This window comes from Medicago sativa, chromosome 6, assembly GCF_051527215.1.
Source record: "Medicago sativa cultivar Bolivia chromosome 6, Bolivia_mono, whole genome shotgun sequence".
In the NCBI taxonomy this organism is placed as follows: Eukaryota; Viridiplantae; Streptophyta; class Magnoliopsida; order Fabales; family Fabaceae; genus Medicago; species Medicago sativa.
Genome location: NC_140754.1, coordinates 13,116,763 through 13,249,976, shown reverse-complemented (window position 1 = coordinate 13,249,976; position 133,214 = coordinate 13,116,763). Strand labels below are relative to the sequence as shown.

At 34.6% G+C, this 133,214-nt stretch overlaps 7 protein-coding genes, 5 long non-coding RNA genes and 2 pseudogenes across 13 annotated transcripts; 4 read left to right on the top strand and 10 right to left on the bottom strand.

Moving 5' to 3' along the window:
- Positions 1-4,267: 4,267 nt before the first annotated feature.
- On the bottom strand, positions 4,268-6,272 carry LOC146912983 (F-box/LRR-repeat protein 16-like). The gene is made up of 2 exons (XM_085718333.1): positions 5,049-6,272; positions 4,268-4,502 (listed from the first exon to the last, which is right to left on the bottom strand). Exon 1 carries the CDS (start codon positions 6,235-6,237, stop codon positions 5,059-5,061), a length of 1,179 nt encoding a protein of 392 aa, XP_085574459.1. The 5' UTR covers positions 6,238-6,272; the 3' UTR covers positions 4,268-4,502; positions 5,049-5,058.
- A 29,378-nt stretch (positions 6,273-35,650) lies between these two features.
- On the bottom strand, positions 35,651-37,516 carry LOC146912982 (uncharacterized). The gene is made up of 2 exons (XR_015015671.1): positions 36,604-37,516; positions 35,651-35,856 (listed from the first exon to the last, which is right to left on the bottom strand). It is a non-coding gene; the product is annotated as an uncharacterized LOC146912982 (long non-coding RNA).
- An 11,430-nt stretch (positions 37,517-48,946) lies between these two features.
- LOC146912981 (uncharacterized) lies at positions 48,947-60,338 on the bottom strand (annotated as a pseudogene).
- A 3,360-nt stretch (positions 60,339-63,698) lies between these two features.
- On the bottom strand, positions 63,699-65,311 carry LOC146912980 (uncharacterized; annotated as a pseudogene).
- Positions 65,312-66,521: 1,210 nt separating this feature from the next.
- On the bottom strand, positions 66,522-68,152 carry LOC146912979 (uncharacterized). The gene is made up of 6 exons (XM_085716273.1): positions 67,865-68,152; positions 67,493-67,749; positions 67,321-67,417; positions 67,104-67,231; positions 66,925-67,009; positions 66,522-66,830 (listed from the first exon to the last, which is right to left on the bottom strand). Exons 1-6 carry the CDS (start codon positions 67,870-67,872, stop codon positions 66,629-66,631), a joined length of 777 nt encoding a protein of 258 aa, XP_085572399.1. The 5' UTR covers positions 67,873-68,152; the 3' UTR covers positions 66,522-66,628.
- A 6,326-nt stretch (positions 68,153-74,478) lies between these two features.
- LOC146912978 (uncharacterized) lies at positions 74,479-77,520 on the top strand. Of its 2 annotated transcripts, XR_015013232.1 has the most exons (4): positions 74,492-75,001; positions 75,167-75,269; positions 75,854-76,049; positions 77,321-77,520. It is a non-coding gene; the product is annotated as an uncharacterized LOC146912978 (long non-coding RNA). The 2 variants fall into 2 exon arrangements; XR_015013231.1 differs by having other exon boundaries at positions 74,479-75,001; positions 75,167-76,049.
- A 3,319-nt stretch (positions 77,521-80,839) lies between these two features.
- Positions 80,840-84,024, top strand: LOC146912977 (uncharacterized). The gene is made up of 4 exons (XR_015013230.1): positions 80,840-81,452; positions 81,620-81,722; positions 82,307-82,502; positions 83,825-84,024. It is a non-coding gene; the product is annotated as an uncharacterized LOC146912977 (long non-coding RNA).
- Positions 84,025-87,286: 3,262 nt separating this feature from the next.
- LOC146912976 (uncharacterized) lies at positions 87,287-87,829 on the bottom strand. The gene is made up of 2 exons (XM_085720830.1): positions 87,694-87,829; positions 87,287-87,564 (listed from the first exon to the last, which is right to left on the bottom strand). Exons 1-2 carry the CDS (start codon positions 87,827-87,829, stop codon positions 87,287-87,289), a joined length of 414 nt encoding a protein of 137 aa, XP_085576956.1.
- Positions 87,830-91,360: 3,531 nt separating this feature from the next.
- On the bottom strand, positions 91,361-91,904 carry LOC146912975 (uncharacterized). Its single transcript, XR_015013229.1, has 3 exons — positions 91,797-91,904; positions 91,581-91,677; positions 91,361-91,484 (listed from the first exon to the last, which is right to left on the bottom strand). It is a non-coding gene; the product is annotated as an uncharacterized LOC146912975 (long non-coding RNA).
- Positions 91,905-98,008: 6,104 nt separating this feature from the next.
- On the bottom strand, positions 98,009-99,763 carry LOC146912974 (protein TRANSPORT INHIBITOR RESPONSE 1-like). The gene is made up of 2 exons (XM_085720829.1): positions 99,712-99,763; positions 98,009-99,287 (listed from the first exon to the last, which is right to left on the bottom strand). Exons 1-2 carry the CDS (start codon positions 99,761-99,763, stop codon positions 98,059-98,061), a joined length of 1,281 nt encoding a protein of 426 aa, XP_085576955.1. The 3' UTR covers positions 98,009-98,058.
- Positions 99,764-102,654: 2,891 nt separating this feature from the next.
- Positions 102,655-104,946, bottom strand: LOC146912973 (uncharacterized). Its single transcript, XM_085720828.1, has 3 exons — positions 104,871-104,946; positions 102,943-103,466; positions 102,655-102,891 (listed from the first exon to the last, which is right to left on the bottom strand). Exons 1-3 carry the CDS (start codon positions 104,944-104,946, stop codon positions 102,655-102,657), a joined length of 837 nt encoding a protein of 278 aa, XP_085576954.1.
- Positions 104,947-104,993: 47 nt separating this feature from the next.
- On the top strand, positions 104,994-106,244 carry LOC146912972 (F-box/LRR-repeat protein 16-like). Its single transcript, XM_085720827.1, has one exon. The coding sequence runs from the start codon at positions 104,994-104,996 to the stop codon at positions 106,242-106,244; it is 1,251 nt and encodes a 416-aa protein (XP_085576953.1).
- Positions 106,245-114,444: 8,200 nt separating this feature from the next.
- Positions 114,445-115,806, top strand: LOC146912971 (F-box/LRR-repeat protein 16-like). Its single transcript, XM_085720826.1, has one exon. It carries the CDS (start codon positions 114,445-114,447, stop codon positions 115,804-115,806), a length of 1,362 nt encoding a protein of 453 aa, XP_085576952.1.
- Positions 115,807-127,504: 11,698 nt separating this feature from the next.
- Positions 127,505-131,344, bottom strand: LOC146912970 (uncharacterized). Its single transcript, XR_015013225.1, has 10 exons — positions 131,131-131,344; positions 130,628-131,032; positions 130,389-130,512; positions 129,829-130,026; positions 129,129-129,195; positions 128,927-128,994; positions 128,405-128,480; positions 128,232-128,297; positions 127,956-128,036; positions 127,505-127,778 (listed from the first exon to the last, which is right to left on the bottom strand). It is a non-coding gene; the product is annotated as an uncharacterized LOC146912970 (long non-coding RNA).
- Between the last annotated feature and the right edge of the window lie 1,870 nt (positions 131,345-133,214).

Below are 133,214 nucleotides of genomic sequence, written 5' to 3'. Positions count from 1 at the left end.
AGGTTTATAGACACCAAGTCACGAAGAACCAACGACAGCTCGGAAACTTGTTGATCATTCACAAACCAAGTGTGATGAAGATCCAAATGTTGTATACCTCGAAACTTGGATAACAACAGAGAGTGAATTCCATTAATGAACTCAGTGCTGCAGTTGCTGATCAAACTGTTACCGAGGTTGAGTTCTTTGAGTAATGGAAAACAGTTGGCAATGAATAACAGCTCATTCTTATTCTTGAGGTGCATGTTGGAACAATTAAGAGAGGTCAAAGTTTTAACCTTTTGAGAGAAAACTTGCAATCCATTAAGGGGAATGGTCTCTCGGAAGGAGATATTGAGTGATGTGATATTTAATGGGAAACAAGAGATTTTACGGAGCATACTGTTGAGATCACTACAACAACGGCAGTGTGATAAGTCGAGGGAGTTGAGATTGGTAAACCTTTGGAAGAGACTGTGCAGGAATGGGAGCTTTTTTTTCACAATAGTGAGTGAGAATAGGAGACAGTTAGTGATGGAGAGGAACTGTTTCGAGACGAGGGATAGAGAATTCAAGTTGCGATTGTTAATTTTTTGGTCATCTTCGTTGATAATGAATCTGAAAATAGGTTCCCAACATTCGTCAGGTAAATATAAATATGTTTCTTCTTTAACCAATTGTTCTGAAGAAGATTTGAGAGAAGAAGTCCTCTTCTTCCTTTTCATTGGAAGTGAATTGTATTAGTGCCGCTGGTTGTGGTAAATCTTTCAGCGATTGTTTTAGGGTTTATGTTTCAGCGTTTTAGATATCAGAACTATATATATGTGGATTTGAAAATATGGGCTTTTCCTTTGAGTTGAGTATGGACATGTAGTATTGCATTTTTGTAAAACAATTTTATTTACTTCATAACTTAGATTATGAACTAATTTTTTTCGGTGATCAAATTTTAGAACTATTTTTTTTTGAGAGGAGAACTATTGAAAATGTTTATATTTTTATTTGGTATAGAATATTTATCATATTTATGATTGACAATAAAAGAATGTAGAATCCTTCAAAAATATAAATAAAAGAATGTAGAAATCTATACTATACTCTATACTGTATATACAGAAAACAACCCCTTTCAGCTCTTTTGGGTTGATTTTTTCCTTCCAAAAATACTCTCGATTTTCAATACAAATAACACAAGTAACAAATAGATAAGAATAAATTTAAATATTAAAATAAATGTAACAAACACAATATGAATATATATAAGGCTTAATTAATGATTTGGTCCCTTAAGTTATTTGTTGGTTACATTTTGGTCCCATAAGTTATTAACGTTACAATTTGGTCCCTTAACTTACTTTTTGGTTTCGTTTTGGTCCCTTAACTTATTTTTTGGTTTCGTTTTGATCCCTGAACTCTAATAACATAAAGGATCAGAGTGGTTGACGGAGGAATAGTTAAGGTACCAAAACGAAACCAAAAAATAAATTAAGGGACCAAATTGTAACGTTAATAACTTATGGGACCAAAATGTAACCAACAAATAACTTAAGGGACCAAATTGTAACGTTAATAACTTATGGGACCAAAATGTAACCAACAAATAACTTAAGGGACCAAATCATTAATTAAGCCTATATATAAATATATATGTTTTTTTAAAATATCTATCTGTTTTTTTTCTTTATCACCAGCGCAAAGACGGGCACTCACGTGCCCGTATACTTACATTTTCATTATCCCAGTTATAACTTAAACAATTTTTTTCCATAATAGAGATTTTTTTTGAGGTATTATATAATAAAGATTGTTTTTGGTGTCATGAAAAAAAATTAACTTATGTTTTTTTGTTATATTTTTGGTGTCATTGAAATAGATGATCTTGGTTAGTTTTGTTTATTATAACTTGAAAGCAACAAACATTTATAGATTTAGTTTAATGAAAATAAAAAATTTATAACCAAAACACCGTTCATAGTTTTCAAACGTTAGTATAATAAATGACAACGTAGGAATAATAATTTGAAGGATTAAACAATATAATTCATTCTTTACTAATATAGAGAAAATTTAAAAATGTGTTACGGATGGATAAAAAAGGCTTAAACGCACTTTCCACCTCCTAACTTTCAAAATTTAGCGGCATAGCCAAAGACTCCCCTCATGTTTTTCACCTTTTACAAAATCCCAATTTTGACTTAGTCTCATGTATCCATCTTCAAAGATCTGGATCAGTGTTTTGTGGGTTCTCTAGCTTATTCATAGGATTTGAGACGAATGCAGACAACCCTCTGGACAGGTTGATAATCTTGTGTTGCACTGGTGCCCAGTTGAAGGTGAATAGTGAGAGTGATAAAGAAAAACCAAGATAGGTGGTTAGAAAATTTCCGAGAGGTTGTTCCTCAGAGTTCGACTGCGACGGCAGCTATAGGGGATATGTGGGTCAAGACCTTTCGTATTCCTTTGCACATTTGTGATATACATAAAATGTTGCACCAAAATTAACATAATCTCCCATGTATGAAGACCATTAAAAAGTACATACTATGGTTATTCATTACTTTGAGTGGATAAAATGTTAATAGTTAAACTTTCATTAAACTTTCCTTATATTAATAGTTAAGCTAATGAAATACAATGAATTTAATCCTTAAAAAAAAATTAAAATTAGCGAAATTGAAAACTTGGGAGAAGCATATGCTTTATGAAAAGTGTATAGTCTTAGAATGTGAAGTAGAACACATCTCATATTTCTCCAAATTTATATTTGACAGATCTTTAATTGATAGGATTCTAGGAGTTATTACATCACACTTTTATCACTTACGAATTTGCATGAGCTGCTAATTCACATTGCCCCTCCATCATGAACACATCTCGATGCTCGCATATATCTCTTCACAATTGACATCAAATAATGGCTCCTTGTGATATTCTTTTTTGCACGGTTCCATCAAGCTGACATTCTTCAATTCATATGAATATGTATTATAGGGCGATCGATTCTAGAATGCAATAGCCATCGACTAAGGGTTGCAACGGTAATGTTTTTTGTTCACTTCTCATAACGTCTTCGCGCAGCTGTACTTCTTGGCTCTTCTCGTTTTTTTCTTCTTCTTTTGTATGGATTATTAGTTCTTCCTCTTCAAGAGAAGTGTATGGATGAGCTCCCATATGCGTGAGTTACTCCAATGTCCAAATCATGTGGTTGAGGGAGTTTATGTTAGGTTTTCCATATGGCTGCTAAATATCCATTTAAGTATGCCATAATTTTAAATCAGTTGTGGCATGCCATGGAATGCAGTTATAATAAAGAATGTGCCAATCTCAGGGCTGCTACAATATATGTGTGTGTACTCATCATTTTGATTTTTATTTGTTTCTACAATATGTTGCATAAATTGAACCATACCATGTCGGTATACAACAGTAACCCATCATGTAACATGTAGCTTGAAATTGCAGAAATTATACATTTAACAAATATGACACGGTATGTACAATAGAAAGTCATCATGTAACATGTGCTTGCACAACACGGCGTTCTAAGTCACTAATACTATCCATTGAGTTTCTAAATGAGCAATTTGGTGTTTCCTTCTAAAGAACTATTGAAGAGGGTGAGGAGAAAGACTCTAACTCCAGCTTGTGATTGCGAAGATTTTGTTACTCAAATTTGAGCAATTGTCAGCGATTGAAAGCTTTTACCCCATCGGGGAATAATTCTGCTATTGAACATAATAACCACAAGAGTAGTTACTTGCTTATGTTAGCAAAAAAAAAATTACGTGGCTCATGATTTAAGTTCTTCCTAGATAGATACTTGAGGTTCCAAAATTTAATATTTGTTCTTCGACCTTCAATGCAACTTTTATACTCAATAGCTAATTGAATCCTGCTGTGTAGAATTTAGAATTATGTAATTAATATACTAGTCCTCTTTCACTGTTTGCAGTCATGTCTTATATGGTAGCCAATTGCACTGTTTAAAATTTCTATAGTCAATAGCTAATTGAATCCACCAATGCTGTCTATTATTTCCATAATCTATCTTGATGCAGAAACAAGCTTGGAATTGTTTCTTCTTCTAAACTGATTTTCCTTTTCAACTTAGCTTGGAATTGTTTGACTAAACAAGCTCTTATTTCCATCACCATCACTAACACCTAAAAACTTCTAAATGCTTCTTTTAAAGTAAAAGAAACGAATAATTCTCTCATTGATAAGCTGTCATAAGTTATAATCTATTTCAACTTTGGCCTAACCTAAGGTTGATACAGTTCATCAAATTCATTACCAAATAAAGCATAGGTAACCTCACCAATCAGAATAAAATTTGCCAATCAAAAGATCAACCAGAAAACTCGACTTTAATCCAACAAGACAGACATTTTGCTCCAACAATTATTACAAAACAATGAACGAGAAATTGAACTTTGAAATCTTCCCGTTCTAGCTATTTCTTTAATTCTAAACTTGCTTAAATTTCTTTGAAAAGCAACCATCTTCCTTTGATCTCCGGTAACCTGTAGCATGCACAAAATGAATCAACAGTGATAATTTCCCCTTTTTCAAATGGCACTTAATTGGGTGTGAAGCCCACACCTTTCAAACAATCAAATCTGCAAAAATAAATACCCATCCACTAGATTCCAGAACTTCCATGATGGAAACATAATGAATTTTGATCCTATTTATATCACTCATACTCAATTTAATCAGCAATGACAACCGGTGACGGTGGATGAAACTCTAAGCAGATCAGTATTGATGACACCAACCAACACACATCACGATTTACCAAACTGCTTCTTACAATCTGTCACATTTCCCAAAATAATAATTAAAAGTTAAGGCAGTGCAGCTGCGTAATCATTGTTCTAATTAGCCAATATAATAATTAATGAACTCATATCATCTTTGTTTTACATTTATTTAAATTGAATATAGAATTATAGTCCCACCCCAAGATACTTTGGTTATGAATTCTCAATATAAACAACAACAAAAACAACAGACTGATAAGTAAATGCACCTTTGTAAGTTGACAATTTTTAAAAATAATTTCTTACAATGTTCATGTCAATTCAGAACACTAGAATAGAAGGGATCCATGGCGAGTTCCAAAATTTCTGTTGTGTGTGGCACTTCAATCTTTGTTAGTTGTTTGCAGTTTTCTACCACATCTTTCACTCCTTTCACTGTGACATCGTAACAACCATTCAGTGATAGTTCCAAAAGCCCAGGACAACTCTTTGAGATCGCATAGAGTGTTTCATCCTGAACATCTGTTACAGACAAGTCCAACACCTGTAGATTGGGAAGTACAAAGTTCATTTCAAATATGTCCACATTTGCTTTACATTCGTCTAAGTACAAATGTGTCATCATATAAAATCTCCTTATAGCTTGCCAAATATCATTAGATACCCAATCACAACGAAACAAATCAAGCAACTCCAAATTGGGGAAAGAAGAACCAAACATTATGATTTTTTCGACACTTGACCAGCTATTGTGACCCAAATAAAGAGACTTTAATTGAGGGTATACACCAATATCTCTTAAAGAATCATTGTTCTTTAATCTCTCTTTCCCAATAGCTGTATCTTCCATGTTGATCACACTAAGTGAAGGACAATTTCTAACCAGTATGAACAACGATAATTCTGTGAGGTTGGAACATTCTCTAAGGTTTATAGACACCAAATCAACAAGAAACAAAGACAACCGGGCAACATGTTTATCATTCAGATAATAATAATTGTTTTCAAGATCCAAATGTTGTAAACATCGAAACTTGGATATCAAAGAGTGGATTGCATCAGTTTGATTGGTAGAGATTTTGAGTGATGTGATATTTAATGGGAATCGAGGGACTTTGCAGAGAAGCATGTCCAGGTCACAGTTGTAATGCCAGATGTTGAGGGAATTGAGGTTTATGAACCTTTCAAATAGGCGATCAAGGAAAGGGCATGTTTGATCAGAGATAGTAAATGAGAATAGGATACCGTTGGTGACGGAGAGGAACTGTTTGGAGACAAGGGATAGAGAATTTAAACACTGACGACGGTTGTTGTCGTTGATGATGAATCTGAAGACAATTTCCCAGCAATCATCAGGTAAATATGAACATGTTTGTTCCTGAACCAACTGTTGTGGAGATTTGAAAGAAGAAGTTATCTTCTTCCTTTTCTTTGGATTTCGGAAGAGTTTCACCGGTGGTAAATTTTCCGGTGAAAATTTTCTTTTCCTTTTCATTGGCAGGGAATGGTATGAGCACCGGCGACGCCGGTGGGAAAGAAAATAGAAGAGAGAAATCATACGGCGCCTCTGGTTTTGTGTTTTAGGGTTACGGTAAAGGAACTAGGGGGTAGTTTGTATACTTATGCATTTGGCAATGGGCTTTGTTTGTGACAATCTTTCTTTCACTATATCGATTTATTTTTCCGTTTTTTTTTAATATATTTTTTGTGTCTTTTTCCAAACAACAATAACCACTCCATATTTTTTGTACCAAAAAAACTACTTCATAATAATTTTTATAAAAATTAAAAAATAAAAAAATCCCTTTTAGAGGAGAAAGAAATTAGTGTGAAAATATTGAAATAATTTTTTTAAATAAAGCGATTTTTATTACAAAAAACAAACACAAAATAGATTCTAATTTTTTATAAAATCTCTTAGGAATAATCTCTCAAATATTGAATGTTAAAGTCACTTTTATTTTAATCCGTAACAAACGAGCTCTATGACATCGTTTGTTATAACTTTTTTAAGAAAAAATATCATCTTTCTAAATAATATTAAAAAGTATTGTATCTATTTTAGAAGTTTGAGAAAATTCATTCGCAATTTTAATTTAAGTTGGAAAACAATGTTTCTTTTTAACCATTCAAAATTTTATTAACTATGTGAAAAGTTTGACCCTCTGTTTTATGTATTTCTAGGTGTCTAACATAGATCTCCTACCTTTTCCTTCCCCACACGTTTGGTGGAGGTTTTAGTTTCTAGTTTTTGGTTAGGAACTTTAAGATGGAGGAAGTGTTTGCTTGAAAAAAGGGGAAACGATGAATTCGAATATAAAGAATTTTTTGTTATAACGAATTTTTTTTTTTTTTTGAACAATCAAAATATAAAGAAATTAGGTTAGAGTGTTTAAATTTCTGACCCTTGATATCTAATTAAAAAAAATGAAGGGAGGAGATTAAAGAAAATTGTTTTCTCAAGTTTTTCTCACTAGAGATAATTTGCTTCCTTGTACCAAAAAAAAAAAATTAAAATTTGCTTCCGAGAGAAATACTCTTGTCCAATTTTTTTTAGGGATTCTCTCCAATCTTAAATATAAAATATAAAAAATTACATTTTTTTATCTTAAATTAAATAAAAATATAACTTACTTTGATTCTATTTAATGTTATTTATCCTAATATACATTTTAATTCATAATATACATTTTAATTCATGTAAGTTTTATTTTTTTTAATTTTCTATTCCCATGAATCAACTTCCAATATATGGTACTTCTCCAATATTTTTTTAGGGATTCTCTCCAATCTTAAATATAAAATATAAAAATTACATTTTTTTATCTTAAATTAAATAAAAATATAATATAACTTAATTTGGTTCTATTTAATGTTATTTATTCTAATATACATTTTAATTCATGTAAGTTTTATTTATTTTTTTTATTTTCTATTCCGATGAAACAATTTCCAATATATGGTACTTTTCATAATTTTATATATTTTTTTAAATCAAGAAAACTAATTGCATATAAGTAAATTTAATTGCATATAAGTAAATTTTTAAAGTTATATATTTTTTTATAATTGAAATCCGAGAGAGTATTGCGATTAAATAAAAAAATGTAATAATTTTATTCATAATGGTAGATTAAAACATAGGTAATCATACATGTTTAATATATTGAATGAGTGAAAAACCAAAGTTAATTTGAACTCTTATTAATTAGATATATTTTTAAGAATATAGTAATTATTCATAGAGTATTATATTTTAAGCATAGTTGTACTTTGTTCCACTATTTTATCATTCTCACAAAAATAGTTATATCTTTATAAAATTTAACCTTTTTGGTTCCAATAAACGGTGATTTATTGTTTCAATTTTAAATATGAAGATAAAGTTCCACATAATGTCAAAATTCTTGATAAAATCAAACTAAAAAATTAAATAATATCTGAAAAACTTATTTATGTGTAAACTCCGTTAAATATTTTTAAATAAAATGTATCACGTTACACTAGTATCATACAATTTGATTCATAACTTTTTTTTTTTCGATTGAGTTACTGAAATTACAATTATTTCCATGTTTTGAACTCTTAGTGGCTAACATTAGACACCTTGATCATTTTTGTTGTTTGTAATAATAACTTATGGGACTAAAGTTTCTTACATTAATAATAAATTAAGATGTTGTTTGGAAATAAATATGATATTGTCCTAATTCCTGTTTGTTTATGTGTCCTTCCTGTTCATTACTCAATGTAATAAGATGTTCAATTGTTTTCATTGTTAATTTTGGTAAATGGATTCTGTTTGGTCTCTTTTTTGTTTTTTGAACGAATGGTTCTTACATTGTTGGATTTAGTTTTAGAAAAATAATAGTATTAATGTGTACATTTCAAAATGTACAATTTACGATACTTCATTTAGTATTTGGTTTCTACCTCAAACTTTCGAGTTATAGACTGAATCATTGTTGGCAATTGCTGATCGTGAAAAATAGCGCTTAGTTCAAATTCCGCTGAACAATTAATAGTAATATAACTCCACTATATAACTGTTATTTTAGAATATTTTGAACTAAATAACGTATTGCGGCACAATTGTAATTTGTTTGAATTCCGCCATGCAAAAGCACTATAGCCAGACTGAATATGTCGATGAAAAACCAATTTTGGAGCATGAGAAAGTTCAATGTGTGTATATCTATTTGTTTCCATTGTTTACTATGGAGTTTCCTTTGTGATTCAGATTATGGTTTTCAAACAACCTAGCTTATATGCATTAGAAAAGTAAAGGTAGAAAATAAGCAATGTACCGATATTTAATCGAACAGGCCAAACACCCCATAACTTAAATAGTGACTACTAGAACACTTCTTTTGTTGGGTTTTTGAAGCTAGAAAATTAATGCGAAGAATTTCTATTTTAAACCCAGAAGCAAGAACCCTCTGCTTGCGTACTACAAAATTCTCCTATTCCCATCAGCACAAGTACTGTTATATTTAGCTATTTCTGCTGATGTGGCAGAGTTAGTTAGAGCCACTGCTGATGTGGCAAGGTTAGGTATGAGGATTAGTTGACCATTTAATAAACTGGAGTGTCTGAGGATTATGATTACCATAGATAAGTCCTTGTGTGTTTGATGAGTGTCCAAGGTTTGTCAAAGCAAATTAAGAACCACTGTTTAGGACTGAACACTTCTCTAATTTATCCGACATGTATCATACGGGTATCATATCACATGTTATTAAAATAGTGCTTCATATAGAGATACTAATGTTATATAGAAATTCAAGGAAATGACTTGTATTCATGCACAGTTGTGGATTGAAGGACATGACTTGTATAAAAGAAGATAGCTTATGATTTTGTCACAACCACGTATAATTTTGAAAAGATTTGTAACGAGAAAGTAGTTTACTCTGGTAGAGTTGGATTTTTGTGGCTTAAATTCACTATGGAAACAATGTTTACATAATCAAAACAAATAATGAGCAATTGATTGTGCTCTGGAGGATCGATGCTTTGAGAAGCTTCAAATGAATTGACGTGGTGTACAAAATATTGAGCAATTGACTAGTTCTAATGCTTGCAAGTTTCATAGGAAATAGTCAAATTTATGTATCTCAAAAACATATCAGTTTTAGTCTTTAATATCCCAAAGTGATTCACATTGGTTTAGTGTTCTTCCAAACAGATGAGTAATTTAAACTTTAGATAACATCCTAATGTTAATGTATAAGTGAATATAAATAAGGAAAAAGGAGTTATAGTGTATCAGTATAGTTAATTAAATAAGATAATTCATCAGTAGGTGGAAGAAGACTTCAATTCTGGGGCAATGTCAAATGGCGAAACCTTGCATTGCTCAGCTTGAACAGGTTTTCTTCTGGAATAAGTAATAAGAAAACAGGAAACTCTTCCATATATGCAAAGTTTGACCCCACCGGAGTGGTTACAATTACCGCAGACGCTTAGTAGAAGATCAGATGATGGATACATTTGGAAGAAGATATGGTCAAAAACATGAAAATGGAGTGAAAATCCAAGAAACTTTAGATGGACAAGTTACTGAGAAATAGAAGTACTTTTCTATTTACTTCTAACAAGATGTGAATTGTCTGTATTACTTGCTTATAATAAGAAAAGATTTATGTGGTTCATTCTAGATAGAGACTTGAGGTTCCAAAATTCAGTATGTGGTTCATTCTACTCAATACCTGATTGAATCCTATATGATGTTGTCTACAGTTATGTGTGGAATAACTAATGGTAGCCAAGTCGTCCAATTCTTTCAATCAGACTTAAAAGATGCATAGATGAATCTATCATTTGCAGTGTGACCAACTAAGTAATACAACTATCAGCTTATAGAGGGAACCATGCATGTATTGAAAATTTATTTGTGGATGTTATACCCTAATTTTGGACCTAAAAATACTAGCTCAATTCTTCCTTTCTTGCACTTCAAGTCATTTGAATTTGTCTCTGATCAATTGCATCTTTCTCTGCATTTTATTTCAATGTTATTTGCAAAATTCATGAAAAAGGGTATTTTAGTCATTTCCTGTATCCAAGCTCATTTTAGTCCTTAAAAATTGTGTAAGTATTTTCAATTGGTTTGAGTAGGTCTTTGTTTCAATTCCATGTCAAAATCCATTTCAAAAATTGCATTTGGAGTCATTTTAAGTCAGTTTAGCCCCTAGGGGCATTTCAGTCATTTCATGTGTTAAAACCCTGTGTAATTTCTAAAATTTGTCTCTGAGTCTTTTAATTTTGCTTGCATAAACTCTTGCCTTGATTCTCTGTTAAAAAACCACTTTAAAAAATTGCATCTGAGTCGTTTTGAGTCGTTTTAGTCCCTAGGGGCATTTTGGTCATTTCACATGAAATTTTGGCAGAGAGAGGTTACTTTAAAGTACCTCATTTAGGTAATTGGTTCGTTTTAGTCCGTTTTGTCATTTTTAATCGTTTCACTTTACGTTTAGTCAAATTTACCAATTTTTAGTCCAATTTTATTTTAATTTTCTTTCTTTCTTAAAAGTCCTCAAAACTTCCAAAATTTGCATTCAAGTCCTTTTTCTAGTTTCAAATTTTATTTTTAAGTCTTTTTTTGTTTATTTCGAATTTTAATTTTTAAGTTTTTTTTAACAATTGCAGAATAGTTTTTTTTAAATTTACAGGTTGGTCCCAAACTTTTAAAAATTGCAGAAAGGTCCTTGAGCCAAGTTCAGTCCAAAACAAGTCCAAAAACACGTGGCAGTCCCACATTGGTCCAGAACATCACACCTGGCCTATAAATAGAGGCCAACTCATCAAGTGCACAGGGACGGTACCATTCATTCAGTGACACATCATCATCAAAAGGGCCTAACAAACTCTCTCTCCTCAAAACCCTAGCCACCGTAACAAACTATCAACCACCACAAAAACCACCGTAACAGAATCAGAAACCACTCTAATCACCTCAATTCATCACAAATTCATGCAAATTTCATCACAAAAAAAACTCAATTCAACGATTACTGCATAAGATTGATTCATATTCATGGAAGATTCTCAGAAAAGCTTTCATCACCGAATCTTCACCTTCGCAATTCAAGCAAAGCATCGTCAAAGACGAGTTTACGATCACGAAGGATTTGGTGAAGGAAGAGAAGAAGAGGATCGAAGCAAAGAAACGAAGAAGATCAAACACCAGAAAGAGTTCGAAAAGACGAAAAGTGAGAAGACGAGGGAGCTTCGATTTATTTTCGAAGCTTGAATCAAAAATAAGCATCAGAGACGAAGAAGAGGCTTAAAACATCGTTCTCACCTTTCTCTTGGTTCGAATCTCCAGTTTTCAACAGGTATATTCAAAAACCTTCTCGTTTTTCACTTATAATCTTCATCGAAGGCTCGAATACGAAAATAAACGGTGAATCGAAGCTAAAACTTTGAAAAGATTCGAAAAGATTTGAAACGAAACCCTAGGAACACCAAGCCTCAAAGATCCACCGTTTATTTTCGAAAACAGAATTTATAATCATCATCAGCGAAGAAAATAGGTTAGATTAGGGTTTGGTTTCAAGAAAATTAGAAAAAAACTTGAAAACCCTAGAAACCGTAAGTTCAAAGTCCGATCTACTTCGTTTTCATCACAGTTTCACAAAAATAACCTTGGATCTGTAAACTGGAGAGGAAGACGAACATTTCTGGGTAATTAGTTTAGAAGATAGCATCAGTTCATCGGAGAAGATGAAGATTCCGACGAATCTTCATCTTCCTCCGCCGTCCTCCCCAGTTTCCGGCAAGGTTAACGTTGCAGAGGGTTTAGAGAGAGAAGGAGAGAGTTAGAGAGAGAAGTTAGGGTTGAAAATGATTTGAACCGGCCTTCTTTTGTTTATAAAGGGAAGTGAACCAGACCGGTTCAGTTGAGCCAGTCTGGTTCGTCCCTGAACCATGTATCTTGACCGTCTGATCTAGGGTTTGGGATCCTGGGTCAATCCAACGTCCCTGGTGTGTTTGGATGATCCAGGATCCATGCAGGTTTGGGTTGGGCCTAGGCCTCCTTTCTTTTTTCGTTTTTTTGTTGTTTTTTGCTATATACACTTGCTTGCTTGCTGTTTGAACCCCTGCATGCTTATTTTTGCACTTTAAAATTCTTAAAAATTTTCTATGTGTTCTTGATCATTTTCTTGACATTTTTGTGATGTTGTTATGTGTAAATCTTGATTAAAAAATATGTGGTATTTTTCTAGTTAATTGTTTACTATGTTTGTTAAAATTTGTGAAGTTTTACATGTTCTTGTGTCTAAAAATTCTTTAAAAATTCTAAAAATTTTCATACACATGTCTTGATAATTTTGTGGTATTTTTGTGATGATTTTGCATATTAAAAAAAATTGATAAAAGATAATGTGATAATTTTCTTGTTATTTTGTGATATTTGGTATTAAAAAAATTTGTGACAATTGCTTGATTTTAGTTCCAATTTTTTGATGAAAGTTTGTGACCTATACCACATGATTTTGTGAAGTTTTAGCTACTGTTTGTATGTGTTTTTTTGTTGCATGTGTGTGAATTAGGTTTAATTGCTTGGTTTGCAAGTTATGTTTGTGAATAAATGATGCCAATGTGCCTAGATACATCATAATTCTTGACTTGAATGTGTTCTCATAATTCTCACTTTATTGATTACAATAAAGCCTTTGAAACCTTGTCATGATGTGAGGATTATAGGTCATATACTTGTCTTGATATTATGGTAAATGTTAGGTGATTTTAGTTACTTTTAGGTTAAAAATTTCATTAACTTTTGCCAAGTTTTTTAGCATTTCTTTTGCTTATAATTTTCAATTCCTATTATTCCTTATGCCACTAACTATTTCATTTCATGTTTCATTCATTCATAAGCATTCCATACTTCATCTCCTCCTTCATCTTATTTCTTGCACTTTAAGTTTTACCAAAAATTAGAATGTAAAACTTAGGAATTTTGTAATATTTTTCCTATGCTTTTAAATTCTTGCAAGACCATAGCATGTATCTAGGCCAATGATGTAAAGGACAATGGACTCTAATGATGTACACCGACACAAGCACCGACACATGCACACACCCCACTTTAGATGTATGGCTAGGATATGCATGTTTAGTGATGACACTCTGTCATCCTAGTTTTTCTTAGGCATTTTTATGTCATTTTGGGTCATATTCATTGCAATGCATGGAGTTACAAGCTACAAAAGGAAAGAAATTGAAGATTTTGAAAACTGGAAATCGGCCACCGATTTTTGCTGCAGTTTTAGGCCATCAGCTACGGAAAAAATCGGCCACCGATAAGGGAAAATCGGCCACCGATTTTGGCACTTCTGGCACGCGTTTTGGAAAATCGGCCACCGATTTCTGGCGCACGGTGGCCGATTTTTAGCTTCTTATAAATAGAAAAGAGGTGTTTCTGAATGAGAGCACGATTTTTGGAGATCAAAAGGCCTAGAAACACATAGGAGAGCGATTTGGAGCAACTTGGAACATCATTGAAGGAGTTTTAACAAGGTTTATTCATGAATTCATCTTGTAATTCTTCTTTTATTGTTTATTGCTCAATTATGTGTAACTAAACCCTCCTTTGTTGGGGATGAATAGACCTAGATGAACATGTTTGTTATGACCTAGTTTATATTATTGATTGAAATTCATATGATTGTTTCTCTTATTTCCGTTCTTAATGCTTTTATTGTGTCGGCCGCCTTTAAATTGATTCACGGTTTATTTTGTGATACGGAAGTGGAATTGATAAACGCTTTGAAATAAGAGATCCTTGCCTTTGTAATCTAGGAATAGATACAAACCCTTGGAATCATTAAGAGAATTCTTGTTCGTTAATGCTTAACCCTAATCTTCAAATTCACTAAGGAATTAGGTCTTTAGTTTAGGTTTAAAGTTTTTGTCACTAAGGAATTAGGGCAAGAATAAATTAGATAATTCGGTAACAATCGTATGAGTCGATTCAATAGTTGAGACTAAGTTATTAGCTTTTCATGGTCATCTAGTGAAATTCATCCCTAGCATCTTTCTCCAATTAATCTTAATCACTTTATTTTCCGTTATTTTCATTATTGCACTAAAAACAACTTCGTGACCTTTTGTTCAATTAAGTTCTAAATACAATTCAACCGTATAACGCGATCCTTGAGTTCGACACTCGGTCTTACCGTTTTAATTTTTACTACTTGAACGATTTCGTACACTTGCGAAATACGCCATCATTTAGATGTATGTTTAGGATTGAATGTTTAGATGAATGCTTAGGCTTTACACTTAGAAAAATCTCTTTTTCCAAAATATGAATAATGTCACTCAAACCTTTTTTCATAATAAACCTTGGGGTCCAAGACCCCATTGATTTTCTCTTTTATTTTCTTAATCAAAATTTCAATGAATTTTAATCATACTTAGACCCTTTTTCCAAAATAACAAATCAAACCCCACTTTTTCTTAAATCTCATGCCTTTAAGGCCTCTCAATCTCCATTCTTCAAATTCCAATTTTCAAACTTAAAATCAACCAACAAAAACAAAAACATTTTTTGGAAGAGAACTACGGTGGATTTGATCCCTTAAACGGGTACGTAGGCAAGGAATCAAAATTCCTTCAATTCAAATAAAATAAAAATTCAAACACATTCTTCTCCCTCCAATTCTTCACTTAGAAAACTCTTTAGGCTTAATATCACTTTCAAATAGCATTTAAAAATAAAGCGCGCGCGTAGAAAATAAAGACGGTTCCTATAGGATACTATAGTCGTTATGGGTGCCTAACACCTTCCCGTAGCGAAAACAACTCCCGGACCTCGATTCTCAAGGGTTTTGCTTACTTTTTCCCTTCCCAAGAAAAAATAAGATATCACGGGTTAAAAGGTTCAAACTTAATCAATGTTTGACACCCGAAAACCAAGATAAAACAGCTGGCGACTTCACTGGGGAGATTCGAGAGTTACGCCTAGTCTTTATTTCCGCGCTTACGCTCTTTTTTACTTATTTCTTTTACTTGCTTTCTTATGTGAATAAATGTTTAATTTCTTGCAAACGTGTGGGGTGAGAATATCAAAAGTTCTGCACCCGGGCTGAGTGAACTTAGGATTTAGGAGGGATATAATCGACAATTCATTCTGGGGGTTGCCTCGTGTTTTGGATTATGCGATCAATCCCACATAGCTGAGGCATTTTGGGGGTGATGTTGTCGGCGCGTGTTGTCGCGTTTAGGCACTTTACTTCTAATTGTTCTACGACGCTATGAACCGTAGATAACCGAACCCATCCATGGCCATTTTCTAGGATGCAGTGCGGAGGCTAAACCGAGTGTTGTCTCGAGTTTTAGTCGTCACGCGATACTACACTCAAGTTAGACCTACTTACGGATAATCATGGAGCGAGTGTTGTCTCGTAACACCGTGATATACGTCGGAGAGGTTGCGACTTGGGAACCTTTCTAGAACCCGGTTACTATTATCCTAAAGCCCTAGTTTCACCGGACACCGTGTCCACCCATGACTCCTCGACTTTGAACTTCAACCCACCATGTTTTCTCCGAACTTGAACATAATCTTGCATTCATGCATACATGCATACATGCATAAACTTTTTCCATGCATTTATCGAAGGGCTTAGACAAATTGAATTTGTAAACATTGTAGGAATGGGGAAGACTAAGTCCTACAAGTTCAAGGAAGTGGATTTGGCTAGTTCAAGAGATTTGGCACTCAAGGTCGAGGATCCGACTGGTTTCCGACATCGTTACGGGGCTTTACTTACTATTCTCCAGACTAATGTGGATGAGAAGCTTGTGCACACTCTAGTGCAATTCTATGATTGGGAGTATCGGTGCTTTACTTTTCCCGACTTTCAGTTGGTGCCTACTCTAGAGGCTTATTCTTGCTTGACAGGTTTATCTATTACTGAGGGGGTGCCCTTCGCGGGACTTGAGAATCCTCCTACTCCATTGGTTATTGCTAAAGATCTCTATCTCAAGACCACCGATGTCTCTAAGAATCTTGTCACTAAGGCTCGCATCCGAGGGTTCACTTCGAAGTATCTACTTGAGAAAGCCGACCTCAACACCACTTGTCAGGACACTGTTGAAGCTATTCTCGCACTTCTCATCTATGGGCTTATTCTCTTTCCGAATCTTGATGACTTCGTGGATATGAATGCTATTATGATCTTCCACTCCAAGAATCCGGTTCCTACCTTGCTAGCTGACACATACCATGCTATTCACGATCGATCCGGCAAGGGTCGTGGATACATTCTTTGTTGTGTGCCTCTCCTCTATAGGTGGTTTATTTCGCACCTTCCGAAGTCTTTCCACGACAATCCGGAGAATTGGTCTATTTCACAGAGGATTATGGCTCTCACTCCTAATGAAGTGGTTTGGCTCACTCTCGCTTCTAGAGTCAAGGAAATTATCTTTGGTGGTGGGAAATTTCTTAATGTACCTCTTCTTGGTACCCGGGGTGGAATCAACTATAACCCAGAGCTCGCCTTGCGACAATTTGGTTTCCCGATGAAAGAAAAACCCATCAATCTTGCTACATCTCCCTACTTCTTCCACTATTCCAATGCTCCCACGGGAATAAGAGAGGATTTCATGGAAGCTTGGTCCAAGCTTCGGAAGAAAGAGGTGAAGCATATGGGTGTAAGGTCCGGTGTTGCTCATGAGGCCTATACACAGTGGGTAATAAACCAAGCTGAAGAGATTGGTATGCCTTACCCCTCTATGAGATATGTGTCTGCATCTATTCCTACCATGCCTTTGCCTCTACTTCCACCTACTCAGGAGATGTATCAGGAGCATCTAGCTATGGAGAGTCGGGAGAAGCATCAGTGGAGGACTAGATACTATGAGGCTGAGAACTTGATTATGACTTTCGATGGAAAGGGTGAACAGCAGACTCATGAGGTGATGACGCTGAAGAAAGAGTTGGCTAAAGCTAGGAAGGAGATTGAAGAAAAAGATAGGTTGCTTATGAGGGATTCCAAGAGGGCTAGGGGTGCCCGTAACTTCTATGCCTGATACTGCAGCTATGAGTCTGAGTCTGAGGATGATGCTTCCACTTCTTATGCTTGAGGATCTCCATTTCCTGTTGTTATTTCCATTCGTTTATGTTACTTTACATTTCAAAGTTTATCCCTTGGCTTAGTATTTCAAAGGGAATCGTCTTGTAAAACTATATGTTGGTTGTTTGTTTCCCGTTTATGTCAATTGTTGTTTAGTAATGTTTACAAGAGCTCCAATTTGTCTAAAACCCTTCGATAACACAAAAAGAGTCTTTTTGCATATGCATTAACACATCTCATGCATCATATACATTCATTGGTCACAAAAGACTTCTCTCGTGCTCATTGCCTCCTGGTTTTGTCCGCCGCAGTCTGAAAAGTGGCTCGTGCTCGCAAAGTTTACCAACCAGACAGAGTTCAACAAACAAGATTGCACAAGAGAAGAAATATGGCTAACTTTGAAAAAGAAAATGCTCAGCTCCATGCCGAATTGGCTGCTATAAAAGAAGACTTGGCTAAGGCCCATGACGCTATGTCCACTATGATGGCTGCACAAGAACAACCAGCCACGTCTGTTCCAGTTTCTACTGAAGGGATTCCCTCTATCCCACTGTCTACTGTGACTTCTGATGCTCGTTTTGTTATGCCCAACGGGCGTCCTTATGGGCTTTCAGCTTTCTACTCTCCTAATACTGCTGCTGGTGTCTCTGGTTTTGCTGGTCAAGGACAGATTCCTGTATCCACCTCTATGCCTTAAGTGACTACTGTTGTTACCGATCCTATTGTCCATACTGTGCAATAGGTGATTGATGTCGATACTCCGCATGGACAAAACCCTGCAATGGAAGCTATGAGACAACAGTTAAGGGAGTTGGCTGGAGAACTCTGTGAGGTCAAGGCTAGCCGTGGGAATGGTGTTTCTGCTAAAACTCGTGATCTATGCCTGGTGTCCCGATTTGAGATTCCTAAGAAATTCAAAGTGCCAGATTTTGACAAATACAATGGATCCTCTTGTCCACATAGCCATGTCATTCGGTACGTCCGGAAGATGGCCAATTATGCAGATAATGATGCACTAATGATACACTGCTTCCAAGATAGCCTAGCAGAAGATGCGGCAGACTGGTATACGGGTTTGAGCAAAGACAATATTCATACTTTTGAAGAACTTGCAGCTGCTTTTGAAAGTCATTATGAGTTCAATACCCGCTTGAAGCCAAACAGGGACTCTCTTAAGTCCTTGTCTCAGAAGTCAGATGAAACCTTCCGTGAATATGCTCAGAGGTGGAGAGGGGCAGCTGCCCATGTTTCTCCTTGACTCGATGAGGAAGAATTAACACAGACATTCCTGAAGACTCTGAAGAAGGAATATAAGGAAAGAATGATAGTCTCTGCTCTAAACAACTTCTCTGACATGGTTACCATGGGAACTCGTCTAGAAGAGGCTGTCAGGGAGGGTATCATTGTTCTTGAAAAGGGTGAATCTTCAGCCAGTGCACCAAAGAAGTATGGTAATGGCCACCATAAGAGGAAAGAATCCGAAGTAGGGATGGTGTCTGGTAATCAGTCTACACCTGCTAATGCTACTCAATTACCTTTGCCTTATCAATACATGCAGTACTCTCAACATCCTTTCTTCCAGCCATTTTATCAGCAATATCCTCTGCCACCGGGTCAACCACCAGTGCCCGTTAATACCATTGCTCAGCAAGTACAACACCAGCCTCCTTCTCAACAACAGCAGCAGCAACAACAGGGTCCTCGGTCCAAGACTTATTTTCCACCAATACCTATGCGGTATGCTGAGCTGCTCCCAACTTTACTTGCTAAGGGACACTGCGTCACTAGACCAGACAAGCCTCCGCCTACACCATTGCCTCCCAGGTTCCGACAGGATCTCACATGTGAGTTCCATCAGGGTGCTCAAGGCCACGATGTTGAAGGTTGTTATGCTCTGAAGTATATTATAAAAGACCTGATAGAAAAAGGTCGGTTGACTTTTGAAAATAGCGTTCCTCATGTTCTTGACAATCCGCTTCCAAATCATGCTGCTGTTAACATGATTGAAGCTTTTGAAAGAATTCCTGTTCCTAGAGAGGCTCCTATGTTGGATGTCCGAAATGTTGTTTCTCCCTTGGTGCCACTACATGTCAAACTTTGTCAGGCTTCTTTGTTCAATCACGATCATGCTTCTTGTTCAGAATGTCTTCAAAATCCTATGGGTTGTTGTGTGGTGCAATATGATATACAGAGCCTGATGGATGACAAGCACTTGATTGCCAGTGATGTTTGTGTGATCGTGCCAGTGTTTCATGATTCTCCTGCTGAAAGTGCATCTCAGACAAGGAATGTTGAGCCTTTGGTGATCAGGTTACCCGGTCTGGTATCCTATGCCTCTACAAAGGCAATCCCTTACAAGTACAATGCAACCATGATTGAGAAGGGGGTGGAAGTGCCTTTGGTATCTCCAGCTACAGTTGATAATGTTGCAGGCGAAATTACAGCTCTGAGAAGCGGGAAAGTCCGTCCACCCTTGTTTCAAAAGAAGGTGGTTACACCTGTTGCCACAATAACTCCACCAATTGCTCCGCCTATTGACAAGAACCCTGGCCCAACATGCCAATCTATTGACGAGTCTAATCTGGACGAAATCCTGAGGCTTATCAAAAAGAGCGACTACAAAATTGTTGACCAGCTGCTGCAAACTCCGTCAAAAATATCCATTTTGTCTCTGCTCTTGAGCTCAGAAGCTCACAGGAAAGTGTTGATGAAAGTACTGGAACAAACTTATGTTGATCATGAAGTCTCTGTGGATCAGTTCGATGGAATAGTGGGTAACATTACTGCTTGCAACAACTTTGGGTTTGGTGACGATGAGCTCCCCGAAGCAGGGAAACACCACAACTTAGCTCTGCATATCTTGGTACACTGCAAATCTGACATGATATCCAATGTGTTGGTGGACACTGGATCATCCTTAAATGTAATGCCCGAATCTACACTGAGACAGTTGAGTCATCATGGGATTTCTCTAAGAGGAAGCAGCTATTTGGTTAAGGCTTTCGACGGATCTCGCAAGGATGTTCTTGGGGAGGTAGATCTACCAATCACCATTGGTCCTGAGACATTTCAGATCACTTTCCAGGTCATGGATATCAATGCTTCTTACAGCTGTCTCCTCGGAAGACCGTGGATTCACGATGCTGGGGCGGTAACTTCTACTTTGCATCAAAAGCTCAAGTTCGTGAGGAATGGTAAGCTTGTCACTATGCATGGTGAAGAAGCATATCTGGTTAGCCAAGTGTCATCTTTCTCTTGTGTTGAAGCAGGGTCCGCTGAAGGGACGTCATTTCAAGGCTTGACTGTTGAAGGTGCAAAGCCCCGAAGGGCTAGTGCTAGCATGGCTTCATTGAAAGACGCCCAGAAAGCTGTTCAAGAAGGGCAAGCTGCCGGCTGGGGCAAAGTGATTCAGATTTTGGAAAACAAGCGCAAAGAGGGCCTTGGATTCTCCCCGACCTCAGGCGTTTCAACAGGAACTTTCTACAGTGCTGGGTTTATCAATGCTATTGCTGAAGATGCTGCTGAGAGTAGTTATGTGCCTACATTTGTTGTACCAGGAGGCACTGTGAGAAATTGGGAGGCCATTGATGTTCCTTTAGTCATGCATGCTTCCATGTAATGTGTTTTGTTGCTCATGTTTTCTTTGTTTTCAAAATAACAATCCTTTCGCTCTGCCCAAGGCGAAAGTGATATCATTGTAAGGGCATGTTTGTTTCGGCATTGCCGTTATCAATAAAAAGTTGTCGTCTTTTCCGCGACTCTTTGTTCTTTTTTATCTTTTAGTGCCTTTCTCTTGGAAATAATGGTAATGCCAGAAAAAACCAAAACATTTGTTATTTTCTTATTAATTTCAAAAATCTGCATGAAAAACATTTTTCTAAAATCATCCCAATCATATTATGCAGATTGAACCATAATAAACCCGTTGAACACAGTGACCCTATGGTTCCTCCAAATTTTGAGTTCCCTGTATATGAACCTGAAGATGAGGAAGATAATGAAGAGATACCGTATGGGATTACTCGACTGCTTGAGCAAGAAAGAAGAGCCATTCAGCCTCACCAGGAAGAGATTGAGCTCATCAACCTGGGTACTGAAGAGAACAAGCGAGAGATCAAGATCGGTGCTGCACTTGAGCCAGAGGTGAAAAAGAAGATCACTCAGCTTCTCCATGATTATCCAGATGTCTTTGCATGGTCCTATGAAGATATGCCGGGTCTAGATCCCAAGATTGTGGAACACCGAATACCGACAAGACCTGACTGTCCTCCTGTCAAACAGAAATTGAGAAGGTCTCGTCCAGACATGGCTCTTAAGATCAAGGCTGAGGTGCAGAAGCAAATTGATGCGGGTTTCCTCATGACAGCTGAATATCCTGAGTGGATTGCCAACATTGTACCAGTACCGAAGAAAGATGGGAAAGTTCGAATGTGTGTTGATTATAGAGATTTGAATAAAGCCAGTCCAAAAGATAATTTCCCATTGCCTCATATTGATGTTCTTGTTGACAGTACTGCTCAATCCAAAGTGTTCTCTTTCATGGATGGTTTCTCTGGCTATAACCAGATATGAATGTCTCCTGAAGATAGAGAAAAGACGTCCTTCATTACTCCATGGGGAACATTCTGTTATAAAGTGATGCCGTTTGGCTTGATAAATGTTGGTGCTACCTATCAAAGAGGTATGACCACTCTGTTTCATGATATGATTCACAAAGAAATTGAAGTATATGTTGATGATATGATTGTGAAATCAAGTGATGAAGAGCAGCATGTTGTGTATTTGAAAAAGATGTTTGAAAGATTAAGAAAGTACAAGCTGCGGTTGAATCCTAATAAGTGCACATTTGGTGTAAGATCTGGAAAGTTGCTAGGCTTCATCGTCAGCCAAAGAGGCATTGAAGTCGATCCTGATAAAGTCCGAGCCATCAGAGAAATGCCGGCCCCTCAAACTGAAAAGCAAGTCAGAGGTTTCCTCGGACACCTGAATTATATTTCAAGATTCATATCTCACATGACTACTACCTGTGGTCCAATTTTCAAATTTCTCAGAAAGAATCAGCCTGTTGTATGGAATGATGAATGCCAGGAAGCTTTTGATAGCATTAAAGAATACCTGTTGGAACCACCTATCCTTGTCCCGCCAGTGGAAGGAAGGCCTTTGATTATGTATTTGTCAGTGTTAGATGATTGAGTGGGTTGTTTCCTCGGTCAACAAGATGAGACTGGTAAGAAAGAACATGCTATCTACTATCTGAGCAAGAAGTTCACTGACTGCGAGACTCGGTATACAACGCATTAGAAAACTTGTTGTGCTTTAGCCTGGGCTGCCAAACGCCTGCGTCATTATATGGTGAATCATATAACTTGGTTGATATCCCGAATGGATCCAATCAAGTACATCTTTGAGAAGCCTGCTGTTACTGGAAAGATTGCGCGTTGGCAAATGTTGTTGTCTGAATATGATATTGTGTACAAAGCTCAGAAAGCAATCAAAGGAAGTATCCTTGCTAAGCATCTTGCTTGTCAACCTCTTGATGATTACCAGCTGATTTAGTCTGATTTCCCTGATGAAGAGATCATGTATCTGAAAGCAAAAGACTGTGAAGAGCCACTGATCAGTGAAGGGCCAGATCCCAACAGCAAATGGGGATTGGTGTTTGATGGCGCTGTTAATGCTTATGGTAAGGGAATTGGGGTCATCATTGTAACTCCGCAGGGGCACCACATTCCTTTCACTGCTCGAATAACTTTTGAATTACGAACAACATAGCTGAATATGAAGCATGCATCTTGGGCATTGAAGAAGCCATTTACCTGAGAATTAAACATCTTGACATCTATGGAGATTCTGCACTTGTTATTAATCAAATAAAGGGTGAATGGGAGACTCATCATGAGAAGCTGATCCCTTACCGTGACTATGCAAGACGTCTGTTGACATACTTTACCAAGGTTGAGCTGCACCACATCCCTCGAGATGAAAACCAAATGGCTGATGCTCTTGCTACTCTGTCTTCTATGTTTCGTGTGAACCATTGGAATGACGTGCCCGTAATCAAAGTGCAGCATCTTGATAGACCCGCTCATGTGTTTACTATTGAAAATATACCAGATCGGGCTGATGAAGATATGAATGACAATTCTTGCAGAATCATGGTATTACAACATCAAACAATTCTTGCAGAATCATGAATATCCACCTGGTGCTTCCAACAGAGATAAAAAGACTTTGAGGAGATGGGCTAGCAAATTCCTTCTGGACGGAGAAATCCTATACAAGAGGAACTATGGCATGGTCTTGTTGAGATGTGTTGATAAACAAGAAGCTGAGAAGCTGATGCATGATGTACATAATGGTACTTTTGGGACCCATGCTTCGGGTCACACCACGTCAAGGAAACTGTTAAGAGCCGACTATTACTGGATAACCATGGAACGTGACGGCCACAAACATGCTAAGAGATGCCACAAGTGTCAAATTTATGCTGACAAGATTCATGTGTCTCCACACGCCCTCAATGTTATATCTTCCCCATGGCCTTTCTCTATGTGGGGCATTGACATGATCGGAAGAATTGAACCAAAGGCTTCCAACGAACATCGTTTCATTCTAGTGGCAATTGACTACTTCACCAAGTGGGTTGAAGCTACTTCCTATGCAAGTGTGACCAAGCAAGTGGTTGTCAAGTTTATCAAGAGTAACATCATCTGTCGATATGGTGTTCCCAACAAGATCATCACTGACAATGGCTCCAATCTGAACAATAGCATGATGCAAGCTTTATGTGAAGAATTCAAGATTGAACATCACAACTCTTCTCCTTATAGACCTCAGATGAATGGTGCAGTTGAGGCCGCTAACAAGAATATCAAGAAGATTGTTCAGAAGATGGTCACTACTTACAAAGACTGGCATGAGATGCTACCTTTTGCCTTGCATGGTTACCGTACTACGGTACGCAGTTCAACCGGGGCAACTCCTTTCTCTCTGGTATATGGTATAGAAGCAGTTCTCCCTCTGGAAGTGGAGATTCCATCTCTTCGAGTGATCATGGAAGCAAAATTAACTGAGGCTGAATGGTGTCAAAGTCGGTACGATCAATTGAATCTGATTGAAGAGAAGCGTATGGATGCTATGGCTCATGGACAGTTGTATCAAGTGCGAATGAAGAATGCTTTTGACAAGAAAGTCCGACCTCGAGAATTCAAGGAAGGCGAACTTGTATTGAAAAGAAGGATAAGTCAGCAACCCGACCCAAGGGGCAAGTGGACACCTAACTATGAAGGTCCTTATGTTGTCAAGAAGGCTTTCTCTGGTGGTGCTTTGATTCTTACACACGTGGATGGTGTTGAGCTTCCAAATCCTGTTAATGCCGATATAGTCAAGAAATACTTTGTCTAAAAAGAAAAGAACAGCGTGGTAGGTCGAAAACCCGAAAGGGCGGCCTAGGCAAAAATGCGCTTCCCGGTGGATCGAAAACCCGAAAGGGCGATCCAGGCAAAAGTTAGGGACAAAAAAAATGAATATGAAAGAGCTCGCTGAGATTGTCCGCAACTCAGGCAAGAATGAGCGCCTCGATGAGCCGAAAACCCGAAAGGGCAGTTCATGCAAAAATGAGGTTGACAATAAAAGACAAGTAACTATATCTGGCAAACCACCATCACCCTTTGGGGCATCTGCAACTATCAATGATCATCTTCATCAGAAGCTTCTGTGCTTGTGAATTCAAAATTTCTATGAAATATAGCGGTCATCGTGTTCAATGTATCACCAACCAATAAAATTACCATTTTCCAAGCTTTGTAAATCCGTGAAGTCATGCCTTTGGCTGACTCTCACTCTTCTACATCAATTTGAGCCTGTACTATTGTTTGAAACTCTATTTTTCTTTCTATTTTCAATGCTATATACAAAATAGTTTCTTCCTATTTGATGATGTCAATGTCTGAAACAAACATTTTTGAAAATTGAAAAATCCTTTTTTGTCTATTTTGAAAGCAAACCTGAGCAATAGGGTACATTTCAATGAAACATGCATGAATAAATGAATGTCAATGTCTATTTCAATACATGTTATGAGCAGGTTACTCCCCAGGATGATTTGTGGTCAATGGCAAGAATGAAAAAAACAGAATGAAAAATTGAAAAAAAATGCAAATAAAAAGCTCGCTAAGTTGAAAAACCGAAAGGGCGGCTTAGGCAAAAATGAGCACCCCGCTGATTGACAACCTATGAAGGCAATTCAGGCAAAAATGGGGCAATGAAAAGAATTTTACTCCCCGATGAATCGAAAACCCGAAAGGGCGGTTCAGGCAAAAGTGGGATTGAAAAGTGAAAGAATAAAAGAATGAAAGAACCAAAAGCGTTGGCCACAGATACGAACATCCAATGTTTACCCAGCACTGACACGCCTAACAACGGCGACCTGTATCCAAGAATCTTCCAAGGGTCCCTCCTCTACAAGTTTATATTGCCCTCAACCATGGTTTTGATACGTCTTTCAACGACGGTCTCTCCAAAGAGGATTTCTATGTGAATATGTTGCAGCACGAGCCACTACGTGCCCAATCTTCCAATGTTTTGTCTATCTCTGTGAAACTTTCTTGTCGAATTACAAACCAATCATGCATTTCAAGCATCCATACATGAATAATCATGCATTTTATGTGCTCATACATTCAATAATGTTGTTATACCATACATACATATTGCATTTCCAATTTCAACTTTCAATCCAACCCAGTTTCCACTTTCAATTCAGTTCAATCTCCACCTTCAATTTAACTCAACATTCAATTTCCAACTCAACTCGATCTTCACTTTCAAAATTCAACTCACTTCCAAATTTCAATCCAATCACAATTTCAATTTCAACTGTCAAATTCAATTCAATTTCAACCTTCAATCCAATTTCAATGTCAATTTAACTCAATTCAATTCCAATCTCCAATTCAATGCAATTTCAACTTTTCAATTCAATTTCAAACTCTCAATTCAATGTCTATGTCTATGTCTCTGATCAATCTCAATTTTCAATCTCTCTTTCAATCTCAAACTTTCAATTCAATGTGTGTGTCAATGTTAATCCTCTCTCAATTTGCTTTTGGGCCAACAAAAATGGTCATGTTTATCTTCAAGTCAAATCAATATCAACTTACTCTCAATTTGTATCTTTCTAAATCCCATTTCCAATTCATATCTTGTTATTGGTCAAGTGTCTAGTTTGATCCAAAGAACAGCTTGTACCTGCTTATATACCTATAATTCCGGACAAACAACAAGTTCGATCCAAAGAACAGTTTGTACCCAGCTTATGTTTTGTTATCAGTCAAACGAGTTCGATCCAAAGAACAGTTTGCACCTACCTACATGATGTGGTGATGATCCAGCGGCGAGTTCGATCCAAAGAACAGTTTGTATCTACCCTTTTGTCTATATCTCCAGCCAAACAGCCAGTTCGATCCAAAGAACAGTTTGCACCTGTCTATCTGTTTGTATCTTCAATCAAGTGTCAAGTTTGATCCAAAGAACAGCTTGTATCTGCCTATATGCCTATGTTTCCGGTCAAGTGCCAAGTTCGATCCCAAGGACAGCTTGTACCTATCTGTTGTTTTGTATTCCTCGGTCAGGTGGCTAGTTCGATCCAAAGAACAACTTGTACCCTATTATCTATCCCCTGGTTTGTCTACCCTGTCAATGTCCACCTGAATCCCCAGTGACATGACATGCTCCATAGACTCCAGTTGTTTGTCTTGCATTCATAATCAAAATATTGAATGACATTCATGATTGTGAAAATCCGAGAGCATATTTTTATGTCTAAAAACAGTGCAAATGTTAATATTTAAGTATCTTCGTCCTGTCAACTCAAAGACTTCGTCTCTTGACTCTCCGGACAAAGAAACTTAAATAGGGGCAGCTGTTATACCCTAATTTTGGACCTAAAAATACTAGCTCAATTCTTCCTTTCTTGCACTTCAAGTCATTTGAATTTGTCTCTGATCAATTGCATCTTTCTCTGCATTCTATTTCAATGTTATTTGCAAAATTCATGAAAAAGAGTATTTTAGTCATTTCCTGTATCCAAGCTCATTTTAGTCCTTAAAAATTGTGTAAGTCTTTTCAATTGGTTTGAGTAGGTCTTTGTTTCAATTCCATGTCAAAATCCATTTCAAAAATTGCATTTGGAGTCATTTTAAGTCAGTTTAGCCCCTAGGGGCATTTCAGTCATTTCATGTGTTAAAACCCTGTGTAATTTCTAAAATTTGTCTCTGAGTCTTTTAATTTTGCTTGCATAAACTCTTGCCTTGATTCTCTGTTAAAAAACCACTTTAAAAAATTGCATCTGAGTCGTTTTGAGTCGTTTTAGTCCCTAGGGGCATTTTGGTCATTTCACATGAAATTTTGGCAGAGAGAGGTTACTTTAAAGTACCTCATTTAGGTAATTGGTTCGTTTTAGTCCGTTTTGTCATTTTTAATCGTTTCACTTTACGTTTAGTCAAATTTACCAATTTTTAGTCCAATTTTATTTTAATTTTCTTTCTTTCTTAAAAGTCCTCAAAACTTCCAAAAATTGCATTCAAGTCCTTTTTCTAGTTTCAAATTTTATTTTTAAGTCTTTTTTTGTTTATTTCGAATTTTAATTTTTAAGTTTTTTTTTACAAATGCAGAATAGTTTTTTTAAATTTACAGGTTGGTCCCAAACTTTTAAAAATTGCAGGAAGGTCCTTGAGCCAAGTTCAGTCCAAAACAAGTCCAAAAACACGTGGCAGTCCCACATTGGTCTAGAACATCACACCTGGCCTATAAATAGAGGCCAACTCATCAAGTGCACAGGGACGGTACCATTCATTCAGTGACACATCATCATCAAAAGGGCCTAACAAACTCTCTCTCCTCAAAACCCTAGCCACCGTAACAAACTATCAACCACCACAAAAACCACCGTAACAGAATCAGAAACCACTCTAACCACCTCAATTCATCACAAATTCATGCAAATTTCATAAAAAAAAAAACTCAATTCAACGATTACTGCATAAGATTGATTCATATTCATGGAAGATTCTCAGAAAAGCTTTCATCACTGAATCTTCACCTTCGCAATTCAAGCAAAGCATCGTCAAAGACAAGTTTACGATCACGAAGGATTTGGTGAAGGAAGAGAAGAAGAGGATCGAAGCAAAGAAACGAAGAAGATCAAACACCAGAAAGAGTTCGAAAAGACGAAAAGTGAGAAGACGAGGGAGCTTCGATTTATTTTCGAAGCTTGAATCAAAAATAAGCATCAGAGACGAAGAAGAGGCTTAAAACATCGTTCTCACCTTTCTCTTGGTTCGAATCTCCAGTTTTCAACAGGTATATTCAAAAACCTTCTCGTTTTTCACTTATAATCTTCATTGAAGGCTCGAATACGAAAATAAACGGTGAATCGAAGCTAAAACTTTGAAAAGATTCGAAAAGATTTGAAACGAAACCCTAGGAACACCAAGCCTCAAAGATCCACCGTTTATTTTCGAAAACAGAATTTATAATCATCATCAGCGAAGAAAATAGGTTAGATTAGGGTTTGGTTTCAAGAAAATTAGAAAAAAACTTGAAAATCCTAGAAACCGTAAGTTCAAAGTCCGATCTACTTCGTTTTCATCACAGTTTCACAAAAATAACCTTGGATCTGTAAACTGGAGAGGAAGATGAACATTTCTGGGTAATTAGTTTAGAAGATAGCATCAGTTCATCGGAGAAGATGAAGATTCCGACGAATCTTCATCTTCCTCCGCCGTCCTCCCCAGTTTCCGGCAAGGTTAACGTTGCAGAGGGTTTAGAGAGAGAAGGAGAGAGTTAGAGAGAGAAGTTAGGGTTGAAAATGATTTGAACCGGCCTTCTTTTGTTTATAAAAAGAAGTGAACCAGACCGGTTCAGTTGAGCCAGTCTGGTTCGTCCCTGAACCATGTATCCTGACCGTCTGATCTAGGGTTTGGGATCCTGGGTCAATCCAACGTCCCTGGTGTGTTTGGATGATCTAGGATCCATGCAGGTTTGGGTTGGGCCTAGGCCTCCTTTCTTTTTTCGTTTTTTTGTTGTTTTTTGCTATATACACTTGCTTGCTTGCTGTTTGAACCCCTGCATGCTTATTTCTATGTGTTCTAGATCATTTTCTTGACATTTTTGTGATGTTGTTATGTGTAAATCTTGATTAAAAAATATGTGGTATTTTTCTAGTTAATTGTTTACTATGTTTGTTAAAATTTGTGAAGTTTTACATGTTCTTGTGTCTAAAAATTCTTTAAAAATTCTAAAAATTTTCATACACATGTCTTGATAATTTTGTGGTATTTTTGTGATGATTTTGCATATTAAAAAAAATTGATAAAAGATAATGTGATAATTTTCTTGTTATTTTGTGATATTTGGTATTAAAAAAATTTGTGACAATTGCTTGATTTTAGCTCCAATTTTTTGATGAAAGTTTGTGACCTATACCACATGATTTTGTGAAGTTTTAGCTACTGTTTGTATGTGTTTTTTTGTTGCATGTGTGTGAATTAGGTTTAATTGCTTGGTTTGCAAGTTATGTTTGTGAATAAATGATGCCAATGTGCCTAGATACATCATAATTCTTGACTTGAATGTGTCCTCATAATTCTCACTTTATTGATTACAATAAAGCCTTTGAAACCTTGTCATGATGTGAGGATTATAGGTCATATACTTGTCTTGATATTATGGTAAATGTTAGGTGATTTTAGTTACTTTTAGGTTAAAAAGTTCATTAACTTTTGCCAAGTTTTTTAGCATTTCTTTTGCTTATAATTTTCAATTCCTATTATTCCTTATGCCACTAACTATTTCATTTCATGTTTCATTCATTCATAAGCATTCCATACTTCATCTCCTCCTTCATCTTATTTCTTGCACTTTAAGTTTTACCAAAAATTAGAATGTAAAACTTAGGAATTTTGTAATATTTTTCCTATGCTTTTAAATTCTTGCAAGACCATAGCATGTATCTAGGCCAATGATGTAAAGGACAATGGACTCTAATGATGTACACCGACACAAGCACCGACACATGCACACACCCCACTTTAGATGTATGGCTAGGATATGCATGTTTAGATGTATGTTTAGGATTGAATGTTTAGATGAATGCTTAGGCTTTACACTTAGAAAAATCTCTTTTTCCAAAATATGAATAATATCACTCAAACCTTTTTTCATAATAAACCTTGGGGTCCAAGACCCCATTGATTTTCTCTTTTATTTTCTTAATCAAAATTTCAATGAATTTTAATCATACTTAGACCCTTTTTCCAAAATAACAAATCAAACCCCACTTTTTCTTAAATCTCATGCCTTTAAGGCCTCTCAATCTCCATTCTTCAAATTCCAATTTTCAAACTTAAAATCAACCAACAAAAACAAAAACATTTTTTGGAAGAGAACTACGGTGGATTTGATCCCTTAAACGGGTACGTAGGCAAGGAATCAAAATTCCTTCAATTCAAATAAAATAAAAATTCAAACACATTTTTCTCCCTCCAATTCTTCACTTAGAAAACTCTTTAGGCTTAATATCACTTTCAAATAGCATTTAAAAATAAAGCGCGCGCGTAGAAAATAAAGACGGTTCCTATAGGATACTATAGTCGTTATGGGTGCCTAACACCTTCCCGTAGCGAAAACAACTCCCGGACCTCGATTCTCAAGGGTTTTGCTTACTTTTTCCCTTCCCAAGAAAAAATAAGATATCACCGGTTAAAAGGTTCAAACTTAATCAATGTTTGACACCCGAAAACCAAGATAAAACAGTGGATTTACCTTTCTAGTTTTGTCATCCCAATTTGGTAAATTATAACATTTTAATTGATTTTCCTTTTCAGAAGCAAGCTCTGATTTCGATCACCACCACTATTTGCACATTCAACCAACTATGTTGACTCTTTTTCAGAAACATTCTACTTCTTTGGTTTACCAATTCATATTACCAAACAATGAAATTTAAAGATTAAATTACTCAGACCTGAAATTTTGTCCAGGCAATTAATGTGATGAACTCCTATAAACTTCTAAATGCTTCTTATAAAGTAAAATTAACAAATAATTCTCTCATTGAGAATCTGTCATAAGCTAGAATCTATTTTAACTTTGACCTTACCTAAGGTTGATACATTTCATCAAATTCATTAACAAATAAAACATAGGTAACCTCAGCAATCAGAATAAACAATAACAATGAAGTTAATAAAATTTGCCAATCAATAGATCAATTGGAAAACTTCACTTTAATCCAATAAGACAGAGTTTTTGCTCCAATAATTATTAAAAAACAATGAATGAGAAATTGAACAAAATAAAGAATTTTATAGGCACTCATTTGAGCATTGGAATCTTCTAGTTCTAGCTATTTCTTTAATTTCAAACTTGCTTAAATTTCCCTCGATCACCGGTAACCTGTGGCATACACAAAATGAATGAACAATGATAAACATTTCTGAAAAAACTCATTCAAAATTTTTGGAGAGATTTCTTGAATATTCTAAACATTTATGCAAAAACTGGTTCAAAATTTTGAATGATACACATAGGTTGGCAGAAAAGCTGTGACCAAAAAGGTGAGGTAAAACTTTTTGGAGACCAAAAGTGGGAGAAAATTTCTAGAGGGACTAAACAGAAAAGTCTGAATATTTATAGAGGATGAGGACTAAAAACATATTTAGTGTCGTGAGCATATTTAAATTGAAAATTTTTCAAGAGAAGAGGTACCAAAAACATATTTATCCATTTTGTAAATTCAGTCCGGTGAGCATAACTCGAATGGCAGGGGATGTTATATTATAGCCAATAGGATATTTGACCCTCCAAAAATCGTAAATTTTAAAATATTAAAAAAAAAAAAAAGAATAGTCTTTTAACAAACCAAGAAGAAGATAAAAACAAAAGAACTAACTATGCAATCTAATGTCTAAACACCCCAGGGATATTCAATTGAAGATGATTAATATCTCCACAATGCTGAATCAAGCTCCTACCACAAGTTATACAACCAGGATCAAATCAAAGACTATGTTTTTAAAAGTTTTTGTACTATATGGTGTTACTTTTCAAGTGTAATTGGATTGATGTGAATAGAGGCTGCAAAATCAATCAATTTTTGGCATGACACTGGGAATGAATGGAGGCTGTTTTGCTCATATTATGTTGCATTTTTGATCATGTTTGGATTTGCTTTTTGTAGAAAGCGCAATGAGTGATCGTAGAAAGTTGAATGTTATATGAAATTTTGGACGATCCAAAGAAAAGAGGGCAATCACATTGAGTCTCTTTCAGTAGTACAAGTGAAAGTTCAAGTAAGGAAAGAGAACTCGAGGTTATATATATATATATGCGAGATGTTGGGGACATGCTAGACGGAGACTTTGTACTTGCTGATGTAGATCCTTTGGGCAATACAATCGGTTGTGAAGAAATGAATCTATTGAATGCAATAGGGAACTTGGTAACCAGACATCAATGTGCTCGTATCAATTGTCTTAGTTGGAAAGACATGCATGAGTCATACATTATTGACATGCTTGAGCTAATTTAGGTCTAGTATAAATTTTTAATAGTTCGGCTTTATCTCATCTCGTCTAACTTATATTTTTTTGATTTTTTCCTAAACTGTCTAAGCAAACAGAAAAATTACTAAAGGATAACATGCACATAAAGTGGAGGAAAGTTAAGTATTATTTGAAGTCAAAGGAATATGAATATGATGAAGTGAACAGGAAATGGCTTCATACATTCCTGATAAAAAGGTTTATCGTATTCAATTTCGCGAGATAGTACATCATTGGATACTACACCTATGAATCATAGATTTGAGATAAGTGAATTTGAATCGACCAACTTCAGCATTAGGCGTCATCATAACATTGATAAGTAAAGTATTCATCCTAATGTATACAAACTTCTACACCATAGCTTACTCCTAAAGTCATCATAACATTGAAAAGTAAATCTATTTTTACACATGACAACATGCGAGTTACAAAAATTAATAGCTTGCATACTATGAAAGACTCTGCAGTCCGCATTTTATGAAAATAGTTGAACTGAAAAATGCATTTGTGAAGGAATTCTACTGTTCCCATTATCACAAGTGTTATAGTTAGCCATCTCTGCTGGTGTGGCACAGTTAGTTAGAGCCACTGCTGATGTGGCAAGGTTAGGTATATCTCTGCTGGTATGTCGAAGCAAATAAAAAACAACTGTTTAGGGCTGGACACTTCTCTTAGTTATCCGGCATGTTTCGTACGGGTATCATATGAGTGTGTGTCAGACACTGGTGTGTGTCTGAATGGACACGCCTAATCCCAATAGTATCCGTGCTTCATAGATACTAATGTTATATAGAAATTCAGAAATGACTTGTATTCATGCACAGTTGTGGATTGAAGGACGTGACTTGTATAAAAGAAGATAGCTTATGATTTTGTCACAACCACGTGTATAATTTTCATAATATTTGTAAGGAGCAAGTAGTTTATTCTGGTAAAGTTAGATTATCGTGGCTTAAATTCACCATGGAAACATATGTTAGCATAATCAAAACAAAATGATGGTGACTGTGCATTTGGAGTTTCGATGCTTTGAGAAGCTTCTAATGAATTGACATGGTGTACAAAATATTGAGATGCTTAGGCTTAATATCTTAGAACAAAGTACATTGAACTTCTATTAAGTAAACAAAGTACATTGAGCTTCAAATAAATTGTTTTGGCAACTGACTCTAATGCCTGTATGTTTCATAGGAAATAGTCAAAGTGAGTGACATTGGTATAGTGTTCTACCAAACAGGTGAGTAATTTAAACTTTAGATAACATCACAATGTTAATGTATTACGTTTTTTGAAGTATAGGTGAAGAGAAATATCAGATATGGAGAAACCTCACATTGCTCAGTTTGACCAATTTTTCTCCTGGAATAAGTAATAAGAAAATCAGATGAAGAGTTTCACCCCACCGGAGTGTTTACAATTACAGCAGACGCTTAGCAGAAAATCAGATGATGGATACATTTGGAACAAGATATGGACAAGTTACTGAGAAATAGAAGTACTTTTGCTTATCTTAACAAAAGACTTATGTGGTTCATCCTTCAATGCAATATCATATTGAATCCTCTGATGCTGTCTACAAATATGTGAGGAATAACTAAAGCTACATCCAAGTTGTTATAATTCCTAACATGTAACTTTTCAATGTGTTTAGGATCTTTGGTGTAACAAAAACTAGTCTTAGGATCATCGATTTTCCACTTTTGTTCCGCAGTTCCTCTCTCACTTTTTGCAGTCATGTCTAATGGTAGCCAAGTCATGCAATTCCTTCAATAAAATTTGAAAGACGTGTAAACGCATCTATCTTGTGCAGTATGACCAACTAATTAATACAACAACTATCAGCATATAAGTTATAACATTTTAGTTGCTGAATGAAGCTCTGATTTCGATCACCACTATTTGTGCATTCAACCAACGATGTTTACCTATTCATATTACCAAACAATAAAATTTAAAGATTAAATTACTCACACCTGAAATTTTGTCCAGGTAATTAATGTGATATAATCCTATAAACTTCTAAATCCTTATTTTAAAGTATAATTAAAAAATAATTCTCTCATTGAGAAGCTTTCATAAGCTAGAATCTATTTAACGTTGACCTAACCTAAGGTTGATACATTTCATCAAATTCACTTTAATAAAATTTATTTTAATCAGAATAAACAATAAAATTGATGTTAATAAAATTTGCCAATCAACAGTTCAATTGGAAAACTTCACTTCAATCCAATAAGACAGACTTTTTGCTTCAACAACCATTACAAAACAATGAATGAGAAATTGAACAAAATAAATAAGTTTCTTCAGGCACTCATTTGAGCATTGTAATCTTCTAGTTCAAGCTATTTCTTTTATTTCAAACTTGTTTAAATTTCTTTGAAAAGCAACCATCTTCCCTCGATCTCCGGTAACCTGTAGCATACACAAAATGAATCAACAAGTGTAAGATATTTAAAAAAATTAATAGTTTTTTAACAAACCACTATTTTAGTATCTGGAGTACTGTTTTATTTTTTATCAAGAGGAAGATAAAAACAAATGAACTAACTAGTTAATTCACCTATACACCGAGGATCAAATACAAAACAAATAAAAACACCAACCCCCAAATATAAACCTGCTACACTAAACCTTTAATATATCTTGGATACACTTCTCTTGGAAATCACAAAATACAGCACTCAAATACCACTTCAATACTTTCATCTCCTTGATCAGCAAACTATTGGTACCCTCTCCACACATCATCAAAATTCATTTGCAACAAACAAGGCTATCAAAAATATGCATCGACATCATTTTTCACACAACTAACTGATATAAATTCAGCAGCATCCATTCAACACTTGCATAGGATCATGATGCAATCAAGCACAAGATAACACTCATACTCAATCAGAACCGGTGCACTATTGATGACACAAACCAACATATTTATATCATCCAAAAAGGTAATCATGTTCCACACCATGCTCATAGTTTCAAATTTATTTGAATTTAATATAGACTAAACAAAACAACAAAACAAGATACTTTGGTTACGAGTTCTTAATATAAACAAATCAACAGACTGGTTAGTATAGGCAACTCTGTAAGTTGACAATTTAAAAAAAATAATTATTTCATAGAGAAGTAAATACTAAAACAAGGACAACTTACAGTGTTCATATCAATTTCAGAACACTAGAAAAGGAGGCATCCATGGCGAGTTCCCTAATTTCATCACTTATATCAGAACCTCCCAATACAATCTCACTCAGTTGTTTGCAGTTTTCCACGACATCTTTCACTCCTTTCTCCGTGACCAAATCACAATCTATCAGTAATAGTTCCAACAGCCCAGGACAACTCTTTGAGATCGCATAGAGTGTTTCATCAAGAACATCTGTATTTGACAAATCCAACACCTGTAGCTTGGGAAGTACAAAGTTCATTTCAAATATGTCCCAAACTGCATAACATCCGTCTAAGTACAACTGTGTAATCATATCAAATCTCCTTATAACTTGCCAGATATCTTTAGATATCCAATCACAACGATGCAAATCAAGAAACTCCAAATTGGGGAAAGAAGAACCGAACATTATGATTTTTTCGACACTTGACCAGCTATTGTCACCCAAATAGAGAGACTTTAATTGAGGGTATACACCAATATCTCTCAAAGAATCATTATTCTCTAACATCTCTTGCCCAATAGCCGTATCTTCCATTTCGATCTCACTAAGTGAAGGACAATTTCTAACTAGTAAAAACAAGGATAATTCTGTGACGTCGTAACAATAACTAAGGTTTATAGACACCAAATGAACAAGAAACAAAGACAACCGGGCAACATGTTTATCATTCAGAAAATAATTGCATTCAAGATCCAAATCTTGTAAACGTTGAAACTTGGATAACAAAGAGTGAGTTGCATTAGTGTGATTGTTGCTCAAACTTTTACCGAGGTCGAGTTGTTTGAGCAAGGTCGGATTCTTGGAGATTGTGAGCGATGTGATATTTAATGGGAAGCGAAGCTTGTTGAGGTCACAGTTGTAGTGCGAGAGGTCGAGGGAGTCGAGGTGTGTAAACCTTTCAAAGAGGTGATCAAGGAAAGGGCGTGTCTCATCCAAGATAGTAAGTGAGAATAGGAGTCTGTTGGTAACGGAGAGGAACTGTTTGGAGACAAGGGATAGATATTTTAAACAGTGACTACTGTTGTTGTCGTTGATGATGAGGAATCTGAAGACAATTTCCCAGCAATCATCAGGTAAATATGAACATGTTTGTTCCTGAACCAACTGTTGTGGAGATTTGAAAGAAGAAGTTATCTTCTTCCTTTTCTTTGGATTTCGGAAGAGTTTCACCCGTGGTAAATTTTCCGGTGAAGATTTTCTTTTCCTTTTCATTGGCAGGGAATGGTATGAGCACCGGCGAGGCCGGTTGAAAAGGAAATAGAAGAGAGAAACCATATGGCGCCCACGGTTTATTGTGTTTTAGGGTTTCGGTAAAAGAACTAGGAGTAGTTTGTATTGTGTTCGTTCTTTTATATATTAGACAATATTAATGGGCTTTGTTTGTGTCCATTTTTTTTTATCTTTCTTGTGTCTTTTTCCACACAACAATAACCACTCCATATTTTCTCTAAAAAAAAAACCACTCAATATTTTATTTTGTTTTACTGTACATAAAAAAGAAACTACTCCATAATTTTTGTAAAAAAGAAAATAAAAAGATCTCTTTTAGAGGAGAAAGAAAATTAGTGCATAAAGATTGAATTAATTTGTAACAAACTAAATTATTTTTTCAAATAAAATTATCTTCTATTCTCTAAATATGAAACTTAATGACCACCAAAAATACAATCTTACCCCTTCTTAATTTTTTGACACGTCATCAAAATTATATCCTTTTGTGTCTTTTTCATCAACTTCCCCCTATTTTTTCTCTCCTAAAAACAAATTCAAACAAACTTACTAAATAAAACACACAAACTTAATTTTTTTAAAAGAACAAACAAACTTAATCTTAATTCAATCAAAACAAATTTTCTTATAATTCAACTTCTAAATATCAAAAGAGTTAAAAAAATTTACAATCTTCTATTTTCTAAATATGACATTAATGTCTATCAAAAATACAATTTTACCCCCTCTTAATTTTTTGACACATCATCAAAATTATATTCTTTTGTGTCTTTTACTTCAACTTCCCCATATTTTTTCTCTTAAAAATAAATTAAAACAAATTCACTCGATAAAACACACTAACTTAATCTTTTTTTAAAAAAACAAAACAAACAAACTTAATCTTAATCCCAAAACAAATTTTCCTATAATTCAACTTGTAAATATCTTCTTTTAGGGAACTTTTAAATATCTAAAGAGTTAAAAAAATTACAAAATATTTATTACAAGACATATACCTAATTTTCAAAAAATTACACATTTTCAAGATTGCTTCTTTTCTAAAAATAATTTGCCTTTGTTTTTTATTTATCTTTTTCTTTAGTCAAAAGAAAAATTATATTAAATAAAAAGAAATATATAAAGAGACTGAGGGCATTAGACCTGACTCAAGTATAACAAAAAACGGGGATACCACATAATAAATCAGACCAAGACTCGGTTTGGATTGAGGTTATTTTAGGCTTATGAAAAATAATTTATGTAAATAAATAAGCTTTTATTTTAATTTATAAGCTCTCACTAACGAAAAGTATATCTTTATAAACTGTTTTTACATAAACAACTTTAAAAACTTATAAATAATACATAAAAATTCACTAATCAATTCTATTGTTTTTAATAAGCTCTAAAATAAGCTAATCCAAATGGGCCCCAAGTGGATCGATCCAAATATATTGTAACAAAAATTCACTAATCAACAAGCGAACAAGTTCACGGGCATGAAACCAGGTTCCAAAAAACTAATATGAAAAGTGAACCTCTGCGAAAAACAATTAATGGATCGACCGTCACCACGGTATCAAAATCCAAGTGTCAAAACTCCCTAAACAAATCAACAAGCATAAAAACTCTTTCAAGCTTGAAGAACCAGAGTGTAGACAAACAAGACACTTTGAAACTTGCATATCTCAACATATTTGAAAACAATAGAGAATCAAAGAAGTCAGGCCACCATGTCATATTATAAAATATTATTTTTTATTGTTGTAGATTATTAATTATTATATCTTTTAGAAATATGACTATAAAAAATATTGAAAACATGATAAATGAGTCACTAAATAATATTGTTGTACAATTCATACACGGGACTCATAACGATATCTTTATCAATAATAAAAATTTTACTATTTTAAATATTTCTACATATTTTTAGTTTACTACTTCATAATATTTAATAACAATTATTTCAATGATTTTATCATGGACAAATTACATTAGCCTCCCTTAAGGTCTTCTTAAATAACACAAACACCCGCTCTTTTTTTTAACTAAACAATAATCTTCTTCTTTTTATTATCAAATTGACAAGCACTTCTCTTATACTATAACACGGTTCAAATTTCGTTATTTTCATTTATTTTGAGCAATTAACTTCTTCATACAAGTATGAACTCATTTAATTTTCGACCATTTTTTCTTTCCATTTTTCACTTGGTGATTTTTCTCAACTTATTGTTCCTCAGTCAAGGTGGTTTAATTTTTAAACTATAATGTAATAAAACACATATATGGAAGATTATTTTCTTTTCATTGATCAACCACAATGTTCATCCATCAAAATTCTTCTCATTTCTACATTCTCCTTTGATCTCTTCTGTAATTGCCGATGTTTGATTCTATTTGGTGGTAAAAATAAATGTTGTTATTATTTCTACATTGCGAGAAAAAAAATCTCATTTAACTTAATTTAGAAAAGAGAAAACAAATACAAATAAATTAAGAAAAAAAATCTCATTTAACTTAATTGTGAAAAGAGAAAACAACCAAAATGATTGAAATTAAATTGTATATTTACAAAGTTATTGAAATGGATAAAAGGATGGGAGATTGATGTGTTTGAAATATTAGATGGGGTGTTTGTGTTATTTAAGAAAATCTCAAGGAAAGTCAAAGTAATTTACCATTTTATCATTAACGTCGGCTTTTAGTTTTTTTTTTTCCTTCTCAATTCATATAGTATGCATAGCCCCGCACTTCCAATTAACCCGTGCAGAGCACGGGCCAGTGCTTAGCACGGGTTTGTTGCTAGTTTTTATTACAATAAACAAACACAATATAGAAATAATCTCTCAAATATTGAATCACAAAGTCACTTTTATTTTAGTCAGTTTGTTATAACTTTTTTAAAAAAAAAAAAAAATCATCTATTTAATAATATTAAAAAGTATTGTATCTATTTTAGAAGTTTGAGAAAATTCATTCGTAATGTTAATTTAAGTTGGAAGACAATGTTTCTTGTTTAACCATTCAAAGTTTTATTAATATAATCTCTGTTTTGTGTATTTCTAGGTGTCAATCACTTAGATACTAATCTCTTTTAAAATCAAACACTATGTTCATAAAAGTTTTGTACATATTGTTCTTGTTCTATGGTGTTACTCTTATTGGGTTGATGTGTGATTCGCAATTTTAGTTTAAGTCGGAAGAAGGACGCCGTTTTTTACAACATATTACAGCATATAAGCAGGTCAACTATGACCATCTCAACTAAATCTATGCTCATAACCATAAGCTGCCAAGAAACTTATCTGCCAGACAACATATCTCATGACAGTCAAACATATTTGGGATTGCTTTTGATTACACCCTTTTTGGAACGAGTTTGGATGTGCTCACTACTTGTGATGCCATCAGTGCTTTTGCCATTGTGAGACTTAACTCTTTTCTTACTTGCCTTCCTACCAGGTTTGACAAAGCTATCTTCCTGAGGATGCTGCACTAAGTACTTTCCTGCAATACTAGTCTCACAAGTATCCAATTTCTCAGAGTCAGTGTCGTGATCCATAGTACTGTCAGTAGCAGGATCTGTATCCTCCTAATCTCCCCAGAACTTGCGTAATATTGAACACTCTTCATGCCTGCTGCAGTAAAATTCTTGGAGCTACCAGTGATTATGACCTTCCCTTTATCAGGGCCAAGCACCTCATCTGTAGTTGTGATAGGAGTGACCAAGGGAAAATGATACAAACTGGTTTCAACATACGGAGCTGGCATGGGAATGACTGCCTCCCATGATCAGACTCCAACACCTGTGTGTTTGGAACAAAGACAACAAGCTGTGATGAGATGAGCTCTTTCTCCAAACAAACACTCTCCTTGGATGCTTGTTCAGCATTTTCAGTGATAGCTATAAGCTTATCCTTTGAAATGAGAGCATGAAGGACACCGTAGCTAACAAATGGGCCACATTACAAGGTCGTTCACCGTCTTATAATCATGATGGCTTTGTGAAATCTGTTCAGCCCTGTGAGATATCCTGGCTTTGTGAAATCTGTTCTGCCCTGTGAGATATCCTTCATGGTTTCTATTATAATGGCTTCTCTAATGTCTAAATCATAATTATTGCAAAATCTAATATTAATCACTTAAAAGTCACATTAGTTTAATTTTTTGAAGGGAGTCACATTAGTTTAATGTTTGTCAGTATGAAAATGCTTTCTGAAAAATCTTACGTAAAAAAAAGAAAAACTGCACTGATCTTGCAATGACAGTCTTCTAATTAATTAGAGAAGAAATCTGGTTATATACCTCACCATTTTTAGAAGCTCCCTCATCTAAAGGTCTGGAACTAACCTAAAGTTGATAAATTTCAACAAATTTATCAGCAAATAAAGCATAGGTAACTAGAGAAATTCATTAATGAAATTTGAAACTCAACACATCAGATGGAAACTTCACATTAATCCAACTAGACAGAATTTGGCACCTAAGGCACCAATAGTTATTACAAAACAATGAATGCGAAAATGAACAAAATATAGAAATTTTGTAGGTACTAAATTGAGCTTTGGAACCTTTCTGGTTCTAGCTATTTCTTTAATTCCATACTTTTAAACTGCAACCACCATCTTCCCTGGATCTCCAGTAACCTGTAGCATACACAAAATGAATCAATTGCTCATCATTTACCCAACAACAACCCCATAAATTTAAACTAGATCACTACACCAAGACAGAATCATATATAGTGCAGCCAAAACAGAATAACTGCAGAATCATAAATCCCAAACCGGTCACATAAATTAGATATACTAGTGCAGTCATATGCAGCAGGAATGCAGTTGACCAATTATTTCTTATGTGCAACAATATTTTAGAGAATCAAATGCAATTAAAATTTAGAAAGAAATATATATGAAGCAATGTTGTTGTTATGGTGTATATATCCAAATGAAGTAGAAAGAAGTATCCAAGTACTATAAAAGTAATACAACACTTAAGTGAAAGAAGCCAGATAAACAAGCTCAAAAAAGTACACAATATAATACTCTTTTTGTTGTCTTAAGCAACACTCTTTATGTTAAGTAACTAAAATAGAAAAACTTATCCTAAATAAAATTGCATTTGAAAAATTATTGGCATTTTACTTGTTTTACTTTTCATGTGTAATCACAAGTCCACAGATTTAACAACGACAGATTTTCTCAAATATCATACTCCTGATTCTCCTGTGTGGTTAAGATCAAAGCTTAAAAGTCATTAAGTCAATCAGTAGCAATCAAAAAATGTAGCGAATTAAATAAACTATCTTCCAACACTAAAGCACGAAATAGATATAGAAGTTACAAAACCAGTAAAGAGAAATGCTCTTCTAAGCCTATAACACTTTTGAGAGATTTGTGACAAGTAAGATAACATTACTACACTGATGCGATAAAACTTAAGAAAGAGAAATAAATCAAACGTAAGCTAATAATTTCAACAACACAACAAGCAAATTGAACCAGAATTGCTATTTCTAGTGAAGACACATGAGATTAATACAATACAAAATATGGTAGACGACCGTTCACTAAAAGGATTTGAACTTTGAATGACATAGTATCGCAACCATTCACTTAACCGAACAATGTTGAAGGTTAATTTAAAGGGCGTTGAGCTTGTGTGGGAGTTGTTTGAATGTATAGCAATGGTTAAAGTTACGTTTCAAAGCATAACGATGGTGAATTGAGAGTATAACATGTTAAAAATAAAACTAAAACTATGCACACACATATATCATATTTAAAAACACTACACTCAACTGCTTGCATTACATTGTACATTATATAAAAATAGAACACTATTACTTATTCTAAGAACTGAGAAACCATGGAATCCGCCATGGATGAAGCTTGAAGAAGCTTGAAGAAGAAGCAAAGAAAATATGAGTAAAGGATTCTATTATTTCACAACAATGAAAACGGTTACAATCATTGTTTATATAGAAGCATAGAGTGACACATCATCACTATTACTTCTAACTAACTACATGAAATGTAAATGTAAGCTAAATGTGAAATGAAATTACAAAGCTAAAGGAAACTTGCGCGCTAAGTAATCTCTGCATGCTTATGTTATGAGCTTTTATCTTGCATCTCTTTAGTCTCTTTCTCCAATACTCCCCCACAAGCTGGAGGTTGGTATATGTCAATCAACCCTAGCTTGCTAACACAGTCATAAAACTGGCGTGGATTTGAAGCCTTGGTGAAAACATCAGCTGTCTGGTTATGCGAAGAAACTGGTAACAACCTCATGACCCCTGCTTGCAGTTTTTCACGTACCAAATGACAATCTATGTCAAGGTGCTTTGTACGCTCGTGAAACACAGGATTTGCAGAAATGTGCAAAGCACTCTGATTATCACAATAAAGAACAGGTAAGCGTGAAGGTGATTGTTGTAAGTCATGCAAGAGGAAACACATCCATTGTAGTTCACGAGTTGCTGAAGCTAAAGCCCTGTATTCAGCTTCTGCAGAGGAACAAGAAATGGTGTTTTGCTTCTTTGATTTCCATGACACCAAAGATTTTCCAATAAAGAAGCAATACCCTGAAATGGACTTTCTAGTATCTATGCACCCTCCCCAATCAGCATCACTGAAGCCAAGCAGTTGTAAGTCAGATGATTGGGGAAAGAATAAACCACGTCCTGGTGACCTCTTGAGATATCTGAGCACTCTCAAAGCAGCCTGATGGTGAGTGAGTGTGGGAGAAGCCATGAATTGGCTAAGCTGCTGTGTAGCATAAGCAATATCAGGTCTGGTGGTTGTGAGATACAACAATCTACCCACCAACCTTCTGTAGGCAGCAACATCATGATAGGCTGAACCTCCATCAAGATGTAAACGTGAAGAGGGATCAAGAGGTGTACTAGCAGGTTTGCAGCTTGTAAGCTTGGCATCTGCTAAAAGTTCCAGGCAATATTTCCTCTGACACAGGGAAATACCTTTAGAAGAACGTGCCACTTCAATCCCAAGGAAGAATTTAAGCTGGCCAAGATTCTTAATCCTAAAGGTTTGATCTAAAGCCAATTTCAGTTCATCAAAAATTGTAAGAGAAGTACCAGCCAGGATGATATCATCTACATACACAAGAAGTGCAGTAAATGATGAAGCAGTGGATTTGATGAACAAAGTATGATCAGAGGTGGCTTGAGTGAATCCCTGTGCATAGAGAAATGTGGTGAGCTTCTCAAACCATTGTCTACTTGCTTGCTTAAGCCCATAAAGAGATTTGAGCAACTTGCAAACTTGTCCAGGTTTGGGAGAAATGACTCCTGGAGGTACCTTCATATAGACAGTTTCATGCAATTCACCATGAAGGAAGGCATTGTTCACATCCAATTGGTGAAGATGCCAACCATGTATAGATGCTAGGGCCAAAAGTACTCTAATGGTAGACATCTTTGCAACAGGAGAGAATGTCTCAAAGTAATCTAACCCTTCAGTTTGAGTGTAGCCTTGAGCCACAAGCCTAGCTTTAAATCTCTCAATGCTACCATCTGCATGCCTCTTGATTTTGTATACCCATTTATTACCAATTGCAACAGCACCTGAGGGCAAATCTACAAACTCCCATGTGTTATTGGCATTGAGAGCCTCCAGTTCAGTTTGCATGGCAGTTAACCACCTGGAGTCTTTACTGGCCTGCTGAAAGCTAGAGGGTTCTATGTCATGTGAAATAGAGAGAGCATAGGCTTGATGTTGAGGAGTTAGTTGAGAATAAGAAACATAATTTGTCATAGGATAAACTGAAGACTGACAAACATAATCTTGCAAGTGTGTAGGAGGCTTGCTAACTCTCTGTGATTTTCTAAGAGGTTCAGGCTCTATAGCTCCATCAATATGATCAGTCTCTTTCTCCTCTTCATCAGGAAGAGTATCTTCTTCTGAAATAACTTCAGAAGTAGTATCTGAAATACTCACTTCTGTGTTATCAGGTAACTTAGCAGACAAGTCATGTCTGCTTCCTATGTATATGTGTGTATTTGGAACAGGACTCAAGGAAAGAGAGTGAAATGGAAACTCCAAATCAAAAGACTTCACATTTCTGGACACAAAGACTTCAGAGTTGTGAACATCAACCAAAATATAACCCTTCATTCCTGATTTGTATCCTAGAAAGGCACACTTTCTTGCTCTAGGATCAAACTTATGTCTATTAACAGGTAATGTGGAAGCATAACTCAAGCAACCAAATACCTTAAGTTGACTTAAATCTGGTACTTGACCATATAAGACTTCATATGAAGATCTATTATTCAGAAGTTTAGTAGGTATTCTATTCAAAAGAAACACAGAGTGTAAAATTGCATATGACCAGAACTTCTTAGGTAGCTTTGACTGAAACATTAAAGCTCTACTAATATTCAATATGTGTTGATGTCTTCTTTCTACTCTCCCATTCTGTTGTGGTGTATACACACAACTCCTTTGATGAAGTATACCCCTTTTAGCATAAAAATCTTGCATAAGAAACTCTGGTCCATTATCACTTCTGACAGTTTTTACTTTCTTTTCAAACTGATTTTCTACCATATAGACAAAACTTCTGATCTTTTCTGAGGCCTCTGATTTGTTTCTCATCATTACAACCCAAACATGTCTACTATAATCATCTAAAATAGTTAAGAAATACTTAAAACCATGAATAGATTCAGTAGAAAAAGGACCCCAAATGTCTGCATGCACTAAATCAAACATAGCATGTGCATTATTCTTACTAATAGAAAAAGACAGTTTTCTTTGCCTGGCCATTTGACATATGTCACAGGCTACATGACCACTCACAGAAATATAGCTATACATTTTATTCATACATTGCATTCTATCATGAGATAGATGCCCAAGTCTAAGGTGCCATAGAATTCCAGGAGGCACTATGCTATCAGACTTCTTATCAGAAACAGAAACACTTGAAACTTTGGCTTGTTTTTGTATTTTCTTCTCAGCCTTCAAGTAATAGAGTCCATCAATCTCTTCAGCCAAACCAATCTTCCTCATATCCTTCTTTTCCTGTATAACACATTGATTAGCCTCAAAATTTACAATGCAATCTTGTTCTTTGCATAGTTTTGAGACAGATATCAGATTCACAGCAAAATCTGGTAAAAACAGCACATCATGTATGTGTAAGGTATCAGATAACCTTACATTTCCTCTATGACAAGCCTCTACAACAGTTTTGTTTGGTAAAGTTACACTAATTGGTGTAATTGTCCTATAATCTGTGAACCAATTCAAATTGTGACATGTATGATGTGTTGCACCAGTGTCAACTATCCAACTATTATCATCAATTTTGCAAATAGCATTATTGATAAAGAGTTTACCTCCAATGTTCACATTAGAGCTATTGGTCTTCATCATATTTGCTGAACCTTTAGTTTCAACATTGCTCCTTTCAAGAAGAGCAATTAAACTCTGATATTGATCCTTAGTCAGCATCATTCCACCCTCTTCATTTTTCCCAGCAGAAGTGCTTCCCTTAGATTCAATATCCTCACAATCCACAAAATTAGCATTAGCAAAAGAGTTTCCTCCTCCTCTGCCCCAATTAGGAGGGTAACCATGCTTCTTATAGCAGGTTTCAACAGTGTGATTGGTTCTATTACAAAAACTGCACACTCTAACACTTCCTCTTCCTCTACCTTGAGAATATCCATTTCCTCTACCTCTTCCAAATTGCTTCTGACCGTCCATGGCATTAATCAATCCAGAAGCTGTGTCATCCAAAGTAGCAACTGGTGATGACACCACATTGTACTGCATCTTCCTTTCTTGCTGCAGTACCATTGAAAAAACTTTGTTTATCTGAGGCAAAGGATCCATCAATAAAACTTGTGATGTGACTCCTTGATATTCTTCACTCAATCCCATCAGAAACTTGATGATTCTGTCTTCTGCTCTAAAGGCTTTGTTATTCCTCATAGCCAAACAAGTACAAGCAATTGGACAAGTACATTGAGGCATAGGCCTGTATTGATCCAATTCTTCCCATAATCCTCTCAATTCAGTAAAAAATTCAGTAACTTTCTTACTACCTTGCTTCAGATTTGCAATTTCTTCTTGCAATTGAGCCACTCTAATTCTATCTCCTCTCATGAATCTATCTTTCAAATCATTCCACATGTCAATTGCATTTTCTATGAAGACCACACTTTGTGCAATAGAAGGGGAAATAGAATTGATTATCCAAGTATGTACCAGATTGTTGCATCTTTCCCAACCTGCGTAGTTCAAATCATCCTCTTCTGGTACTGGTATAGATCCATCAACAAACTTGTATTTGTTCTTCATTGCAAGCGCTCTTCTCATTTTCATGGACCACGAGTGATAATTTTCACCGGTCAATTGAGGTGTAACCGTAACCGTTGTGGAGTTATCTGAAGAATGAACATAATATGGATCAAGACTTTGATCCTGATTGTTATTGTTGTTTCGCACCATAGTGAAAGATACGATCAAAGATTCGAAGAAAAACTGAGGAAAAGTTCAAGAAAGAACGAAGAGAAAACCAGAAACGCAAAACAAGGCGAAACGGTGAGAAGAGAGTAGAAAACAGAGTAAACGAAGAAGATGAACTTGTCAATCGTTCAATCTTCAATGTGCGGAAGCAGAGCAAGAAAATCTTGCTCTGATACCATCTAAGAACTGAGAAACCATGGAATCCGCCATGGATGAAGCTTGAAGAAGAAGCAAAGAAAATATGAGTAAAGGATTCTATTATTTCACAACAATGAAAACGGTTACAATCATTGTTTATATAGAAGCATAGAGTGACACATCATCACTATTACTTCTAACTAACTACATGAAATGTAAATGTAAGCTAAATGTGAAATGAAATTACAAAGCTAAAGGAAACTTGCGCGCTAAGTAATCTCTGCATGCTTATGTTATGAGCTTTTATCTTGCATCTCTTTAGTCTCTTTCTCCAATACTTATGGAATTATCATGCATGAGTAAATGCACATTTGAAGTAGACATTTTAAAAAAGTAATTTCTCAGAATTAAATCTTAAAACAAAAGAAACTTACAAAATTCAAACTTCAGCACAACACTTCAAAACTACGTGCAAAGAAGGCATCCGTGACGCGAGAAGAGTTCTCTAATTTTGCTACTTATATGAAAACTCCCCGAATACATTTTTTTCAACTGTGTGCAGTTTTCTACCACACCTTTGACTCCCTCCTCTGTGAAATCATCACAATTTTTCAGTAACAGTTGTAAAAGCCCGCAACAATTCTTTGAGATCGTATAGAATGTTTCATCATCAACTTTCGTATCTGACAAGTCCAATACCTCTAGCTTGGGAACTACAAAGTTTATTCCAAGGAGCTTCACTCCTGAACATCCGGATAAGTTCAAATGCCTAATCTTACAAGATCTTCTTAAAACTTGACAAATACCTTCAGATATTTGACGACACCAACTCAAATCAAGCAGCTCCAAATTGGGGAAAATTGAAGCAAACAATATGATGTTTTCAGGTAGCCAAACAGAGAGACTTCAGTTGAGGGCTTACACCAACAAAATCCCCCAAAAAATTAGAACTCACAACACTCTCTTTCCCAATACTTGTGAATTCCATTTTGATCTCACTAAGTGAAGGACAATTTCTTAGGAGTGAAAAGAAGGCTGATTCTGTGAGATCAAGGCAAAAACTAAGGTCAATGGACTTCAAACCAGCAAGAAACAAAGAAAACTCGGCAACAAGTTGATCATTCAGAAAATAAGTCTGACTAAGATCCAAATGTTGTATACATTGACACTTGGATAACAGAGAGTACATTCCATCCATAAAGTTGGTAGGCTTGTTGGTTACTCTAAGTTGAGGGTAACGGAACACGGACATTAAAGGGTGACTGATGTTGAGTTTTTCAAGCAAATTAGCTCTATGAGATCGTTTGTTATAACTTTTTTAAGAAAAAAAAATCATTTTTTTTTAAATAACTTCAAAGAGTATTGTATCTATTTTAGAAGTTTGTGAAATTTCATTTGCAATTTTAATTTAAGCTGGAAGACAATGTTTCTTTTTTTTATTAACTATGTCAAAAGTTTGACCCTCTGTTTTGTGTATATCTAGGTGTCAATCACTTAGATACTAATCTCTTTTAAAATCAAACACTATGTTAATAAGTTTTCTTGTCCTAAGGCGTTACTTTTCAAGTGTAATTGGATTGGTGTTACTACGTCAATAAAGACTGTTTTTACATGGATCGTACATGCATGCATGTGATCAGCAGTAGTGCTAGCAAGTATTTATGATGCTTTTAAGGTTGTTGAAAATTTAAAAACCATATTATGTTGCACTGTTGATCATGTTTTGCTTTGCTTTCTGTAGAAAGTGCAATGAGGAATCGTAGATAGTTGAATGTTAAACGAAATTTTGGATGATCTAAAGAAAAGAGAGAAATCACATTGAGTCTCTTTCAGAAGTACAAGTGAAAGTTCAAGTAAAGAATGAGAGCTCGAGGTTATACACATATGCGAGGTGTGCGGGACATGCCAGACGGAGACTTTGTACTTGTTGATGTAGATCCTTTGGGAAATCCAATCGGTTGGGAAGGTAAAAATCTATTGAATGCAATAGGGATCTTGGTAAGGAAACATCAATGTGCTCGTATCAATTGTCTTAGTTGGAAAGACATGCATGAGTCGTACATTACTAACATCTTGAGCTAATTCAGGTCTAGTATAAATTTTTAATAGTTCAGCTTCAACTCATCTCTTCTAACTTATATTTTTTTGATTTGTTCCTGAAATATCTAAGCAAACAGAAAAAATACTAAAGGATAACATGTGCATAAAGTGGAGGAAATTAAAGTATGATTTGAAGTCAAAGGGATGTGAATATGTTGAACCGAAGAGGAAATGGCTGCATACATTCCTGATAAATGGGTTTATCGTATTCAGTGTCGCGAGATAGTACATCTCTTTCTTGATTCTGTTACCGTTTCATTCTTTGGTTGAGTATAACTATCAGTACATGCAATTGTAGAACTATCAATACCGTCAATTGCATGATTTTGCATATATAACTATTAGTATTTTCAATGTTGAAATACTGCCAAATCTTATTAGCAATATTCTAGTAGTTATACAAACGACAACTATTTCCCCTGATTGATAAAGATCTCATGAACAACGTTATAATTTAAGCAATCGATCGATTTTGTTTGTCACCAATATTGGATAATACGCCTATGAATCTTATTTTTGAGACAAGTGAATTTGAACCGACCAACCTCGGCATTAAAGTCCACGCAAACAAATATTTAAAGAGGGTAGTGGTGGGAAAAATTTATGATGTAAATTAAAGGACCAACTTGTTGCAAAAAAATTAAAAAGACTAACTTATTAAAAATATCTAGCTTTAAGAATCGCAGGTAGTTTTCATCCTAAAGTCAACTGATCTCTTGAAAGATGGAAATTAAGGTTGATACATTTCATCAATTTCATCAGAAAATTAAAACAGATCAGATGGAAAACTTCACAACAATCCAACGTGACAGGCTTAAATGTCTTTGACGTGCAATCTTCCTTTGATCTCCAGTAACCTGTAGCATACACAAAATGAATCAACAGTATTTCAAATGTCACTCAATTGGCTGTGAAGCCCACACCCAATTAACAACCACAATTCCACAACGACTAAATCATATGATGTTTGAAAGAAAGTCGTGTGGTAGTGGTACAACAACAAAAAGTGTAGCAACGACTTGTTGTTTACTAATATAAGATAAAGAAGAGTAGTAACACGACATTATTATAATTTTTCTACCAAACAGCAGCCCCATAAATTGAAATTAAATCACTAAACCAAGACAGAATCACACAGTGCATAAAACCAAAACAAAATCACTGCACGAACACTCCCAAAATTGAAACTACATCAGCTAATTTGCATCAATTGAAGCTGCTACTGTCATATATTTATATAACAGCCGCGGTAATGCAGTAAACCCCACCCAAAAAACTGATCAATTACTAGATAGGCATCAAAACAAGCAAACTTGACAGTAGCTCACTAAAAAACATGCAGCATATAAGAATGCCTTTTTTTATTTACTAATGAGTTACCTATACAGGTATACCGGAATGAGAATATGAGACACCTATATGATTGCTTGCGGTAAATTCAGTTTGATGAAGTTTTGCTTTGGATCAAGTTTTTAAGAAGTCGTTCAGAATGAGTATGTGATGGGTTTCAAGTAATAATTGATACTTTTCTGATATGGTTTTGGAGATTGTCCTGCCAAAGAATAGAAACTGCCTGGAAGAAAACTGAGGCTAATAACAAGGATCGGCACTATATGCAAATTTTAAAAAATAAAAAATTCAGTTATCTTTTTACTTAAAATTACTCTTTCAAAAATTAAGAAAGATTTTACCCTTTTCCCCTATATTTTTGGACATCTAAAGCCTTCCCCTCCCCTCCAAACTCTCAAACAAAGCCTTAGGGAATTATCATGTACAATTAATGAGTAAATGCACATTTCTAAGTTGAAATTCTGAAAAAGTAATTTCTCAAATAAATGAATCTTAAAACAAAAACAACTTACAGTGTTCAAACTTTACCATAGCAATTTCAGAATACTAGCAAAGATGGCATCCATGACGCGAAAAGATTTCCCTAGTTTTGTCACTTAAATGAATTTTCCCCAAATAAATCTCTTGAAGTTGTGTGCAATTTTCCACCACATGTTTCACTCCTTTCTCTGTTACACTTTTACAATTATCAAGTTGTAATTGCAAAAGCCCACAACAATTCTTTGAGATCGCATAGAGTGTTTTATCATTAACCTTTGTATTTGACAAGTCCAACTCCTCCAGCTTGGGAACTACAAAGTTCATCCCACGTAGCTTCACTACTTTTTTACAATCGGCTAAGCACAAATGCCTAATCTTGCAACATCTTCTTAATACTTGACAAATCCCTCTAGATATACCATTACAAGAATATAAATCAAGCATAAATCAAGCAACTCTATTTATTTTTAGCATCATAGCAAAAGTTAAAGAGATGCTAGAGAGAGAAAGTGAGAGAGGAAAAGGGACATGTGGGTCAAATGGGGATTTCAAAACAGAGGGAGGGAAGAAACGGATCTCGTTTCGCTACTTGGATGACACTACCACTTCATTTTTCTTCTCAAACTTCTCTGATGAGGTTTCTAGAGTGGATCTATGGAAAGCTTTTGTCAAGTTTGGCAACGTTATGGAAGTTTTCATACCAAACAAACTTACCAAGTGGGGTAAGAGGTTTGGTTTTGTGAAGTTTATGGATGTGGAGGATGCTGAGGTGATGGAGAGTAGGATGACAGAGGTGTGGTGTGGTAAGTGTAAGTTGAAGGTGAATCTCTCTCGCTTCAACAGAGATAGTCAGGAGGTGAAGCTGGTGAGGAAGGAGGAGGGTGGTGTGGGGAAGAGAGCAGTAGGTGGTTCTGGTGTGAGTTCAGCCATGGTGGTGACTGAGAAATCGTTTGCTTCGGCACTGGTTCCAGATGCGCAAAAGCAACTGATGAGGAGGGTGGAGGAGGATCCGACGGTGGAGGTGTTGCCTTCGGAAGAAATGATGGAGTTGCTCCGCAAGTGCTGTGTGGAGTGTTGTATCATCCGAGAGAGGCACAGTCGGTGCAGACAAGCATGTTTATGGAGGGGTGGCCAAACTTAAAAGCCATTGACATGGGTGTCGGTTTGGTGCTGCTCCAAGGTAACAAAGAAGGAGACATAGAGAAGGCCAGATTGACTAAAACAGATTGGTGGAAAGCTAACTTCAAATCGGTGCAACCTTGGTCTCCTCAATTAGTTGCTAACAAGAGGAAGGTATGGCTAAAACTGTGGGGGGTGCCTTTACATATTTGGGATGATAGTTTTTTTAAGCAGATAGGTAATGTGTTCGGAGAGTTTATCGATATCGACGATGATACGGCGGGAAGAAGACGTTTTGATGTAGCCAGAATTCTTGTTTCTACTTCTTGTTTTGATTTTATTGATAAGAAGGTGAAGATTAATGTGATGGGGGCTGCCTATAACATTTCGGTGATGGAGGATTCAGTGACGGTGGTGAAATTAGAGGTGGAAGGAAGTGAGGTTAATGAGGGGAAGTTTGAAGATGTTCATGAGGATAACGATATTTTTTGTCCGGTGGCGGTGGACATTTCCGGTGACAGTTCCGGTGACTTGTCTGGTAGGGAGGATGATCTTTCAGAGGATGAGAAGGAAGAAGAAGGGTGTGGGGCCAGGGCAGGTGAGGTGGGAGGCGTGGATAGGAGGGACGATCAAGAGATGGTTGATGGAACTCTTTTGGGGGATCAGTTGGATGTGTGTGTGTTGGAGCATGTTTTGGTGAAAGATCCATTACATGTCTGCCATGTGGCGTCAGGGGAGGGGCCCAAGGCTGCTTCAAGGCAGGAGGACAGAGAGGATTTGTTTGAGAGGTCAACTGATGGGGAAAGGGATGACAACGTGAGAGACAAGGAGCTTGTAGATGTTGACAACAATAATCAGCTTCTTTTGAGGGAGAAAATTCAAATTGTGGTGGGCCAGGCGCGTGTTGTTGAGGATAATAAGGAGGAAGGGCGCGTGATGTTGAGCAGCATGTTACTAACACTATGGTGGGTCCGGTTTTGGAAGAAGTGAGGCAACCTAATGGGCTTTTGGATGCTGGGCCTAGACTATCTAATTTTTCTGAAAATGAAAGTGTTCCAGACATAATTTTGAAGAAAAGGGGGGCTGCAAAAGCAAAAAAACCCAAGAAAGGTAGCACAAGTTTGGGTGCACCAAGGTGTATGGCGTTGAAAGAGTTGGCGGTCAATGGCAAGAAAGGAAGAGAGAAGGAAGGGGGTGAGGGAGGAGTTAAAAAATCTAAAGGGGGTGAGAGTACTAAGGAGGGGTGTGCGACTATTGTAGGAGGAGAGTTAGAGGTGGTTTTACCGAGTTGTTCACAATTGCCTATGTCCGGAGTTCAATTCCTAATGAATGAAGAGGAGGGTGGGGTACCGGACACCCCCTTGGAGGAAATGGGAGAGGAACGTGGGAAAGAGGTAGATGCCGAGAGATTGTTAGGTGTGGAAAAGGAGTTGGGCATAACCTTTTCTATGGCGGATGGTAGGGTAGTTGATAGAATGGTTGTAGCCGAGGATGTCGATGTTGGTAAAAGACTACCGAAGGGGACGACGATGGGTATTTAATGATAGTGTTATCATTTAATACTAGAGGTTTGGGTGGAGTTTTGAAGAGAAAGAAAATCAAGGAGTTGGTGAAAAATTACAAAGTTGATTTTTTGGCTATTCAAGAAACAAAAATGGAGACGGTGTCCGAGTTGGTATGCCGTAATTTATGGGGGGATGATGATTTCCAATGGGTGTATCTCCCGTCGGAAGGAAATAGTGGTGGTATTCTATCTATTTGGCGTAAGTCGGCGGCAAATTTTATTTACTCTTTTGTGGGGGAAGGTCTAGTTGGTGTGTGTCTTGAATGGGGAGTGGAGCGGAAAAGATGTTTTGTGGTGAATGTCTATTCGAAGTGTGATCTTTCGGATAAAAGGCGGATATGGGAGAAGTTGGTGGTTCTTAGAAGATCTTTAGGACGGGGAGCGTGGTGTTTTATTGGTGATTTTAACTCGGTGTTGGAGCCGGAGGAGCGAAGGGGGGTGAATTCGTCGGTCTCTTCGGAAGGTAGGTTGGAAAGGAATCTTTTTAATAGAGTGGTGGAAGATTTGGAGGTGGAGGATGTGAATTTAGTGGGTAGAAAGTTTATTTGGTATCAACCGAATGGTAGGGCGATGAGTAGAATTGATAGGGCCTTGGTGTCGGAGGAGTGGGCGGATTGTTGGGGGAATTATTCTCTTTGGGCACTTCCTAGAGATGTTTCCGATCATTGCCCATTGGTGTTGAAGGTGGATGTCATCGATTGGGGCCCTAAGCCATTCCGTTTTAATAATTTTTGGCTTGAGAATAGTAGCTTTAAGAAGGTGGTGGAGGATGCGTGGAGGAAGTATGGAGGGAGTGGGTGGATGGGTTTTGTGTTGAAAGATAAATTGAAAGGGTTGAAAGGGGATATTAGAGAGTGGAGTAGAAAGGCGTATGGTAATGTTGACTTGAGATTGCTTAAATTGAAGGAGGATATAGAGACTTTGGATTTGAAGAGTGAGGAGGGGTTGCTATCTTTAGTAGAGGTGGAGGAGAGGAAGACGAAGTTTGTGGAGTTGTGGAAATTGTGGAAGAGCAAAGAGGCAACTTTGTATCAAAGATCAAAGTCCAAGTGGCTTAAGGAGGGGGATGGTAACACAAAATTCTTCCATAGGTGTGTGAAGAGTAGAGCTAACCGGAATGGTATCAAAACTCTTAAGGATGGGGAGGGATGGGTGAATGATGTGGAGGGAGTGAGAAGGGTGGTTGTGGATTATTTTAAAACTCAAGTATCAAGTGAGGAGTGGGAGAGGCCCAAATTGGATGGTGTGAATTTCAAAACTATTTCCGAAGAGGATAATCGCTCTCTAATAGAGACGTTCTCGTTAAGGGAAATTGAGTTGGTGGTTAAGGAAAGTGACGGTAATAAAAGTCCGGGGCCGGATGGTTTTAATTTTGCTTTCCTTAAGAATTTTTGGTATCTTGTGAAGAATGATGTGAGAATCTTTTTTGATCAATTTCATGGTAATGATGTGTTCCCAAAATGTCTTTTGGCATATTTTGTTACGCTTATCCCGAAAGTGAAAGTTCCGTTGTCTCTCAAGGAGTTTAGACCGATTTCCTTATTGGGAAGTTGGTATAAAATCCTCTCAAAGGTGTTGGCCGGTAGGTTGGCAAAAGTGATGAATTCCGTTATTTCCGCGTCCCAATCGGCTTTTCTTAAAGGGAGGCATTTGGTGGATGGGGTGTTGGTGGTGAATGAGGTGGTGGATTTGGCCAAGAGAAGGAAAAAGGAAGTGTTAATTCTTAAGGTGGACTTTGAAAAGGCGTATGATTCGGTGGATTGGAGTTTTTTGGAATACATGCTTAGGAGGGTCGGTTTTGTAGAGAAGTGGATATCTTGGATGAAAGCTTGTGTGTGTGGTGGGAGTATGTCTATTCTTGTGAATGGTAGTCCAACCGAAGAAATTAATATTCAAAGAGGCCTAAAGCAAGGGGATCCTTTGGCACCTCTCCTTTTTCTATTGGTGGCGGAGGGTTTTAGTGGTCTTATGGAAAATGCGGTACGGAGAAATTTGTTTAAAGGCTTTGAGGTGGCTAGGGGAGGGGTGGTGGTCTCTCACCTTCAATACGCGGATGACACCCTTTGTATTGGAGAGGCGACGGTGGAGAATTTATGGACTCTAAAGGCGATTTTAAGGGGGTTTGAAATGGTTTCCGGGCTAAAGGTGAATTTCCATAAAAGTTGTCTTTTGGGTGTTAATGTGTCTCTGCATTTTTTGGAAATGGCTAGTAATTTCCTTAATTGTAAGTTGGGGTCTTTCCCTTTTACATATTTGGGTCTTCCGGTGGGAGCTAATGCTCGCAAATTGTCAACGTGGGAACCTTTGTTGGAACAATTGAGAAGAAAATTAAATTCTTGGGGGAATAAGTATGTTAGTTTAGGAGGTCGCATTATCCTTTTAAACTCCGTACTTAATTCGGTCCCAATTTTTTACTTGTCTTTTTAGAAAATGCCGGTGAAGGTGGTGAAGAAGGTAGTTAGCTTGCAACGAAGTTTTCTTTGGGGAGGGGTGAGGAGTGGAGGGAGGAAGACTTGTTGGGTTAGGTGGAGTAAGATTTGTCAATCTAAAGATAAAGGAGGTTTAGGTGTCAAATATATTAGGAAGATGAATATAAGTCTCTTAGCTAAGTGGAGGTGGAGGTTGTTATGTGAAGAGGGGTCACTTTGGAAGTTGGTATTGGCGAGCAAATATGGACCAAGAGTGGGGAGGCGGGTGGAGTTGGAAGGGGAGGGATGGCCATCTTACTCATCTTGTTGGTGGCGTGACTTGATGGCGTTGGGTGTGGAGGGAGGAGATAGGTGGTTTGATAGGGAGTTAGTTAGGAAGGTGAACAGCGGTAGGGGAACTCTCTTTTGGAGGGAAAATTGGGTGAATAATGAGCCCCTTGGTGTGACATTTCCGAGACTTTATTCCCTTGCAATTAACCAAGATTGTTGTGTGGAAGATGTGTAGAGAGGGGGTGGGGCCGATGGTTGGGTGTTTATTTGGCGTAGAGAGTTGTTTGAGTGGGAAAGAGACTTGTTACATAATCTTAAGGTGGTTTTGGAGGGGGTGGTGGTGGGAGTGGAACCGGATAGGTGGGTGTGGAAGCCGGGTGAGGGAGGTGTTTTTTCCGTTAAATCTTGCTATGATTGTCTCCAAAAATTGGATTTAACGGAGGAAGAGGTGTCAAGGGAGGAGGGGGTGCTTTTCCGAGAGTTGTGGAAGTGTAGGGCACCGTCTAAGGCCTTGGCTTTCTCTTGGAAGTTGATTCTTGATCGCATTCCAACAAAGGTCAATCTTGCAAAGAGAAGGCTTTTATCTAGTCAAGATTCTAAGAGGTGTGTTTTTTGTGGTTTGGTTGACGAAACAAGTGTCCATTTGTTCCTCCATTGTAATGTTATTTCTCAAGTTTGGAGGGGGGTTATGAATAGGATGCAAATCAATTTTATAACTCCTCCTAATTTGTTGACTCATTTTCTTGGTTGGTCAAGTGCTTTGTACCCTAAGAAATCTAGAAAAGGGTTGTTAGTGATTTGGAATGCGGTGATTTGGATTGTTTGGAAGATGCGGAATGGTCGAATTTTTAATAATGTAATTTCAGGGATTGACGAAATGGTGGAACAAGTCAAGGTCATATCTTGGCATTGGTGTATGAATAGGGTGAAAATACCGACTTGTTTATTTTATGAGTGGTGTTGGAACCCAAGAGAGTGTCTTTCTAGATAAGATAGTTGGTGTGTAAAGGTGTTGGTTTGCTCTTTGTATTTGTTTTGTGGGGGTTCGGTGCTGCTGTTGTAGTGTTGTTTCTGTATAGGTTGGCAGGTTTTTCATTTTGGGGTGCTGGGGCAGCTGTAGCGCTCCCCTTGTAATTGATCTGTGAGTTCGTTCCATGTTTTGTGGATAGTTCTCTTATATAAATATTATTGTTGTTTCAAAAAAAAAAAATCAAGCAACTCTAAATTGGGGAAAATGGAAGCAAACATTATGATATTTGCATCACTTAACCAAGAATTTTCAGCCAAATAGAGAGACTTTAATAGAGGAAGTACACCAAAATACGCCAAAGAATCATTATTTACTACACTACCCCCAATGTTTTCCATTCTGATCTCACCAAGTAAAGGACAGTTCCTAGCAAGTGCAAACAAAGCTGATTCTGTGATCTTGCTACAATTACTAAGGTTTACGGACACCAAATCACCAAGAAAAGAAGACAATTTGACAACATGTTGATCATTCAGAAACCTATTATCTTCAAGATCCAAATGTTGGAAACCTTGATGACACTTGGATAACAAACAAAAGAGTCCACCATAATTATTGCCAAAACAAATGTTAAGGTCAAGTCTTGTCAAAGGAAGACATTTCCTTGCAAAAGTGTAGAGCAACTCATCGGAGATATTCAAAGCAGACAAACCAAGACAAGTCAAACTCTTCAAACTCACCAATGAGTCAATTAAATGCGAAGCAGTGAATTCATCGTGATGAAGTGATATTGATAACAATAAAGACGTCAATGTTGGTCTCTCACGGAGAGCAGAAGCAATGCCTGCATTGGTTAATTCATGACAACCAAACATATTTACTTCCTGCAGAAGCTTGCAGTTGTTGAACAAGTGGAAAAGCGATTGATTGTTGATGGGAAAGTAAGAAAGGTTAACCTTGCGAAGTTTGGAAAGTGCGAGTGAGAGAGCCTGCACCCCATGGACATAGCTATCAGACTCGTCTACCATAGTGTGCATGAACATTCCAACTTCGCTGAGATCAAGTTCTTCAAGTAAAGGGAAACATTCGGCTATAAGTAACAGATGAGTGGCATTGATATCATAAATGTTGGAACAAGTGAGAGAGGTCAAAATTGTATTATTCTGAGAGAAAGCTCGCAATCCGTTTTCCGGAACCGTGGGTTGATAGGAGATATTGAGTATAGTGATTTTCAATGATGGGAAAGAAGAGATTTGGCATAGAAGGTCGTCGATGTCATCACCACGGTATCGCGAGAGATTGAGGGAGTTGAGGTTGGTGAACCTTCTGAAGAGGCGATGGAGGAAAGGTTGTGTTTGATTCTGGCGGAGAGTAAGTTAAGAATCGGAGGCCGTCGGTGATGGAGAGGAATCGTTTGGATACGGCAGAGAGAGAATTCAACTTGCGACGGTTGTTGATTTCGTCGTTGTCGTTAATGATGAATCTAAAGACAGTTTCCCAACAATCATCAGGTAAATATAAATATATTGCTGCATCAATAGTAGTTTTGCTTTTTGTTTCAATGGAAGAAACCATTTTTTGTGAAGATTTAACAGAAGAAGTTCTCCTCCTTTTCATATGTGAAATTGTTGATTCAGCCATTAGAGAGAGTTAGGGTTTTGAGAACACGAAGAAGACTGCGTCACAGAGAAATCAGGGTTTTGTGAGCACGTAGTAAAAAAGACTGTAGAAACAAGATTTTATATTAACAAAATCAGGGTTTGTGGAAGGTCAAGTGTTTTTACGCTTTTTGCCCTTGAAAATTGAACCGATACGTTATGTTCCTTTTTATATTACGAGACTATAGAAGAGTTTCTTATCCTTTCAAAATAAAAACATAAGTTCTCTCAAAAAAAAAACATAAGTTTATCATCCGCATGGAATATGCTAGGTCGAGCTACACTTTATAGTAATAGATAGAAGTAAGAAATAATATTGTTTACCTTTACTTAAGTAAGTCAACCTTATAGGTTTAAAAGACTTTTTTTATGGCCTGTGATTTGACCTTTTTAACTAAGTAAACTTCCAAAAGAATTTAAATCTTCTCTATTTATTGAAAAATCAACTTGATCTGACTTGTACTAGACTAGGCCGTAGGCCCTTATAGTTCGGCTTAGCCTATTCCTATCCATATATGCTATAAATATTAGGAAACAAATTACCCATCTGATTACAAAACTAACCTTCTAAACATTTCTCCTTTTATCTAACTTTTGTTTTGTAAAAAATAACTTATTGTGTAATAAATAATTCATTTTTTTTTTTTGTCAAGTAGTCTAGTGGCTTGAGCTCACACATTTTAAATGTGGAGAAGTGGGTTGTTTGGGGTTCGAACCCCAGCCTCTACATATAGTATGCAATGACCCTGCCAATTGAGCTAAGCTCACATGACAAATAATTCATTGTTTCAAATGTTATTTTCAGCAAATGTGTCACTTATGAATTTGGTTGGAAGATACAGTTCATATATGATACAACTGTTTGTCACTAGTCAATTGTTTTAATATACTAATTATAATTTATTATAAAAATCAAACACGAGACAAACGTAGGTCACTATAGAATTTCTAAAAAAATTCTTTCACAAAAAATAGAATAACTAAATAATTAGTTTTTTTAGTATTTTTTTCCACAGAAAAGAGGATAATTATAATAAACTAATTTCAATTTTTTACACTTCAAATCTTCACGTTGTTTTTCGCTAAAAAAATGTCACCTCACCATAACGTTATGTTGGTTTTTTTACACTTCATTATTCATACGCATGACAATTGTTAATCACTAATCAATTATTTGATTTTTTTTTATATTTTCTAAATAGAACGAAATAATTATATTATAATAATTATATTTTTAAGTAAGTCAAGAGTATGTACTTGCATCAAAATGATGTGTACTTTATAAGAGGATTTTTTTCTTTTCTCGCACAGCGGTAACTAAGTCGGTTAGTTATACAAAACACAATTATCGATGTGTGAAAGAGTTTGTTTGTAACAGATAGTAAAAAGGATTAAAGATAAACAAATTGTGTTGAGACTAGACCACTTTAGCTAATCATTCAATGCATTCTCTTAATTGATTATATACTTTGTAAAATTCAATTATATTTTTACAAGTCCCGCGTTGTGTGTTTTCATGTCTCGCAAACGACGTGAAACACATCTAGGAAATTTAAACTAAGCAAAGAAAGACAACATTAGAGAGATGTTACAAGTTAGTTAAAAAAGAGCGGTTGTGACAACAATAGAGAGATGTTACACCCTATGGGTTCTTACTTTGGTAGAAGGGTGACAAATTACCCTAAGGTGAAAATTTGTTTTAAAAATATAACAACTCAACTGAGAAATTTTAGTACAGACGTGTCAAAAGTGTGAAAAACAAGGAAGTGATGATATTTTGATTGAGTGAAAGTTGTATGGTAAATTGATTGATCTGTATGTTTTTTACACATGTATGACATGATTTTTTAGACTAACTAGTATGACATGATTTTTTAGATAATGGAAGTTCCAAGTCTATTAGAAGAAGAACCACAAACATCCCAAGATGCCGCATTGTGAATATTTTTTAGTATGACATGTATCTGTTCGTTCATTTGATTAACGTTTTGTTAGATATGGATGCCGACAAAGTAGGATATTTCATTCATTTGAAAACACATTAGAAAAAATTCAAAAGTAAGATAGTGAAGTAGTGCAATACTCGCTCCTCTGGATGAAACAATAAGAATAATATGTTTTTCTTCATCCTTAATCCAGGATTATTTATAAAACTGCATTGATTTTGTTGTATATGAAATCCTTGCATTCTATCAGATTTAATCTATCAACAATCATGCATTTCTCAGCGATTTCGAGTAAAAATTGATAACGTAGAGGTTTAAAATTCTGATGTTTTCCATGGAAGCATCGATCAAAATGTTTCGATAGACGAAAAATAAACAATTATGTTGAGTTGAAATTCCAAAAATTACTAAAACGTAAAAAGAACCTAAAAGAAAAGAAAAACAACAAGGTCTCAAGGAACATAAGCCTACTGATCTTCTATAAACAAAGTTGAATTTCATGAGTACATGTGTAAATTATATATATATATATATATATATATATATATATGTGACTTGAATCCCTGCTCTGGACAATACCATCTGAACTTCCAGCATCAAGTTCTTCACTGTTTTCATGAATACATGTGTAAATTAGATATATATACACACACACACACACACGTAAGGTCAATGAAGGATGTCAAATGAAAACTTAACATGAGGTTCCGAGAGAAGACCACAACCAATGACCTCAGGATATTGTTTCAATTAAATAAATGGTTACAAGATAGATTGTATGGCAATAATTATGTAGTTTGTTTGTAGTTTCTGGTTTATGTAGGTTGTGATTGTATCGTTCATTTATAGTTTGAGTAGTTTATGGTTCTGCAGAGTTTTTACTTAGAAGCATATATACGTAGAAGAGATGTCGGTCTGCAGAAGCTGAGTAAGTTTCTACTTCTCGGAAATCCATTTGACAAGAAAGTTGCCAGCAATTGTTGCTAACTATCATTCGTCTTTGGTTAGGTTGAGGGTTGCTAATTTTGTATAACAACTACCTCGGCGGAAAAATTCCGTCGCCAAGGAGGACAACCAACTCAAGGAAATATTTTAAGCAGGTTTAGAAAACCTAAGATAGCTCAAACAAACTTCCCAACATCACAAAGCTTTGGAAAAATGAAGTCGAACATTTGTAACATTAGCAATGATAGCTAAACCTAAATCTTTTAACAATAAGATTAGCAATGACTGAGAGCATGTATTAAGTAACACATTTGTATGAGAAGTAGATCTTAAAACCAAAACAGTTAACTTACAAAGTTCAAACTTCGGCATAACACTTTCAGAAACTAGCAAACAAGACATCCATAATGCAAGAAGCTTTTCCTCATTTTTAAGGATGGAGCGATGATCTTTCTTAATGATGGCCTTAAAACAATCATTAAGGCAATATCATTAGCTTGTACTTTATAACAATCTCTCAAATTGATCTCCCTCAATTTTGTGCAGTTATTAACCACATGCTTCACTCCGTTCTCGGTGACATCATGACAATTTTTCAACAACAGTTGCGAAAGCCCACAACAACTCTTTGATATCATACTGAGTGATTGATCATCAACCTTTGTATATGACAAGTTCAACACCTCCAGATTTGGAGGTTTATTGTTCATTTCACCTGAAAACCTTGGTTTATAACATTTACTCAAATCGATCTCCCTCAATTTTGTGCAGTTATTAACCACATGCTTCACTCTGTTCTCGGTGACATCTTGACAATTTTTCAGTAACAGTTGCGAAAGCCCACAACAACTCTTTGATATCATACTGAGTGATTGATCATCAGCGTTTGTATATGACAAGTCCTACTTTACAGAAACTCAAGTTCAAATGCTTAATCTTACAACATCTTAAAACTTGATAAATACTTGCTTCAGAAATGCCCCTCCAACCGGCCAAATCAAGCACCTCTAAATTGGGGAAAATGGAAGCGAACAGTATGTTTTCCTCTCTCATCTGGTAACAACCAGCCAAACATAGAGACTTTAATTGAAGGCTTACAACAAAATCCCTGAAAGAGTTAGAATTCTCTTCTCTCTCTTTCCCAATATTTGTGCATTTCATATTGATGTCACTAAGTGATGGACAATTTCTAACTAGTGAAAACAAGGCTGATTCTGTGATGTTACAACATTTACTAAGGTTTATAGACACCAAATCACCAAGAACCAGCGACAGTTCTGAAACTCGTTGATCATTCACAAACGAAGTGTGATGAAGATCCAAATGTTGTATATGTTGAAACTTGGATAACAACAGAGAGTGAATTCCATTAACAAACTCAGTGCTTCTGTTTCTGATCAAAGTGTTACCGAGGTTGAGTTCTTTGAGAAAAGGAAAACAGTTAGCAATGAATAACAGTTCATTGTGATTATTGAGACACGTGTCGAAACAATCAAGAGAGGTCAAAGTTTTAACCTTTTGAGAGAAAACTTGCAAGCCATTAATGGGAATGTTTTGATGGTTGGAGATATTGAGCGATGTGATATTTAATGAAAAACAAGAAATTTTACACAAAATACTGTTGAGGTTACCACAATAATGGTATTGCGATAAGTCTAGGGAGTTGAGATTGGTGAACCTATTCAAGAGACAGTGGAGGAATGGGCCATTTCCTCTCACGATATTGAGTGAGAGTTGGAGACGGTTAGTGATGGAGAGGGACTGTTTCGAGACGAGCGAAAGAGAATTCAAGTTGTGATGGTTAATTTTTTTGGTCATCTTCGTTGATAATGAATCTGAAAATAGATTCCCAACATTCGTCAGGTAAATATAAATATGTTTCTTCTTCAAGCTGTGAAGATTTGAGAGAAGAAGTTCTGTTTTTCCTTTTCATTGGAAGTGAATTGCATGAGTGCCGCCGGCGCCTGTGGGAAAGAAAATAGAAGATATGGGAAACCATATAGTGCCGCTGTTTCTGGTGGTAAATCTTTCAGTGATGGTTTTAGGGTTTACGTATCAGGGTTTTAGATTTTTTTTTTTTTTGAGCAAGTGTCAGGGTTTTTAGATATCATGTGAACTATATATACTAAACCATTGACCCGTGCTACCGCACGGGTCCTACCACATAGAAGTTAATCGAATCAATGAAAATAATGTAACCATACATAGCCGATAGAAGTTTTATATCATACATAACAAAATGAAATGGTAGTTAACAAAATTGAATAAAATTGAATACTTGTTAACAAAATTGCACATAGCCATGCACTGCTCTATCTTAAGTCACATCATCAAGAAAAACGGAGAGCATAAAAAAAAAGTGTCATTACCGAAAAGAATGGAAACAGAAAATTTAACAAAAAATATACTGCATCAATTTTTTTCGTGATGCAATATTTGTTGTTAAATTTTTTGTGCATATTGATGCAAAGCTTTTCCATATAGCGTGACAAATGTGTATAATATATTTTTCGTGGTTATTTTTTTTTATTAGAGCATATTTGATATATAACATATATAGCATAGTCGATTAACTTCTCCGTGTATTAAGTTTTTCGTGACCAATTGATATAAGTACGTCATAAATGCTTTTAATAGGTAGTAATCGGTAGAGTAATTAGTGCATAATTCATAAAAGCAATTAAAAGAAATTCTTATAGGAAAATATTCAAGTTAAAAATTTTCAATTGCCATTAACTACGTTTTCAAGCCATTTAATTGCCATTAACAGTGCGTCATTCGTTGTTAATTGCATTAAAAGTGTATTATTCATTTTTAATTAGCATTAAGTAAGTTATTCGTTTTTTAATTAGCATTAACTACGTTCTCATGGAGTAATTCAAATTTGATTTCTCATGTGACGATATACCTATTTTGTCGGTTTCTAAGAAATAAATATGTTGATCTCTTAAGACCTTATATTGCAAATCAAATGGCATTTATCGTCCATGGTTTGAGACATGATCACTACATAATTAATCAAAGAGCCATGATGACTATTATTATTATTTCTACAAATCGGTGACTGTATTTTTTTCACTATTTTTATTCTAGTTTTAGTATTTGTTTAGATTGCAACAATAAGATTAATAGATGAACTTATTATGGTTTCTTTAAGCAAATATAATTAATCTTGTTTTCAATCGCAATATATAAAAGTCTACAATAGATAAAAATAGTGATCGAACAATTAAAAATAGTGATCAAATATGTTTCCTCAAAACAAAACAAAAAAGTTTCTTAATATTTGAAATACAAACTATTAAATTACAAAACTTTATTTTAATCCATCACAGCAGAAACCAAAAAATACATTATGCAATATATTGAAATAAGATATGTTTAGTACCGATCTCGCCTCAATAAGATCCTCAATAGTCATTCTGGAGGTGTCAAGCAACTCCTCAGATACAGGGCGTGCAATACATGAGGACATCTGACTAACACCTTGTGTTAGGCCAACATGACAATTTTTCATCCTGTTAACGGGCATCATTTACATTAAGAACCTATTCACAAATTTCTAACTAACATAATAATATTGTCGTGACTATTAATTTAACTAATATTTACCCTCTTTTATAATCTTCAACTTCAGGAAGATCACCATCCATGATAACCTTGGACCCGAAAAACGAATTCGCCACGCCCATTGCACCTGTTTATTGGGTAAATATTAGTTAAATTAGTATTAAATTCATAAGTACAGTGAGTACACTGAACACAACACTAAGTCATATTAAAATATTTACCCATATACTTCCTCAATCTGCCAAATTGGACAATCAACACAACAGACTTAGTGTTGTCATGGGTTGCAAAGTAGTTTTCAATATCAGTTGCAAATTCACCCCAAAGACAGCAACGGATCCTGGTGTTCCTGAAACACCAAATAACACAATCAACTCGATCATGAGAATAAAGTCATCAATTGAAATAAACCGATAAGTTATATATTGCACATCTTACTCTAAATCCTCGAGTGTAAGATCAATGACTTTGCTTTTTCTTCCATTCTTTTCGGTTTCGCGTACACCATCTTTCTCAACTACATGACCAATGACATCTACAACAAAAAAATATGCATTAACATTACAGCTAGTAACAAATTAGCAAAAAAAAAAAAGGTAGGATTTCATACTAGTAACCACGTCCTCTGACGGAGAGATCAAAATGTCTTTGAAAGACATGAATTCAAACACGTTCTGAGGTAAATTGCCTGCATTCACCTTAGTAAATCTCGCATTTGCCGCCATGTTAAGTTTGTGCTTGTGTGGCAAGAGTTTGTAAGGTACCTCATTAAATCCTACCATGACATTCTCTAACTTATATGTTCCTTCTTCTTCAACCATTCCTTGAATCGTTGGCACCAGGAACTTACAAACAGTGGCATGGATCCTTCCTCAATAAACAAAAAATAACATGTCATCAAAAATAAACCATATTATATGTTATCATAGTGGCAACTTGAAAAAAGGATCATTTATTTATACAATCGAAACATATAATATACCTTCTCATCAACCAATATCATGTTCATGAAGATAACATCGTCTGGATTTTCCTTATCACGGATCAGCCATATATGGGCCACACGGACAATCAACTTCAAATCCCTCCTTCCACTTGTCACAGCTGAGATAGGGGTGAAAGTGTTTGCCATATTAGCAAGTGCAAGAAAGAGTTATATTTGATATATATTTGCTTAAAGTAGAGAATGGTTGTAATAGCACAACTAAGTGGTATTTAAATAGGTAATTGGCAATTCTCTTCGTCAGTTTCAAATGTGAATAATCGTAGTGTTCTAAAGGTAATAATTACTGTTCAAAAGTTTTTAATTGCCATTAACGACGTTTTAAAGCCATTAACTACGTTTCTAATTGCCATTAACACTACGTCATAATTACTATTCAAAATCGAATCAACCTTCCCTCAAAAAAAAAAAATCGAATCAACCTTTAAACAGCAATAATTTTTTGAAATAAGTATGTCATAATTGTATTTAATAGGTAGTAATTGGTAGAGTGGTTAGTGCATAATGCATAAAATCAACTAAAAGCGTGGAGTGCCGTGGATTAAAAGGACGTTAACGACGTTTTTAATGGCCATTAACGGCGTTTTCAAGCCATTAATTACGTTCTTAATTGTCATTAACAGTACGCAATAATTACTATTCAAAATCGGATCAACCATGATATGTGTTATTTTTTGAAATAAGTATGTCATAATTAATTTTAATAGGTAGTAATTGGTAGAGTGATTAGTGCATATTTTAGTGGTAAAATTCGAGGGAAATTTCACCTTGAAACGCATATCCTCCTACCACTCTGTATCAGATAGCACAATATGGTGTAAATAATCCATGTGTGAAACATTGAAATGTTAGTAGCCTAATGCGACAGGAATTAGTGTATGCGTGAAACAGCAAGGCGTGTATGCGTGAAACAACAATGCCTAAAAAATGTATGCGCGAAACATCTTCAATTGCCATAAACTTAGGGGTGTTTATGTGTATGTGTGAAACATTTTTAATGGCCATTAATGACGTTTTCAAGCCATTAACTACGTTCTTAATTGCCATTATAAGTGAGCATTAATAGGTATTCAATTGGCAGTAATTGGTAGAGTGATTAGTACGTGTTTCGACTTGATTAGGCTTTAATAGGTATTCAATTGCATTAACGAAGTGAGAGAACTTTTTTCAAGGTCGAATAAACGGATGTGATCAAATGCTTGAACGGATGAGATTACTCGAGCAATTATTACATGTTTAGGAGGGAAAAAAGCTAGGGAATTAGGGCAAAATAGGGAGGATTAGGGCAAACATGCTAGCCAAACAAGTCTAGCTTTTATAATAATAAAGGATGGATTCGAAAATATGGGCTTTTCCTTTGAGTTGACTATGGACATGTGAATGTTGCACTTTTGTAAAACAATTTTATTTACTTCATAACACTAACACAGTAACTTTTGTTGGAGCACAAGGTAAATGGAGCATACCTGAACTCCTTTTATTTAGTAATGCGATAATTTTATTTATTTCATACCGCAGTAACTTAAATTTTGAACTAATTTTTTTTGGTGATCAAATTTTAGAACTATTTAAAATGTTTATATTTTTCTTTGGTATATAATTTTTATCATATTTATGGTTGACCATAAAAAAATGTAGAATCCTTCAAAAATATAAATAAAAGAATGTTTCTTCAAAAAAAAAAAAAGAATGTAGAAATATTTTATAAAAATGACAACGTAGGAAGAATAATTAGAACGATTAAATAATATAATTCATTGTTTAATAAAATAGAGAAAATTCTAAAATGTGTTACAGATGAATGAAAAGAAGGTTTAAACACACTTTCCACCTCCTAACTTTCAAAATTTAGAGACCTTGGCCCCTTAATAAAAAAAAATAGCCAAAGACTGCCCTTGTGTTTAGCCCCCTTTTACAAAATCTCAATTTTGACTTAGGGTATGTTTGGACACCAATGTTTTGGGGGACGGGAGGAACATGACGGCGCCGATTCCAATCGGTTTGCTTTTCTTGTTTTTCCTTCATTGCTAGTTGTTTAATTCTCTCTCAAATATTACAAATTGCATTGAATTGGTCCACCGATTACAACTCTTTTTCCATTTGAATGATTGAATTGAGTCCACCGATTGGCTTTCTCTTTAGTCAATTTAATTCAATTTGATTGTTCAAGTGTTTGGAATAGATATTCAAGAAGTTTCATTTGACCGCTGCCTTCTGCTCCATCTCTTGTTTGGATCGATTTTGCCCTATTTTTGTGGTGCTTCTGCTCGCCTGCCATGTTTGACTGGCAGGCGGAGCTCGCCGCTTCTGCCCTTCCAGTTGTGACCGTGACGTCAGGTAGTATCATTCCGACCTTGGCACAAAATGTTTCTGCTGCTCCGATTGCTCCTCCTGTGCAGTCTGCAAAACCATCCTTTGCACAAGCTCTTTGTGGCACTCCGTCATTTTCTGAACCTCTCCCGTTGCCTTCAATCCGTGGAGAAACACTATCTGTCTCAATCTCTTCTACTGCTTACTCCCGGGGTGTCGATTACTGCAAGATTAACCTACGGGGACGTTTGGTCTTAAACAAAGGAGACAAACCTTATGCAACGAAAGATGTCACCGGTAAATTGCAGAAGATATGGAAAGTTAAAGGCCCATGGCATATGCTTTCACTCGGACGAGGATTTTATGAATTCTTTTTTGCTTCGCACGATGATATGCGCACTGTTTGGGCAGCTGGTACAGTGAGTTTGAAACCGGGGCTGCTTAGACTATTTGAATGGACTAAGGATTTCAATCTGCATACCCAAAGGCAGACGCACACACAAGTATGGATTAGGCTTTGGGAACTCCCGCAAGAGTATTGGATGGAGAGAACACTGTATGAAATTGCGGGCGCGGTAGGTACACCGTTACTGATTGATAATGTCACGAGGAACAGGCTGTATGGGCACTATGCACGGATACTTGTTGATTTGGATCTTTCAAAGACTATTTTTTACGAGGTGATGGTTGAACGCGAGGGTTTTGCTTTCCCTCTTGCTATTGAATATGAGGGACTCCCTGACTTTTGTTCTCATTGTTATAGTATTGGTCACAACATCAATTCATGTCGTCGGTTACACCCCCAAAGTATGGAGAGGCATGAGCAGCCAATTAACCATGGAAAGAAGAATGTTGATAACGGAAAGCAGCCGGTACATTCGCAAAGATCAAAACAAACCTGGAAATCGAAGGATAACCCGGAGGGAATTGGCTCTTCAAAGGCGTTTGCATCTGTGGAGAACAATCAGCAAGATAATTCAATACCCTCTCCTACCTTGCAGCCAGAGACTAATGTTGTACCAACGCAGCAACCTGAATCACACACAGAGCCTACTATGACGGCAATGCAAATGGAAGGCAGAACTGACATGGCAGATGTCACGGCTACTGATGCTCCAAAGCAGCTACCTGAATCACACACAGAACTTACTATGACGGCAATGCAAAATGAAGGCAGAACTGACATGGCAGATGCCATGAAGGATGGTAATCATAATGAAGAAGTGCAAGCTGATGACACTAACCATGGTGAAAAAGATCTAAATGATGTGACCGTCACATTTGAGGTACAACCAGAAGCTATTACAAGGAAGGCAGACCGGCTGCCCAGCAACTCGCTACATGTATTGGAAGCGATCTCCTCTGATGTTCAAACTCACGTGGCTAACCTAGATATTGAGCACGAGGTAGCTGCTGCAATTTCTGAACATGTTTCAGTTGAGGTGCCTTTTGATGTTACTAGCCCTGCTGCCAGCTTGCCCGATGTAGAGGTGCATGTCAATATTGATGGGCATGGTTCAGCCACTGATCTAATTGAAGGGTCTGTTGATGCTTGTAAAGAAGATGCTGCGGATTTCCAACACGCAACAAACAATATCACAGATGAGGCAGAGGTAAATTTATCGTTTCCGGTCCCACCCGTGCAACAACATGTTAGCAAGAACATTCAAGATGGTCTTGATTTATGGGCCAGAATCCGTGAATATGTTCAACGAATGGCTGATGAAGGCTTCACTCAAGTTCTTACCAAGGCACATAAACAAACTCGTAAAAAGCAAGTCCTTGGTACGTCCTATCAAACCCGCGCAAAGGGTGCTCTTCCATCTTCCAAATAATTCTGTTATATTGGAATGTCCGTATCAACTGTGCGGACAAATTGATGACTCTGAGTCATGGGATTCAAAGTTCTATTTGGTTAGATACTCTTCCGGCTGATCGTCAGTTGCATATGGATTTCTTCGTAGAGTTGGTTTGTTTAACTACAGATTTTCTTAGTCTGTAGTAGTTTTTTTTTTCAGCTTTTTTTGTTTGTTTTTCTTCTGAGGGTTTTGGCCTAGTCCCCCCTGTTCTTGTATATTTTTTTTCCTTTTTTTTAATAAAATTTTAGAGTTTGGCGGCATAGGACGGAGGTTTCCCAGATGCCAACTGAGTTGGTATGTCGGTGTTTCCTCCCGATGTCTGCCATTACTCCTTGCTTAGCAAAAAAAAAAAAATTAAACTTAATTAATTAGTAATAATGATCCAATCAACAACAACACGATGTAGACGATGGAATAATGCATTAGTAATATGGTTGTTTTCAATTAGTAATAAAAGTTGTTACTAAGAAAAATAGTTAATTATATGGTATAAAAGTTGTTACAAGATAATATAACATATAACCTAACCTATATTATATATAAAGAAAATTGGGGGTTTCAGAGAGATATTGAGTTGGCTTTTTATATTCCAACTATACCCTTAAACAAATTTTTATATAATAATATGATATTTGTTGATTTTATTAAAAAAGATAAAAAAAATTGTTATATTATTGTTGTCATTGAAAAATATAAATATGGTTTGTATAGTTTATTACATTTAAAAGTCACAAATAACTATACTTATAATTTGTTATCTATATAAAATATTTATATAAAATATTGTTGGTAATTTAGACGCAAAATTTCTATAAAATATTGTTAATAATCTATAAGCGTTAGCGCAATAAGAAGTTTTTTTTTTTTTTTTTTTTTACAAGTGCGCAATAAGAAGTTGTTTCAAGGATAATATAACCTTTTTTTTTTTTTTTGAAGGAAAGGATAATATAACCTAATAGTAATAAATGTTGTTATAAGTATAATATTGAGATTTTAAATTAATCTAAGGATCATTTTGGCAGTGCAATATAATTTACTCCCCTCCTCTCCCCTCTCCTACCTTTCGGAAAATTGAACTAAACACTTCAAATAAAAAATATTCCCTCACCTTCCCTCCCCTCCAAAACTCTCGAACAAAACAGACTCTTAGTCTCATGTATCCATCTTCATAGATATGGATCAATGTTTTGTGGGTTCTCTGGCTTATTTTAGTGATTTGAAACGGCTGTAGACAACCCTCTGGAATGGTTGATACACTAATATCAAATTCGTCCCCATGGGTGATAATCTTGTGTTGCTCTGGTGCCCGATTGGAGGTGAACTAGTGAGAGTGATGAAGAAAAACCAAAACTGATGGTTAGGAAATTTCTGAGAGGTTGTTCCTCGGTGTTCAACGGCGATGGAACTTTAAGGGATGTGTGGGTCAAGACCTTTCGTATTCCTTTGCACATTTGGGATATACATGAAATGCACCTAAATTAACATAATCTCGGATGTACGTAGACCATTACAAAGTACTTACTATGGTTTTTCACGGATGGCAATACGGGCCAGCCCGCCCCGTTTAGGCAAGCCCGCTATTAGCCCGTCAAAAACGGGGTGGGGCGAGGCGGGCCAACTTGAGGGGGTGGGCTCAAACTCAAAAACGGGGTGGTTTTTTGTCGATTGTTATTAACAAATACGTTGCTATTATAAAAACAATAAATTCAATATAAAGACTCTAACATTAAACAAATCTTAAAATAAATCAAGCATACATCCAACATAAAACAAATTACAAAATAAATCCAGCAACATGAAATAAGTCTCAATATAATGCAGTGGTGAATTAGTTTTTTTCTAGAGGTAGTGGACTAGTGGTGAATCAGTTATCACTTATCACTATCAGAGAGAGTTAGACAATTTGAGGTTGAATTGGCATCATTTGGCCCAATTGTTTATGGGATGTGTAAATTAAAAATTTGGTCACTAAAATAAAAAAGAAAGTTTAATAAGCCCGCGGGCTAGCCCGCCCCACCCCGCTATGACCCGCTTTTTCAGCGGGCTTAACAGGGGCGGGCTAACTAGAGAGATGGGCTCAAAATTTCACCCCTGCCCGCCTAAAATGGCGGGTTAAACGGGCTGGCCCGACGGGCCGAGCCCGTTTTGCCACCCTTACTTTGAGTGGATAAAAAGTTAATAGTTAAACTTTCATTAAATTAATAGTTAAGCTAATGGTGTGCTCACGAGTTTGTCAGGCAGTCCCATATGATCCTAGCCTCCACATTTATTCTCATGTACGGTCATACATCTGGCAAATGTTAGCTAATGAAATGCAATGAAGTTCATCCTTAAAAAAATTAAAATTAGTGAATTTGAAAACTTGGGAGAAGTAAATTAGTGAATGTGAAGTAGAACTGTAATATCCCGCGTAATTTTAAATAAATTGTCGTATCAGTTACATGTCAGAACGGTAATAATTTCTGAAGGGTTAATTATTTATTGAAAAATGCGACGTCAATCGGTAAATATCTCACACATTATTCCAATGAACTTGAAGAATTATATGGTTACAAATTAATGGGGCATTTTAGTAATTTTGCCATCCTAGATATTTGAAAATGGACCAAGACATATTTTCTATCATTTTCTTCATTCTTCTACATCATTCTACTCACCAAAGCACAAAACTTTCCTCCTTCTCACTCCAAAAATATCGGTCCACACTACCACCATGTCAACCTCTCAATTCTTCACTAAAATTACTATGAAATAATCAAGAACATGATTCAAGGAGTGTCATGTGGAGTGTTTAGCAAGAATTAAGTTTCAAAATTCATCCTCCCTCCTTAAACACTCAAAACCGCCCCTCCTCTTTCTTCCTCCATAACCTTCATTTTCATTCAAGCTTCATGGAAATTAGCTTATGAGTTTGCATAAGAGCACCAAAGAATGAATTGATCACAAGGTAAGTGGCATAATCACCTTTTCATGGGAATTTATTTAATCCAAACTTTGATATGTGTTTTATGTGTAATTGGAAGAGGATTATGTGTGGTAATGGAATTTAGAAATATGGTATGAAGAAATGATAAAAAAAAAAAAACTAAGAGTTGAATTGGTGACTTTGTAGAGACAATTGAAGCTTTATGTGGTGTTTTGAGCATAAGAGGCAAGTTTGAGCATGTTGGAGCAAGACACAAAAGCTAGGGTTTTGGCTTGGCAAGAAGTTTGAGGTAAGGGCTGTTAGTAGAATTGGTATTGTTGTTGTTGTTTGGCATGAAAAGCTAGAAGCTAGAAGCTAAAAGCTAAAAGCCACAAGTTGTCCCAAAAACTTCCATAATTGATTTTTGAAGTTAGTATGTTGGGATTGCTGTGGAAATGGGATATGAGTTGTGTATACATGTATGTTTTGATTCTGGAAAATTTGAACAGAAAATGAATGGTTTAGAAGGAATAAGCTGTCAGTTAAGCTGTTTTGATCAAAATGCCTTAAATGACTAAGTTGTGAGTTCAAACTACTGTATAAGTGGTTCATAGGGCTAATAATACATGTTGGAACTTCTGTGTTAAAGGTTGGGTCGAAATTTATGTGATAGAAGTTATAAGTTGCTAGTTAAGCCGTTGAAGAATAGCTTAAGTTGAAAGTTAAGTTGTTTCAAGTATTATTTTCTGAAGAACAGCTTATGAGAGATATGTTTAATTGACATATGAGTAATGGAAAAATGATAAGCTGGTTTAGTGATGTTAAAAGTGCTTAAATGATAATTAAGCTGTTTTAGAAGTGCTTAAATAGCCAAACGGCAAACTTCTGGTGCAGGGACTGAAATGAAATTTTTTGTGTAAACTGGTTGATGAAGTAAGGCTATGTCACGAGTGGTTTGAATTGTTTCAGAAGGGGCAAGACCTATAAGCTAAGGCATAAGCTATTTTGGGAAAGTGATTATAGAGTTTTGGAGATAGCAGAGCTGCAGATTTTGGGATAAGCTGCTTGCAATTTGCAGGAATGATTCACGGTGAGTTCCTTTAGTTAGAAAACTTCCCTTTGGGTAGTTAAATTATGCCTTTAGAATAATAGAATATGATTTAGTACATTAGTACATAATTTAGTGACAATATGATTAAGATTTATACCCTTGCTAGAGTACTCTAAAATAACTTTTATGTTGATAAATATGATTATGGTAATGTAGAAGTTAGAGGAAAAATATTATGATAAGTTTTACGTGAGAATGAATAAATATGCAATTTCGGCTAACGTTACGTAAAGTGAGAATTGTTTGATTTTACTACTTTATTTCGACTCTTAGCTAATATAAATTATACTTTTAAGGTAATATAATGGTTTGACTTAGCTAAGACTCCAATTCTCATTATTGCCGAATATGTAGCCGAAATTATATTATGTATATCCTCTAATCATACACTACCATAGTGTATATTTATTTGTGTAAAGTAATGTTTAGAGTAAAATAGCTATTGAACAAATTATTCATGGGTAAATTTCCAATCATTGGAAAGTAGAGAATTCTAAGTATGGAAGTTCGGCTTAATTAGTCGAATTTAATTCATCAGGATATGGGGAAAATTTTATAACCTTTTAGAAATGGCATATGACAACGATATGCCTAGAACCTGAATAGGTTAGTATCAGAAATAATTTCAGAATAAAGACGGAATCACTACGTCTTTATTATCAGTTTCAGGATGTTTTCATTAAAAGAAAATTAGTTAAGATAAGTTATTCCTCTCAGATCAAGTTATAATATTAAAACATGTTTAAATTGTGGCTTTCGCTATCCCACCAGTTGGATACGAAAGGTTCCCGCCAGTTGGAACGGGCACTATCCGCGAGGATGACCCCACAATAATCAGAGGAGTCCGGTATCCCCGTCAGTTGGGTTCCCGCCAGTTGGAAATATTTATATATATACCGGTCAGAGTGGAATAAATTTCGGGGTTACTCCACCTGGGTTTATTCCGTAAAATCAACTCAGATAATATTGTTTGTTCAACGCTAACATTTCTAACATAATATGACAGACATTATGATTATAATTATGATTATGAGTTGAGTATTAGTATCAGGATTATATTAGTCTTTTAGATAGCGATCCTAGTTATCCCCCGATCGCTCAGTTATGCATGATAAAACTGCATAAACCCAAAATGGTTGAGTTTAGAGACAAATGGCGATCCTAGGTTCCCTGAGATTGCCTACAGCCTAGGATAGGTGGAACTCACTGAGACATCCCGTCTCACCCCAATCCCTTTTATTTTATTTCAGAGACACAGGTGGATCGCAAGCAGGGCAGTTCGTGATGAAGTAGAAGAAGAAGCTGGACAATTATATTTACTTGTCATTGCATGTATGTTGTACACGTCAGTGGTACTATTTTAAATGTATAGACAAGTAGTTTTATGATATGTTCAGAAGAAATTTTATTATTGTAATTTTAATGTATCCAATGCCAAGTTTAACGAGCATACTAGATATCCTAGGTAATTTCTAGTATGGGTGTTACAATTTGGTATCAGAGCAGGTCGATTCAGATCGTGCCTTGGGTCATTAGAATTCAATAAAATGCAGTGGGACCATTGTGTTCCGGATATTTATTCTAAATGTCGTATCTAGCTGAGCCTGATCAACTCAAACTAGTATATGATAGTTAGAACAAATGTCTGAGAGCTGAATAGGACCTAGGAGGAATGAAGCGCATGAAGAAGAAAAGTCAGGTTTTATAACGAATCTTGATAAAGAAGTATTTAATGCCAAAAGGTGGCTGGTGATTTGTGAAGATGGAAATTCCTCAGGAATGGATAGAAAATGTTATGAGTGAGACGGAGTACTTTGATATTATTAAACTGCACTTCGTATTTGGATACAAGAGAAGGAAGAGACTCAGGGATGATTGTAACCTTAACAAGAGTCTCAATATGAGAAGTATGATGTAAGGTATGAAAAAAAATTGTCAGATGATTAATGGAATCCAAAAGCTCTCGGTGGATGTAGAGTATGTAAGAAGTGAAGGACTTGAATGCCGAAACGAGCTGGATTTTGATGCTTGAATTGTTAAGTGAACTAATTAAGGAATAAGTAAATTATTTTGGAGAAGATAAGGATAATTCCTCAACGCAAGCATTTAATGGACAACGCAAGCCAGATAAATCATGTCTGGTTAGTCGTATCACCCGAATTTAAAGTGCCAAATTTATGAATCCGGAAGTGAAGATGCTATGCATCATATGTGTCAAGAAGGATGAATAAAAAGTAGTGGAAAAATCTTTTACGGATAAAAGTACGATTCAGATGTATTCTTATTGATGAGAAATTGCAAGAGAAGTTAGACTAACGGGAGTAGTACACTAAGGAAATTGAATCAGACCCCATACGTTTATCATGAGTTATTAAGTTGATTTAGACTAATAAATACAAGTATAACAGTAAGTGGAAAGAGATCCCAGTAATGGTCAGAGACAAGATGTAAATTTTCGATCGGAACGGAAAATAAAGATTTAATAATAATAAGTTGCGGAAGTTCGGTGAACTAATGGACGAATGATGTCAAGTTCTTTCAACGGAATGTCGAGGACAAGAATGTATTAACGCATGAATACAATAGGTTGATGTGTTAAAGATTAAATCAAGATTTTTGAATTTGAAAATTATTTTAAGGTTCTGCTACATGAAAAATTGTCGCTAGTGTAAAAGAGTTAAGAATGAAGTAAAGTATTGAGCAATTAAACATTTTTATCTGATGATTTTTCTGATGCAAATGTCTTGAAAACCAAAAGAATGATTTTGTTAACTAGATCGAATTTTGGGAGTCGAAGTTATTACAGAGGAGATCGTAAGTGTAATGTAACTGTCAATACAGACAAGAACAAACTAAATGGAAATAAGCCTCGAAGATTCAAGTATGTTTTAGTTCATAAATAATGTGAATGTGAGAATCATTCAAGGAACACTTTGAGAAAACAAGTATGTAGTGCATGTTTAAAGAAAAAAAAAATTGCAGTATTTGAAAATGACTCGTCAGTGATTATAAGTCGGTGCTCGAAATAGCAAGAAGTGTAAAGTTAGCCCCATGTTCATAACATGTAGTAATGAGATGGAGAAATTTACAGTATGGTTGGAGTAGTACGCCTAAGCAAAGTGAACTAATAAATCAGAGTAGCGCAGCGAGATATTAATCAGCAAGAAGTAACATAATGTGCAAAAGTTTAAGACTTTGAATGAGATATTCATGGGAAATCTTAAGAGACGAATTAAACAATTTTCCAAACCGCATGATTCAAAGATATAAAAAGTTCAAGTAGTAAGAGTAGGATGAAGGTGTTCCTACCTTATTAAATATAAGAAATTGGAATCACCTATAGTATGTAACCCGGTTAATCGACGCCATGATTTCGAAGAATGACTTAGAAGTATCAGATTAGTTAAAAGGAGTCATGTATGAGGCAAAGATATAAATGTTGTATCTTGAAGATTTTATTTTTATTTTGGTTTGAAATACTATCATGGAATATCAGGTATATTAACATGTATCTGAGGGAACATATACTATTTAGAATATGAATGCAAATGCTTGAATGCAATTTTAGTCGTGAAGTTCAGGAATCTAAACTCCATATTTTTTTGAGATAAAGAAAAGATTGATATCACATAAGTTAGAAAAATTATGTGAGCTACGGTATGGGACTATGCATGTTCAGGTTATGAGTATGGAATTAAGAAAAGATGATAAGACATTCCCTAGAGTAACAGCTATAACAATATTGTTCAAGAATGAAATGTATATTTTGAACATATAAGTTCAAGAGAAGATCTATGATGATACTTTTTACTCATCCTAATATGATCAAGGTGTATCGTGATTGATTTAAATTCTGGTATAGAAGAAGCAAAGTTGAATGACTACAAATATATGTTATGTATTAAGCTATCAGTTGTACTACCTCGTGTATTGTGTACTCGCCAGTCAGTGCACCATTCTCATATAAGATTTATATATTTAATGTACTCGCCAGTTAGTACACTATGTATTTAAATCTGATTTATAGATTGTACTCGTCAGTTAGTACTTCCAACAGATGTTAGAGGTAGCACAATGTTGAGTTTATTCAGATAAAACATAACAGACATCAGAAGTAACATTTACCTATTTATGTATTAATTAACGGAGAAAGTTGGAACAATTCTTACTTTTGATGAAATAAACTTGACGTCAGATATTGCTCAGAGTAAGGACGATCTTATACAGAGTATGATTTGATTATCATTATAAGACCTCGTTATTTGGGGCATAGTTCAGAAATAAAATTTTATAGGGATCAGACATAGCATGAAAGATCACTCAAAGGTCATATCCGTCCAAGACAAGATAAAAGTTGACAAAGTCGATAGAAGTGTTACTCTAGTAGACGTATGAGATTTTTCAAGAATTCAGTGAAGGTAAACAAGTAGGAGTAACCTAAGACAATTTATAAAGAATATGTGGAACAAGGAATTTACTCGAAAGATATCAGATGCATCAGTTAGCTTTACTATCCACTATGTTCGGAATGTGCATAATGTATTTCACAAATCACAGATAAGAAGGTTATTATCGAATCTTTTCGACATATGAGATTGGAAAATATGTCCTAAAATCGGTTTAACATATTAATTCAAGTCAGTTGTATCTATGGCTAGGTAGTGGAAAGACTTTATGTAACAAGGGAAACCGATAATTTAGTCGGATAAAGAAAATCAGTTAGTAACAGACGTATGTGAAAGTCTCAGATCGAAAGTATAGAGGAATTATTTGTATTTATTATCAGGTAAACTCTAAATTTCGAGGACGAAATTTCTTTAAGGGGGGTAGAATGTAATATCCCGCGTAATTTTAAATAAATTGTCGTATCAGTTACATGTCAGAACGGTAATAATTTCTGAAGGGTTAATTATTTATTGAAAAATGCGACGTCAATCGGTAAATATCTCACACATTATTCCAATGAACTTGAAGAATTATATGGTTACAAATTAATGGGGCATTTTAGTAATTTTGCCATCCTAGATATTTGAAAATGGACCAAGACATATTTTCTATCATTTTCTTCATTCTTCTACATCATTCTACTCACCAAAGCACAAAACTTTCCTCCTTCTCACTCCAAAAATATCGGTCCACACTACCACCATGTCAACCTCTCAATTCTTCACTAAAATTACTATGAAATAATCAAGAACATGATTCAAGGAGTGTCATGTGGAGTGTTTAGCAAGAATTAAGTTTCAAAATTCATCCTCCCTCCTTAAACACTCAAAACCGCCCCTCCTCTTTCTTCCTCCATAACCTTCATTTTCATTCAAGCTTCATGGAAATTAGCTTATGAGTTTGCATAAGAGCACCAAAGAATGAATTGATCACAAGGTAAGTGGCATAATCACCTTTTCATGGGAATTTATTTAATCCAAACTTTGATATGTGTTTTATGTGTAATTGGAAGAGGATTATGTGTGGTAATGGAATTTAGAAATATGGTATGAAGAAATGATAAAAAAAAAAAAAAACTAAGAGTTGAATTGGTGACTTTGTAGAGACAATTGAAGCTTTATGTGGTGTTTTGAGCATAAGAGGCAAGTTTGAGCATGTTGGAGCAAGACACAAAAGCTAGGGTTTTGGCTTGGCAAGAAGTTTGAGGTAAGGGCTGTTAGTAGAATTGGTATTGTTGTTGTTGTTTGGCATGAAAAGCTAGAAGCTAGAAGCTAAAAGCTAAAAGCCACAAGTTGTCCCAAAAACTTCCATAATTGATTTTTGAAGTTAGTATGTTGGGATTGCTGTGGAAATGGGATATGAGTTGTGTATACATGTATGTTTTGATTCTGGAAAATTTGAACAGAAAATGAATGGTTTAGAAGGAATAAGCTGTCAGTTAAGCTGTTTTGATCAAAATGCCTTAAATGACTAAGTTGTGAGTTCAAACTACTGTATAAGTGGTTCATAGGGCTAATAATACATGTTGGAACTTCTGTGTTAAAGGTTGGGTCGAAATTTATGTGATAGAAGTTATAAGTTGCTAGTTAAGCCGTTGAAGAATAGCTTAAGTTGAAAGTTAAGTTGTTTCAAGTATTATTTTCTGAAGAACAGCTTATGAGAGATATGTTTAATTGACATATGAGTAATGGAAAAATGATAAGCTGGTTTAGTGATGTTAAAAGTGCTTAAATGATAATTAAGCTGTTTTAGAAGTGCTTAAATAGCCAAACAGCAAACTTCTGGTGCAGGGACTGAAATGAAAATTTTTGTGTAAACTGGTTGATGAAGTAAGGCTATGTCACGAGTGGTTTGAATTGTTTCAGAAGGGGCAAGACCTATAAGCTAAGGCATAAGCTATTTTGGGAAAGTGATTATAGAGTTTTGGAGATAGCAGAGCTGCAGATTTTGGGATAAGCTGCTTGCAATTTGCAGGAATGATTCACGGTGAGTTCCTTTAGTTAGAAAACTTCCCTTTGGGTAGTTAAATTATGCCTTTAGAATAATAGAATATGATTTAGTACATTAGTACATAATTTAGTGACAATATGATTAAGATTTATACCCTTGCTAGAGTACTCTAAAATAACTTTTATGTTGATAAATATGATTATGGTAATGTAGAAGTTAGAGGAAAAATATTATGATAAGTTTTACGTGAGAATGAATAAATATGCAATTTCGGCTAACGTTACGTAAAGTGAGAATTGTTTGATTTTACTACTTTATTTCGACTCTTAGCTAATATAAATTATACTTTTAAGGTAATATAATGGTTTGACTTAGCTAAGACTCCAATTCTCATTATTGCCGAATATGTAGCCGAAATTATATTATGTATATCCTCTAATCATACACTACCATAGTGTATATTTATTTGTGTAAAGTAATGTTTAGAGTAAAATAGCTATTGAACAAATTATTCATGGGTAAATTTTCAATCATTGGAAAGTAGAGAATTCTAAGTATGGAAGTTCGGCTTAATTAGTCGAATTTAATTTATCAGGATATGGGGAAAATTTTATAACCTTTTAGAAATGGCATATGACAACGATATGCCTAGAACCTGAATAGGTTAGTATCAGAAATAATTTCATAATAAAGACGGAATCACTACGTCTTTATTATCAGTTTCAGGATGTTTTCATTAAAAGAAAATTAGTTAAGATAAGTTATTCCTCTCTATCTCCCCGTCAGTAGTGGAGTTGAGGATTGACTCAGTTATCAGAGAATCAGATCAAGTTATAATATTAAAACATGTTTAAATTGTGGCTTTCGCTATCCCGCCAGTTGGATACGAAAGGTTCCCGCCAGTTGGAACGGGCACTATCCGCGAGGATGACCCCACAATAATGAGAGGAGTCCGGTATCCCCGTCAGTTGGGTTCCCGCCAGTTGGAAATATTTATATATATACCGGTCAGAGTGGAATAAATTCCGGGGTTACTCCACCTGGGTTTATTCCGTAAAATCAACTCAGATAATATTGTTTGTTCAACGCTAACATTTCTAACATAATATGACAGACATTATGATTATAATTATGATTATGAGTTGAGTATTAGTATCAGGATTATATCAGTCTTTTAGATAGCGATCCTAGTTATCCCCCGATCGCTCAGTTATGCATGATAAAACTGCATAAACCCAAAATGGTTGAGTTTAGAGACAAATGGCGATCCTAGGTTCCCTGAGATTGCCTACAGCCTAGGATAGGTGGAACTCACTGAGACATCCCGTCTCACCCCAATCCCTTTTATTTTATTTCAGAGACACAGGTGGATCGCAAGCAGGGCAGTTCGTGATGAAGTAGAAGAAGAAGCTGGACAATTATATTTACTTGTCATTGCATGTATGTTGTACACGTCAGTGGTACTATTTTAAATGTATAGACAAGTAGTTTTATGATATGTTCAGAAGAAATTTTATTATTGTAATTTTAATGTATCCAATGCCAAGTTTAACGAGCATACTAGATATCCTAGGTAATTTCTAGTATGGGTGTTACAAGAACACATCTCATATTTCTCCTAATTTATAGTTAATATATCTTTAATTGATAGGATTCTAGGAGTAATATTACATCACACTTTAATCACTTCCGAATTTGCATGAACTGCTAATTCAAGTTTCCCCGCCATCATGTACACATCTCGATGCTCGCATATATCTCATCACAATTGACATAAAATAATGGCTCCTTGTGATATTTTTTCCGCAAGGTTTCATGAAGTCGGCATTCTTCAATTCATGCGAATAAGGATTATAGGGCGAAACTATTCTAGTTAAGCTAACAGGGTGCTCACTAGTTATTCAGGTAGCCCCATATAATCCTAGCCTCAACATTTATTCTTGTGTACCGTCATGTATCCGGAAATTGTTAGCTAATGAATTTCATCCTTAAAAAAAATTAAAATTAGTGAATTTGAAAACTTGGGAGGAGAAGTAAATGTTTTCTGAAAAGAGTATATAGTCTTAGAATGTGAAGCAGAACATATCTCATATTTCTCCAAATTTGTAGTTGATAGATTTTTAATTGATAGGATTCTAGGAGTAATTACTTCACACTTTAATCACTTACGAATTCGTGTGAGCTTCTAATTCACGTTTCCCCGCCATCATGTACACATCTTGATGCTCGCATATATCTCTTCGCCGTTGACATTAAATACTCCTTGTGATATTCTCTTTTCGCACAGTTCCATCAAGCCGACATTCTTCAAATCATACTAATAAGGATTATAGGGCGAAACGATTCTAGAATGCAATAGCCATTGACTAGGGGATGCAACGTTAATATTTCTGGTTTACTTCTCATAACTTCTTCGTGCAGCTGTACTTCTAGGCTCTTCTCATTATCTGCTATTTTTCTGTTGTATGGAATTTTAGTTCTTCCTCTTCAAGAGAAGTGTATGGATGAGCTCCCATTTGTCCAAATCATGTGGTTGAGGGAGTTAATGTTAGGTTTTCCAAATGGTTGCTAAATATCCATTTAAGTATGCCATAATTTTAAATCATTGTGGCATGCCATGGACTGCAGTTATAATAAAGAATGTGCCAATCTCAGGGCTGCTACAATATATGCGTGTTCACTCATCATTTTGTTTTTTATTTGTTGCTACAATTAATATATTGCATAAATTGAACCATACCACATGTGGGTATAGAATAATAACCCATCATTTAACATGTAGCTTGAAATTGCACAAATTTTACAATTAACAAATATGATACGTTAAGTGTATGTACAATAGAAACTCATCATGTAACGTGTGCTTGCACAACATACACGAGGTTCTAAGTCACTAATTCTATCCATTGAGTTTCTAGATGAGCAATTTGGTGTTTCCTTCTAAAGAACTATTGAAGAGGGTAAGGAAAAAGACAGCAAAATCTGATTTGGAACATGCCCATGTTCAGTTTCTACTCATATTTGAGCAATTGTCAGCGATTCAAAGCTTTCGTGCCAGCTAGTTTTATTAGCGTTTGTATCTCACAAAGCAATTTAAAAGTAATATATGCAGAGTTTCACCCCCAGCAGGGAATAATTCTGGTATTGAACATAATAACCACAAGAGTAGTTACAATCAGATTATATCAATTTAGAAGAAGATCATATGATGGATACAGTTGGAGGAATATACATATGGTAAAAAAACAAGTAAAAGGAAGTGAAAATCTAAGAAACTTTAGATGGACAAGTTACTGAGAAATAGAAGTACTTTTCATTTTACTGAGAAATAGATATTAATTGTTGTCTATATTACTTGCTTATATTAGCTTCCAAAATTATGTGGCTCATGATTTATGTTCTATCATGATGCAGAATTCATTTTCTTCTGCTAAACTGATCTTCCTTTTCCACTATATCTTAATATTGTTTTCCTAAACAAGCTCTCATTTCCATCACCATCACTATTTATACCACCAAACAATGAAATTTAAAGTTTAAATTACTAACACCTGAAAACTTCTAAATGCTTCTTTTAAAGTAAAAGAAACGAATAATTCTCTCATTGATTATTAGAAATCGTGGTTGGGCCTAACACAACCCCACAAAACTGGCTTGTGAGGTGAGGATTGCCCCCACTTACAAACAAATTGTCAGGTCAACTCCTAACCGATGTGGGACTCTTAACACACCCCCTCATGCTCAGGATTGCACATCTGAAGCGTGAACATAAATGACGGGTGGCCCGATAACGGAAACCTGATAACAGGTGGCCCAAAGAATCGTGAAGAGGCTCTAATACCATGTTAGGAAACATGATATCCAATGAAGGAATGAGAGAAAACTCAAATATGTTTGTATTGATGATAAAAGTGAATATTACAAATGATGAAGTTATCCCACTAATGGGGTTATTACAAGTATATATACTACTACAAACTAGTATCTCTAATAGAATTGGCTGTCATAAGCTAGAATCTATTTTAACTTTGGCCTAACCTAAGGTTGATACAGCTCATCAAATTTATTACCAAATAAAGCATAGGTAACCTCAGCAATCAGAATAAACAATAGCAATGATGTTAATAAAATTTGCCAATCAATCGGAAAACTTGACTTTAATCCAACAAGACAGACATTTTGCTCCAACAAATATCACAAAACAATGAATGAGAAATTGAACAAAATAAAGAAATTTCTTGGGTACTCAATTGAGCTTTGAAATCTTCCGGTTCTAGCTATTTCTTTAATTCCAAACTTGCTTAAACTTCTTTTTAATGCAACCATCTTCCCTTGATCTCCGGTAACCTGTAGCATACACAAAATGAATCAAAAGTGATAATTTCCCCTTTTTCAAATGGCACTTAATTGGCTGTGAAGCCCACACATCCACTAGATTCCAGAACAATGAGAACCGGTTACCGTGGATGAAACTCTAAGCAGACCAGTACAAATGACACCAACCAACACACATCACGATTTACCAAACCGCTTCTTACAATCCGTCACATTTCCCAAAATAATAATTAAAAGTTAACGCAGTGCAGCTGCAAAATCATTGTTCTAATTAGCCAATATAATAACTAATGAACTTCATACCATTTTTGTTTCACATTTATTTGAATTCAATATAGAATTTTGCTCCCACCCCAATATACTTCAGTTATGAATTCTCAATATAAACAACAACAACAAAAACAACAGAATGCACCTTTGTAAGTTGACAATTTTAAAAAATAATTTCGTAGAGAAGTAAATATTAAAATAATTTCTTACAATGATCATGTCAATATCAGAACACTAGCATAGAAGGGATCCATGGAGAGTTCCAAAATTTCAGTTGTCTCTGGCACTTCAATCCTTGTCAGTTGTTTGCAGTTTTCCACGACATCTTTCACTCCTTTCTCCGTGACATCGTAACAACCTATAAATGATAGTTTCAAAAGCCCAGGACAAATCTTTGAGATCGCATAGAGTGTTTCATCATTAACTCCTGTATTAGACAAGTTCAACACCTGTAGCTTGGGAAGTACAAAGTTCATTTCAAATATGTCCACATCTGCATTACATCCGTTTAAGTACAAATGTGTAATCACATCAAATCTCTTTATAACTTGCCAGATATTTATAGATATCCTCCAATGACAACTATTAAAATCAAGCTACTCCAAATTGGGGAAAGAAGAACCGAACATTTTGAATTTTTCGACACTTGACAACCTATTGTCAGCCAAATAGAGAGACTTTAATTGAGGGTATACACCAATATCTCTCAAAGAATCATTATTCTCTAACATCTCTTGCCCAATAGCCGTATCTTCCATTTTGATCACACTAAGTGAAGGACAATTTCTAACAAGTGAAAACAAGGATAATTCTGTGAGGTCCGAACAATAACTAAGGTTTATAGACACCAAATCAACAAGAAACAAAGACAACCGGGCAACATGTTTATCATTCAGATCATAATAGCATTCAAGATCCAAATGTTGTAAACATCGAAACTTGGATATCAAAGAGTGGATTGCATCGGTGGGAATTTTACGCGAGAGGTTGAGGGAATTGAGGTTTGTGAACCTTTCAAAAAGGCGATCAAGGAAAGGGCGTGTTTGATCCGAGACAAACAACGAGAATAGGAGACGGTTGGTGATAGAGAGGAACTGTTTGGAGACAAGGGATAGAGAATTTAAACAGTGATGATGGTTGTTGTCGTTGATGATGAGGAATCTGAAGACAATTTCCAAACAATCATCAGGTAAATATGAACATGTTTCTTCCTGAACCAACTGTTGTGGAGATTTGAAAGAAGAAGTTCTCTTCTTCCTTTTCTTTGGATTTTGGAAGAGTTTCACTGGTGGTAAATTTTCCAGTGAAGATTTTCTATTCATTTTCATTGGCAGGGAATGGTATGAGCACTGATGACGCCGGTGGGAAAGGAAATAGAAGAGAGAAATCATACGGCACCTCCGGTTTATTGTGTTTTAGGGTTTCCGTAGAGGAACTAGGGCGCTTTGTTTGTGACAATCTTTCTTTCACTACTAGAACGCCGACCCGTGCATCGCACGGGTCTCACGGGCCGGAATAATTTGATACATAATAAAACGAAGAATTAATTAAGTTTTTAGTCCCTATAAATATATCAAATTTCGTTTTTAGTCCTCATAATTTTTTTTGATAGATCTTGGTTCCTATAAAAAAATTTAGCACGTAGTTTTAGTCCCTATTAAATTAAAATTTGTTTAATTATGCTTAAAATTTTAAATTTTTTGATGATTTTTTACATACTTGTTTAAAACATTATAAAATGTTCCTTCGCTTAAACACATACTAAGCAAAGACAAACATACTAACTTGGTTTTGTCAATCTGTACTTTTAATTTAACCTGTGAATGCGCGAGATCTTGTTACTCAAGCCAAATCAGTATTGAGCTTTCTTCATCAAGCATACCAACTTGGTGATTGACTATCTAACATTCAGAAATATATTAACACCTTCCGGAGGTAGATCTCAAAATAAATTTCGTACATTTAGAGGTCGAAGCGCTAATAAAAGACAATGATAATAAATTTTTGAAATAATACATATGCCAATGAATAAATTTATTTAGGTGGACTGGAAAAAGTTTCCTTAGCTAAGTAAATATAGCCGACACAACAACTTGAAGAAATTTAAAAACCAAACTGTAAAAAACAAAAGGAAAAAACACAAATTATTTAATGTCTGATTTATGCATATTGAAGGAATTCGATAACAAAGCAAACGGTTCCAGCATTCGAGCAAGCTAAACATCTTTGTCGTCCTTGTGCTCAATTTTGACACGAACAACTCTGGTAGGTTTTGTGACCGACGTCTGGCCAGCTTCATCATCATCAACACCCACTGAGTCAACGCTATTAGAGGACCTCTTAGCACCTGTTTTGGTGGTTGGTGTGTCAATCACACGTGTATTGTTGCATGAGTCCTCAGCCTCTGGTACATCCTGCAGACATTGGCGACAAACAATTTGATCAATTGTGTTACGGATTAACTTTATGGACTCATGAAAGATTAATGTAATAATTACCAATTGTGTTACGGATTAACTTTATGGACTCATGAAAGATTAATGTAATAATTACCATCGGAACATTTGAATTGTTTGGCGCAACACCATCCACACTAAGCTCAACAACAGATCCATTGTCGGGTTTCTATCACGTATACATCAATAAAGGGAAGCAATTAGCAACACAATTCTTCCTTTATGCGCATTATTCTATAACAATTATAAAACCGTAATATCAGTTATGTTCTACGTTCAAATTCTACTTAAACATAAACTGCTCAATGACACCAACATCATCAGATGCCTTCTTTACAGCATAATTCCAATACTTCTTTACGACATTTCCTTCACCAACCTCAACCTTGAAAAGAATTTGCTTGTCAATCAGCACATTAAAATCAGCAGGATAATCATTGCCTACTGCTCCCTGCTCAAAAATAATAAAATGTTAGTACAAATTTTCGTCGGTAGATATACCTCATATATAGACCACACATTTATACAATTATATAATACACGACTACCTCATCACGTTCATTGATCAAGTCTTGCACATTACGCCCAATAAACTGGGTCACCTAGCGATCAAAAAGAACAAAAGTAGTGGACCCTGTGTCGTCCATCACGTTGACATGCAGCTTGAACCTATCAAATAATCAACTATATCAATACAATTCCACGCATGATAAAAACAAAAATTATATTCGGATAAAATTTGTTTCCCTTGGGACTGCACCTTGCAAGTTTTACACTTGCGACAACAGAGCACTCCGTTGTCAACTGTGGCCAATGAAGCACACTGGGTGCATGATCGAAAGTACCAATCAACCCCAGTTTCGATCTCACATACAGTGGCAAGCACCGAACCTTGACAGATCTGTAAATATTTCGTAGCCTTTTGCATAAAAATATTGAACAAAAATAACAAAGATGAATCCAAAAATACATCTAAAAATTTCATTAAATAGATAGCCACCTCAGTTGACTCAATCATGCTTTCAATTGTCATTCGGTTGGTGTTGAGCAAGTCATCTGATAAAGACGCGGAGCTATTCGTTGAAATCTGGCTGACACTTCGAGTTAACTGTATTGATGCATTTTTCATTCTAATAAAAGGGCACCAATGTCAATAGAAGAGTAGCGAGACTCAAGTAGCAAGGTAAGGGACGACAACATATAACTCATGTAACCTATTAATAATAATTGGACAATAATATTTGACAGTGTTACTATTAATATTGTGCTGCCTTTTTCTGTGTGCACATCTTCTCAAACTTTCTTACTTATTACAAATTCTAACATGCCATCAGAAAACTATTGTTAGTGGATATCGTTAGGGTCGTATGCCAAATAAGCTACCCATAAACGATGGGAGGACCTCCAGACAACTTAATTACGACCAAAAATACTTGCCTTTATTCAATAACATATAAAAATGTAAATGGTTACCCTGTCATGTACGCAGCGACTTCAGGCAAATCGCCATTAAGTATCAGCTTAGTCCCATTAAAGGCATTAACAACTCCCATAGCACCTAATTTTTCAAAAATTCAACAGCAAGTGAACATATATAATTTCACATTTCATTCTTGATATCAGCAGAAAGCACAAACTTAAACCATGACATAACTAAATACATGTGTGTCTTGCTGAACTGCAATATCAATATAGTAGGTGTGTGGTTGTCATGGTTGCCAAAAAAGGTCACAATTTTGTCAGCATGTTCACCCCAAAGAGAGCAATGCAAGTGGTTGTTTCTGTAATAAAATATTACCAAAATATCAATTCAGGAACATAAGGTATATCAATATACATGTGTGTCTTGCAGAACTGCAATATCAATATAGTAGGTGTGTGGTTGTCATGGTTGCCAAAAAAGGTCACAATTTTGTCAGCATGTTCACCCCAAAGAGAGCAATGCAAGTGGTTGTTTCTGTAATAAAATATTACCAAAATATCAATTCAGGAACATAAGGTATATTAAAATTATATTACATGAACCAGATACAGAGAAACATACAAAGCTTACTCAAGATCCTCTAAAGTGAGATCAATAACCCTGCTTTTCCTTCCATCCTTTTCAGTTTCCCTTATATCACCTCTTTCAATTACATGACCAATAACATCTGAAATTACGTATACAAAGGCAAACACAAATAACAAATGTATGAAATTCCTAAAGGAATGCTTATAGGTAGTAATAATGTACAACGCACATTCAGAATTGAAGTCTTTGAAGTCTTACCCGTAGACACTTCCTCGACAGTTGAAGAGAGAATTTCATTGAATGACTTGAACTCAAAAACGTTCATAGGGATAGCAGGCGAGTGTACTTTGGTAAAAGTTGAACTGTGCATCATACTAAGCTTATGTTTGTGTGAAGTTACCTTATAATGACCTTCATTAAAACCTACAATTGCATTTTCAAGCTGATATGTACCCCCTTCTTCAACCATGGACCTGAACTTTGCCACCAAATCTTTTCTAGCTGTGGCGTGAATACGTAATTTTGGAAATAGTTGTTTCGGGAAATAGAAGATATAAATATGAAATAGTTGTTTCGGAAAATAGAAGAGATAAATATAAAATAGTTGTTTCAGAAAATAGAAGAGATAAATATGAAATATGATCAATGGCTAAAATTGAATGGCGCCTGAATGTGCAAGATCCAATGGCTTAGAAAAATGGAGGGGAAAATGGGGGAAAATATTAGGGTTAGGGTTAACTTGGGGGATAAGCTAAAGTAGAGATAAATATGGGTTAACTTGGGGGGATAAGCTGAAGTAGAGATAAATATGAAATAGTTGTTTCAGAAAACAGAAGAGATAAATATGAAATAGTTGTTTCGGAAAAATAGGGCTATAGATAAATATGAAATAGTTGTAGGGCCAATTTGTTTCGGAAGTAGAGATAAATATGAAATAGTTGTTTCGGAAAATAGAAGATATAAATATGAAATAGTTGTTTCGGAAAATAGAAGAGATAAATATAAAATAGTTGTTTCGGAAAATAGAAGAGATAAATATGAAATATGATCAATGGCTAAAATTGAATGGCGCCTAAATGTGCAAGATCCAATGGCTTAGAAAAGTGGAGGGAAAAATGGGGGGAAAATATTAGGTTTAGGGTTAGCTTGGGGGGATAAGCTAAAGTAGAGATAAATATGAAATAGTTGTTTTGGAAAACAGAAGAGATAAATATGAAATAGTTGTTTCGGAAAAATAGGGCTATAGATAAATATGAAATAGTTGTTTCGGAAAACAGAAGAGATAAATATGAAATAGTTGTTTCGGAAACTAGAAGAGATAAATATGAAATATGATCAATGACTAAAATTGAATGACGCCTAAATGTGCAAGATCCAATGACTCAGAAAAGTGGAGGGAAAAATGGGGGGAAAATATTAGGGTTAGGGTTAGCTTCAGGGGTTAAGCTTTAGTAAATAAGATATCGATTTATTTGTCCATTTTTTTTTTAATATATTTTTGTTTTTTTTCCACACAACAATAACCACTCCATATTTTTTGTTTCAAAAAAAAAAAAAAACCACTCCATATTTTTCTGTACCAAAAAAATAACTCCATAATATTTTTTTGTAAAAACTAAAAAATAAAAAAAAATCCCTTTTAGAGGAGAAAGAAATTAATTTCAAGAGATTGAAATAAATTTTTTTTTTAGGGAAAAATATTGAAATAATTCTGTAACTAACTAAATAATTTTTTAAAATAAAATGATTTTTATTACAAAAAACAAACACAAAATAGATTCTAATTTTTTATAAAATCTCTAAGAAATAATCTCTTAAATATTGAATGTTAAAGTCACTTTTATTTTAATTCATAACAAATTAGCTCTATGAGATCGTTTGTTGTAACTTTTTTAAGAAAAAAAATCATTATTTTTTAAAATAACTTCAAAGAGTATTGTATCTATTTTAGAAGTTTGTGAAATTTCATTAACAATTTTAATTGAAGTTGGAAGACAATGTTTCTTTTTAACCATTCAAAAGTTTATTAACTCTGACCAAAAAAAATAAAAAATTATTAACTATGTCAAAAGTTTGACCCTCTGTTTTGTGTATTTATAGGCGTCAATCACTTAGATACTAATCTCTTTTAAAATCGAACACCATGTTCATAAGTTTATAGTACATGGCGTTCTTGTCCTAAGGTGTTACTTTTCAAGTGTGATTGGATTGAAGTCAATAGAAGCTGCAAAATCAATCAATTTTCGGCATGACACTGGGAATGAATAGAGGCTGTTTTTACATGGCTCATACATGCATGCATGTGATCAGCGGTAGTGCTAGCAAGTATTTAAGATGCTTTTAAGGTTGTTGAAAATTTAAAAACCATATTATGTTACATTGTTGGTCATGTTTGGCTTTGCTTTTTGTAGAAAGTGCAATGAGGAATCGTAAATTCAAGTAAAGGAAAGAGAACTCGAGGTTATACACATATGCGAGATGTTTGGGACATGCCAGATGGAGACTTTGTACTCTCTGATGTAGATCCTTTAGGACAACCAAATCGTCGGGACTTGGGAAGGAAAAAATCTATTGAATGCAATAGGGATCTTGGTAAGGAGACATCAAAGTGCTCATATCAATTGTTTTTGTTGGAGACATACATGAGTCATACATTACTGACATGCTTGAGCTAATTTTGACCTAGTATAAATTTTTATAATAGTTCAGCTTCATCTCATCTCCTCTATCTTATATTTCTTTTGTACTATGCCTAACAAAATGGTTGTTTTGTTTAGCAAATCAGAGCAAATATCAATTTGTTCCTGAACTGTCTAAGCAAACAGAAAAAAATGCTTAAGGATAACATATGCATAAAGTGGATGCAATTTAAGTATTATTTGTAAATCAAAAGGGATATGATGAAAGTAAGACCGATCGAAGAGGAAATGGCAGTATATATTCATGATAAAAGGGTTTATCGTATTCTGTGTCGCTTGATAGTATGTCATTGGTGCTCGAAGGAAGGACAGGTGACCACCATTTTCCCTCTCTTTCTTGATTATTTTACCTTTTCATTTGGTTTTGTGTAACTGTTAGTACTTTCAATTGTAGAACTATCAATGTTGAAATACTGCTGAATCTTATTAGCAGTATTGTAATAGTTATACAAACGACAACTATGCATATCGATCAGTTTTGTTTGTCACCAATATTGGATGATACGCCTATGAATCATAGTTTTGAGATAAGTGAATTTGAACCCACCAACTTTTAAAGAGGGTAATGGTAGAAATATTTCATTACTTAAATTAAATTACGACTAACTTGTTGCAAAAAAATTTAAAAGACTAACATAAATTAAAAACATCTAGCTTTAAGAACCCCAGGAAGTATTCAGCCTAATGTATACAAACTTCTACACCATAGATATCAAATCACAATTTACTCCTAAAGTCATTATAAATCTTTTTGTACACATGACAACCTGCTAGCTACAAAAATTAACAGCTTGCATACTACGAAATTCTCCTATTCCCATCAGCACAAGTACTGTTATATTTAGCTATTTCTGCTGATGTGGCAGAGTTAGTTAGAGCCACTGCTGATGTGGCAAGGTTAGGTATGAGGATTAGTTAACCATTTAGCAAACTGGGGTGTCTAAGGATTATGATTAGCATAGAAATAGGTTACCAGATAAGTCCTTGTGTGTTTGACGAGTGTCCAAGGTTTGTCAAAGCAAGTTAAGAACGACTGTTTAGGACTGAACACTTCTCTAATTTATCTGACATGTATTAAAATAGTGCTTCATATAGAGATACTAATGTTATATAGAAAGTCAAGGAAATGACTTGTATTCATGCACAGTTGTGGATTGAAGGACATGACTTGTATAAAAGAAGATAGCTTATGATTTTGTCACAACCACGTATAATTTTGAAAAGATTTGTAACGAGAAAGTAGTTTACTCTGGTAGAGTTGGATTTTTGTGGCTTAAATTCACTATGGAAACAATGTTTGCATAATCAATTGACTGTGCTCTGGAGGATCGATGCTTTGAGAAGCTTCAAATGAATTGACGTGGTGTACAAAATATTGAGCAATTGACTAGTTCTAATGCCTGCAAGTTTCATAGGAAATAGTCAAATTTATGTATCTCAAAAACATCAGTTTTAGTCTTTAATATCCCAAAGTGATTCACATTGGTTTAGTGTTCTACCAAACAGATGAGTAATTTAAACTTTCGATAACATCCTAATTTTAATGTATAAGTGAAGATAAATAAGGAGAAAGGAGTTATAGTGTATCAGTATAGTTAATTAAATAAGATAATTCATCAGTAGGTGGAAAAAGACTTCACATTGCTCAGCTTGAACAGGTTTTCTTCTGGAATAAGTAATAAGAAAACAGAAACTATTCTATTTATATATGTAGAGTTTCACCTCACCAGAGTGGTTACAATCGCAGCAGAAGATCAGATGATGGATACATTTGGAAGAAGATATGGTAAAAAACAAGAAAAAGGAGTGAAAATCCAAGACACTTTAGATCGACAAGTTACCGAGCAATAGAGGTACTTTGCCTTTTACTTCTAACAAGATGTGGATTGTCTATATTACTTGCTTATAGAGACTCGAGGATCCAAAATTCAGTATTTGTTCTTCAACCATCAATGCAATTTCTCTACTTAATAGCTGATTGAATCCTATGATGATGTCTACAATTATGCAAGGAATCACTAAAGCTACAGCCAAGTTGTAATAATTCCTAACATTTAACTTTCCAAAGTGTTTAGGATTTGTGGTTGGACAAAAACTAGTCTTATGATCATCCGTTTTACTCTTTTTTCCGCAGTTCCTCTCTCACTTTTTGCAGCCATGTCTAATGGTAGCCAAGTCGTCCAATTCTTTCAATCAGAATTAAAAGATGCATAGGTGAATCTATCGTTTCAGTGTGACCAACTAATTAATATAACTATCAGTATATAGAGGGAACCATGCATGTATTGAAAATTTATTTGTGCATCGACCATTTTAGTTTTGTCATCCCAATTTGGTAAATTATAACATTTTAATTGATTTTCCTTTTCAGAAGCAAGCTCTGATTTCGATCTCCACCACTATTTGCACATTCAACCAACTATGTTGACTTTTTCAGAAACATTCTATTCATATTACCAAACAATGAAATTTAAAGATTAAATTACTCAGACCTGAAATTTTGTCCAGGCAATTAATGTGATGAACTCCTATAAACTTCTAAATGCTTCTTATAAAGTAAAATTGACAAATAATTCTCTCATTGAGAATCTGTCATAAGCTAGAATCTATTTTAACTTTGACCTTACCTAAGGTTGATACATTTCATCAAATTCGTTAACAAATAAAGCATAGGTAACCTCAGCAAACAGAATAAACAATAACACATGTTAATAAAATTTGCTTCAGGCACTAATTTGAGCATAAATTTCTTTGAAAAGCAACCATCTTCCCTCAATCTCCGGTAACCTGTAGCATACACAAAATGAATCAACAAGTGTCATAATTCTCCATTTGGTCACCTTAGAGATAAAATTCTAGTCAGTAAGATATTTGACCCTCCAAAAACTGTAAATTCTAAAATATTAAAAAAAATAATAATAGTTTTTTAACAAACCACTATGTTAGTCTCTGGAGTACTGTTTTATTTTTAACAAGAGGAAAATAAAAACAAAAGAACTAACTATGCTCCTACCACTAGTTAATTCACCTATACACCAAGGATCCAATACAATACAAATAAAAACACTACCCCCTAATATGAACCTGCTACCGAAACTAATGACATTCTTGCCAAAAACCCTTAGAGTGTGTTTGGATGAGGTAATTTGAAAATTTTAAAGAATTTAAAATTCTAGGCAATTTACCTCAAAGTATTTGAATTCCCTCATAACATTACATTTCCTCAACATTACATTACATTCCCCCATCCAAACAATGAAATTCACCTCAAAGTATTTGAATTCCCTCATAACATTACATTCCCTCAAAACATTCCCCCATCCAAACACACTCTTAATATACCTTGGATACACTGCTCTTGGAAACCACAAAATACAGCACTCAAAAATACCCTCTCCACAAATCATCAAAATTCATTTGCGACAAACAAGGCTATCAAAAATATGCATCAACATCATTTTTCACACAGCTAACTGATATAAATTCAGCAGCATCCATTCAACACTCGCATAGGATCATGATTCAAACAAGCACTAGATAACACTCATACTCAATGAGAAGCAGAGCACTATTCATGACACAAACCAACATATTTATATCATCCAAAAAAGTAATCATATTCCGCACAAATTTTTCTGAATTGAATATAGACAAAACATGATACTTCGGTTATTGGTTCTTAATATAAACAAAACAAAAACAACAGACTGGTTAGTAAATGCACCTCTGTAAGTTTACAATTTAAAAAAAAATAAAAAATTCTTAGAGAAGTAAATATTAAAACAAAGACAACTTACAGTAATCATATCAATTTCAGAACACTAGAAAAGTAGGCATCCATGGCGAGAGATGAGTTCCCTAGTTTTATCACTTATATAAAAATCTTCCAAATAAATCTTTCTCAGTTGTTTGCAGTTTTCCATGACATCTTTCACTCCTTTCTCTGTGACCCTATTACAATCTATCAGTGATAGTTCCAAAAGCCCTGGACAACTCTTTGAGATCGCATAGAGTGTTTCATCATCAACATATGTATCTGACAAGTCCAACACCTCTAGCTTGGGAACTACAAAGTTCATTTCAAATAGGTCCTCAAATGAACACCTGGCTAAGTTCAAATGTCTAATCTTATAACATCTTCTTAAAACTTGAGGAATACCTTCAAAATAGCCATTGCACAAACTCAAATCAAGAAGCTCCAAATTGGGGAAAGAGGAAGCAAACATTATGATGTTTTCGTCAGTTAACCAATAGTTCTTACCTAAATAGAGAGACTTTAATTGAGGGTATACACCAATATCTGTCAAAGAATCATTATCCTCTGAAGTCTCTTCCCCAATATCCGTGCCTTCCATTTTGATCTCACTAGGTGAAGGACAATTTCTAACTAGTAAAAACAAGGATTCTTCTGTGAGGTCTCGACATAGACTAAGGTTTATAGACACCAAATCAGCAAAAAACAAAGTCAACTGGGAAACATGTTGATCATTCAGAAAATTACTGCGATCAAGTTCCAAATGTTGTAAATGTTGACACTTGGATAACAGAGAGTGAATTGCATTAGTGTGATTTTCTCTCAAACTTTTACCGAGGTTGAGTTGTTTGAGCAAAGGGAAGCAATCGGCAATGAGTAAGAGGTGAGAGCTTTTAAGAGAATGAATGTCGGAAGCATTGAGAGAGGTCAAAGTAGTAATCTTTTGCGAGAAAACTTGTAATCCTATAGCAGGAAAGGTCGGGTTATTGGAGATATCGAGTGATTCGATATTTAATGGGAAACGAGAGATTTCTTGTAGAAGCTTGTTGAGGTCACAGTTGTAGTTCGAGATTTTGAGAGAGTTGAGGTGTGTGAACCTTTCGAAGAAGCGACCAATGAAAGGGCGTGTTTGATCCAGGATAGTAAGTGAGAATAGGAGACTATTGGTGATGGAGAGGAACTGTTTGGAGACGAGCGATAGAGATTTTAAATAGTGATTACGGTTGTTGTAGTTGATGACGAGAAATCTGAAGACAATTTCCCAACAATCATTTGAAAGAAGTTCGGATCTTTTTCCTTTTCAATGGATATCGGAAGAGTTTCAATGGTGTTAATCTTACCGGTAAAGATTTTCTTTTCCTTTTCATTGGCAGGGAATGGTACGAGCTCCGCCTACGCCGTTGGGAAAGGAAATAGAAGCTATGAGAAACCATATTGCACCGGTTTTGAGTGTTTTAGGGTTTCGAATGAGAACAGAACGATAGATAGTTTGCTTGTTGTAAAGTAAAATAGTAATATATGCATTAGTCAGTAGGCTTTGTTGGTGGACTCCGAGTAAAGGACTTTTTCAACAAGTAAAACATTTGTTTTTAATTTTTTTTTTTGAGAGATTTTTTAAAAAATTTATTTTCATTAATACAACAAGTAAAACATTTGTTTTTAAATTTTAAAATATTATATTTTTATTTTTTGTAACGTAGCTTAGCGGCTAAAAATTCACCTGTTGAAGGTGAATAAGTAGGGTGCCTAGAGATCGAACCCAAACCATGCATATTTCAATGCGTTGTCCAACTCACTAATTTTATTAATATTCAAAAAATTAAAATTATGGTCCGTTATGTTGTTTTTATATTTTATTTTGTACCTCTAATTTTTTTCTTTTCATTTTGATCTCATTAGTTTGAAATATTATACAATTTGATTCATCAGTTTGTTTCGATAGAGTTACTTAAATAACAATTATTTCCAAGTTTTGATCTCTTAGGGGCAAACGTTAGACACCTTGTTCATTTTTTTTTTGGTAGTGGCCGAGTTTGAACCCCGGACCTTGCATATTTTATGCATTGTCCCAACCAGCTGAGCTAAGCTCACGAGGACTGTTTGTCACAATAACTTAAGGGACTAAAGTTTCTTACATTAATAATAACTTAAGATGTTGTTTGGAAATAAATATGATATTTGTCCTAATCCCTGTTTGTTTTTGTATCCTTCCTGTAAATTACTAATAAGATTTTGGTAAAGGGATTCTGTTTGGTCTTTTTTTTTTTTTGTTTTTTGACCGAATGTTTCTTGCATAGTTGGATTCAGTTTTAGAAAAATAATAGTAATGTGTACATTTCAAAATTTAAATTTTACAATACTTCATTTAGAATTTGGTTTCTACCTCAAATTTTCGAGTTAGATTGAATCATTGTCGGCAATTGCGGATATAGCGGAAAATAACGGTTAGTTCAAATTCCGCTGAACAATAGTGTGATATAATTCCACTATATAACTGTTGTTTTACAATATTTTCTACTATGCAAAAGCACTGTAGCCAGACTTATTTTCTACTAAATAAGGTATTTTTATGGCTATTCTCATATACTTTCTTTAGTAGTCAGCCAAAAGAAATTGTTTGTTTCTATATCGACAATTTGCAGCGTTATGTTTTTATATGATGCCATTCAGAAGGATGCTTAATTATATAGATTATACAAAATTTCCTAATGATTCAAGGAAGGGACTTTATACAAGGAAGCAAATAAAAAAAAATATCTTTTTAGGACACTATTAAATGCTTTGAGAAGCTTCAAATGACCTGAATGCAAGGTTCTATTCAAGGTTGTCGGAATCAAAAATTTAAGCAAATTTGTTCTGCCTATCTTAAATCGACTCGTAAACTCGACATAAATTCAAACTAGTTTACCTCGAAAATTTAAATAATATTAAAGTGTGCATGTGTGTGTGTATTAAAAACATATTTTATACTTAAATAGCACAATAAATTCATTAATAACCAGGCACATTCCTAAGAAAAATTGGTTGAGAGGGTATTTTAACAAACAGCATCTGATGCACATGTTTCATAATCAACAGAAAGGATCTAATGCACTTTTTGACCAATTTCAATATCAAACTGAGATGGAGTTCCTGTTAACAACTCATGTAAATAATACAATAAATATACTAATAACCGGATCAAGTGCAGTAAAACAGAGTTTGTTGCTTTGTGATGCAAATGTTCCGTTTCATAGTCGCCTTGGAATTCTCTTAACATTCCCATAGAAACACCTTCTCAAATTTGTACATCTTAGACCTCTTACAAAACGCTCAATTCTTTATATTAGTTTTCTTTTTTTAGAAATTTAAATCTGTTGTGTCAATAATAGCTTGAAATAGCCACAGAATGTTGAACAAATTTGCCAATAATAAGAGTATGTCAATCTCAGGGCTGAACCTTGCACAAAATGTTGCACAAATTTGCTAGTCATAAGCTAGAAACTAGGTTAACCTAGACCTAATCAAAGATTAATACATTTCATCAAATTCATTAGCAAATAAAGGAAATTCTTAGGCAAACGTATTCTTCAAATCCAACATTTCATTAAATTCAATCAAAATAAACAGCAACTTTTGGAAAACTACACATTAATATATCCAGCAAGACAAACTTTTTGCTCCAACAATTATAACAAAATAAAGGAAATTCTTTTGAACTGCAACCATCTTTCCCCGATCTCCAGTAACCTGTAGGTAAAAAAAAAAAAAAATCAACAGTGACTTGATTGAGATGTAAAGACCCCGCAGCTAAATACCAGAACTTCGATATTGGCTAAATAATGACTTCTGATCCGATTTATTTATATATACCCACATTAAATGTTTTATTAGAAGCACACAAACACATTCCACACATACCAAAAGCACTCTAAAGTCTAAAGCTCAAGTTAAACAGAATTCTGAGAAAACTTTCAAAAACCTAATAACAAGGATTGCCACTATATGCAAAGGTTTAAGGATCACTGATTCAGTTACTTTGTCACTAGAAATATCCTAGTTACTTCAAAACTCTAAATTACATGAAATTTGTGATCTGTTATGAGAAATATCCTAATTACGTAGAAATTTGTGATCTGTTACGAGTTTCAATATCTAAATTACATGAAATTTGTGTAATGAGTTGTTAGGCCATATAATTAAGTCAAATCTGTTAGTATAAAAAGTGAAGCTCAACAAATATTATATAGCACAAAACGGTATACATTCGTAACAGACAGCGTAGGATATTATCATATAATGTAGAGAATGAAATAAACTATCAATAAACTAACATTAGACTAAAACACCAAATAGAAGTCAAAAAACAATTCAAGATAAATGCTCTTCTTAGTTAGAACATTTTTGGCAGATTTGTGACCAGTGAGATAACATTACCACACCAATGCGATCAAGCTTAAGCAAGCAAAATAAATCAAACATAAGCTAATAATGATGACAAATTGAACCAGAGTTGGTTGTGGAAAGACATGAGAATTATACAGTACAATGTTATTAAGGGAATTGTCCTAAGTAAATGCAGATTTGTAAGTTTAAATTTTAAAAAACTAATTTCTCAGAAAAGTAAATCTTACAACAAAAACAACTTACAAAGTTCAAACTTCAGCATAGCATTTTTAGAATACTAGCAAAGAAGGCATCCATGACGCAAGAAGAATTCCCTATTTATCTCACTTGAATGTAATTCATCCAAATAAATCTCTCTGAGTTGTGTGCAGTTTTCTACCACATGTTTAACTCCCTTCTTTGTGACCCTTTTACATTTTTGCAGTAATAGTTTTAAAAGCCCACAACAATTCTTTGAGATCGAATAGAGTGTTTTATCATCAACTTTTGTATATGACAAGTTCAACACCTCTAGCTGGGGAATTACAGTCTTTATTCTAAGTCGCTTCACTCTTGGACATCTGGCTAAGTTCAAATGCTTAATCATACCACATCTCCTTAAAACTTGAAAAATACCTTCAGATACGTATTCACAAGTATTCAAATCAAGCAGCTGCAAATTGGGGAAAAAGGAAGCTAACATTATAATCATTTCATCACGTAACATTGAATTTCTACCCAAATAGAGATATTTTAATTGAGGGTATACACCAGAATTCACTACACTCTCTTTCCCAATTTCTGTGCTTTCCATTTTGATCTCACCAAGTGAAGGACAATTTCTAACGAGGGAAAACAAGGCTGATTCTGTGAGCATATCACAACCAGTAAGGTTTATAGACACCAAATTACCAAGAAACAAAGAGAACTCGGCAACATGTGTATCATTAAGAAAAAAAGTCCTTTCAAGATTCAAATGTTGAATACATTGACTCTTTGATAACAGAGAGTGAATTCCATTGATGAAATCAGTTTGATTATTGTCCGATTGACGTTTTGACAACAGAGAGTCAATTCCATTAATAAAATTAGGCTGAATGAGGTTGAGTTCTTTGAGCAGTGGGAAACAATCGGCAATTTTTTAACAAATAATTTTTTTACGAAAGCTTCAGATTAAAAATTCGTTTGAATAGCTTATATTAAAATATCATTCTAAGTATTTCACCATTTTGTTATAGTTTTTTTTGGATACTAAAATTTAGAAAAAATCTCTAAAAAAAAAACAAATAGTTTTTCATAAAAATCATTTTTGAAAGATGTCATTTTGAAAAAAATATGTGATTTTATTTTTGAGTAAATTTCCCAAAAAAAATATCATTTTTAAAAATACAAAGAAAAATCCATTTTTTCAAAATATATAACAAATGGACCCTTTATAAAAAAATTAGAATCTATTTTGTGTTTTTTATTGTAATAAAATTGATTTTATATTAAATTTTTTTTTTTTTGACACAAATTATTTCAATCTTTTGGCACAAATTACTTCAATCTTTTGTTTTTATTTTTTATTTTTTGTACAGAAAAATATGGAGTGGTGATTGTTGTGTTGAAAAAGACAAAAGTTTAAAAGAAAAATGGGCAAATAAATCGATATAGTGAAAGGAAGATTGTCCATAAACAAAGCCCATTGTCTAATGCATCCTTATTTATTAATTTTGTTACGTCTACAGCAACTTAACCTAATTTTTTCCCGCTCATTTGCTTTATTAGGTTTGCAATTATTTAACCTAACAAACTCCATCTAAAAAAATACATTGCACACCAATTTCATTCCTATCTGCTTGCCTTTTTTTTTTGAAGAAAATATTTTCTACTATATCAATGATCACGTATGATCCTTCTATTTTATACTCTTTTTTGCAAGAATTTTACACTTTTTTTTTGGATTTTTTTTAATTTCATGTCTGTTTTTTTGACATCCTTATTTATCCTTATTTATTAATTTTGTTACGTCTGCAGCAACTTAACCTAATTTTTTCCCGCTCATTTGCAAATTAGGTTTGCAATTATTTAACCTAACAAATTTCATCTAAAAAAATGCATCGCACCAATTTTATTCCTATCCTCTTGCCTTTTTTTTTTGAAGCAAATATTTTCTACCCTAATCCTTATTTATTAATTTTTGTTAAGTCTGCAACAACTTAACCTAATTTTCTTTTATAATATTTTCAGATTTCATACATTTTATGAAGTGTTTTATTTTGACTACTATAGATTATCACGTGTTATTTTTTTCACCATTACCAATTATATATTGCATATCCCTTCAAAAAAATTATATATTGCATTTTATTATTCTTATGTCAATTTTTTTACAATAAACCCGAGCGGGGCACGGGTCAAAAATCTAGTATATATAAATGGAATGAACACTATACAAACAACCATTAGTTCTTTTGCCGAAACCCTAATATCTTCTATTTCCTTTCCCACCAACGTCCTAGGTGCTCATACCATTCCCTTCCAATGAAAAGGAAAAGAAAATCTTCACTGGAAAATTTACCATTAGCGAAACTCTTCCAAAATCCATTGAAAAGGAAGAAGAAAACTTCTTTCAATTCTTCACAACAGTTTGTTATGGAAGAAACTTGTTCATATTTACCTGATGATTGTTGGGAAATTGTCTTCCGATTCCTCATCATAAACGACAACAACCGTCATCACAATTTAAATTCTCTATCCCTAGTCTCCAAACAGTTCCTCCACCTCACCAACGGTCTCCTATTCTCACTTACTGTCTACGATCAAACACGCCCTTTCGTTGTTCGCTTCTTCGAAAGGTTCACACACCTCAACTCCCTTGACCTCTCACACTACAACTGTGACCTCAACCAGCTTCTCCGTGCAATCTCTCGTTTCCCATTAAATATCACATCTCTTAATATCTCCAATAATCGGACCATTCCCGTTAATGGGTTACGAGCTTTCTCCAAACAGGTTACTACTTTGACCTCTCTCAATGCTTGCAACATTCAATCTCTTAAAAGCTCTCACCTGTTACTCATTGCCGATTGTTTCCCTTTGCTCAAACAACTCAACCTCGGTGAAAGTTTGAGCAACAATCACACAAATGCAATTCACTCTTTGTTATCCAAGTGTCGACATTTACAACATTTAGATCTTGATTGCAATTTTTTTCTGAATGATCAACATGTTGCCAAGTTGACTTTGTTTCTTGCTGATTTGGTGTCTATAGACCTTAGTCTATGTCGAGACCTCACAGAAGTATCCTTGTTTTTACTAGTTAGAAATTGTCCTTCACTTAGTGAGATCAAAATGGAAAGCACAAGTATTGGGGAAGAGACTTCAGAGTATAATGATTCTTTGACAGATATTGGTGTATACCCTCAATTAAAGTCTCTCTATTTGGGTGAGAACTATTGGTTAAGTGACAAAAATCTCACAGTGTTTGCTTCTTCTTTCCCCAATTTGGAGTTGCTTGATTTGAGTTTTTGTAGTGATTGGACATCTGAAGGTATTTGTCACATTTTAAGGAGATGTTATAAGATTACACACTTGGACTTAACCGGATGTAATGCAGATGTGGACATATTTGAAATGAACTTTGTACTTCCCAAGCTACAGGTGTTGGACTTGTCAAGTACAGATGTTGAGGATGAAACACTCTATGCGATCTCAAAGAGATGTTCTCAGCTTTTGAAACTATCACTGATAGGTTGTGACTTGGTCACAGAGAAAGGAGTAAAAGATGTGGTTGAAAACTGCAAACAACTGAGAGAGATTGTATTGGAAGATTCTGACGTAAGTGATACTATTAGGGAACTGGCCATGGATGCCTTATTTGCTAGTGTTCTGAAATTTCTATGAACACTGTAAGTTTTCTTTGTATTAATATTTACTTCTCTAAGAAATAAATTTTTAAAATTGTCAACTTACAAAGGTACATTTACTAATCAGTCTGTTGTTTTTTATATTGAGTATTTGTAACCGAAGGATCTTGGGAAACAAAGATGTTTCCATGCTGCAATTGCATATAAAGTGATATGTTGTTTATATTTAGAACATATGACTTTCAATTTTTACAATATAGATTTTGAAATGCTCTTTAGCTGTAACTATCAAATAATACGATTTTGAGAGTTCGTAGTTTTCACCAACAATAGCTGTAAGGCCTTGGTGTGAACAATGATGTTGATGCATATTTTTGCCAGCCTTATTTGTTTGCAAATGAATTTTCTGCATCAATTACATGCTTTGTATTTGAGCCTTGGTGTATATATAGGTGAATTAACTAGTGGTAGCTGGTGGGTGTCTAGTCTGATACTAATACACATTAATAATATTGATGTAATAAAAGTAGTTCACTTGTTAATACATTTACATATATATTGGATTACCATGTTATTGATCTACAATTGTGGTAAATTTAACTTGGAGATCCTAATATCTTTGTATAGATTTTTCTCTCAGGAATCTAGATGGGTTTGTGTCCTTCTAATAACACATGTAATTTAGGTATATATGAATAGGATCAAAAGTCATTATGTTTATTTTCGCGGTTTTGATTGTTTAATAGGCATGGGCTTCACAGCAAATTGAGTGACATTTGAAAGAGAGGAAGTTACAGGAGATCAAGGGAAGATGGTCGATTTTCAGGAAATTTAAGCAAGTTTGGAATTAAACAAACAGCTAGAACTAGAAGATTTCAAAGCTCGATCAATCACCTAAATATTTTTTTTGAGGGAAACCTAAAAAATTTATTTATTTTGTTCACTTTCTAATTCATTGTTTTGTAATGATTGTTGGAGCAAAAAGCCTGTCTTATTGGATTAAAGTGAAGTTTTCCATTGATCTGTCTTACTGATGATTGGGGTTACCTATGCTTTATTTGCTAACAAATTTGATGAAATGTATCGACCTTAGGTTAGGTCCAAGTTAAAAATGATTCTAGCTTACGACAGTTTCTAAATGAGAGAATTATTCGTTTCTTTTACCTTAAAATACGGATTTAGAAGTTTATAGGAGTTCATCACATTAATTGGCTCGACCATTAGACATGACCGAAAGTAAGATTAGCAAGTAATATAGACAATCCATATATTGTTATAGTAAAAGGCAAAGTACTTCTATTTCTTAGTAACTTGTCACCTGATTTTCTCATTACTTATTCCAGGAAAAAAAAAAAACTGGCCAAACCGAGCAATGTGAGGTATCTCCATGTGATATTACACCAGAATTGAAGGTTTATCCCATCTACTGATACACCAGAATTGTATACACTAGAGATTCATATATATCGAGTTCAGTTTTGATAGAACCCGTAAAATCAAGATGCATGTGTGGAATGTGTTTGTGTCCACTATGTTGCCAATATCGAAGTTTTGCTATCTAGCTGCTTGGTCTTTATTTTTCAAGTCACTGTTGATTGTTTTTTTTTTTTTTTTTTTTATGCCTACAGGTTACTGGAGATCAAGGGAAGGCGGTTGCAGTTCAAAGAAATTTCCGCAAGTTTGGAATTGAAGAAATAACTAGAATCGAAAGGTTCCAAAGCACAATTGAGTGCCTAAATTTCCTTTATTTTATTATTATTGGAATAAGGTGTAGTTTTCCAAAAGGATTTGTTGAGTGGCAAATTTTACTAACCTCATTGTTACTGTTTAATCTGATTTCTGAGGTCACCTATGCTTTATTTGCTAATGAATTTGATGAAATGTATCAACCTTTGGTTAGGTCAAGGTTAACGTAGTTCCTACCTTATGATCAACAAATTTGTGCAACATTCCATGGCAATTTTCAAGCTTAATGTTGTATACCCTCATAGTATAGTTTATACAATATATATCGTAGCAAAAAAAAAAAATCAATATGATGAGTGAACACTTGCAATTAGCACGATATTGCATGCCAGAACAGATTTAACTTTCTGGTTTGCCTAAACTCATCGCTACTTTATAAAAAAAAGCAAAGCATATGTAGAAACTAACATAAATAATGGAGCTTGTTGTAATAGAGCTCTAAGATGTAAAGAATTGAGAAGGTCTATTGAATGGGAACATCAAGTTAATTTGAATCGGACTATGAAACGGAACATTTGAAGACATGCATGGAGACGAGTCAGAGAGAATTCCAATCGGACTAATATAGCATCACAAAGCTGCATCAAAGTCTGTTTTACTGCACTTGATCAGTTTTTTATGTATTAATTGTTTGCGAGTAAAATACCATTTGGATCATTGACCGGAAATTCATAGTTATTCCCAAACTAGTTTCCAGGTCCCTTTCAATGAATATAAAATTCACAATAATATCATAAACAATGACAAACATAAGTTTTAGCAACTACTAGTAAATTAACGCAATAAACAAATAGATAATTTTGTAGCAACAACTTGAATAAAACAGAAAACGCTAGTGGGATGAAAATAAAAGTTGAGAGTGTTTTGTGATCTGATGGATAGACATTTTATACACGTAGGCAATTTAGATGAGTTGGATCATTTCAAGGGTTCTAATTTTTGAGGTATCGATATATAGTCATAAATAGGTGTTTTTTTTTTTTTTTAAACAGCCAAATATATTAAAAAAGCCACAAACCCCACTCAAGATGAGCAAGGCTGCGCATAACAATTGTTACAGCAGAGGAATGAAAACAAAAACCCCAATAACAGCCCCTTACACCAGTAACAACAAAAACACCAAATAAATGACAGCAAAACTAGTGACAGAGAGCAATCCGCAATACACAGAGCCCACTCAGATTGCCAAAGCCTCCTAATGCCGCAACTAAAACCAAACAGTCACACTCCAAGAAAAAAACGGGGATTCCAACACCATTCATAATATAAGCACGTCGCAATTTTGAGCCTACTCAAGCTCCATTGCCACGAAATCACCTTAAAAATCTGATCATTTCTCATCATCCAAACCACCCACACAACGGCGTGCCAAATTAGCCAAGCTCTTCGTCTAAGTTTTTTAAACCGCACCTCACTAAACCAACAAATAACATGAATAAATAAGTTCGGGGGCGTGATAAAATTAAAATTCAACCACCTCATCACCTCTGTCCACACCCTCGAAATCACCCCACAATGAAGAAATAAATGGTTAACGTTTCATCTTCACTATCACAAAACACACACCTTTTAGAATCCTCCACTCCCAGTAAGTGCCTTCTTGATAGGTTTACCTTGGTCGATATACGGTCAAGAAACAAGGTCCAAGAGAAAGCCAACACCTTGGATGGTGCCATACTCTTCCACAGATCTCTAAAAACCACCTCCTCCTCCGTCGACAAGCTTTCGTCTAAACGCCTCAAATTTTGTAAATAAGAAGACTTGACCGTAAACACTCCCACCTTATCCAGCTTCCACACCTATATATCAACACCCTCCCCTATCACCGCCCCCTCCAAACACAACAAAAGAGAGTTAAGCATATTCACCTCCCACGCAAAGAACTCTCTACGCCAAGAAAACCGCCACATACCACCGGCTACGGCGGATTCCCACAACTCCCCCACCTTCACCTCTTGTGTATTTGCTATGGAGAATAACCGCGGAAAAGTGACCATAAGCAGAACACTCGAGACCCACGTGTCCTTCCAAAACAATGTTCCCATTCCATCCCCCACCTTCCAAACCAACTCCCTATTAAACCATCTCACCCCCCCTTCCTCCTCTAAAGACACCACATCTTTCCACCAACGAGAAGCTAAAGACGGCCAAATTTCCCCCTCCAAACGGATTCTACTACTAACCAAAGGCCCATATTTGTCCTCTAACACCTCCTTCCACATTGACGCTTCATTATCATGAAGACGCCAACTCCACTTACCTAAGAGACTAATATTAGCCAAAGTAATATCCCTCACGCCTAAGCCCCCTCTACTCTTAGGTTGGCACACTTTCCTTCACTTCACCCAACAAATCTTATTCACCCTATCGTAAACTCCACCCCAAAGGAACCTTCATTGGATACAAACCACCTTCTTAATCACCTTAACAGGCATTTTCAAAAAAGAGAGATAGAAAATAGGTACCGAATTCAAAACCAAATTTAGAAGGACAATACGACCTTCCAAACTAATATAATTAATTATTCCCCCATGAGTTGAGTTTGGCATTAATTTTCTCCAACACCGGTTCCCATGTTGACAACTTCTTAGCATCCGCCCCTACCGGTAAACCCAAATAAGAAAAAGGAATAGAGGAGAGACTACAATTTAGGAGCAAGGAAGCCATCTCCATAACTCTGGCGCCACATTAACCCCCATAAGACAACTTTTGTGAAAATTTACCTTTAAACCCGAAGCCATCTCAAAACCCCTTAACACCGCCTTAGTAGTCCAAAGATTTTCATTTTCATTTCCCTAATACACAAAGTGTCATTGGCATATTGCAAATGTGAAATTACCGACCCACCCCTCTTCACTTCAAAACCTTTAAACAAATTCCGATTGACCGCATTATTCATAAGACCACTAAATCCTTCCGCCACTAAGAGGAATAAAAATGGCGCCAAGGGATCCCCTTGTTTCAAACCCCTTTGGATATCAATTTCCTTCGTTGGACTACCATTTATCATAATTAACATGCTTCCTCCAAAAACACATGACTTCATCCAAGCTATCCACTTGGCATGAAATCCCACCCTCCTAAGCATATACTCTAAGAAGCTCCAATCCACTGAATCATAAGCTTTCTCAAAGTCCACCTTAAGAATAAGGCACGGGTCATATCGAAGGCAATATTTGACAGTAACATGTAACAAAATAGTTTAGTTGAATGTCATAATTGTTCTAATTAAATTCATAATATTAATTATCATAGACATTGGTACTGTACCATATCATATTATGTCCATGACCTCGACCTTGATATTGTAACATGACATCGACCCGACACAGATTTTGATCTTTTAATTGGAATGAACAATAAATGCGATTATCATTGAAATTAGGAACATAATTTGACAAACATAATAGCGAGACGGGTTAAGATTTAAGTAATAGCAAGACGAGTTAAGCTTTATTAATAAGAGATAGGGTTAATATTGTAAAATTAAGCAGAGAAATTAGGGTAAATCTAGTGCAAAATATTCCTTACGGGTTAACTTTAAGTAATAAGAGATAAGAGATAATAGAAGAGATATGGTTAATATAGTAAAATTAAGCAAATAAATTAGGGTAAATCTATGGCAAAATATTGCTTACGAGTTAACTTTTAAGTAATAAGAGATAATAGAAGAGATAGGGTTAATATAGTAAAATTAAGCAGAGAAATTAGGGTAAATCTAGGGCAAAATATTGCTTACCAGTTAACTTTAAGTAATAAGAGATAATAGAATAGATAGGGTTAATATAGTAAAATTGAGCAGAGAAATTAGGGTAAATCTAGGGCAAAATATTGCTTACGGGTTAACTTTAAGTAATAAGAGATTCATGGTTAAGTGGTGAAAACATCATAGTGTTTGCTTCCATTTCCCCCAATTTGTAGTTTCTTGATTGTCATTGGTGTAATCGCATTTCTGAATGTATTTGTCAAGTTTTAAGGAGATGTTGTAAGATTAAGCATTTGAACATAGTTGCTAGATAAGGTTAAGTTTACAATCACATATGTTGTCCCATCATATGACCTAGAATCAATTAACTATTTTGCTAGTCATCAAAAGTTAATTGGTACCATAGATTTCACGTTGTTTGCCAGATATGAAAACATACGATGTAGGACTTGTAAAAATATAATTGAATTTTAGAAAGTATATAATCAACTAAGAGAATACATTGAATGCTTAGCTATACCATGGTCTAATCTCAACACAATTTGTTTTTCATATCTTTAATCCTTTTTACTCTCTTACCAAACAAACTCTTTCAATCATTTATTTACTTACTGCTGTGAAAGAATACAAAAAAAGTCCTCTTATAATCTACGCATCATTTTGATGCAAGTACATACTCTTGACTTACTTAAAAAAATAATTAATATAATACAGTTATTTCATTTCTAATTAGAAAATATAAAAAAATCACTAATTGATTAGTGACTATTAAAAAAATAATTAATATAATACAGTTATTTCATTTCTAATTTAGAAAATATAAAAAAAATCAACTAATTGATTAGTGACTAACAATTGTCTTGTGTATGAATAATGAAGTGTAAAAAAACCAACATAACTTTTATGGTGACTTTCACTTGTACTGCTGAAAGAGACTCAATGTGAATTCCCTCTTTTCTTTGGATCGTCCAAAATTTCATATAACATTCAACTTTCTACCATTACTCATTGCACTTTCTACAGAAAGCAAAGCCTCTATTCACATCAATCCAATCACATATGAAAAGTAACACCATAGTACAAAAACTTTTAAAAACATAGTGTTTGACACCTAGAAATACACAAAACAGAGATTATATTAATAAAATTTTGAATTAAACAAGAACCATTGTCTTCCAACTTAAATTCAAATTACGAATGAAATTTTACAAACTTCTAAAATAGATAAAATACTTTTAAAACTATTTAATAAATATTTTTTTTAACTTAAAAAAGTTATAAGTATTCATTTGTTACCGATTAAAATAGAAGTGACTTTGACATTCAATATTTGATATATTATTTCTTAGAGATTTTGGGCCCGTTTGTTATAGTTTTTTTTTTTTTTGAAAATAGATATTTTTTAACAAATAATTTTTTTACGAAAGCTTCAGATTAAAAATTCGTTTGAATAGCTTATATTAAAATATCATTCTAAGTATTTCACCATTTTGTTATAGTTTTTTTTGGATACTAAAATTTAGAAAAAATCTCTAAAAAAAAAACAAATAGTTTTTCATAAAAATCATTTTTGAAAGATGTCATTTTGAAAAAAATATGTGATTTTATTTTTGAGTAAATTTCCCAAAAAAAATATCATTTTTAAAAATACAAAGAAAAATCCATTTTTTCAAAATATATAACAAATGGACCCTTTATAAAAAAATTAGAATCTATTTTGTGTTTTTTATTGTAATAAAATTGATTTTATATTAAATTTTTTTTTTTGACACAAATTATTTCAATCTTTTGGCACAAATTACTTCAATCTTTTGTTTTTATTTTTTATTTTTTGTACAGAAAAATATGGAGTGGTGATTGTTGTGTTGAAAAAGACAAAAGTTTAAAAGAAAAATGGGCAAATAAATCGATATAGTGAAAGGAAGATTGTCCATAAACAAAGCCCATTGTCTAATGCATCCTTATTTATTAATTTTGTTACGTCTACAGCAACTTAACCTAATTTTTTCCCGCTCATTTGCTTTATTAGGTTTGCAATTATTTAACCTAACAAACTCCATCTAAAAAAATACATTGCACACCAATTTCATTCCTATCTGCTTGCCTTTTTTTTTTGAAGAAAATATTTTCTACTATATCAATGATCACGTATGATCCTTCTATTTTATACTCTTTTTTGCAAGAATTTTACACTTTTTTTTTGGATTTTTTTTAATTTCATGTCTGTTTTTTTGACATCCTTATTTATCCTTATTTATTAATTTTGTTACGTCTGCAGCAACTTAACCTAATTTTTTCCCGCTCATTTGCAAATTAGGTTTGCAATTATTTAACCTAACAAATTTCATCTAAAAAAATGCATCGCACCAATTTTATTCCTATCCTCTTGCCTTTTTTTTTTGAAGCAAATATTTTCTACCCTAATCCTTATTTATTAATTTTTGTTAAGTCTGCAACAACTTAACCTAATTTTCTTTTATAATATTTTCAGATTTCATACATTTTATGAAGTGTTTTATTTTGACTACTATAGATTATCACGTGTTATTTTTTTCACCATTACCAATTATATATTGCATATCCCTTCAAAAAAATTATATATTGCATTTTATTATTCTTATGTCAATTTTTTTACAATAAACCCGAGCGGGGCACGGGTCAAAAATCTAGTATATATAAATGGAATGAACACTATACAAACAACCATTAGTTCTTTTGCCGAAACCCTAATATCTTCTATTTCCTTTCCCACCAACGTCCTAGGTGCTCATACCATTCCCTTCCAATGAAAAGGAAAAGAAAATCTTCACTGGAAAATTTACCATTAGCGAAACTCTTCCAAAATCCATTGAAAAGGAAGAAGAAAACTTCTTTCAATTCTTCACAACAGTTTGTTATGGAAGAAACTTGTTCATATTTACCTGATGATTGTTGGGAAATTGTCTTCCGATTCCTCATCATAAACGACAACAACCGTCATCACAATTTAAATTCTCTATCCCTAGTCTCCAAACAGTTCCTCCACCTCACCAACGGTCTCCTATTCTCACTTACTGTCTACGATCAAACACGCCCTTTCATTGTTCGCCTCTTCGAAAGGTTCACACACCTCAACTCCCTTGACCTCTCACACTACAACTGTGACCTCAACCAGCTTCTCCGTGCAATCTCTCGTTTCCCATTAAATATCACATCTCTTAATATCTCCAATAATCGGACCATTCCCGTTAATGGGTTACGAGCTTTCTCCAAACAGGTTACTACTTTGACCTCTCTCAATGCTTGCAACATTCAATCTCTTAAAAGCTCTCACCTGTTACTCATTGCCGATTGTTTCCCTTTGCTCAAACAACTCAACCTCGGTGAAAGTTTGAGCAACAATCACACAAATGCAATTCACTCTTTGTTATCCAAGTGTCGACATTTACAACATTTAGATCTTGATTGCAATTTTTTTCTGAATGATCAACATGTTGCCAAGTTGACTTTGTTTCTTGCTGATTTGGTGTCTATAGACCTTAGTCTATGTCGAGACCTCACAGAAGTATCCTTGTTTTTACTAGTTAGAAATTGTCCTTCACTTAGTGAGATCAAAATGGAAAGCACAAGTATTGGGGAAGAGACTTCAGAGTATAATGATTCTTTGACAGATATTGGTGTATACCCTCAATTAAAGTCTCTCTATTTGGGTGAGAACTATTGGTTAAGTGACAAAAATCTCACAGTGTTTGCTTCTTCTTTCCCTAATTTGGAGTTGCTTGATTTGAGTTTTTGTAGTGATTGGACATCTGAAGGTATTTGTCACATTTTAAGGAGATGTTATAAGATTACACACTTGGACTTAACCGGATGTAATGCAGATGTGGACATATTTGAAATGAACTTTGTACTTCCCAAGCTACAGGTGTTGGACTTGTCAAGTACAGATGTTGAGGATGAAACACTCTATGCGATCTCAAAGAGATGTTCTCAGCTTTTGAAACTATCACTGATAGGTTGTGACTTGGTCACAGAGAAAGGAGTAAAAGATGTGGTTGAAAACTGCAAACAACTGAGAGAGATTGTATTGGAAGATTCTGACGTAAGTGATACTATTAGGGAACTGGCCATGGATGCCTTATTTGCTAGTGTTCTGAAATTTCTATGAACACTGTAAGTTTTCTTTGTATTAATATTTACTTCTCTAAGAAATAAATTTTTAAAATTGTCAACTTACAAAGGTACATTTACTAATCAGTCTGTTGTTTTTTATATTGAGTATTTGTAACCGAAGGATCTTGGGAAACAAAGATGTTTCCATGCTGCAATTGCATATAAAGTGATATGTTGTTTATATTTAGAACATATGACTTTCAATTTTTACAATATAGATTTTGAAATGCTCTTTAGCTGTAACTATCAAATAATACGATTTTGAGAGTTCGTAGTTTTCACCAACAATAGCTGTAAGGCCTTGGTGTGAACAATGATGTTGATGCATATTTTTGCCAGCCTTATTTGTTTGCAAATGAATTTTCTGCATCAATTACATGCTTTGTATTTGAGCCTTGGTGTATATATAGGTGAATTAACTAGTGGTAGCTGGTGGGTGTCTAGTCTGATACTAATACACATTAATAATATTGATGTAATAAAAGTAGTTCACTTGTTAATACATTTACATATATATTGGATTACCATGTTATTGATCTACAATTGTGGTAAATTTAACTTGGAGATCCTAATATCTTTGTATAGATTTTTCTCTCAGGAATCTAGATGGGTTTGTGTCCTTCTAATAACACATGTAATTTAGGTATATATGAATAGGATCAAAAGTCATTATGTTTATTTTCGCGGTTTTGATTGTTTAATAGGCATGGGCTTCACAGCAAATTGAGTGACATTTGAAAGAGAGGAAGTTACAGGAGATCAAGGGAAGATGGTCGATTTTCAGGAAATTTAAGCAAGTTTGGAATTAAACAAACAGCTAGAACTAGAAGATTTCAAAGCTCGATCAATCACCTAAATATTTTTTTTGAGGGAAACCTAAAAAATTTATTTATTTTGTTCACTTTCTAATTCATTGTTTTGTAATGATTGTTGGAGCAAAAAGCCTGTCTTATTGGATTAAAGTGAAGTTTTCCATTGATCTGTCTTACTGATGATTGGGGTTACCTATGCTTTATTTGCTAACAAATTTGATGAAATGTATCGACCTTAGGTTAGGTCCAAGTTAAAAATGATTCTAGCTTACGACAGTTTCTAAATGAGAGAATTATTTGTTTCTTTTACCTTAAAATACGGATTTAGAAGTTTATAGGAGTTCATCACATTAATTGGCTCGACCATTAGACATGACCGAAAGTAAGATTAGCAATATAGACAATCCATATATTGTTATTGTAAAAGGCAAAGTACTTCTATTTCTTAGTAACTTGTCACCTGATTTTCTCATTACTTATTCCAGGAAAAAAAAAAATCTGGCCAAACTGAGCAATGTGAGGTATCTCCATGTGATATTACACCAGAATTGAAGGTTTATCCCATCTACTGATACACCAGAATTGTAAACACTAGAGATTCATATATATCGAGTTCAGTTTTGATAGAACCCGTAAAATCAAGATGCATGTGTGGAATGTGTTTGTGTCCACTATGTTGCCAATATCGAAGTTTTGCTATCTAGCTGCTTGGTCTTTATTTTTCAAGTCACTGTTGATTTTTTTTTTTTTTTTATGCCTACAGGTTACTGGAGATCAAGGGAAGGCGGTTGCAGTTCAAAGAAATTTCCGCAAGTTTGGAATTGAAGAAATAACTAGAATCGAAAGGTTCCAAAGCACAATTGAGTGCCTAAATTTCCTTTATTTTATTATTATTGGAATAAGGTGTAGTTTTCCAAAAGGATTTGTTGAGTGGCAAATTTTACTAACCTCATTGTTACTGTTTAATCTGATTTCTGAGGTCACCTATGCTTTATTTGCTAATGAATTTGATGAAATGTATCAACCTTTGGTTAGGTCAAGGTTAACGTAGTTCCTACCTTATGATCAACAAATTTGTGCAACATTCCATGGCAATTTTCAAGCTTAATGTTGTATACCCTCATAGTATAGTTTATACAATATATATCGTAGCAAAAAATAAAAATCAATATGATGAGTGAACACTTGCAATTAGCACGATATTGCATGCCAGAACAGATTTAACTTTCTGGTTTGCCTAAACTCATCGCTACTTTATAAAAAAAAGCAAAGCATATGTAGAAACTAACATAAATAATGGAGCTTGTTGTAATAGAGCTCTAAGATGTAAAGAATTGAGAAGGTCTATTGAATGGGAACATCAAGTTAATTTGAATCGGACTATGAAACGGAACATTTGAAGACATGCATGGAAGACGAGTCAGAGAGAATTCCAATCGGACTAATATAGCATCACAAAGCTGCATCAAAGTCTGTTTTACTGCACTTGATCAGTTTTTTATGTATTAATTGTTTGCGAGTAAAATACCATTTGGATCATTGACCGGAAATTCATAGTTATTCCCAAACTAGTTTCCAGGTCCCTTTCAATGAATATAAAATTCACAATAATATCATAAACAATGACAAACATAAGTTTTAGCAACTACTAGTAAATTAACGCAATAAACAAATAGATAATTTTGTAGCAACAACTTGAATAAAACAGAAAACGCTAGTGGGATGAAAATAAAAGTTGAGAGTGTTTTGTGATCTGATGGATAGACATTTTATACACGTAGGCAATTTAGATGAGTTGGATCATTTCAAGGGTTCTAATTTTTGAGGTATCGATATATAGTCATAAATAGGTGTTTTTTTTTTTTTTTAAACAGCCAAATATATTAAAAAAGCCACAAACCCCACTCAAGATGAGCAAGGCTGCGCATAACAATTGTTACAGCAGAGGAATAAAAACAAAAACCCCAATAACAGCCCCTTACACCAGTAACAACAAAAACACCAAATAAATGACAGCAAAATTAGTGACAGAGAGCAATCCGCAATACACAGAGCCCACTCAGATTGCCAAAGCCTCCTAATGCCGCAACTAAAACCAAACAGTCACACTCCAAGAAAAAAACGGGGATTCCAACACCATTCATAATATAAGCACGTCGCAATTTTGAGCCTACTCAAGCTCCATTGCCACGAAATCACCTTAAAAATCTGATCATTTCTCATCATCCAAACCACCCACACAACGGCGTGCCAAATTAGCCAAGCTCTTCGTCTAAGTTTTTTAAACCGCACCTCACTAAACCAACAAATAACATGAATAAATAAGTTCGGGGGCGTGATAAAATTAAAATTCAACCACCTCATCACCTCTGTCCACACCCTCGAAATCACCCCACAATGAAGAAATAAATGGTTAACGTTTCATCTTCACTATCACAAAACACACACCTTTTAGAATCCTCCACTCCCAGTAAGTGCCTTCTTGATAGGTTTACCTTGGTCGATATACGGTCAAGAAACCAGGTCCAAGAGAAAGCCAACACCTTGGATGGTGCCATACTCTTCCACAGATCTCTAAAAACCACCTCCTCCTCCGTCGACAAGCTTTCGTCTAAACGCCTCAAATTTTGTAAATAAGAAGACTTGACCGTAAACACTCCCACCTTATCCAGCTTCCACACCTATATATCAACACCCTCCCCTATCACCGCCCCCTCCAAACACAACAAAAGAGAGTTAAGCTTATTCACCTCCCACGCAAAGAACTCTCTACGCCAAGAAAACCGCCACATACCACCGGCTACGGCGGATTCCCACAACTCCCCTACCTTCACCTCTTGAGTATTTGCTATGGAGAATAACTGCGGAAAAGTGACCATAAGCAGAACACTCGAGACCCACGTGTCCTTCCAAAACAATGTTCCCATTCCATCCCCCACCTTCCAAACCAACTCCCTATTAAACCATCTCACCCCCCCTTCCTCCTCTAAAGACACCACATCTTTCCACCAACGAGAAGCTAAAGACGACCAAATTTCCCCCTCCAAACGGATTCTACTACTAACCAAAGGCCCATATTTGTCCTCTAACACCTCCTTCCACATTGACGCTTCATTATCATGAAGACGCCAACTCCACTTACCTAAGAGACTAATATTAGCCAAACTAATATCCCTCACGCCTAAGCCCCCTCTACTCTTAGGTTGGCACACTTTCCTTCACTTCACCCAACAAATCTTATTCATCCTACCGTAAACTCCACCCCAAAGGAACCTTCTTTGGATACAAACCACCTTCTTAATCACCTTAACAGGCATTTTCAAAAAAGAGAGATAGAAAATAGGTACCGAATTGAAAACCGAATTTAGAAGGACAATACGACCTTCCAAACTAATATAATTAATTATTCCCCCATGAGTTGAGTTTGGCATTAATTTTCTCCAACACCGGTTCCCATGTTGACAACTTCTTAGCATCCGCCCCTACCGGTAAACCCAAATAAGAAAAAGGAATAGGGGAGAGACTATAATTTAGGAGCAAGGAAGCCATCTCCATAACTCTGGCGCCACATTAACCCCCATAAGACAACTTTTGTGAAAATTTACCTTTAAACCCGAAGCCATCTCAAAACCCCTTAACACCGCCTTAATAGTCCAAAGATTTTCATTTTTATTTCCCTAATACACAAAGTGTCATCGGCATATTGCAAATGTGAAATTACCGACCCACCCCTCTTCACTTCAAAACCTTTAAACAAATTCCGATTGACCGCATTATTCATAAGACCACTAAATCCTTCCGCCACTAAGAGGAATAAAACTGGCGCCAAGGGATCCCCTTGTTTCAAACCCCTTTGGATATCAATTTCCTTCGTTAGACTACCATTTATCATAATTAACATGCTTCCTCCAAAAACACATGACTTCATCCAAGCTATCCACTTGGCATGAAATTCCACCCTCCTAAGCATATACTCTAAGAAGCTCCAATCCACTGAATCATAAGCTTTCTCAAAGTCCACCTTAAGAATAAGGCACGGGTCATATCGAAGGCAATATTTGACACTAACATGTAACAAAATAGTTTAGTTGAATGTCATAATTGTTCTAATTAAATTCATAATATTAATTATCATAGACATTGGTACTGTACCATATCATATTATGTCCATGACATCGACCTTGATATTGTAACATGACATCGACCCGACACAGATTTTGATCTTTTAATTGGAATGAACAATAAATGCGATTATCATTGAAATTAGGAACATAATTTGACAAACATAATAGCGAGACGGGTTAAGATTTAAGTAATAGCAAGACGAGTTAAGCTTTATTAATAAGAGATAGGGTTAATATTGTAAAATTAAGCAGAGAAATTAGGGTAAATCTAGTGCAAAATATTGCTTACTGGTTAACTTTAAGTAATAAGAGATAAGAGATAATAGAAGAGATATGGTTAATATAGTAAAATTAAGCAGAGAAATTAGGGTAAATCTAGGGCAAAATATTGCTTACGACTTAACTTTAAGTAATAAGAGATAATAGAAGAGATATGGTTAATATAGTAAAATTAAGCAGAGAAATTAGGGTAAATCTAGGGCAAAATATTGCTTACCGGTTAACTTTAAGTAATAAGAGATAAGAGATAATAGAAGAGATAGGATTAATAAATTAGGGTAAATCTAGGGAAAAATATTGCTTACGGGTTAACTTTAAGTAATAAGAGATAATAGAATAGATAGGGTTAATATAGTAAAATTAAGCAGAGAAATTAGGGTAAATCTAGGGCAAAATATTGCTTACGGGTTAACTTTAAGTAATAAGAGATTCATGGTTAAGTGGTGAAAACATCATAGTTTTTGCTTCCATTTCCCCCAATTTGTAGTTTCTTGATTGTCATTGGTGTAATCGCATTTCTGAATGTATTTGTCAAGTTTTAAGGAGATGTTGTAAGATTAAACATTTGAACATAGTTGCTAGATAAGGTTAAGTTTACAATCACATATGTTGTCCGATCATATGACCTAGAATCAATTAACTATTTTGCTAGTCATCAAAAGTTAATTGGTACCATAGATTTCACGTTGTTTGCCAGATATGAAAACATACGATGTAGGACTTGTAAAAATATAATTGAATTTTCGAAAGTATATAATCAACTAAGAGAATACATTGAATGCTTAGCTATGGTCTAATCTCAACACAATTTGTTTTTCATATCTTTAATCCTTTTTACTATCTTACCAAACAAACTCTTTCAATCATTGATTTACTTACTGCTGTGAAAGAATACAAAAAAAGTCCTCTTATAATCTACGCATCATTTTGATGCAAGTACATACTCTTGACTTACTTAAAAAAATAATTAATATAATACAGTTATTTCATTTCTAATTAGAAAATATAAAAAAAAATCAACTAATTGATTAGTTACTATTAAAAAAATAATTAATATAATACAGTTATTTCATTTCTAATTAGAAAATTTAAAAAAATCAACTAATTGATTAGTGACTAACAATAATGAAGTGTAAAAAAACCAACATAACTTTATGGTGACTTTTTTTAGTGAAAAACAACGTGAAGATAATGAAGTGTAAAAAATTATAATTAGTAATAAAATTTAAAAAAATCAACTAATTGATTAGTGACTAACAATTGTCTTGTGTATGAATAATGAAGTCTACAAAAACCAACATAACTTTATGGTGACTTTTTTTAGTGAAAAACAACGTGAAGATAATGAAGTGTAAAAAATTATAATTAGTAAAATTATAATTAGTTTTTTTTGGTGATGACTGGGATTCGAACCCCAGACCTTGCATATATTATGCATTGTCCTTACCAACTGAGCTAAGCTCACAGGGACAAATTATAATTAGTTTATTATAATTATTCTATTTTCTATAAAAAATACTAAAAAAATATGAATTATTTAGTTATTCTTTTTTTTTAAAGAATTTTTGAGTAATTCTATAGTGACGTACATTTGTCTCGTGTTTGATTTTTATAACAAATTATAATTAATATATTAAAACAATTGACTAGTTACAAACAATTGTATCATATATGAACTGTATCTTCTAACCATACTCTTTAGTAACGCATTTGCTGAAAATAACACTTGAAAAAATGAAATGACATAAAAAAATACAAAATTGATAAAAAAAAATTATCATTTTTTAGAATGCGTGAAAATAAGGATTATTGCAAAAGAAAACTCTCTTTTAAAAAAAAGAATAGAAAAATAAGGACATCTGTTAAAAATTGAGATAGAAATATTTTTATGCTCCCAAAAAATTATTTATTGCAAAACAAAAATTAGAAAAAAGGAGATATGTTTAGAAGGTTAGTTTTGTAATCTGATGGGTAATTTGTTTCCTAGATTTTATAGTAGATAGGGATGGGAATAATCTAAGCGGAACTATAAGGGCCTACAGCCTAGCCTATAGGACAAGTCAGATCAAGTTTTTCTTGGTAAATAGAGGTAATTTAATCTCCTTTGGAGGTCTATTTAGCTAAAAAGGTCAGATTACGGGTCATAAAAAAGTCTTTTCGATCTATAAGGCCGACTTACTTAAGTAAAGGTAAACAATATTTTTTTTTTTGAAGGAGTAAACAATATTATTTATTACTACTATTACTATAAAGTGTAGCTTGGCTTAGCCTATTCTATGCGGATGATAAACTTATGTTTTTATTTTGGCCAAATACCACGTTTGGTCCTTTTAATTTGACAAAATTCTCAAGTTAATCCTTTAAGTTTCAAAAGTTTCAAATATATCATTTTAGTTTGACAGAATTCCCAAGTTAGTCTTTTAAGTTTCAAAAGTTTCAAATAGGTCATTTTAGTTGATAAACTATTTCACCATTACCCCTACTGTCAGTTTATAATTAACTGATGCTGATGTAGCCGTTAATTGTTGACTTGGATCAAAACGCTGCCTTTTAAAAGCTCCATGTGTCAAAATGTTACGTTTAATGGTCACAAATGAACATTCGAGCACTATGACTTGGATCAAAACGCTGCCTTTTAAAAGCTCCAGGTGTCAAAATGTTACATTTAATGGTCACAAATGAACATTCGAGCACTATAAATGGTCATTTGTGACCATTAAACGAAACATTTTGACACCCTAGAGCTTTTAAAAGGCAGCGTTTTGATCCAAGTCAACAATTAAAGGCTACATCAGCATCAGTTAAACGGAGACTGACAGCAGGGGTAACGGTGAAATAGTTAATCAACTAAAATGACCTATTTGAAACTTAAAGACTAACTTGAGAATTCTGTCAAACTAAAAGAACCTAATTGAAACTTTCGAAACTTAAACAGACTAACTTGAGAATTCTGTCAAACTAAAAAGATCAAAAAAGTGGTATTTGGCCTTTTATTTTCAATAAGATGAGAAACAATTATTTTGGTACGTAGGGAGAATAATCTAATAACATGTATATGATACATTTGTAACATACAAACATGAGGACCGGTGCGAAGAAGATCATTTGAATTAGATGACCAACCCAAAATTAGAGGTTTTTCATCTCCCTTACTTTCCTTGTAAGTCAGATGCAAAACCTTATAAGACATTGAATATTTTGATCATCTCATCTCATATCTAAGTTGCTCAACATTCACATCTACATCTATAAGACACTTCATATTTACACTTATTAACAAAAACATTAAAAGAAAAACTAAATTGAATTTTTAAACTGAATCTGTAAGCCCCGGATTTTGGTTACGCTTAAATCATTATCATTTTTAGAAAATCACTACTATCTTTTTTCTTAAGACTATTTTTTTTCTTCAATCAATCGGTAATAAATCTCTTATCTCTTATTTATTAAAGATAAACCGGACGCTAATTGTTGCCCTAAATTTAACCTAACTCTAATGCTTAATATTACTGTATTACCCTTCAAAGCAACAAATCACTCATAAATCGCTGCTATTATTTTGAACAAAACAAATCCCTCCTATTTTTTTGAACAATACAAATCACTCCTATTTTTTTGAACAAAACAAATCGCTTCAAAATTTCAATTTTGTGCTTTCTTTTATCACTTCAAAATTGCGATTACCATTTAAGGGTATTTCTGTTTTCAATCATCTTAATCACAATCACTCGCTGAATTTAATTTGGTAATCACTTTGAATGTTATGTTTTTCTCTTTCAGTTTTAGATTTTCCCAACACATGCTTGATAAAATGTTTTAGTGAGCAATTGGATCTTCACCGCTTTCTCTCCAAAGATAGCCCTATTGACCAAGTAAGCATTCATTTTTTTTTTTATATAATATTTTAGCTTTGATTTTTTATGTTGGTATTGCAAAGTGAAGATTTCTAATTTAATTTATTAATCAATTCGGATTTTATGTGGTTCTTTTTCAGTTTTAGATATGCATACTATGTGTTTGAAAATGTTGCAGTGGAATGGGAAACTTTCTCTCCAATGATAGTCCTCTTTATCGAGTAAGCATTCATTTTTAATAATATTTTTGCTTTGGTTTTCTCTAGAACAATTTCTAATAATAGCTCTGTGTTTGGAGTAAAAAGGGATGATTTCTTTGTTATTTATTGTTTTGGATTTGATTTTCTCCAACCAATTAATTTGTGAATATCATTAAACTTTATTTGAAAAGTTATAAACTTTAAACGATTAGGTGATATTTTATGAAAACTTTAATTTTCTCTCTTTGTTTTTGATATGATAATTAAATTAATTTACAATTCTGTGTATATGCAAGGCTATATTACTCTGCACTGATCGTATTAGCAAATTTAGTGTATGCAAGGCTATTTAGTGTCTGTAGCATTTCTCTGGACTTCAGAAGAAGCATGTGTTTATCTATAATAAAGTGTAAGTTAAAGGGTAGTTTGATGCTCATGGATGATGACTGATTGTAACCATTGAGCTTGGTGTGCACAGCAGGTACCAATACTATTGTGCTCCTGTTTTCTTAATCCCTTGGACCAGTTGATCTAGTAGTTGTGATGAGACTATACTGTGATTGAATCTGGACCTCCTGATTAATCAGATGGTCCAAATTCGTCCAGCATGAGCCCATTTTCCTTTATTATTTTTCACTACTATTTTTCTGTTTGCACCACTAAAATTTTATTTCTCCCTTTTTTAAGCACTCTAACTTTTAATAATTGTTATTATTTGTTCATTTTTATTACTGTTTTTTTATTTCGTTTAATTCGCTTGTTCATTATTAATTGTGGTTTATTTTATTTCTAGTTCATTTTTGTTTATTTCTAATTATTATTTAATTTGTGTTGCATGCATGTTTATTTCTTGTCATCTTATCTTATATAATAAAGCTTAACCCCTAAAGCTATTTCTAACCCTAATATTTTCCCCCATTTCTCCCTCCATTTTTCTGAGCCATTGGATCTTGCACATTTAGGCGCCATTCAATTTTAGCCATTGATCATCTTACTTAATTAATGTCAGCCGAATTTTGTTATCAAGTTTGCTATAATTTTGGCTATCCGAATCCTTATTATTTTTTTTTTGAATTCCTATCCTCCTTTTTTTTCGAATCCTTATTTTTTTTAATTCCTATCCTCCTTTTTTTTTATTCCTATCCTCCTTTTGGCCGGCCGAATCCTTATTATTTTTTTTTGAATTCCTATCCTCCTTTTTTTTTTATTCCTATCCTTCTTTTTTTTTTTTAAGCAAATATTTTCTACACTTTTAGGTTTGCAATTATTTAACATAACAAATTCCATCTAAAAAAATGCATTGCACCAATTTTATTCTTATCCTCCTGCCTTTTTTTTATGAAGCAAATATTTTCTACCCTAATCTATTTATTTATCTATAAAAGTTAACCTGAAAGCTTATTTTAGCTCTAATTTTAACCTAAACCCTATTGCTGAAATTTACTGTTTTAACCCTAAAGCTTAATTCCGATTTGTTTAACCCTATTAACCCTATTTTTTTGCAAGCCAAAAATCGTATTGTTCCTAACCGTTTCCTACTAAACAGATAAACATAAAAAAAAATCACTCCTATTAACAAATTATTCCTATCCACTCCTATTAACAAAATATTATTAACAATAAAAACAACAAATCTGTTGCATATCCACTCTTATCTGTCGCTACAGTCCTTCTTAACAAATTCCACTCCCATTTATCTGTTGCATATCCACTCCTATTTTTTTGACAATACAGATCGCTCCAACCTTTTTTAACAAAATTAACAAAATTTTCTTGCATTAATTTCGGTCATTCCTGCCAACTACCCACTAATCCATTAAACATTTAATGTGGCCTTCCATATCTCTCCATGCAGCAAGTGAATTTGTATTCCACGAGAAGTCTCTCCAACTCCCCAATTCATTGTCTACACATGTCACCGTGATTCAAATTCATTTTGTCTATGAGTCCGGTATAAATAGTGGCGTGCACATACCTTTGTGGTACAGTTAATCTTAATGGATTTCCATACAATTTCTGTTCTAATCAATCTAATCATGTTTCATTGAATATATTTGGTTCTAATCACACTACTAGAAAAATCCAAATTAGAGACGGGCGAAATCAGTCTCTAAAATGCAAAAAATCCGTCTCTAAACAAGTTGGAGACGGAATTGGAGACGGAATTGGATCCGTGGTTAATTTCCTCGTCTCTAAGCTAATTGGAGACGGATTTACAGATTCCGTCTCTACCAGACACGGAAAAATTCCGTCTCTGAATCATATATTCCGTGACTACAAAGAAACCAAATTCTGTCTCTACATAAAATAAATTCCGTCTCTACTGAGACAGAATTTATATTCCGTCTCTAACTTCAATTTTTTTTAAAAAAAAAAAAAATCAACCAAAAGTGCTCTTAAAAATACGTAAATATAGTTTGCAAATTTTGATCAACATAATAATGTCTCATTCAAGATAAGAGTACTCATAAAAATACATAAATATAGTTTGCAAATAACTGAACAAATCAAAGTAAAACTATCCATTACCTAAAAATAATAATATGATAATGAATCTAAAATTTTCCAAATCTCTAAATTGTTGTTACTATCCCCTCCTTCATTTACATTATCATTCTCTCATGCTCTTGACATGTTCTTGAGCTAATTGACAAAGCTTCGGAATAATGTCTAAGCTAAATAAGTAACTTCCATCAGCCTGCAAAATTTAAAATATGTGGGTCTCAAGCATAGTTTTTGTTGTTTTCAATAATTATGCCAAGGAAACAAAGCAATGTCAATCAAGCTAGTCAACAAATTTTCTTTAATAGTCCTTTATGTATAGAACAATAAACAATTAGAGTTACATAATGACTCAACTGAAGAGAAAACTTACATGTGTAGCATGGATTTGGAGGCGGAAAATCACCTTACGTTCTGTTTTCTCAATCTTCCCCCAAGTAACCGAGACATTGTTCTAGTAAGTTAATCACATTTAAGATGCATTATTGCCAAAACTTGAAGTCATATTCAAAAACAATATATGTAGTGACATGAATGCAAAGGAAGTAAAAAATTCACAATCACTCATATCCTTGTTTAGACATAAACTAATGTTATTGATTTCACGCTCAAATAACCAAACCTTAAACAAGTAGTTGATATTGAATACCTAGGTGTGATATCCTATTATCCTTGCAAACCAACTAAAGTCAGTTAGCCTTCAAAACACAATATTCTACATAACAAAGACAGCCTTCAAATCATGTTCTAAATCAAACACTAAACAATAAACTTATTGAAAAAATAAATAACATGGATTAAAATTTAGAACTAATATCTCACCTTTTTAGAGACAATTGTACTATATGGAATGCTATTAAATCAATCAAAGATAGAAAACTTCAATTTGGTAAAGATGCTGCATAAAACAAAGAAAAGGTGTTAATTGTTATTATCTAAGGTTTCTAAAAAGTTTAAATTTAGTATATTGAATAACTGCCCATGAGGGATTCAATCGTAAGTCTCAACTTCACAAAATACATAAATCTTCAAGTTGGGATTATAATCGAAAACACGCTAACAAACTACAAAGCTGCCAAGAAAACATACAAAACAAAATTTCTTGTATATTCATCACTTACCCTGCTGCTGCAACTAAACACGAACAGAGAGAGTTGGTTGGTAATTTAAAGTAACTAGGTCAGTTTCAAATCACTTGTAAGTTGTAATGCATATAAAATAACTAGTGAAGTTTCAACTAACTTCAAATAATCCCCATCTTGACTTACTCACATAATCCATGTATTTCCCATGTAAACTAAATATTCCATCAGCAACTCTAAGGATCATTACTTACTAAGATACCTGTTGTGTAGCAGAGACAACCTTTCTCTCATCCACTATTTCTTGTATATTCATCATTCCGTCATTAACTACATATATTTTGTGTAGCAAAAACTCAGCACCTCAAAAACTCACACAAAAACAAAGAGTCACCAGTGTATATATGTTCTTCTATAAACCAAAATCAAATAAGTAAGATCCAAATCATGATTGTTTCCATCACCTTAAACTTGATAATGGTTTCAATCACCTTGGAGTTCAAGTAGTAGACATACGCAAGCACAAAATTCCTGTTCCATACATAGGTTTCATTTTCAAAGCTACAACTTATAATTCATACAATAGACATAAAGAAAATGTAGACACAAACACACATCCTATACATATATTTTGTGTAGCAAAAACTCAGCACCTCAAAAACTCACACAAAAACAAAGAGTCACAAGTGTATATATGTTCTTCTATAAACCAACATACTATTTTAATTTTATTTAACATTAAAAATTTAACACAAACAGACCTTGACACATTCTCAATCAGCCAATGAAGTTACTAATCAGCACCCATCAAAAATAAAACCAATTCATTGAGTTATAAAAAACAGAGTTATATAAGGTCAAAGTGCCGCCGACAATAGTTTTGTTATGGGTCTCACTCTTTCTTGAACTCCGCCTCAGCAGGAGCTTCATAGATTGTACATTCATATAAAAGATGTGTTCTTTACATGAGCATTAAAATGGCCATAAAATAATAATATTTATTGATATTCATGTCATCAAGAGAGAGATATAAAAATTTCATGTGACGAGCCATGTAAAATTAAGATTCATAAACTATAGATCCATTCCACCCAAACAAGACCTGTAATAGTAATACACGTAAAGAATGCAATTTATAGAGAAGACCAGTAGAAAATTACGTACCAATCTTGAATTTGGTGGTCCATTTGGGTTCTTTTCTGGTTCAAGATGAATCTTCCTAAAAAATTCTGCTGTTAGATAGCTAGACTCCATATCAACCAGCCGCGTAACTGTCTTCTTGCGTTCGTCTCGGAATTTATCCAGTGCTTCATTTGCAGCGGTTGCAATGTCATTTGAAAGCGTTGGAAATCTTCTTAACTCCTGCACACCAAGAAGTATCACACATGTAAGATTCAATTTCTGGTTCTGGTGCATTACCCTCCTCCATCCCTCCCCAAAAGAATCAGTAATTCACATTAAATCCTAAAGTAAATGTTCGGAGATATTATTTATAGACCTGAAAGGTATCTAACATCAGTTATTTAGTGCTGAGATATGAATATCTAGCATTGTTAGCTCTTGAACATTCATTATTTTTTTTCAGCATAAAAGGAACATTGATAACCAATGCTGGCGCGGATGAATTAAATGTTGAATAAAAACAGCCTCATCCAACATGCACGACTATATTTGAAAGTCAAAACTTGTAGAAAAAGAGTTATAAATCAACTTATGTTCCTTACCTCTGTTTCTGCAAAATAATCCTTGATTTTGGGTCAATAACAATGATAATTACCAAGAATATAGCTTCAGGGTCAACATAAAATCCACCCTAAGTTTAGCTTCACACTTCAACCTAATCAACTCCTTTTGTTTAACACAGATCAAGTAAAATGAGTAAATAAGTAAACAAATAAATGGTTTAATTAAATTAAATTAACTTATTAAAATTTTAATAACCCCATCGTATTCTTTAGCATACTCTTTTGGCTCAACTGAGTTCCCTTGTTTCAGATCTCTTCTTCTTTGATGATTCAAGTTCCTGTTTCTTCGTCAACCACCTTGCAACCACCATCTTCGTTGTTCCCGCTGACGGTACCCTCTCTCACCACCTGCAATCCACCATTTCATCACCACCACCACACAAAACTCCAACTGAACCACCACCCCATCAACACCCAAACTCAGTGACCACCTCAAAATCCATAAACAACACCACAACCGTGAACCGCACCACCACCCCATCATAACCCGTGAACAGTAACTCCACCACCACAACCACCCCACCACCACCAAAAAACGTGAACAGAAACAGAGAGAGGTCTCCGGCGTAGCAGACCGCTGTGAACGGCGTAGCAGACAGCCGTGTACGGCGTAGCAGTCAGATCTAGAACAGATCGGGACAAATTAAAACGGGACCGGATCGAAAACATTGAAACAATCAAGGAAAAGAACCAAGAGTAGAAGAAGAAACCACCACAGCACCGGAATCGACGAGGCGGCGTGACCCTCTTAGGAGGTGGATGAAGGTGGTGCAGCCGCAAGAGGCGTGCGCACCACCCAAAAACGTCTACATCTTGCTAGCCTCGTACGGCTTGTTTGGACGGAGGGAGAGGAAAACGATTTTTTCTAAAGAGAAGGCAGATGCTATTTTTCTAAAGAACGATTGTTTAATTTGGTGTAGTAAACGCTTCATTTTGGGAGCCTACGGGACTAATTTATTTTAAATTATAATTTTTTTAGAGACGGATTAATTCAGTCTCTGGGCATTTTTACCTGAGTTTAAATTATAAAATAATAAATTATATATGTCAGAGACGGATTTAGAGACGGAAAATGTTACTGACAGAAAGAACCGTCTCTAAATTCTGTCTCTAAAGGTAAAATCTCAACTTCCGTCTCAGCCAATTATATTCCATCTCTAATTCCGTCTCTAATAGAGACAGAACAAAATCCGTCTCTAAATTCCGTCGGTGTTCATGATTTTTCTAGTAGTGTCAGTTGCTTGGTGTTTTTTTGTGCAGCTCCTTTGAATCTAAATCCAGTCACTGATTTTGACAAAATTGTGAATGAATTACGACTTCAATACATAAGGATTTGCATTCAGTTTCATGTTAGGGATGTAAGAATGCAACAGTGTCGTTTTTTTTTCCTGTGCTGGACTTGAATCAATGTGGTAACAATTTGTTATTCTCTTTTTATGTAGGGCGCTAGAAGGCCTACACAAGGAGCAGCAAGGATGATCTTTAATTTCCTATTTTCTGTATCACTCAGTTTCTTAAGGTTGTACCAGCGCCGCTCCTCCTGTTTACCTCGCCGTCGTCTTGAATATTTTGTCGTTGAGGTAATTCTGTCATCATTTTTATTCATGTGCAATTCCTTTTCTTTTGAGGATAGTTGGTTTATCTTCAATTGTTGACCTTTTTCTTAATGTGTATCTGAATGGCTAAAATGGATTATTGATTCGTTCGAGGTACAAATTGTTTTCTTAATTTGCTTTGGAATAGTGAGTTTTAGGACTGTTCTTCATCGACAACATGGTTTCGGCTACAATTACATTGATGTTGTCCCCCCTCACTATTGCAGATTCAAGTGTGTATTGTCTTTAATATTCATCCAAATTCCCTCGTCTACAAATTATGTAAGTTGAATCATCTTTCATTTTCATTTTTTATTTTGTTTTATGGGTTTGATTAGAAACAGTTTAATAATCTTTTTGGGGATTTTTACCAAAAAAATTCTTCAACAATGATTGATAAGGAGGATAATACTTCAGAGCCTTTTGATGCAGAGACAAAAAGTTGGGTATATTGTGTTATTTGAAGCCATCCGAACTATATAAAATTATAAATAGGATTTCACCTTTAATTTATCCCACCAACCAATAAATAGAGCGATCACTCATGACTCTGACATTGAGAAGGGCATATATAACTTCAGTTTGCATATTAGTTTTAGTCTTTTTTATTTTTGAAATAATATTAGCTTTAGTCATTGATATCTAAGTTCTTTGTATATTCAACAACATTTTTTCCCCAATATAATGGAATTGGGGAGCCAAAAAACTATATGTAATAGCACTAATCCTCATTTGAAATATATGAATCTTTTTTTTTTTTTTATTGCAAAAAAAGCTTAAGTGTGTTTTATTGGATGAATATGAATCTTTTGTTGTTTTTTTTATGCATAAACTTTTAATCATAAAGATAAAATAGGGTGTTGAATAAGTGTTAGGGAATATGAGATGTGTACCTGTATCATTGTGTTGTTGTTTCATACAAGTTAAAGTTGTTTCTTTTTTACTGGTATTAATTTTTTTTCTTTCACATTGACAGATTCATATTGTAGCATTTCAGAAAGAGAATGTAACCAAAAAGCTTTTCAAAAAGAGAAAATTAATAGGATACTCATAGCATGATTCTCAATGGAAGAAAGATAGTAGCAATGACCAAAAAATAGAAAGTTTAAGCCACTCCACATTATTATTGTTGAGATTCTGAAATGGAAAATTCTATTGTTTAATGGTAAAAAATGGGAAATTCTTTGTATATATCTCTAAACTTAATACA

Bases quoted from the DNA above. Each gene is read 5' to 3' on its own strand.
- LOC146912983 (XM_085718333.1), bottom strand. From the start codon at position 6,237: ATGAAAAGGAAAAGAAAATTTTCACCGGAAAATTTACCACCGGTGAAA.
- LOC146912979 (XM_085716273.1), bottom strand. The intron at 67,418-67,492 runs GTATGAAATCCT...TTTTTGTTGTAG, and splicing joins GTCAGAGGACGTGGTTACTA to ATGTCATTGGTCATGTAGTT. The intron at 66,831-66,924 runs GTAAATATTAGT...GCCCGTTAACAG, and splicing joins GTTGAAGATTATAAAAGAGG to GATGAAAAATTGTCATGTTG.
- LOC146912976 (XM_085720830.1), bottom strand. From the start codon at position 87,829: ATGGAAGATACGGCTATTGGGCAAGAGATGTTAGAGAATAATGATTCT. The intron at 87,565-87,693 runs GTTCTTCTTTCC...GATGTAATGCAG, and splicing joins CGAAAAATTCAAAATGTTCG to ATGTGGACATATTTGAAATG.
- LOC146912974 (XM_085720829.1), bottom strand. From the start codon at position 99,763: ATGCATGGTTTGGGTTCGATCTCTAGGCACCCTACTTATTCACCTTCA. The intron at 99,288-99,711 runs GTGAATTTTTAG...TCCATTGAAAAG, and splicing joins TACTTATTCACCTTCAACAG to GAAAAAGATCCGAACTTCTT.
- LOC146912973 (XM_085720828.1), bottom strand. From the start codon at position 104,946: ATGGATTTTGGAAGAGTTTCGCTAATGGTAAATTTTCCAGTGAAGATT. The intron at 103,467-104,870 runs GTATGAGCACCT...CACTGCTCAAAG, and splicing joins CTTTTCATTGGAAGGGAATG to AACTCAACCTCATTCAGCCT. The intron at 102,892-102,942 runs GCCAGATGTCCA...GTAATTCCCCAG, and splicing joins TGATTAAGCATTTGAACTTA to CTAGAGGTGTTGAACTTGTC.
- LOC146912972 (XM_085720827.1), top strand. From the start codon at position 104,994: ATGGAAGAAACTTGTTCATATTTACCTGATGATTGTTGGGAAATTGTC.
- LOC146912971 (XM_085720826.1), top strand. From the start codon at position 114,445: ATGAAAAGGAAAAGAAAATCTTCACTGGAAAATTTACCATTAGCGAAA.